At 42.0% G+C, this 144,179-nt stretch overlaps 2 protein-coding genes across 2 annotated transcripts; one reads left to right on the top strand and one right to left on the bottom strand.

Moving 5' to 3' along the window:
- The first annotated feature begins 34,302 nt into the window (after window positions 1–34,302).
- Window positions 34,303–47,521, top strand: macroh2a2 (macroH2A.2 histone). Its single transcript, XM_071901918.2, has 9 exons — window positions 34,303–34,487; window positions 36,696–36,883; window positions 37,479–37,585; window positions 42,280–42,480; window positions 43,172–43,276; window positions 43,660–43,759; window positions 43,873–43,962; window positions 45,163–45,337; window positions 46,937–47,521. The coding sequence occupies exons 2-9, from the start codon at window positions 36,712–36,714 to the stop codon at window positions 47,100–47,102; spliced, it is 1,116 nt and encodes a 371-aa protein (XP_071758019.1). The 5' UTR covers window positions 34,303–34,487; window positions 36,696–36,711; the 3' UTR covers window positions 47,103–47,521.
- Window positions 47,522–49,715: 2,194 nt separating this feature from the next.
- On the bottom strand, window positions 49,716–132,362 carry gbf1 (golgi brefeldin A resistant guanine nucleotide exchange factor 1). Its single transcript, XM_071901906.2, has 41 exons — window positions 132,105–132,362; window positions 129,597–129,697; window positions 127,938–128,004; window positions 95,114–95,245; window positions 89,319–89,437; window positions 88,687–88,795; window positions 87,915–87,975; window positions 85,082–85,136; window positions 84,596–84,676; window positions 81,622–81,769; window positions 80,751–80,980; window positions 80,359–80,527; window positions 79,440–79,651; window positions 78,895–78,993; window positions 78,576–78,770; window positions 77,068–77,260; window positions 76,443–76,583; window positions 76,254–76,342; window positions 75,935–76,137; window positions 75,692–75,815; window positions 73,434–73,559; window positions 70,022–70,104; window positions 68,194–68,430; window positions 67,616–67,709; window positions 66,834–67,010; window positions 66,579–66,643; window positions 66,167–66,290; window positions 64,383–64,454; window positions 63,594–63,688; window positions 63,357–63,510; window positions 60,495–60,720; window positions 60,216–60,373; window positions 59,628–59,877; window positions 58,121–58,341; window positions 56,841–56,991; window positions 55,572–55,702; window positions 54,452–54,553; window positions 54,130–54,243; window positions 52,400–52,577; window positions 50,833–51,015; window positions 49,716–50,368 (listed from the first exon to the last, which is right to left on the bottom strand). Exons 2-41 carry the CDS (start codon window positions 129,687–129,689, stop codon window positions 50,115–50,117), a joined length of 5,715 nt encoding a protein of 1,904 aa, XP_071758007.2. The 5' UTR covers window positions 129,690–129,697; window positions 132,105–132,362; the 3' UTR covers window positions 49,716–50,114.
- Window positions 132,363–144,179: the final 11,817 nt, after the last annotated feature.

Genomic DNA, 144,179 nt, shown 5'->3' with positions numbered 1-144,179 from the left:
TGTTTACTGTCATTTTCAATCTTGAAGATGTTAACATAGGCAAAGGTGACTTGATTTTACCAAGAAAAATTCAGCCAGGGCAAACAGAGGTGAGACAGTTCACCCCTCTGGGCATTATGAAACTTCATTATGGCATTAGAAAAGTCATTATGTACAGATAAGTGCTGCTCCTTATTTGGTAGTATACAATTAATAAAACCAAGTAAACATATTATTGTTAAAATCAAATGTAACTTGAACTATAAATCTTCACACTTTAGCTATTTGCTAACTTGCCTCTGGGTTCTTTGTGTACTAGTTTGCATGGACTTCTACGATATACTGATATAGCAATATAGCTAAATCTGTTTTTGATAGTAAGAAAACACATAGGCTACTCAAGCATTACATAACAAAGCACATTCTAGTATAAGCAGTGCCTTTATATATTCATGTTACACGCTATGTTTGCTAACAGTTCAGTTGCTAAGTTAGCTAGCAAGACAAGCAGATCAACTGGGGAGCCACAGAGCTGAGATCACATTCAAATAAACTAATAATTTATTTGGTTTATATGTTTTTGCCACAAATATGCCACGGGACTGTACAGTTTTTGTTTTGTCCTATCCACTGAATGTCAAATGTTCTTCTCAGACAGAGGGAATCTACAGCCTGAAGTATGTATCATCTCTATTTCAAACACTTTCTATTTTAGAATAATACAGTATGCATGACCAGCGATGAATCCATACGAATCCTGTTAAAATATGTCATGTGGGGCAATATAGGTAACATACTGTTTGCATTTGTTTCTATTCCCTGTCCTCCGCAGGCTAAGACACACACCATCTGCCCAAACATACTTGGTCCTGTCTGTGAAGTGATTAAAGGACATCTGCCAAACCACTTATGATGCACAGCTCCCCCTTTACCCACAAGCCTCTCCACCTCCCAACCCCTGGCCAAGTTCAACTAATGAACTTTCATTATTCCGGATTGAGAAAATACCTAAATTGTTTAAATCTATTTTTCAAAAACCACAAAATTACCTCCCAGAGTACAACTGACATTTGCTGGAATAAATCATTAAAGGGTTTGGGCAGTGAGATACCTTTTTTTGTCCCTGTTTTTCTCAGAAAGAACATAGCTGAATTGTTCGTATTTCCTTGTGCAGTTTTTTCCATTGGAGGACAGTGAATCAAATCGGCTTTTTGGCATCAGGATATCATATATCAGTATATGTCGCAAAAACAGTTGGGTGGCTGTCATAAAAATATTTCCTTAGGAACAACTTGCATTTTCAAGCCATCTGATTTAGGTGATTCAGGTGATTGTTGTGAAGTACTTACACTCGTACCTGGAAGCTCCTATGGCAGTATGAAGTGAATGTACAATGTACAGTAACTTCGTTTAGACTGATCTGTACACATACCAGCATGTATGTGTTATTTTCCCTCACTATAGGAACATAAAAAAATATCTGAGATTCCACATACTCTGTTCTGTCTTCATCTATAGGGTTTGTGGTCCCGTATACAGCTCAGTGGTAAGGAGGTCAAATGTTCAGCATGCAATGTAATCACAATGACGATTCCAACCATGAACACGAAACCACATTTTTTATTTTTTTTATTTTGCGTTTCATTTTAAAATATAATTTATCAAGGATATAGGTGATATTAAAGCCATTGAATCCTTTCATGTGTGCGTTTACGCCTCAGAATCGTTATTCCCTAAGCCAGATAATCAGTTATGCTAATTTGACACTGACAACAACAGCTCACTGTTAAACATTTTAGATCAATCAATTGTTATTTATTGATACATTTTTCTATTCAGGTGACCTAGAAACATTACAGTTGCTAGAGTCCAATGGGACTTCCAAGGCCGGTTTGGAAGGGAGATAGCCCTGAAAAAAATCCTGCACTTGCTTCCTTTAATAAAAACATGCAGAGCATGTTACATCCTGTGTACGGGCAGATGTAATGTGTTCCTCTTGTCTATTTGTTTTCCCTTTATGTCCATCCATCAAGATATATTCACAACTGTTCACGACAGTGCCATGAAACAAAAACCAGAATTACCCAGGGACGGTAGGATAAAGATGATTCCATGTCTCTGATTTACAAGGGATTATGGGATGGCAGACATGCAGGATGTCGCAGTCTTCTGATTGCCTTTCCTGGCTTGATTAATGAGTGTCTGCTGTATCTGCTTATATTTAACTCTGTAGGGATCGCCCTATAAAGTGGAACCAGAAACACCACTATAAATAAAGATTTCCAGGCTGAATTATCTTTATTGGGAATTAGTTAAAGGAATAGACCAAGTTTTTGGAAGACTGTCCCATTGGTCAACTTACCCGTTAAGTGATGAGAATATAGATACCAAAATCATTCATGTGTCCCCAGTAGATTGTTGACTCCACTGCTCCATGCTAACACTTTAGCATACACTATATAGAGTGATATTAGGCTCCATGCTAACACTTTAGCATACTATGTGGCGTGACAGTAGGTACCATGCTAATACTTTAGCATACACTATATAGAGTGATATTAGGCTCCATGCTAACACTTTAGCATACTATGTGGCGTGACAGTAGGTACCATGCTAACACTTTAGCATACACTATATAGAGTGATATTAGGCTCCATGCTAACACTTTAGCATACTATGTGGCGTGACAGTAGGTACCATGCTAACACTTTAGCATACAATATGTTGAGTGATATTAGGCTCCATGAACACTTTAGCATCCTTGGAATCATATGGGATCACATATAGTGGAGAGCGGGGTAAGATGAGCCAGTGGATAAGTTGAGCCAGAGCCATTGAGAGAAAGAGTTGCGTCACCTCCATTCACTTCATCAGGCCAATTATTTTACAGCAATGGCGGATCATGGAGACCCTCAATAGTTCCAAACAGCCGGAGCTAGTAACTGCATCGCCGTAGGGAAGCAGTGTTTCAACTGCTGCTTTTGGTGGTAATAACTTCAAAATCAGTATTACTTTAGCTACTTATCTTTTTATCACATGTGAATCGAGTTAGCAATATGTTTTAGAGCATTTCAGTTTAATTCCACTTAACCAAATTTATATATTTAATCTGACTATGTTATCTTATGTACGGAAACAGATTAATAGAGCAAAACAACGTTAAACTAGCTAACGTTAGCAATCAATTTGGTTTTAGGTTAACTTACGTTCTCTTAAATTCTCTGTAATTTCATGCGTTTTAAATTGGAGACAAAAGCCTGTAAATGTGTTTATGGGTGGGAAAATTTATTTATTAGTTAACTAAGCTAACCATATTATGTAGGCCTATTTAGGCTATATTATTGTTGACAATGGTTGATTTCTGACTGGTAAGATAAATTACTATAACGTTGGCTGTTTATGCCAGTATATGTGAAGATGTAACGGTACCATATGGTCCTTCTTATGTTAACTGTATGTTAATGGGGTAGAACATTCTGTCACTTTTTGTTTCCCAAATAAAAGTCTTTTTACATGTATTTTGTCATAAAGGTGCTTCTTAACCATAAAAGATTTCGGGTGTTCCTGCTACTGTTCTGAAAATGTGTCTGTTAAAGAAGGTAGGACAAGGCATAGTTAATAACATCGATGGAGATTGATGGATTTGTATCCATAGCCCATTATCTGTAGGCTAATTAAAAACTTGGCTTACTAATATCAATAGAGATCAATATGATTGCATCCCTAGTAACGTAGCCTACACCAAAACCCATCGCCTGACTCACCACTACATTGCTAAGCTTAATGGATAGGCTATATATATTGATATTTTGGTAGTATTAATATTGATTCTGGATCTGGTGGATGGGTCAGGTTAATAAAGCATGCTTAATTGCATTTATAATCTAACCAGACTTGTAAATTACTTATTCTAGTCCTGTTCACTCTTTGTCTAAGACTCTTACATAGATTTAGTAACACCTGAGTAAGAGAGTATATTTTTTATGTAGGCCTACTCATGCTCTATGTTCATTGATGCACCTCAATAGTTAAATATGAGTACCTTCCTCTAGGTCTAGGGCCTGTACTTTAGAAACTTGAAATGAGGATGATTTTGTTGGTGTCAGTGGAATGCTTTTACTTTAGGTCATAAACTGAATAGACCGCTCGCAAGTAACTTTCAATGACAGCACTGAACATCATTCACTGCCCCTTACTGCTGTCAGTTGTTGGTGGATTCACAGCACTTGAAGAGACTATCTTGATGGATTGATATTCAATTCATACCTTCTGGTGACGTTATCTTAAAGTCCAAAAAAGTAAATAATAATAATAATAATAATAAAAGTAGGCTACATTAGGATGTAACACAGTGAACAGCTAGCAGCCAAAGCAACACATCATTGACTAGTAAAGGTGCCAAGCCTTAATCACTCTAATCTTCTATTCTGAGATAATTTTTAATCATAATATTAAATAGTAAATGTTACAGACATCTAACCTGTCAGTTTACAATACTCTAAATCAGTTGTCATATTGTTTATTATACCCAAAGTCGCGGTTGTTAGTACTGTTCCCATAGAAAACAATGGATTCAAATGGACCGCTTGGAACTATCGGGAGCTACAGGAACCACGTGACCGTCATGTGACCGTGTAGCGTTTTTGACCCTCTGTTGACGCAACTCTTTCTCTCAATGGCTCTGAGTTGAGCCACCCCTGTATCCTAGCAATAATAAACAAGATGTGTCACGTGACCAGGCATTCAAGAGACTTCCATTTCAACATGGCTGCCATGGAACCAGCCACATAGGACAAGTAGTAAGTACATTTATGCTCATAGAACTGTTTTTTGCAACAAAAAGTTTTTTTTTTTTTTTACATTAATTGTTTAATGGCTGTTGTCTCAATACCAATTTAGCTACATTCAAACATATATATACAATAAATGTTGGTCTATTACCAAGGACTAAAACCACATGAATTAATTAGCAAAAGGTTAGCAGTGAACTAGTGTAGACCAATTTTTTTCAAAACGGTGGCTTTACCCCTTGGCTTTTGAGCCAAAAGCCAAGGGGTAAATTGACCAGTTGTTCTACACTCTTGTTGATTTCTGATATTAACAATAATATTTTAGTGAATAACTATGCCCCATGTTGATTTGTGTTATTAACAATAGTATTTTAATGAATAACTTTATTTTTATCTTGAATAATATAGAGCAGTGTTTCTGAACCCAGTCCTCAAGGACCCCCTGTCCTGCAACTTTTAGCTCCAACTCTACTCTTGCACACCTGATTCAATTAAGGTGTCATGAGGTGTGCAAGAGTAGTTGGATTTTGTATTTTACCTGCAGCCTGGATAGATGGAATATTGAGTAGGAGCAGCAGTTTGTTAAGAAACACATTTGCATTAAATTTGCAGCAATGTCCATTTAAAAAAAAAAAATGGCACTGAATCTTTTATTTTCAAGACTTTTCAAGTAATGTTACTTGTAAGGTCAAGTAATGTCACATTTAACTTGGGTTGGTTTGCAAAATGACATGCAAGAATATTTGACTACTGTTCTAGTTCACTATTAATGTTATGAGAAAAACTATTGAGAAAAAAAATAACCCAAAAAATTGTTTTAATAAAGATGTTTTAAAGTGACAACATTGTCTGCAATCTCATTTGACATAGAAATAGTTTATTTGTATTTTATCCAGACTCCAACATGAATAATTCTGTAGCTCAGTTTGCCCCCAAGCGGCTCAACTTACCCACTTGCTAGGATCAACTTACCCCCACCCTGGGGCAAATTAAGCCGAGGGACCACTTTTTTTTTTTAAGAAGTTCTATTTTCATTCTTCTTTCGTTCATTTGAAAGTCAACATCCTGAAATATGGGTGGAAGCATCTGTTTTAGTTCTGTCTCATTTTTCCTTGCCAAGATAACATTTGGACTACAAAACTGGCTCATCTTACCCCACTCTCCCCTATACTGTCTGTGGATCTTGTCACTCATACAGTATATTTATCTTACAGCTAGTCTGTGCCAAGTAGTCACCTAACCTCCTAATATCACTTACAGGAATGCAACAGTGGATTAGCATGTACACAAACAAAAAATGTCCTCCCAAAAAGAAGACACCAAGTTGCCAACAGGTTCCCACTGAAAAACAGCATTCAGTAAAGCACATTTACTGTAGGACCCAGCAGTCTTCTATAGGCAGAGCAGAAGGAAGAAGTGGACAGTTGAAGGCTGCTTTTCTCATCTCTTCATCTGAGGAGTTATTCACACCCTCTTCAAGGACTTGTCTTCAATGCAAGGCATGCCAGACACGTACACTCTTCAAAGTGGTGGGGGGTGGAGCTTTAACATTCTGGCTGCTGTCAGTGGCCCATATCCTGCAGAGGGGTTGGGGACGAATTGGTGTCCCTATTCCTCTGGGGTTATCTTACACCCTGACGCCCATAAAACCGCCACAGTATTCCATCTGAATGTCCATGCAGTTTCTTAATGGGTAACCTGGGCCTGGTTTATCACTCCATGCTTCCCTTATCGTACTTACATTAGCTTCTCCTATGAGCCACAGAACTTGAATGGATAGAACGGTCCTTCCACTGTTTGCCTTGGTAATTTGGCTAGTACAGCATAAAATGGCGACTATGGAAATGTAAGGGTTGGTTGCTATGGTGACAATGTAAGTCTGGGCGTTAAAGCCGTAAAGTATGTCACTTGCTTGAGAACTGCAGATGAGTATGTTGCAAACTGTCAAAACTCAACTGGAAACTGACGTTAGCGGTGAGGCTAGAGGCTAACTAGCATTATCAAAAGATTGTACTTCTCTCACTAGCTCTCCCAGTCAACATTAGAATATTCGCAATCCATGGCAGCAAGGCGACAGAGAAGCTCCTTTGGTCCTTGCTGCAAAGCTGGGAATGACTGTTCTATCCATTCATGTTCTGTGCTATGAACATTGAACGCCATATTCAACCTTTGCAACCAACTGTTTCATGCAACTGTTATACTCGTACCTTCCAGCCCTACTTATGTTGAAAACACTTTATCTTCTGGATAAAGTTATACAGTAGAAGTGCCTATCTGACTGACTGTCCTGTTCCTTGCTTGGTTTCATTTCATGTGACTGGGCACCCCTTTGGAAATGTTTGGGGCCTTATGAGGCCTCTAATATTTTGTTAGGATAATCCACAAGGTGCCAAGTTTCTAACAGCTGCTTTTTCATACAATTGCACCCTAATTTTGCATACTCACAAATGTTTATATGCCAAAAATGTCAACTTGATGAAAAAGTAGGGCCAGTAGCAGGCAGTTGGGTAATGGCTGGGTAATTATAAGGGTTAATTGCAAAGGCTGAATATGGTATTGAATGTTATTAAATGTTCATAGCGGAAGCTACTGTAACGGTCAATACAATAAGGGAGAAGCATAGAGGGACAAACCAGGCCCAGTTTACCCATTAAGAGACTGGAGGGATATGCAAGATTCTATATTTGATTTTATTTTATTTTATTTTATTTGGATCTCTTTTAGCCCATTGGCTAATCTTCCGAGTTCACATTAAAAACATTTAAGCATACAATAATTCATATTATACAACACATAATTGTTGACACACACATATCATATACATACATGCATGGCACATATAACCTACATACATTGACACTTATCCTGTATGGACCTACATATATACACATATTCATCTACATGTGTTCACTCTACAAACCTACTGACAGTGCAATACAATAGTGTGATAACTACATTTGAATCTTGAAATCTTGCAATCAACAATCCAACCGCCGTACTGTTCTTGAGTGAGTTATTGTAATGAATTCCATAATTTAACAGTTCTGAAAATAAAAGTCTGTCTTCCCATTTCAATTTTTATTTTTGGTAGTACATAATGATTTTTATCTCTTATTCTTGTGTTAACTTGATGTTTATCACATACTAATAACAGTTTGTCCTTAATACTAACTGGTTTTTTAAACTTTTTAATTTTTGAAATTAGTGCAATAGAATGTTGTCTCACATGCTCTACTACTGTGGGCCATCCCATTGTGATATGTAGTTCACTCACTCCTTTTTCAAACCCACACCTTAAGACCATTCTTGCTGCCTTGTTTAGTGTGATCTGCAGTCTCCTCATATCTCTCTGAGCTGCATTTCCCCACACTGCACAGCAATAATTAATGTGACTGTAGATTAGACTATGAGATATTACCTTTAGAATGTCTTTAGATAAAAACTTTGCAAGTCGTCCAACCATTCCTGCCATTTTCATCACTCTTTTAGAAAGATCTGTAATATGAGCCGTCCATGAGAGATTGTTTTGTATTTTAACTCCTAATAATTTGACTTCTGTAACCTCTTTAATTTGAACACTGCCATATGTTAAATACCATGGCTTCAATTTCTTCCTCTTTCTTGTAGTACATATAATCATATTTTTCGTTTTATTTACATTTAATGCCAATTTATTGTTTTCCACCCATTTGATGACACATTTAAAGATTTGCAAGATTCTATAGGCTACTCTAAATATGGGAGTGGATTCCCTTTTAGAAGACAGACTATGGGAAATGACTTATGAGCTATGCTATATCATGATTTTCACATAACCTACTTAAAAACAAAGCTGGAGCTTCATACATAGGGAAGAGCAGTTTTTCTAGTCTGTCTTTGCAGGGTTCCACCTTGCTTTTGAGGGGAAGTGTCCATATTGCCATGATTGACCTCCCTGGCCCTGTTACAGTCCCTGCAAGTCACTAGCAGCATTTGTCTATAATGGTCACACTGCCCTCTTGCCAATTTTAAGCCTGCATCTCCCCTTTGCCTCTGCAGTAGTTCATTCTTTCATTTCTTCTTATTTCACAGCTGTCATCCTAAACACAGCCTGCTCTAAAGAAAGTTGATAGTTGTTCTTAAATGAATGACTGTAAGTCAATACCCTCTTTAAAACAACTAATACTAACTAACACTTCAAAAGGTCACAGTGGATTTCAATTGCTTTCAGTATGTACTAATCCACATAAAATGACAGCTTTTCATAGAACAAAAGTTACTGACGGTAACATTTGATATTGTGGGTCATTTTTAAAGCCATTTCTAACCTTGAAAACTTTCTAATTTCAGTACATGGCATGCTACCTGTCATGGTGATATACACAAATCTAAATACAAACATCAGTTAGCATAGCTAACCTGCCAGCAACCCACATTGTCACTGAGGGAAAATGAAGGACTGCCCTAGCCAGAGCCATTGCTGTGTAGAAAGTTTATTCAAGAAATGAAAATATGTACATGTATATGTAAATATGTAACATAGCCTTCACAAAATTGCAATGTTGAGATGCCAAACACTGCACAAATCAGCTGGCATAGAACCACCACTTACAGTTAGCAACATCATGGAGCGGGACTACAGAACCAAAATGGCTATCATTGAAAACTGCAAAGGCTAAACTATTTTAATCAAAGGCTCAGGCTTTTGCAAGCTAGACAGCCAAGTTTGCCTCCTAGCCTAGCCCTGGCTAGGGCATCCCACCGACAAGAAGCCCATTCTTGACTTCTACCTTTCATCTCCCTCTTAGTCAGGAGTGCCACAAGATGGGCCATATATCATTTCAAAAAGAAGAGCGAGGCTTTCAAGTGAGCAAATCCCTTGAAACGTTAGAAAGACATAATTACAGCGTTGGGGGATGATGGGGCGGTTTGGAGATCTGCAGTGGGTCACTTTTGTGGTTGAGATGTTTTGAGCTCTTGGGAGAAAAGAAAGGGGATAGATGGGGAAAACGCATGCAGGAAAAGAGGGGAAAAGAGGATATAACTAGGTGTTTTCTCTGTTTCAGTTCAGCTCTCAGGCTGTTATTTTTTTCATTCTTAAATCGCATGCCTTCCTCACTCGCTCTGAGTGACATGATATGGTTTATTGCAAAGGTTGAGTAGGGTATCGAATGTTCACAGCGGAAGCTGTTGCAAAGGTCGGTTGAGCAGGATGACAAAAACCTGAGGTGAGTCTGCAAAAAAACTCAATTTTTTGCCTCCAATCTTCTTGAAAACAGTGGCTCAAATTAGTCATCTGCAAGCGTTCATCCACAACCCCTTTAACATCTGTGACCACTGAGTTTTTTTCTTGGTAGCATGCAGGATTTCCAAAGCCCATGTGTCTGGTGGAGTCATTTCAGTGCAAGGAAGAACACACAAATTAAGGCAAATAAAGTTAAATGTGATCCAGATTGACAGGTCAAAGTGGCAATTACAAAAGTACAGTAAAATCCATTAGGAAGCTTTCTCTCTGAACTAAGATCAATCTTATGGGAAAAGTCCTTTTTTTTCAAATAATAAAGTTCACAACTTAGAGCTCAAGAGTTATTAGATCCATTGTAAAAAATATTTAGTCCTCAAACAATGATTGAAAAGACAAGGACTTTTAAGATGCAGTCATTATAAGGTAAAGGGTAAACCTACAATAAGGACATATTATATATGTAAAGAGCAGGTAGTCCATGAGCATCTGTGAATTATTATTCAGTCACCAGATGACCCTATCTTGACATCTGATTCACTTCAGTGGCAAACAAAGGAAATCAATCCCATCATTCCACAACTGCATTTACGACAGAAACGGATACAACCTGTTATATCAAACCAGAGCTGCAAATCAGCATTAATGTGCTAGATGGAAACCAGATCAGCAGCATCTCGCCCTGACCGCTCATTTTCCTAACTGACGATCTGTTCGTACGCTTTAATGAATTCTGTTCCATTAGATAATGTTGGGCTCGGGTCCCAGCGGCTGTCAAAGCCCAGAGACCTGCGGAGAGGGACAGAGTCCGCGACCTGACCCAGCTCAATAGCTTTACCATGGAGGAGTGGAACCAGGCCGTACGCACACAGTCGGCTAGCGAGGGGCTGTCAGACCGCTATCTGTCTCTCCATTGATGCTCCTCTATGGGGGGTAGGGGACACAAAGACTTCAGAGAGCTTGTCAGGGCCGGGAATGACAAGGATGCAATTGTGGAAAAGAGCTCGGCATTCCCTGGCTCGCACGTTTTGGCGGTATGCTGGATGTCCCCGTCACAAATGGGAGGCCGTTTGGTGCACTTCTCTGGTTTTGAGATTTATTGTAAAGGTAATGGGATAAGTGTGTGGGCTGAAGTGTTGCTGTTATGAAGACTATGGAGAGCAGTTTGCTGCTACCGGCACAAAGAAGGGCTGAAAACAATTCACCAGTTACAGTACAGGCAGAACTGATGAAGAATTCATCTTCCTTGAAGAAATCTTCACATGGTAATCTGTGAGATCCGCATTTGCTTTCTATTTTGTTTCCATCTTTGGTGCTCAGCGCTCATTGCTGTGGTGTTTTTGCACTGCACTTCCCAGAGATCACCTGTCAGTCAAACAGTGTGTCCAGTACTGTGATGTCTTTCTCCTTGGATTTTCTGTTGACGCAGTTTGAGTTTCTGTAGGTGGCGCTCTTTTCTTTGTCTGTTGCCATGGTGGCTATCACTGCTCATGCTAACTACCCAGTTCTTCTTCTATTCATTCAAAACAAACCAGAAATGTAAAACACATCCCTTCCTGTTTGCCAGAGGATTTTTCCCAGGAAAGAGCTATCAGACACCGAATGTTTAGAACAGACAATGTAAAAGCTTTCCTGAACTGGCTATAAGTTGAATCACTATTGTGTTATAGCAATCAGTGATAGAGAGTAGCAAAACAGACATTTATTTATATGAAACGTCACGAATCCGTCACATGAAATGTCACGGATTATTACTTTAAATCTGTAAACATAGCCTATATTCCAAATTGGTGTGCATTAGATGTACCATAGCTGCAAAACCTTAAATAGACAGACCACATAGTTCACTTCCTTTTTAGATCAGCATTTTCAGCCAACGTTTCACATTTCAAGTTATTTCAAACACTGTCACTTCCAGTAATATATATATAAAGATGCACTTGGAGCACCATTAAAGGCTCCTGCTAGCGAAATAGCTCTGTAGCCCTGAGGACACATGTCAGAAGAGATGCCAGGGCGTCTCATCCATTTAGACCGGCCAGGCATTCGGACAGAGCTGCGCCAGTGTCGTTTTCTCCTCAGTGGCAAAGGGCCTTAACCCGACCTACCACAAAGCTCCACAAATCACCTGACCTCTGTCACGTGATGTGAGTCTGTCTGTCGTAAGGGGAGGAGTTTAGCTTCCTGGTGGGCCTCAGATGGCAGACATGTTGAATTTACATTACCTCTCTTGTTTCTAAAGCTCCATGTGGTTTTATTGCGAGTGGTGCTTTCTGTTCCACAATCACAGGACTCTAGCATTTTTTGTAACTTGTTTTTAAGATAAATGATACGTGCAATCATGTATGCTGTTGTATGTTGTCTTGTTACATATGACATTGTATGGAGTATTCTTTTATATTCTTTATCCGCTCCCCCCTAAAATATCCATAAGAAGAACAAGAGAGAATTTTTTTTTTTTCCTTCTAGCGTCTTGGAGGGTAGAGTATAATTGGGGTCCATTTTACAATGAAGGTATCCATTTTCAACTTAAGTCTTGTTATGTTATGGTAAATACTTTTAACAATTTCTCGCCATTGATTTAAAGTTGGAGGCTGTGCATTTAATGAGGAGACTGTCATAATTTTCTCGGTAAACTAACATTTTTTCAAGTTCTATCAAACTCAGTGTCATGAGTTTGAGTCCAGCTTGTGGCTCTGCAATCTCTTCCTGCCTCGCTCTACTGTCAAACATATCTCCCTCATTGTTATATGTATGTTAATTATAGTTTTCATAATGGTTTCCCTATTTCATAGTGTACATGCTGATATTTTTATATTCAATTACGTTATGTTTAGGCATACTTATGTACACATATATAGAACATATTTTAATTTTTTTAATCCATATTTGAGTAAGCGATCATGTCTGCTAGTAACAACTGTAATTTGTTATTTTATATTCTATTTGTGTGCTTCTATTCTACTTTACTTTTCTATCCTACTTCTATCTTTTTCCCTATTGAATCCAATTACTTTCACTGCTGCAACAACCTAATTTCTCCCTATAAAGTTTCAGCTGAACATCTCAATCTCTTACTTTTTTGTAAATAATTTTCTTATTTTCTTATCTTATCTTATCTTATCTTATCTTATCTTATCTTAGTTTATCTTATCTTTTGAAGAACTGATTGCAGTGCACTCTTCAGTCTCACCTGTGACTAAAGTCTGAGCAGTTGCCATTCCTCAGTAAAAGTTGTGACTGTAGTTCGGTCAACATTGGCACAGGGCCTGGGGAAGCGAGTGCGGGCGAACGCGTCCAAGCTGTCGGTAGAACAGTGCTCTCTTGACCCCGAGGTCGCCAAGGTGACATTCCAGCCCAGGTTAGCACAAGGGCTCTTCAGTGTGGGAAGGAAGTGCTGATGGAGGGCAGGACAGGTGTCTTTATCGCCAACCCACAGCTGTATCCATAAATCAAGAGCCACTAAGGCCTTAGCAACCAGAAGTAGCCAGGCCAGGGCGGAGGAACTGTTTTTAGAGCAACACCAGAGGGTGAACGTTTTTAGGGCCGGGGGGGCTTAAGCGTAAGGACGGCAGCATATGACGTGTCGTGCCGCGATATGCAAAACCGCAATACCAGCACTTCATCATAGCTGCGGAGGGATGGGGAACATGATAGGGCTGAGGACAGGAGGCTTAGATTGAGGACAAGCGGAAGCCTAGTTTATGTCATCCCCTTTTTTGTTTTGATCTGTCCCTGCGCCAAGCGTTCTGTTAATATCGGGGATTGTCAGTGTGCTGTGTTGTGGTCGGACTATTGTTGTGCGCCAGCGGTACTTTGTCAGATTTCGCGGGTATCATCAATCCTGTAACAGAGTTTGCAAGCACTTTACCGAGTGCTTTGCAAAAACAAAATGAATTCCACTCTCTTTCTCCAACTGCATGTTTCCAATCACTGAAGTAGACCTTCGACAACTAGTGTGAGTGTTAATGGAAGACATGTCAGTTTTTCCAGAGACATTTTTGCGAGCTGAAGACAGAAAAACCCAAGTGGACCTTCTTAGTACTCGTTCTCCTTGCATCAACGCCCAAAGAGGAAAGGTGTCACACAACTGATGCCTGAAGTGGATGACTGGAGTGGCTGTACGACCCCAGCACCTCTTAACTCCCTTCCTGGTCAAGGACTGGGATCGTGTTTCAGCTGAAGGAACAGTCAATGTGTCTGCAACAGGCTGCTTGTGCATACGCTCGATTTACAGAAGTATAAAAGATGTGATTTTTAAAAACTTTGCTGCACATACCGGATGTTCTCGAGTGTGCCTAAACAGGCAGAAAACCACATGGTGTCGTCTTCCCTGTTTACAGTGGTACTTCCCACAGATCATCTGTCAATCAAACAGTGTCCAGTACTGTGACGTCTTTTTCCTTGGATTTTCTGTTGATGCAGTTTGAGTTTCTCTTTTCTTTGTCTGTTCAGCCATGGTGGCTATCACTGCTCATGCTAACTACCCAGTTCTTCTTCTGTTTATTCCAAACAAACCGGAAACGCATCACTTACTGTGCACTAGAGGATTTTTCCCAGGAAAGACCTACCAGACACCTAGCGTTCAGAACAGTAAATGCAAAAGCTTTCATGAACTGGCTGTAGGTTGAATCACTATTGTGTTGCATCAATCAGTGATAAAGAGTAGCAAAATAGACATTTATTTATATGAAGATGTTGCAGAGTATGTCTTTAAAGGATAATGCCGGAGAGTACATAACATGTAACATATTTAATACTGCAATTTACCCAAGTTTCAGGTCATGGGTAAAAGGAAAATCGGAGGCAGGTCTAATTGCAGTGTGAGTGTTATTGTGTTGAAAGGCCGTGTTTTAATTACTTTTTGGTTTCAACTGCTGGAGATTACGTTGGCCCCTTGGGTGTATTTTGAAGAGCAGAACTCCTGATGAAGTAAGTGACGAAATTTTTAACACAATCACTCAAAAATAAGGCCCAGGTTGAAACCACCATAACTATCCTTTAAACAGCTGTGAGAAGATCAGTTTTGATTTTTTTTATTTTGTGTGTGTGTGTGTGTGTGTGTGTGTGTGTGTGTGTGTGTGTGTGTAAATGCAGCCATTGACTAAGTCAGTGTAAATGGCAGGGAGAGAGAGAAAAGAAAAAAATAGAGGATGGGCAGAAAAAGAGAAGGAGGACACTTTCTACGGCTACCACTTCTATAATACATTCATAAGGAATTATAATGACCATATGTTTATTAGAACACATACTGCTTACTGAGGCTTTGCATCAGAAAAAACAGTACAGATATAACTTGATGAATGATGAATTATAAGTACAAGTGTCTTAGTGTTTATCTATTGGAGATTGTCAGACAGCCTTTTAATCTCAATGGGACAACCTCAGATAGGTATCTCTATATCTAATGTTTTATGAGTGCTGATATAATACATCAGTAAGCATTAAGTGTTCTTAGGAACATGAGAGCCCTTATAGTGAAGTATATGGCAGTCATAGAAAGTGTTACCAAGAGGAGGGAGGATGAGTGGGTAAGTGGGGGCTTGCCAAAGGGTTTTGACACCAAGCCTTGGTCAGTCTGCATGGTAGCACGCCACCTACTGGCTCTCATACTGACACATCTGAGAAATGACTCTTGGACAAGCTGGAATAGCTTTTAGTAACCGTTCCAACTTGCACAGCATAACAGACAGCAAAGAAAATGAGTAAACACCACAAGGTTATTCAATTAGTATTGCAGTAACTTTCTAACAAAACCATTTATAGTGTCATAATTTATTATCACAAGTTGGACTCAAACACTGCATTTGCCTGAAAAGCATGTGGTAAATGCAGAAGAAGCACATAAGCGACAGCAGAGGTGTGTTAAAGTGGGGTCTGGGGACCCCCCAGGGGCCCTTGAGGGGGTTCCAGAGGGTCCCCAGCAAAATGAGGAATAGTTCAATTTCAGCATAATTGAATTCACTAGAAATGATCCCAGTTGTAGATTGTATGAGCATGTCTGTTGCAATCATGGGTTTCACTTTCACCACTATTATCTCCTCCATCTACAGTGTAGACAGTTGTACAATTCAATACTAAATCAACATCTAAAATGTTCCCATATGGATCGCTGGGACAGAATCGTATCAAACGGGCTCCTCGACTTGAAAATCTTAAGTACCATTTAAGGAAACAAAACTATAAATATAAATGCGTCTCAGCTTACTTCGCAGTGAATAACTTCTAATTGACTGTAAATCTGTGTAAACCAGTAACGGCCAGAAGAACGCAGATTTGGACACAGTAAGGAGCGCTCCGGTCTCTAATACCTGCTCCGGAGCCTCTATATTTACCTGGTATTGTTTTGGTATCCAGTACCAGACATGGGCTTCAAAGGGATGCCCACATAAGAGGCCGGCATGCCGACAGCGCCTTTGAAATGCAACACTGTTATGTGATGTTGTTGGGGTGACTGTCCATCATCCTGACAGGCTCATAAACAAGCACCCCTAAATAGGCAAATGCACACGTTAAGAAGAAAGTTACTGAGCAATTTTAAAGCCGCACATGTATTAAAGAATACGCTGAATCAGAGAGGTTTGAATATGCGATCGATGCGTCAAACGTGTACAAACTTGTGCAGCAGCCACCTGCTGTTGGACATATACTATGTGGTTGGGGTTACTTCCTGTGCATTCCAGATTTGAAAGTGTGTGCGTGCGTGTGTGCGTGCGTGCGTGCGTGCGTGCGCGTGTGTGTAATACAGAGAGAGAGAGAGCAGGCACACTCGTGTACGGGCACGTGCCTACGTTCACATGTATGTGGTCTAGGGTAACCAAAACATTAATATTAATATTTACAGTCAAGTCTAATAACTATATGCTAGAAAATGATTATCTCACTATATACTAGAAAATGATTGGATATATAATATTATAATTTGTTGAAAACAACAAAAATGAAACGACTGCACCAAGACATGACAGAAAACATAACAGATTACAGACAGCTCAATACTATATCAATTGGAGTGTGTGTGTGTGTGTGTGTGTGTGTGTGTGTGTGTGTGTGAGAGAGAGAGTGTGAGAGAGAGAGAGTGCAGGCATGAGTGTGTTTGCCTGCTCACAAACTCATGTATGGACATGTGCCTACGTTCACATATGTATGGTAATCAATAGGCGACATTACTATGTACAGTCAAGTCTAATCATTCTTTACACCACATTATTCAATAAAGACAAATCAGAACAGTTATTCTGTGCTACTCTATCATTTCCTCACTCAGACTGCTGTTTGATGCATATTGAGATATACTGTATTGTTCCAGGTTACAATATCTTCCACTCCTCATAGGATTACGTTAACGTAAGCGATCACTTCTTTGGTGTTTTGCACTCAATATCAGCGCTGGCCCAACATAATAATAAAGAGACTCAATGCGGACTGCAGCTAATAAACAAGTTCCAAGTTATTTCAAACACTCTCTTCCAGTGATAGAGCATAGCAAAACAGATGTTTATTTATATGATTATTATTTTAAATGTAAAAACTCCATCAATTATCCCAATAATGCCTGTCATAGCCATAAAACATGGATGTCCAATGTTGTTTATGCAGATAGATAAATCAGTGTCCCAAATCATGCAAAGCTATTGAATGAGAATGAACGAAAAATAGAAGTATAATGAAGAAAACTTGGCAAGAAGTTAAAAACGTGAGCATTTTCCTTTAATTCTAATCTATTAGTATATACAGGTCAATGCCATATGCAGCAGTGGCTTAATTAGGGCCAGGTAGGGTAAGTGCTTTCACAGGTGGCATCACTGTTCACTGCTGCTGGGAACATGTCGCTCCTCAAGAAACATCTGTATTTGTATGAGGGCAATTCTATATGTTGATGCAGTAAATTCTCTATGCCTTTTTTGCAATAGACACACATTTACGGTTTTTGGAGTGGTTTGCCAACCCATGGTGCTGCACTTCATGATTTATGTGCTTGACTTCTTTTCCAGATGGATGCTTGACTGCTGCAGGATCTTACAGTACCTACTGCAGCTCAAGCCACAACTCAGTCTGTTGGAGATGGTGCAAAGTCTCTCTGTCACACTGTGTGTGTGTGTGTGTGTGTGTGTGTGTGTGTGTGTGTGTGTGTGCGTGTGTGTGTGTGTGTGTGTTGACAGAGGATTTCCACCTCATGCCTTTAAGTACCAAGAGCAGCAGGTTGGCAAGTGACTTACAGCTTTGCCTCCTTGTGTGAGTCCATCTTCTGGACAGTAGGGAGGTGTTTGATGTACTCAGTTTTCATAAGAAGCAGATGTTTTAGCAAGCACAAATATTTCAATACTTAAAGGATTAAAGACAGGTAAATCATGCGGGCCACAAAATGTAGCAGTATTCTATTTTGATATATTACAGCTGCTTCGTATTATAACTCACATGAGTCACCTTCCCTTTTTAATCATCTGTAAATAGTAAATTTAATTGATTGCGAGCACAGGCACATCCTGGATGGAGATTTTTGATGTATTTGAAACAGTCAAAACGTAGTTTTATGTACTTAAGTTAAAATCCACATTGCCTCTTGTATGGCACAATGGAAAATCGTCACTCAAGATTTTTCTCAAGATCTCGTTTTAAGTTAACAAAGAATGTAGCACTCACTGTTTTATGGAGGGAAATATGGAGTGCTGGCAGGACAGAGGCTCGGGTCATAAAATCAAATCCGGCCATGCCAGCGCCCTGTTCAGCCTATCATCGCTAATTACTCAGTGTCATGGAAAACAGAGTCTTTAGGAAACGTGCTGTCAACACCTTAGGTCCTGCTTGACAGCCAGAAAATCAGGCACTTATTCAAAAATCTGTGACATTCAAAGACTATTTTAGTGCTGCGGCCTTGTTAGCGTAGCGGGTGGGAAGCATTCTAATTCATTTAACATTTCGGGCCGGTTTGCGTTCGCCAGCAGCACATAGTCTGTATCTAATATCTCTGCAACAGCACTGGATTAGAAATAAGTGACGAAGAAGGTGATAGTGTGAACAGAGTGTATCCTCGGCCCTGTGCTCGCTGGTGAACAGGCCTGGAATGGAAACAGAAAAAGCCCCTTGTTCCCAAGTGGGACTCACAGCTCACATGGGCCAAAGAGCTACTGTTGAGAGAGCAGGGTGGAAACTCCATTGCCTTACCGTGTGAGCCTTATTCCAATTCATGTGACTGATTGGGATTATCAGTTATAGCTCTCCATAACCGTCATAGTAAAAGAGACTCTCTGGCCGTCAAGAGTAAGGGAAGGTGAACAAACCAACACTATAAACAGTGACGACTTAAACTCTTTTCAGGTGACGTAACACCCCTTCTGGCAGCCATATTGGAGGGCCTCAGCTTGTCTCAACAGCATTCAGTAGACATGGTTAAATTCTGTGCTATTTTTGACTGGAAACCTCTGATAAAACTGATGGATTTTGTGTTTCGATAATATCAGTTTGTTAGCTAGCTAACCATAGTATCTAGTTAGCTTTTAGTTAGCGTCTTGTTAACACAACATAATGTAGCCTAGAAGCTAGTAGCTAGTCGCTCAGTGGCTTTAAATTGCCGTCTAGCTCGCTAGCTAACAAAGCCAAAAACCAACAGTTTGTTCAGGTTAACTGAGCTGACTCTTCTCAAGTGTTTTGCAGTAGAGACTAGGGCTAAAGACAAGACAGTTTACTGTGTCACAGTAACCTACATTTGGAAGCAAATCAAACTTATCAGACTATTCATTTTGTTACTGTCTACAGCCACACCACAAAAATCTTTTAGCTATCTCTCTTCTAGCCTGGCCAGACAGGGTTGAATGAGAACTGCTGAACAACTGTTTGATTTTTCATTTTTCGCCTGACTGTACAGGGCAAAACATTGATGACAAATGCACTTTTTTTCATGCATCATTCACTAGTCAGCGGCTTTGTTCTGATTCATAAAGTGATTTACTATGACTGGGATTCTACTTATACATCTGTTTCTTCCTATCCTTCGATCCCCTGTCTCTCTCCACCCATTCCCATTCCTCTTTTGGACTACACTGAAAAGAGAGCAGTGATGTATCATATAAACAAAGGCAGTTCTCTGCTAGATGGGGTGAGAGATGGGAGTGGGTCAACCTAGTTTCCCAAGTTGGGGGTGCACAGACATCAGCATTTGCCTGCTCAGAGGCAGAGCAGGACGGTTTGGTCTGCTCAGAGTTTCAAACCGGGAGTCGGATTACATTCGTGAAATGGCTGACATATCATGATGCCCATTCGTTTGGGTGTCGCTGCATTCCGTTTATGTGTAGCTGGAGCATAAATAACGGCTACCGTCAAATCACCAGCCGACCCGGCAGTGAGGAAAACAAAAGTTATCAGTGAAAGACAGGATGGTAAGTAAGTACATTTAGAATTGAGTAGCTTTTTGTGCACTTGTACTTTTTGGGGTATTTTTGAAGTTATTTGACAACGTATGCTTATGTCTGGCCAAACTGTCTTCTCACCCTTTTATTGCAAGTGGAAGATCATATGTAACAATGTTCTCTTCTGCAGTTACTTTCACTCTGGGTACATTTAAAATTAGCTACATTTTACTTTTATTTAAGTAAATAATAATAATAGTAGAAATAATAATTTCTACTCAAGTAAAATGTCAGCAAAGTAACAGTACTTCTGCTTAAGTAGAATATTTCAGTACTCTTTCCAGCCTTGGTGAAAAGCATCGTATCAGACCCCGAGATGTTTAGGAGAGTATGAGGAAAAGTGTACATTTTTAGGTGCACATTTTTTAACAGGCTGGTGGTTTGTGCTCCAAACCCCCCAATCTTTCACAGGAACAGGAAATAGTGCAGATGGTCTGGGTATGTAACGTGTTGCCAAGTTTAAATGCCAGCACTAAAAATACCCAGCTGGAATGCAGGACTTGGCAGCAGCGACAGGTTGGTGGCCCGGGCCTTGTCGCCACTCCGAGGGCCTATTTTGACACGACAGGACCGTCTGAACGAAACCCGAACCCGGCTCCTTGGTTCAGCTCCTCTTTAATCTCCTATTTTGTTCTGGGAGCGTTTTTTGGGGGATACATGCGGGGGCTCCAAGAGCGGATGAGAAGGGGATTTTGGGGCGCTATTCCTGGGGTCCTTGGGGAGAGTCTTCTGAAGGCCCTGGGTCCTGTTTTTTTCAGCCCACCACCGACACCATCACTCACTTGTCTGGTTGCTATAAATACCTGTGATAGGTGTCCGGGCCAAGACCGCATGATTGGTCAATTTTGTAAGCAGTTCTTTTTAATAAGGTACTGGCGGGACAGCTTGTTCTAACTTCAAACGTCTTCACATCCTGCCCCGCCTCCTCTTTCTGTGATGGCTCATGAATGTGTGATGGCTCCTAGCATGATTTAGCACTACGAGCAACTTGATTGATGGGTCGCTCTATTCTGACCAATGTGGGCGGTGCGAGAGGCTCAGATTGCATCTATCTAGCGATCTGCAGCTCCAAAGTTTGAGCACAAACAATGTATGCAACTGTTTTCCAAGCATATTTGAGACATTTAACCCTGGAGTCTTTCAAATGAGAGTTGTAGAGAGCTTACATTGGCTGTAATCGACTGCTTGTCCATTTTGCACGTGCCAGGTGGAGCTATTGTTCATGAAGCAAAATCACATTGGTAGGGAACCAATGAAGTGCGAAAACTTCATCCGTAGCCAACTTTCCTCAGCCGACTCGCAGCGCGAACGCACGGTTTCTGATTAATGCTGTCTTGGCATCGTCGCGGCCTGTGTTTCATTACCTGACCATTCCTCATTTACCACTAAATCATGAGCAGGTGCCGCCACTTCTGTATGAATTACATTTCACATTCCTATTCATACTTCAGTGACAGTGCCTCGTCCGTACGACCCCTCCAACACCTATCAAAATGTTTCTCCTCTTCCAAGTTCACATCCTCGAATGGCCTCGGGTCTTCCCAGCGCTGCCATTCTGAATGTTACTCAACATCCTTCCAGACATCAGAGGACAGGTTCATCTAACATTGTCAAGAGAGTGATGTATAGCAAATATAACAGTCTAACTCTGACTGACTCCAACTCAAATAAAAGGTGGATCCACATCACTCCAGCCTCCAATCCACAGTAACTGGAGTGTGTCACCAACGCTAAGCCCCCTGGTGCTTCTCCTTATGCGTTGCTAATCTCTACCCCACATTTTGACCCGAGTTCCTATCGGTCTTTCCCCCACAGGTATTCTTTCATAGTAGATCCATTGCCAAACCTCATTCTGAAGAGATGTGCATGTGTTTCTGCTGAAGCAATCTTTCAGCAGGCCTAGACAAGGATAAGCCAAATCTAATAGAGCCCTAATTATGTGGGATAGAGTTTTACAGAAGTCATAGCGTGGCATGTGGGATATCAAGTATGTTGCCTTCATCATCAAAACAATACCTGTATGCCTCTTAATATCAAGCTATCCGAGCTTCTAACAGCTCAGAGTAGGAGGGTGTTGCATGGATGAACAGAATCAAATGGACTAGAATTACACAGGCATATACTGTATGATCTGACTTTTAACTCTTTGTGGCAGAGATCAGGTTTCCCATGCTGTCGTCAAGGGGAAAATTGCATAGAAACCTAGTTTTTACCAGATTAAACCAGTGCAGAGAAGTTCAAATCTGTACCACAGAGTTAAAAATCAGACGTTCTCTTCATGTGCCGAGTTTTTAACAGTCTCTTAGAAAAGGAAGCGTCTGTCATTGAGATACAATTTGAGGCTTCTCATGACTGACTTAACTCGCCAATGGCATTTGCAGCAGTGTCACTCTCCTGCACATCGGGTTGAACGTTACAGACAAACACCTCTGCAGGAAGTGAAGATGACATACGGATGCATCATATCGGTCGGCGTACCTGCTACTTAAACGAAACAGTGTGAAAACTGAAGATGGACGGGAACTGCAATTTGGATTTTTTCGTACATGTTCGGCAAATCCCATATTTGTTCCCATGTTTATTTGCCTGACATTTTCGATTTTGATTGTAATCACCTGTTACTTTATTACACACCTGTTATTTTCCTACCAAGATGGCCGCGTGGTGATGGAACAGAATACCATGAATACAAGTTTGTAGTGGCACATATACAAAAACAACACAGCCCTGATATTGTGCTGATATGTATGATTTAGAGTCACACAGAAATTAAAAATCAATGATACCCGGACCACAATAACTGTCTATGTCAACATTCATCAGTGAAGATGATGAAGATGACGGTGATGACGAGGAGGACTACTGCCCTTGGCCCTCTGGGTAGACTGCTGAGCTAGTGGTCAGAGTGTGTGTCCGCATGTTAGGGCATCTCAATCTTTTTTTGCTTTAGTTCATTAGACATCGGGGAAATGTTTTGTTTTGATGTGAATTTCTAAAAGGCCACTGTTCACTGTTCACTGCATTTCCATCTTTTAGACCCTACATTGGAAATACACTGAACATGGGTTGAAGCTGCTAAAATATTTAGCTTCTATTAACTTCACCGGCGTGTTGGTCTTGGAAATGCATTGTGTCCATGGAAATGGAAGAGGAGAACGCAAGCACGAATATATGGCTCCGTCTGCAGAAAAAAAAAAGAGTCTTTTTACCTTTAAGATAATGTATCACTGCGTACCTCATACCAGCGTCATACATGGTTAATATGTCATATCATTAGTATATAAGGCAGTTTGGGCAGAGCTCTCTCTGTCTCAGTTGGAGAACGCAGCAGCGTTGGTCCAACTTCCTGCCACATCAAAATTTAGTGAAGCTGAAGGTTATTTCACAAGTACAATCATTTATATCATCTACTGAGACCGAGTATTTTACGTGTTAAACATTTAAATTCTCTGCTGAAGTTTTACCACTGCAACACATCTGCCAAGTCCAAGTGGAGAACACAAGTGAGCAGAAGTGGCGTCCTGGTGGTTCTAAGACGTATATCATGTTGTCTTGGGTATGAATCTTGTTCTTGCCCTCTCTTATTTTCATCTTTCCACTCTCTGTCCACTGTAAAATGCCATAATAACCCTACAAAACAAGATTCCATGCAGTTTTCTATCCAAATTTCAAGATCTAAATACTGTGCAATGATATAAGATGAGAAAACAATGATATAAGATTTTCCAAATCAGTCTTTGTTTTTGGTGTCATTTTGACTGAACCCTTGCTAGCCATTAGGCTGCCCCACAAATAATTTCAAAAACCGGGGTACAACACTCATGTAATAGTTGATTTCACTTCCTTCTTAAACGGGCGTTGAACTTACAGGAGATCTGATCTCTGTTTTGTCCCAACTTTCAGTATAATTCATTCTCCTTTAAAAGTTGCTGTTTTTTTGCTTTAGTTCATTAGATATGGGTGGTAATGTTTTGTTTTGATGTGAATTTCTAAAAGGCCACTGTAATGCTCACTGTACTTAAAAAAAATAACTTACTTGAAGTATTTACAGTACACAGTACTGCTTTCCCAACAGTATCAGAGCGTGAGGCTTTTGCCATGCTATTTTGTTTTTCATTTTCATTATTTTGCTGAGCTGTCTTTAACACCACATGGTCCCCCAGATGGCATCGCTTGAACAAATCCAGACGCTCAAACCAAATGAATTTATGCCAGACTGCTCACAGATTGGGGATTTTTGTCAGATTTGAGACTATGCACATAATAAATCACCTTTGCTTCCCGGTGGTGAAGCGTACCTTTAAAACAGTGGTTCTCAACCATGTACCATCAAGGCCCGAGAGTATTTAATTTCAACCGAACACTACAGCAGCTGATTTCATTAATTAGTCCCTCTTCTTTGCTTGAAGGTGTGTTAATCACTGAAATGAGCTGCTGTAGTACTTGGGTGGAATGAAAACCTGCAGACTCTTGGGCCTTGATGTGCACATGATCGAATACTACTGCTTTAAATAACACTGATCTTGAGTTCTTGGCTTAAGAGCTTAATTAGATAAAAACGAAAAATGCCGGAAATCTCATAGTGTCTTTTGACCCTCAGGCAGAAAAAGTACCTTACTAACCTCCAAAAGTAATCTTAAATTAGATTCCATCTGAGTCATAAATGCATGGGAAAGGTGGTCCAAACAGCCGGAGAGTAAACACTCGGATGGCTTTTCCAGCTGCCTCTTAATGGTGCCACCTGAGTGCGGTTTGGAAGAGGCTCTTTTAAAGGGGCTCCTCTGCTGGGAAATGGCTTGAAGCCCATCCCATATGCTGTCGCTGATGCGTTTGTCACACAGGCCTGAATCAACTGGTGCTGGAGAACAAAAACGGGCTCCATCTGACTTTAATAATGGCGAACATAACAAAACCACGAGACGTTAGCGAGATCAAACATGCTGAATTGGTTTATGGCACTGCTGACACAGCTTAATGCATTTAGAGACATGCGGTAACAGAGGAACAGAAGAGCAGATATGGACTCATCCGTTTGCCCTTAAGAAGTGAATTGAACTTAGTGTTCTTGTTCTGTGGAAATAGTTAAAGGTGCTATGTGGAGCATGTTAACATCAATAAATCATTACCACATTAATTTTGAGACATTGGTATAATTAGTGTAAACAAAAGAGACCATCATTGAGAAGACTAGCAGCCTCTACACTGCATTTTACATTGTGTGCCACTGACTCAGATTTGGTGAGACATCTGCTGTAATGCTTTACGGCACAAAAAAGGAACCGGATGCACAACTTTATTCCAGTTCCACTATTCTAACTGCATACTTTCAACTTTATGTTACCCTACCTGGTTAGAATGCATATTGGCTCTTAGCGGCTCTTATCCTTCTTCTGGCTCTTCAAAACAGCCATGCCAGGGAAGGTGAAGTGGCAACATCCTCTTTGAAACAGGAAGCAACAGGTTTATGGGAAATGTGGTCTTAATTTTGAGAAACACAAAATCCTGCACGTAACACCTTTATCCTTTGTGGTATGTATGTGGTATGCATTGCACAGCTAACAAGAATTTCGGATGCACTAATGGATCAAGATAAACATGGATTCACAGCTGAGAGGTAAGGTGATCAGAACTGAGGATTACCTATCTAGGCCTGTCCACCACTAAGAGGCCTGGGAAAGCAGCCAGGAGGAGATACACCACAACTATGGTGAACCCAAGAGCTGAAGGTTAAGAAACAAATCAGCTGCGACCACAGTAGGAAATAACAAACGTCAAGCTATCATACGTCACCGCTCCCCACTCTAATCAGGGCCAAGTGGTCTTTGTTGTTGTACAAAGTGCCCAAGTCCTCCAATTACAAAACCTCCATAGGTAGGACCTAACAAACCCTCCATCACATTCTCCCTGACCTCCAGCTTACGGGTCACGCAACAAAGTACAAAGGCATTGAAATAGACACAGTGACCCCTCAGCCTGTCATGATATTTGTCTATAAACAGTGAGGGGAGGAAAGGCAGGGTTTCCCTCTTGTGTCAGATGTGGCAAGGTGATGAGATAGTCTGGGGAAAGGGATGGTAGGAAGTCCCACCCGGCTGGCCAGGGTAACTTTCCCAGGGTGAGATAGAGGAGCATGGAATGAATGGAAGATAGAATTGAATTTCCTCAATATTTTGACTAAAAGAATCCAGCAAGAACACTGATTGAAAAATCGAAGAGATCCAAATGTGGCCAACTGATGCAAAAAATGTCTTTGCATAAGTGACAAAAAAAACCAAAAACGAATATGTGTTTTAACTGGTCCACTTGTTTTTTTCTATGTATTGGAGATTGCAAGGGCAACATTCAGTATTTCGTTGTTATTATTGTTATTTTGACTGACAGGAAAATCTCAACAGTCAATGGAGAGAGGGAGAATGGAGTATAAAAACCAAGCTCTGTCAATCTCTACGTTGTTTTTCCGAGGTCCAGACATCTAGATAAGCACCACTTGGAGTAAACAATCCAAGACATTGAGCAAATATTCCATATTCCACTACTGCATAACAGCAGATTAAGAATTCACAGCAACTCACCCAAAACATGGCACCAGAACAAGACAAGCTGTACGTTGGGGCTAAAATAAATAACACCACAGCACCTACAGAGAAACATCATTCACCATGCGAGACACGTGGCTACCGTCTGCTGCGTGAATACAAGCTAAAACCAACAAGAGGGAAGGCTTTATCTCCATGCTAAATGATTAGCCAGACACCCTTGTGGGCCATAGGATAACATGGAGTCATACACTAGGCCCGCCAGTAGATAAACCTGTTAAGACGTTGCTTTCTTATGCTCCTCTATCCTCAGTGGATGCTCATTTGTCAAGGTGCCTTCATGTTCATCTTTTAAAAAACTCATTTCTCATGTAGCGGTTTCATCGTGATGGATTCGTAGAGGAGTAGCACTTTCATCTGCATTACAAATGGAGTCCAATCGGGGGAGATGTGACATCAGTATTCCTGAAGTACCTGCAGGGGGAAAATAATTCTGTCCTAGTGAATGTAATGTTTCCCCTATGAAAAGTAAAAATTGTGCGCTTTTCTACCAGATTCATATTGTGTTTCCCCTGTTGAAAAGGCAAATTATTATATCCTATTTTGCGAATTACAGTAAAAGCGTTTGCCTGAGAAAAGTATTAATTATTAATTCTTCTCCTTCTTACTTTTTTTTAATATAAAATGAGTTTTGTTCTCTTTCTCTGGCCCTGATGATGCTCAGAATGAGTCAGCAAGATCGCACATCACATCCAGTAAACCGTGATTTGTTATGGCCAATTCCTGTCTATCCCAATCATACATCACTACATTATCATAGTTTCTGTGGCATGAAATCCAAACCCAACAAAATGACCACCAGCACATATACTCCAGCACAATACAATCCACACAACTTCCTCCTGTCTCCCAGCCAAGGGGAACGGGTCCAGTCTTTTCATCACTAGGCGCGGGGTTTGTTTAGACTGCCTTTTGTACCCAGGTGTTTTCTCCATTCAGAGTGGATGCTGACTAAGAGCGTCCATGCCCCTTTCGTTGGGAGGCTCTGGGGCCCCTCTCCCTCCCTGAAGCATCCCTTTAGAAGAGCTCAGACAGCGGGGCTGGGGAAGCCATCTGACGGGCCCCTCTGGAGGAGGATGCTGAGGCAGGCAGCATCTGGTACAGTAGTATCTCGAACTGTCCTACCTATGGACACGATGCAGACAGGACTGATCGCGCTCCGAGTCCACAGAGTAGGTTAAGGTCATTAAACCGGATCCAGCATCCTGCAGAATCCCCCTCAATGACTGAGCCTGAACGTTTATGCTCACGAGTGCACGGGTGCCTGCTCATCGTGACACACCGGACATCTGGAGATATTGTACTTTATAGATTCCACAGATCCGGAACTCTTTAGTCTGTCTGTCCGATGGCTGTGGACTGCCGTTACAGGAAGATACAAAAATAATTCCCCTCTTTTGTAGTTTCGTATTCCCTATATTTACAGCTGTGTGTACGGAAGTTTTACCCCATCCACTGCACCATATTCATCAGTCTGACAGGCTGTGGTGTGCTACTTAAGGACAATCTGGACCATATTTTAATGTCTAAATCAGAAGGAAAAGCTGGGATGATTGAGCTGCTCCCAAAAAGACAGAATTCAAGAGGAATTGTGCCTAATTTAAGGATGCACATCTGTTTTGGTCATTGCCTAGGAGAGTTCAATCAGTATTTGTGAACGTGATCAACTTTCTTCCAAAGCTAGAACCCAGAGATTGGCGTACAGATCAGGGCTGCTCCATTGACAATGAATGGGAGTGATGTTTCAGAATCATACAATGCTTGACATTTTACAATCACACAAGGTTCCTAATGTAGTCGTGCTGCCAATGCAACTTTCCATTTTTAGAGCTCATTCTCAGTGGAGGTGGGACAAATGCTTATTTTTTCTAGCAACAGAAGAAAGCAGTCAATGGTCATTAAAGCAGACTGAACTCATCTATGGAATGAGAGTCATTGCTTAGAGGTGTTATAAAGATTCTACAGAATGTGGTTCATATTGTTCAATTTTGTTCCAAAGACCATCGCTAAAGTGCTATCTTGGTGCCTTGAGTCTGTCCATCCAGAGGTAATTTCTGAAGACCAAACAGGATTCATCAAAGGCCGCCATTTGTTTTCCAATATCTGAAGACTTGAACATTATCTATACCACACAGCCCCGTCTCCCTCTGGAAGTTAATCACTTTAGACATAGAGGAGGCTTTCGACTGGATGAAATTGGATTGGATTTGTTTTTAGTTTGACAGATGTTTGGTTTTGGCGACACTCTAATTTCTTGGGTAAACTCCTTTTTCCACTGTCCAGAGAGAGATGTCAAAGCTGCTATAACTACTTTGATGAGGTAATAATTCTCCTAAAATTGATGGGAAAGAGCAAGGAATGCAGGCACTATTTAGCTTCCTAACTTCATACACTAGTATTGAGTCTACATTCAGAAAATGATCTATTGGCTACATGTCTCTGACACCAATTGGTGCAGTCTGGAAGCTCGATCCTTCCTGTTGTCCTCTGTGGCTGCCTTCGTTTTTCTCATCTCTCCCGGTACTCCCTCCCCCCACTCATCCAATTCTACAGTGTTTTCACCTCTATAATTTTGATGTCCCTTTAAAGTCTGCTCAGCATCCACACAGGGCTCCTTTAACAATAAACACTTGTTCAATCCCTTTGTTTTAGATTGAGCATTTACAGATTGAACTATTTAGATACTTTCAACTCAGCCACTTTATTACAAAACTGTTTCTTTCCCCCAGAATCTTCATGGGTAGGATGTCTGACTCTTTTGCCAAAGCCGAGGAGCCTTATTTCTAATATATCTTTCAATACTATGCTCCTAAGCAGTGTGTCCAAAACCAGATCGAAATGGAAAGAAGAACTGGCGGTAGAGCTAAAAGATGATTGGTGGGATGGAGCTTTGGACAGGGTCAATTCATCTTCTTCATGTGCACGACTTAGGCTAATCCAGCTAAAAGCAGTCCACAGAGTCCACCTAAGTAAATCCAGAAATTGAAATATATCCCGAAACTGATCCAAAATGTGACCGCTGCGGCGGCCCTCAAGCAGACATTACACACATGTACTGGTCCTGCGCAAAATCTGATGGGCTTTGGTTCTCTTTTGAGGTGCCGTCTAGCCTTTTGCCATTAGTACTCTCACTACTCTCTTGGCCAGAAGGATAAGTTTAGCTTGGAAATCTCTAATACTGCCCTCAACCTCATCCTAAAAGTTTTTCTAAATTGAGAGAAAATTAGGTTTGCCTTCGGAGCATCCACTGACGGCCTCTATTGGTTATGACAACCATTTGTGGGTCATTTCAACAACCTATTTGTTCTACCACCAGATAAAAACTTTGACAGTCAGGCCTGCTCCATATCATCTGTGAGTGTTTTATTGCTTTCAGCCAGGTTAGTTAACCTGGTGTATTTCCTTGGCCTAGTCAGACTTACATTATGAACAATACCCTGATAACACTCAGAAGAAGTGCTTAAGAGTCCCAAATTGCGGTGCTTAAAATGTGCATCACTGTGAATTATAACTACCTTTCTCTTCTGCCAATAAAGACATCCAAAAACCCTCACAGGTGTTCCGCTATGATAGAGTTTTCTTGTTTTCCTACGCTCTTCTGTATCCACTGACACTTTTAGAGGGGTCAAAATTCCCAGTCGATCTGCTGTTGATGATCATGGATGCAGAAATACCTGCTGGTGTCCAGTAGCTCTACAGAGGGTTTAAACTCAGTCATGTATTGACCTCTACTGGCCAGCAAGTAAAATACAGCAACAGGGAAGGAAATACTATCAGTATCAGTGACTGTGTCTATTCTAAACATATCTCAAATGAAATGATTTAATTCATAATCATGTTGTGAATGATCTTAAATGATGTGAATGAAGTTATTTACTAGAAAACTACAGTATGATTAAGGACAGAGGTGTCCATTTTGGGAACACAAAGCCTCTCAAACCTGGTGTTTTACTGCCCTCTATAGACACTATATAGGCTGCCTGGCATTTCTCTTATTTTAGATAATACATTCAATTTAACTTTTAATGAGGGAGTCAGTGTCTCCCATTGTCATTGTCCACCGATACTGTTAGTCAAACAGCAGGTTTTCTGAAAAGATCTTGTTAGGGTTTCACAATATTATCTACTAGGGTGTAACCATTGCACCGTTGCAGCAGCAAAAGCAATAGGATTCAGCAGGGAAAAGGAAATAGAACCACACAACTATAAAAGAAATAAGCAATACAAACAGTAACAATAATCCAATAAAATAAACAACCAAAAAAGCAATAAAATGAATGTAATCGAGTGAAACTGTCACATTTCACTTGATAAAATGGAACCTGAATAAAAGTATAAATGCCAGGTTATATTTCTAAATAGCCTAAGTCTTAAGCATGTTGAGAAAAGACAAGCAGCAAGGCTACATCTATAAAGGCTCCCTTGTCTCTAACAACAGCACTGTTTCTTGTTGCATCACTTTAAATGTTAAACTCAAGTAGGAAGGGAGATGTGTGGGAATTTAAACAATAAAAACATTTTTACAGCTTCAGAATGCTCATATCAAGAGTCATCAATTAATCTGAACAGAAAAAAAACCCCACATCAATTCCCATATTTTGGAATTACATTTGGATTATGGAATGAGCCTTTAATAATTACACTGAATATTAGCAGTACATAAAACTAGGCCTAGATGGGGCTCCACTCTGGTAAAAACGAGGCATATGGGATTATTGGGGTGTAATGGTTGTTTATAGGCTGCTGCCAGGCATCACAGCCAAACAGAGGATAGCCATCAAAATCACTGCAGAAGCTGCAGAGAAGGCTGGATCCAGAGGAGCAATCCATAGACTACATACTACTTGTGAACAGCAGAGACATACAATACACATATCCCAATGAAAATGTTTAGCAGTTTAGTGCTAAAGTGTAGCAGGAATTCAAAATCTTTTTCACTTATTGTTTCCTAGAGGTGTATATATATAGTCTGTGCTACACTTATTTTTAGGAACCTTATACCTTTTTGAAATTGTATTCTGCTGATCTTTTAATTCCTTTCTAATGTTTTTGTACTTTGTCTTGTCCACGTGTCCAAATATGCTCTTTTATGGATTCAGTGTTTTTATGTAAAATCCTGCTCTGTTTCAGTAGACTTTACTGCATGCATGAATTAATAAAGTCAAAGTCAAAGACAAGGAATTGTGTAGGTGTAGTATATAGCCTACTACTTGGAAACAAAGAATAGACTGATCAACCTGCTGCGTGATGCTGAAAGATCCAAAACACCCATTAGCCTATTTAGACTGTGGCCAATTTGAACACTCAGGGTGGAAAACTCTACGGCATATATATATAAAACTGTTTGTTACAACATATGAGGACTTAAGATAGACCTAACAGTTATCAAATTCGCTACCATTCTCAGGAACAACAACCACAACTAGCTTGAATTTAGCGGGTAAGTTAGGTAGCTAGGTTATAACACCTGGCTGTGGATGCGGCCACTGCCGTTGTTTCTGTGGACATATAGTGCCAACCATGGCTCCATTATGTTTCTCTTTGCCTCATGTCTTTGTCCATACTTCCTGTCCATTCCACTGTCCCGGCACCTATTGCACGCTCAGCCATCCTGGTGGGGGAACCTTCATTGACTTGGCTCATCCAAGGTTTCTTCCATTTTTTTTCCTAACAAGGTTTTGTTGGGAGATTTTCCTTGTATGCATTGAGGGTCTAAAGCTGGTGGTGCCGGGTAGGTTAGGTTAGGCTAGAATAGCTAGGCTGTTATGTCTTGCTGAACCTTGCTATGGTGTGTCTGTGCTTTGTTTTGCTTCCTTAAGATTGTGTTGCATGATCTGTATGGTTGATTGTTGATCAGTTAGATCTAGTTGGACTCATTCTCTGTCCTTTAAGATGCTTGTGATGAAGGGCTATAGAAATAAATGAACTTGAACTTAAGCTACTAGGCTAGACTGTGGTAGCTATAGCAATAATAGGCCAAATATATTAAAATGTTAACCTATACCCCTCTGGATTCTTAAGGTCCATTTGTTTCTAATATGTTTTTCAGTGGGGAATGATGAATGTTTGTGTGTAGTACACAACAGTAGCGGGGTTGTACTTCCAGGTAGTTTCCTGACCTGTGTTCAAAATGGCTGCCATGTGAAGGTCAATGTAATGAACGTGATATTTCATTGTTCCCTGTAGGGAAATTCTCTTTTCTCTTGGTCCCCTCTCCACAGAGAGGTCAGAGGTCAGGGTCAGCTACAGAACAGCAGAACAGTCCTGGAGCTGGTAGAGATTCAGTGTCTTGCTCAAGCCAGCCGGTGTCGGTGGATTAACCAAGGTCTTCCAGTTGACCTGATAACCACCAGGTCACCCTATCCCAGAGTTTCACAACCAAGGTGTGTATGTGTGTGTGTGTGTGTGTGTGTGTGTGTGTGTGTGTGCGCGCACCTTGACGAGAAGTTCTGGGTGAAACACTAAATACTTTTCGGCATGACAGTTTTCAATTTTAAAGATACTGAACCTTGTCACGAAATATCGGCGTTTGGCAACTTCAGTCTAATAAATATTGGTATCGGACATGCAAAACCCCACATCAGTCGAACACTAATGTATTACACCATGCGTTTCTTTACACTCGTTGATTCAGCAATGCTAAACTCTGAGTGAAATTTTTTTTTTTTTTTTTTAAATGGATAGCCTGAGTAATACATAGCGCCAAATACTCAGTGAGTGTGTATGGCTGTCATCCCCCCTCTCTACTTCATGAAGCTATTGGCTTTGACAGATCAAAGATGGAGTCAAGTGATCTGATTGGCTCCTCTGACTCTCTCCAGTCCCCAGTGATTTCCCTTATGATGCATCAAGCAGGCTGGGAGGATCATCTGTCTGATTCAGTTTTCACAAGCCTGCAAGTTCAATGCATGGAGTTTCAGTACCTGTTAAACCTGCAGTCATGCTGGGAAGCTTTGGGTTGTTGTTGTTGTTTTTTTTTGCATCTTAGCAAATAAAAATCACAAAGACATCACAGGAGAGATATAGTGGAATATAAGGCCTGGTTTGAAGGCTGGATCAGTCATGTTAGGGCAGCATTGTGGATCTGCTGGACACCATAGCACAACTGCAAATTACATTTTCCTCCCCCAATATGTATAAATAACGCAGTATTAACACAGCCGAAATGCACGCGTTTATCTCTTAAGCACATCGCGTTCCTTTCAACCACCATTTTTCCAGTTGAAGCCATGTTAAGGGGGCGTTTTCACTCTATTTTTCCCTCTACTGAATTTTTCCCCTTTGCAGCATCAGTAGCACAGAGCCAGCCTCCGAACAGACTACGCTGCTTCTGGCCGGAGTTGTGTTTTTTTTTTAAGGTTGGGAAACACGATACGCACAAGGACAGCGAACAAATAAAACAAAAACCCTACAGTCATTCCTCGGGGGGATTTGTTTTTTCTTCCAGAGAGGACGCCAGGCCCGCGTTGTTTCGTGTGAAAGGAGGACAAAACAGGTAGAAACTTGGAGGATTTTTTCATTTTCATGCCTCGACGCATATCCGGATTCACGGGGACGCTTTACTTTCCATGTCTGATGAGATTACACACACACGCACGCACACACACACATGCAATGGATTGGAGGCAAAATGAAGACGGGAGAGCGAGGGAGGGAGGGGGGACGTTATTTAAAAAATGTGACGGTTAACATCTCTATTGTATAATAACAGTCAAAGCGAGGCCCCGCGGTTAGAAAAGGTGTGCAGAATAATCGCGTGTACGCGCAGCCGAGCCGGAAAATTCACGAACAAATTCACGCTTTGTTTTTTTTTTTCCTGCTGGATTAGTGCACATAAATACACTCATGCGTGAAATTGAGAGGCTTTTTCGACGTTTTATATGACCGAAACCCCCCCTCGGTTAGCTAAACGCCTCTATGTGCTGTTGCTTGCACTGTAGGTTCAAGTACAGTAGGTGGCCCGATCACATTCCCAGTTTTTTTTTTTTTTCATTTCGCTTAGTGCGTCGAAGATAGCAAACATTCAAAGATACTACTCCGCCTTTTATGCCAGCGTTGAAGTCACATATCACATTTTGAATACATGCAAATGATGTATGACTTCCAGTGGCGTTTCTACAGGCCGCAGCCTATCGGTGTCAGTACAGGACTGAGGCTTGTTTACATGGAAACCTCTAGGGAAGCGGTAACCTTTCCGCTGTACATCCTCGGTGAACATATGGTTTGAATAAAAACGCCTCGGCTTCGTTATAACACCCTTTAAATGATTTGGACCTGACATCACTGCAACCGCTTTTTATCCCCCCTAATACATCACCATTATGATTGTAAAATGCAACACACTTCATGTTAAATCACTTACCCGTGCATAATTTATGTTAATCTCTCAGTGAGAAGTCTGTTTAAGACAAATCCTCATTCACTGCTCCATTCACGGGGTCTCTGCTGGTTTATTGAAGGTTGCAATGAGAACATAAGGCTTTGAATGAATGGGATCTGGCAGAGAGTCTCAAGGGTTCTCATTTTCAAATGCTTCCTAATTCAGTTTTATGCCTATTCCTGTTGGATTTACAGTGGGATTTCTGCTGATCGCCTGGTATTCTGCTGGTATTACACCTTGGATTGATGTGTTCAAACTGCAACAGTCTGAGTGTATGCCAGTGCAGCTGTCAGATGCACATGACAGGGTCCATAATGTTCTCACTACTGGTTTTACACCAGAGAAAACATTTGGAGTTAAAGGTTGACACTTAAAATGGTGCTGTCTACTTATGTCAGATCCAATAAAAAAACAACTAAATCTAACATTGAAAGTCACAGCTGCCTTAGCACCTTGTGTATTCCACTTTATTCCACATAATTCAACTCTTAAAATGAAAACCAGTGATTTGTAAAGCCATGTATATGCATACATTTACAGTTTAGTCATTTAGCTGATGCTCAAATCCAGAGCAACTTAAAATGAATAAGCAGATAAGGAGTCAGTGCCTTGCTCAATGGCATTTTGGCAGTACACATGGCTGCTGATGGGACTGAACCTGAGACCTTATGGTTAAAGGACGGTCTCTCACCCATATAGCCACCAAAACTACCCATGTTATTAGAAGGCACTGAATGTCTTAATGGTGCTCCGTGTATAGTTTTAACATTAATAAATTATTACCACATCATTGTTGAGACGTTAGTATAATTCCTGTAAACAAATGAGTCCATCGCTGAAGATTGGCAGTCTTTACAATGCATTTTACATAGTGTGACACTGGGTCGGATTTGGAGGGAAATCTGCTGGATTGCTTTACGGCACAACAGGAAGAGGGAGCTGTTCTTCCAGAGCAAACAGAGCTAAAGTTTTCAGAGTTTCTGGCAACGGCAAATGGTGGAAGGAGTGAAAGGCCGATGGAAAAATCACTTCCAACATGATAATCCTCTTCAGTGAGGGGGAGGGGGGACAGGAAGCAACAGGGTTTATGGGAAATATAGGCTAGTCTTAATTTGAGAGACGCGAGCACTAACAATACAACTGATGTGAGATAGAAGCTACCAATCATCTCCACCATGGTCTCATTTGTTTACAGTAATTACACCAAGGCATCACAATTACTTTGACAATGATATATTGATATTGAGAACTTTTAAAAAAAACACATATTAAATACATTTATTATACCATTATTTCCCCCTGCTGCCTGCTTCCTCCGTCCAGAGCGAGCTAAGGCAGGATGTCAGCCCGAGGAGGAAAGAAGAAGGCCACCAAGCTGTCCCGTTCGGCCAGGGCGGGTGTCATTTTCCCCGTGGGGAGGATGATGAGGTACCTTCGCACCGGGACGCACAAGTACCGCATCGGCATGGGGGCGCCCGTCTACATGGCAGCCGTCATCGAGTACCTGGCAGGTCAGTTGGCATCAGCGCACAAACACACTCAGTCATTTGCTATCATGTTCATCATACAATGCATATTTTGCACACTTACACTGTATGTTGCACATTTGCATATGTATTCATATCATTTCTTAATATTGTAATTTTTTCCATGTTATGTATTGCAAATATCTTGATATTTTTAAGATTTTTAATTTTCATACTGAATAAATTTCTGTTGGTTTTTTTTCATATTTTTGTACATAATTCACTAATTTCTTTGTCTCAGTATACGCTATTGCTGTGATTTTGCATAAACCATTATTCATATAATTCATACTTTTTATTCTTATAGTTCTTCTTAAAACGTGATGTTGTAATCGTTGGTTGCATTACATTTAATACCCTTCATTTGCGATATTCTTCTTAATATAATTTTTCTTTGCTGTGTCCTACCACTATTTACTGCCACAACGACCCTTTTTTTCTCCACAGGGATCATTGAAGTTTCATCTAATCTTATTGTTGAATTCCTATTCCTGATGGGGTGGGAATCACAAAGTGGGAAGTAAACAATACTATACTGTATGTTTGATTCATTTCCAAATATTGTATTCTCTCCCTTTAGCTGAGATCTTGGAGTTGGCAGGCAATGCGGCGCGAGACAACAAGAAAGGCAGAATAACTCCCAGGCACATCAAGCTGGCAGTGGCCAACGATGAGGAGCTCAACCAGGTAACAGAATACCGGGAAAACTGTACTGTACAAGTGGGCTGTCAAGTGGGTGGTTTAGATATTTCTATTTATACTTTTAGAGCTCAGGTAGTTTGACACTCAAAAGTAGGCGATACGTTAAAGCTGCACTAGGCAAGATGTTATAATATAATAATATTATACAGACCTGCAAACTCATAAGAGGTGAAAAAGGTGACATACAAACACTTTTTGAAAAGAAAATTTTTGTGATTTTAACATGTAAACAAAGCATTCTGGTGCACTCTGAGAAGAAAATAAAGGGAAAAGACAACATTTATCTTCATTCATATCATTTATCTTTATTTTATTGAAACTCCGTCAGTGATGTGATCCGTCATACGAAATATGACATATGTTCGATTTAGTTGCTATATAGGCCATATCAGCGTGACGTCACAACAACAAAGAACTTACTTCCGGGTGGATAAAGTCGGTGGTGCTGCATCGGCGCTACAGTATTTTTCGTCTTATTTAACTGAAGTAAGACCCCTTTTTAAGCTCTTGTGATTAGAAATACACAGACATTATGTAATTATGGCTGTCCACCGAAAACGAGACGTTCCTGATGTCGTTGCTGTTGATATTTGTTAGTGTATAACCTAACATAACCTAAATATATAGCCTATTTAAGCATTTGTCCACAAACTACTGTATTTTACCAAAATGTTTAGAAATGCTTAAAAGTTCTGTTTTGGCCACTGTCTTATACAAATTAACCATAACTTTCTGTTTTTATTTTATATTATGTTATATAGCCAAACAGTGACAGCCAGTGACACAAAGTAGGCTATGTTAGTGTGATTCAGCGAGCAGAAGTTTAAATTCAAGTGCTGATCTAACAAAGCAACCTCAAACCAGTCATTCGTGTTTTGCTTTATAGTAGAAACTGTGGACTGTTCGTTATTTACTTTCAGACTCGATTGTAAAGCATCTTGACTGTAAAGCAGGGTGTGATAGCAAAGCCAGATCACAAACCACTGTGTGTGTTGTGCTACTTGTTCTGTGCTAGAACCGCTGTCCATTAAAAACCGTGCGGATAAAACATTTGTGGCACTTTGACAATATGTTTTACTCGTGTAACAGAAAAGGGCTCAAGGATTTCAGAAAGCTTATCATGTTGGCAAAATTTCGGTCAGGAAACCTTACCTACATGAAGTGAAAGATTTTACCCGAACGGTTTTTAATGGAACGCCTTGGGACTGGCAGTGCAGTGCCAGTCACAACGGAGCTACTGCTGTGCTAGACCCGAACGAGACTAGCAAAACCGAGAGACTGTATTACTGTCACTCTAGCAAGCTTGCACGTTATGCTACCCAACAGCGACGTTTATAATTGTTATTACTGACCTGTAAGAAAATGCCTGCCGCAAAACCCGGTCATGAGTGGTTGCTGCCAGCCTGTCCTCAGTTCTGTAGATGCAGACGGCCTGTAAACTATTATCTGTATCCACCGATTCTGTTAGGTTGCTTTAAAATTGAAAAAGCCTAAACCTAATCCATTATGTACCAAGCTATATTTGGCATTACAGCCCCAAACACAACCCGATTTCGGCATAATCGCTAATGTTTTGTTTAGTTGACTCGTATTTACCGCTGCTTAAAACGAACGATTTCTGCTGTCGACAGGTGCGAGTTATCCACCCGGATATAAACAATGGGGTAACGTTAGGAAGAATTTATCACGACACACTTCAACTTTGATTTGGCAAGGTAACGTTACTTTAGCAACTAGTTACCTAATGTTAAGTTAATTAAACAGCATATTACGTTAGCAGCAAACAAGACTTACCTCAAAACCAGTGTCCATTATAGTTGTAGTACCGCAAGATCATGGCGGAAAAGACGACAAAGCAGTTATCTTGGTTCTGATTGGCCAAATGACCGCCAGACTGCAACTGCTGGTATGAGAAGACTCGAGATGTGTCTCACCAAAGATGCTCTATAACAACAACTTTCTGAACCGTCTCTGGTCTCACTCCAGTCTATGGGAAATTGTGCTAGCCACTTGCTGGCAGACCTCATACCTCAGACCCCCCCCCCCAAAAAACCCCAAAACTCTTTGGATCTACACGATTCACGTGGATGACATATTTTGAATTCAAAACGGCAAATTTCGCCGAAAAGTGACTAGTTTGCAGGTATGATTATAATAATATATATATAAAATTACACTCATAAGCCTAAATCAGGATATGGGGCTGCAAGAGAGAAGAGCGTCCCACTCCCACTAATTTAGACGCTGTATGTTCACCCTATTTGCACAAATTAAATTCTGGTGTTGGTATGGACACTTGTGGGAAATGTTCTCCACACAGAAAGTGACCAATCAAAACAGATTGAAATCCAAACGTGTCTCCTAAACAGCAGCGAGCTCTCTGTCCAGATAAAGCTGGATTCACCTCCAACCCCCCCCCCCCCCCCCCCACACACACACACACACACAGAAGACATTCAGTTTACCGACGTCACCATAGAGGATTTCTGGGTAATGAAGTCTTCAACATTCCAGCAGTTAGCTCTCACTGCCATTTGGGGCCGTCAGTGTGTGAGGTTGTCCAAAAGTGTCAAACATTAAACAATGCTGAAACACCGATTTAAAAAAAACCCTTCTCTATTAAATAAAACATGCACACCAAGACTGAGTACGGTCTGATCTGCAGCGGATTTTTGTTTTTCTTTGCATATATTAAAATCCTCTGCATACAAATGCAAACACTGCTTGATAAATGAGACTTCAGCAATACTATAATGCTATAAATATTTTAATATTAGAAATAAGGCATTATGCTTTCACCATAATATTGCATTTCAATGCAGGAAAAGTCCCTCTCCTGAAGTCCAAGGCATATGCATGGCGAGACTGGCAGTTAATGAAGGTTTCGGTTGACACCAGACGGTGTGTGTAGCAGCTAATGTTTCAGCAGGCGTGAACTGCCACATCGCTGTGGTTATTGGTTAACCTCGCCTTGGAACAGCCGTGGTTGAGTCACATCTCCTATACACACACAAGACACATCGCTGTTTCTTAAAGGAGAATGGCGCTCTCTTGAAGAATTCAGGTGTGTTATTGTTATGGTGTGCAGCCGTCTACTCAGTATTTGTGTAAATGAAGAACTCTCTCCCAAAGCTAAAACACAGAGAGCTAAGAAGCAGATTTGTGATGCCATCGTATAAAGTCTGAGGATTCACAGGATGTTTGAGTTTATATACCCAAATTAACTTTATTCCTAAAGATTAGGAAAAGATCGAGGCGCTCAAAGGGTCAACTGGGCCTCATGAATGTTCAGAAAGTATTTCCTCGCTCAAAAGTGCTCTTTGGAGAGGCAAAAATAGCATTGAAATGCAAGAAATAATTCCAAGGTACTCAAGATGTGAAGTGTAAAGTTAAAAGCTTTATTTTCTTGGCTATATCATAATAGAAAAAGTTAAAAACAGGACAAGAGGCCCAGATAGGCAGAGATCTTAAAACACACCTATTCATTTCGGCGACATTGCCTTCATCAGCGAGGTGTTAATGAAGGCAAGGTCGCAGAAACGCATAGCGAGTGCCTTGGAATTTTTTTTTGCATTTCTGAACTTTAGTTCTACTGTAGTGTCAGCAGTGCTGAACCAGAGAATCCCCAGGGTGCTGTCAAAGTCACCTTCATCATCTTCCCCAATTCATTCTCTGTGGTGCAGCTCCAGTCTTCTCTGGCTTTGGGCTGTGGGAGACACAAATATTGATTGGACTGTCCTACACCATAGGAATAACAAAAAGGAATCCTTCAATCGAACGGTGTTCCCCTTTGAAGCGAGACTTCACTTTGGTGAAAACGTAACAATTAAGAATTGCACACCTCATTAGAATTTAAGCGGCAGTCAACCTCCGACACTAGCTCCCACCGGTGTTCTCTTAATATCGATAATTGCAAAAAAGCAACATTACTTCTTCAGGAGTAGTAAGAGTAGAAGGTCCCCGAACACTGAATGAATTTATATTACCTTGGGTGCACTTGGGTCCCGATTGTATACCTGTTTCGAAATAAGATTTTTAGGTTTTCAAAATGAAAGGAAAGTAGTGTGGTGACTATGGGTCTCCAGGGCCGCCAGTGCACAAAACTCCCCCTAAAATATGATCCAGAGAAGATTAGGTGATGAGATATACTGGCAGGATCTATAATCTTTGTTCTACTTTTAAGAAAGGCCACTGTAGAGCCAATTGTACCCCCCACATCAAGTGTAATGAGTTCAATGACTTCCTTTTGTACCCTCCCTAAGAAACAAACTAAGGCTGCAAGTGTGTCCCAATTCTGTTTTTTTCCCCTCCCATGTGACACAGATCTGATGTTTTCTAATCAGCGTGAACAGCAAAAAGTTGCATGGAGTCGCATTTTTTCCAAATCTGATCTCGACCACATGGATATGTTGTACAAAATCAGATCCTGAGCCATGCGACCTACATGCCACTTGTATTTGAATGCTGAAATTGGAATTTGTCATCTTCACCATAACAATAAGTTAGTCTTACGTCATTCACCTAAGACAGTTGTGATAATAATGGTGCCTCTGCAGTTTGCATGGAGGATGATGTAAAGAACAGAAAGAAGGAAATTCTAGGAATATAGTTAGTGCCCAGTTACAAGGTGAATACATCAGTACCTCCATGTTTTTGTTATTCTGTGACTTCTCCCTCAGCTTCTGAGAGGGGTGACCATATCAAATGGAGGGGTTCTGCCTCGGATCCATCCAGAGCTGCTTTCCAAGAAGAGGGGAGCCCGGGTGAAGGTGGACACCCAGGTGACGGTCCCCGAGAAGCGAGAGCAACGCTCCAAGAGCATGAAGAAACCCATCAAATCCATCAAAAAAGGCAAAGGCAAACCGGGCCGCAAGCCAAGGGTTAGTAGAAATGAGCCCTCTTTGGACGGGATTAGTTTTACAGGGGGAGGTGGAGTAATGGGGTAAACCTAGTCCCATCCAAATTGACATCCCTGAGATTGTTGGCAAATACTATGTCACTGGGAAAGAAGCATCAGCTCAAATTTCACTTGAAAGTGGCGTTCACCCCAAACTGAGATCAGACCTAAAAGTCTGAACTCTGGTCCAGTTGCGACCTATCTTCGCTCTGGCAGCCATGCTGTGTTGTTATTGTTTGAGCACATTAACATCAGTTGCGTATGATGCATGGTACATTTTTGGTGCAAATGGAGTAGACATCTCTGTAATTTTGGAGACTGATTAGATCTCTTATCCCATGCGAACTGGCCATTAACATTACAGATGTCCTGTGGTAACAGTTACTTTTACGCACATTGTCTTGAAAACTCATCCCGTCTCAATAGGGCTTCAGGATTATAGCAACCTGACACTCTGTGGCATGAATATACTGTACTGTACGTCATACTTAAAGGATTAGCCCATTGATCAACTTACCTGTGATGACAACATAAACACCCATCCATGTGTCACTGGTAGATAGTTGTCAATGTCCATAAAACTTGGTGCATTCCTTTAACTATTTGTTTTAGCTGTAAATCTTGTCATCATGTAAATGGGATTCAAATGTACCATTTTTTTCCATCTGGCAAAGAACACGGAAAACGACAAAGAGGCTGTACCAAACTCCACAGCGGAAGATGGTCCAGGAGACGGATTCACCATCCTCTCAGCAAAAAGCCTGTTCCTTGGACAAAAGGTAACATATCTGCCACTGGGATGAGTCTTAAATAATGTGTGACTGATATGGGTTTTGAACTTTTTTTGGATTTAAGCTGCTGATAGCTGATATTTTGCAGCAATATTCGCAATAATAATAAAACATGTTGATGCATATTTGTGTGGAATCCAATCAAAATGTCTCATTAGAATCAGTTCAGGTTAAGCTCTTCCCATAGACAATCAGTATAGCATTGACCAATTCTACAATAAATATGTAATCAAACAAACTGCATCATATCCATCATATTAGAAGTGGACAATATGAGGCCAACCAACGGATCAGTCTAGCCCTAGTGCATCATCATATAATTAAGGCAAGAAAAGCAATTGTTTTCTAAAACTGACTTTTTACTTTCACAGCTTTCACTAACAGAGAGTGAAATCGGCAAAATCGGGACAATTAAGGTTGAGGGAATAATTAACCCTACAAATGCAGAGATGGACCTCAAAGATGGAGTGGGTAAGTGGGACATAATAATCATATGTATATGATATTAATGAATCAGTTTAGGAAAACCCACTGCATATCCAGTTCTCTCCTGCTTACCTGTTGCTGCTGTGGTCTGTTTGCAGGCAACGCCCTGGAGAAAGCTGGCGGCCGAGAGTTCCTGGACGCCGTCAAGGAGCTGCGAAAAGCACAGGGGCCCTTGGAGGTCGCATCAGGTATGGAGACTCGGTTCTCTGGCTATTTGACATGCATAGAGAATCACGATCTCATGCCGCATTCACGTCATATCGAGGTTACTGTAAATACGAGCTGCCGACTGGGAAAAACTGTTCACGTCAGCCTCCTAGCGGTAATTACAAGTAGGACACGTGGGAATTTTTCATAGGCTCCGATATCTCCCACTTGGCATCACAAATTGAGGAAGTGCGTCAACACAGGCGACAAACATGGCAGCAAATCCACCGATTTCAGCAGTTCAAGGTAATACAAATCAAAATGATCAGTTCAGCTCACACTAATACAATCAGCTCTACTTACAAAATGCGAGCAATATCTGCTGCAGTTTGTTTATGGTTGATTTTAAAGTAACTTGTTAATGACAACAATTGCCCTTATGATCGCTATCGGCACTTCAGTGAAAACACGTGAATGCTTCTAAGTTGTAGCAACGAGATGTCATCCCGTTCTTCCACTGCTTCTGATGTGACGTGAATGCAGCATTTAACGCATTTCCTTAACTAACCTGGTTTTGGGTCGACATGTAAATGCCATAACTGGGTTAGAATAACCTGGTTAAGATCAGACTCCGATTATGAGAAACCCGGTTAAGTGGCTGTTTTACACCCATGGAAGGGAAACATCTTGGATGGGTTTGAAGAGCTTTATGAACTATGTATAATATAAATGCTTAATCTAGCTAACCAACGTGGTCCTGTATTGCTTAATGGATAGAGGACGGAAGTTCCAGTGTCAGGGGCTCAAAACTCAGTGGGGCCACCCATGCTAAAAATGAATCTAAATATGAATCTCATTACCAGTGTTGAGTGGTAATGTGTTACAGGAATATTATTTTTTTCCCCAGTAACTTGTGTACATAAGAAATGGTAGAAAAGTGGACTTTCTCTGGGTGGAAGTATTCCAATTGCTTTGATTTCATCCAATAAAACGTCAACAAGAACATTAGACGTCAACGCAATTAAGTTGTCCTAATCGTTTACAGGAGAGGGAACTGGTTTATCCTGATTTTTTAAGGTAGGAGAGGATAAGAAATGTAACAAATTGAACTCACTGCTCATGACACGGTAAGGTACTTAGGATAAAGCTGCCCACCAAATGCCATGTTACTGTATTTTAGCTCGAAGCATCAAACTCTAATGAAAGAATTGTCCTAATCTCTGTGCCTTTCCACCCCGCAGTGGCAGTGAGCCAGGCCAGTGGGATGGCGGCGCGCTTCGTCATCCACTGTAACGTTCCTCAGTGGGGCTCGGAGAAGTGCGAGGACCAGCTGGAAAAGACGGTGAAGAACTGCCTCTCAGCGGCGGAGGAGAAGAAGCTGAAATCTGTAGCCTTCCCCTCGCTTCCCGCCGGACGGTGAGCCGATGCTCAGCTAGTTTACAGACCTGATGCAGTGATTTCAGTTTGTCATGCATTTCTAACGCAAGGAGTGTCTTGATGGGCATCTATGTCCTAGAGCCATCTCGATCCCCTGAAGTCACTAAGTGGCTGTAGGATAAAAGATCACGGATGTTTGTCCATGACTGAGTCGCACTTGTTTTATTTGCCATTCAGAGCTGACAAGCATGTAACTAGGGCTAAGCTAGTTCTCCCTTTTTCAGTTTTTGATGGTTCATCTAAGTTGCTATAGCTGCTTTAGCGGCATTTGCCTATTGTCAGTAGATTGAGGTTCAAGTTCAGTTCAAGTTTGTTTATTTCTATAGCTCTTTATCACATGCATGTCTCAAAGGACTTTACAGGGAATGAGCCTAACTAGATCTAACTGATCAACAATCAACCATAGAACAGAATGATATAGGACAAACATCAGGAAAAGCACAAGACACACAAAAGCAAATTTGATCAAGACATAACAGCCTACCTATTCTACATAGCCTAGCCTACCCAGCTCCACCAGCCTTAGACCCTCAATGCATAAAAGGAAAATCTTCCAAGAAAACCTTGTTAGGTCCATATGGTTAGCATTACCTAAGGAAATCCAGTGGGGGATGTCTGGCTTTGCTTATTTGTCTAATGAGACAAGTTAGAGTCACTTACCTCTGAGTTTGTACTGCTTTTCTTCAACATCAAATTACTGACCAAGTGTTTGATGCTAGTTGTTGTAGTCCACCTTCTGAAAACGGTTAAGTGCAAACAAAGCTTGTAAGACAGAATGAGCCTAATCCTTCCTTCTAATTGTGTCATTCACTGCATACTGATATTTTTAATCCTTGCGGAACAAATATCCAGTGTTGGAACTTCGACACCCATCGACAAATAATAAGCATGGCGATTTTAAGTACTTTAGTCTGTCAGTTACCATCTGACAGACCACGGGGCACCTCAGTAACTATGCATACTGACAACCAATCAGAACATTCATTAAAATCAAGGGTATATTTGATGTCATTTACACCAGGAAATAAAACCATTCGATTCTGTTGACAACCAGGAGGAGAGTTTCTCAAAGGATATTTGTCAAATTTCCACAACACTGACAGTTATAATATTTTTGGTAACTTTACATTAACATGTCCTTTGCTTACACTACCATGAGATTGGGAAAAGCAATTCAAGCTGGGTCTTGGACAGGAAGGATACGGTCATGTAATTGTAGAGGGAGACTGAAAAAGGAACATGTTTTTGTGCAACTCCATCCATTAGGGACAATTCACAACAGTTCACATTAACAACTGGGTTGTTTTCAGCTGCAGCCCCACTGCATGAAACCGTATTGGTCCGAAAATACTGTTAAATGCAGGAAAAGAGCAGTCGACCACATTACCCTGAAATTTCTGTTAAGCGCAGGGCAATGGTAGTCAAGTGGTGAGAGGTGGCTTTTAGCTGCCGCTCTTACTCTTTGTTCCCTTCCCACATTGAACTCTATTAGAGACCCTTTTCCTCTTTCTACCGCCGACTACAGATTTATTTCACGTTCCGATCTAGAACGAATCTCTCTCTCTCTCTCCGACACAGGAACGGATTCCCAAAGCAAACGGCGGCCCAGCTCATCCTCAAGGCCATCTCCAACCATTTCGTGTCGTCCACCACCTCCTCCCTGAAAAACATTTACTTTGTTCTGTTCGACAGCGAGAGCATTGGAATATACCTTCAGGAAATGGCCAAGCTGGACGCCAAGTGAGGACGAGGTTCTCGTTTTAGGGGGGTGTTTTTTCTAACTGTTGCAGTCGTATTTCAAGATGGTTTGTTTTTTTTCGCAGACGGTGTAGATAGGTGACGAAAGTAGGGGTTTTGATGTGGAATCTGCCTCGGTTAGAAGAGGAAAAAAAAAAAATCAAATTTGTGAGTTAAGTATTGTTCACGTTTATGTTACACTGTCCTTTAAAGAGATTGCATTCTTTTTAGATTAGATAATTTAATCCGTACCGTTTGCCATTACGGTTCCTTGTTTCTGATGTTTTTACATTCCATGTACAAATATGACCGTTTTTTTTTTTCCTGGCCAGGTCTTCTCTGTAGTTTCTGATACAGTTAGTTTACTAAGAAAAACTGTGTTTCTCATTCTGCTTTGAAATAAAAATTCAGATGTTTTACACCAGAGATGCAGCTCGGACTGACTTACCTTGTTTCACCAATCGTTTTTTGATGCGAAGCACCTCGTGGATCTAGAAAGTAACTCACTCACATATTCATTCATTCACTCACTCAGTCAGAATCTCACTCAGACATTTTCAAAAGAATATCCTTTTAGAAATGGCAGATTTTCCAAATTAGTCAATCTCTGAATAACAGCAATCTGGGGGGAACACAAACACCAGAATACGCATTTTCTTTACATTATATTTATTACATTGTAAAAAGTACATTACCTTTCATTTATATATACATTATATTCATGTAATTTCCTGTTCAAGCAAGAATCAGCTCCTGATATAACTAAGAATGCGGTACGACAAATGAACATAACGGCTTACAAAATCTCCTTTGCTGTCTTGTGTTGGCGGTGCAAAGACTGATGACCAGATTCTGGCTGCTCTGACATAAGGCAGTACATTTGTAGAATAATAGTGTGACCTGACCGAGATGCAGATGTCTCTATCAATTGTGCTGCAACAGAATAGTCCGACTGATCTTTCCTACCTGAATAAATAAGATAAAAGATTACTGAGAGAATCCTAGGGCCGACGTTCGGGTTGTGAGAAGCGGGGATTTTGATCGCATGACTGGGCATTGAAAATATAAAGGCTGCAGGGGTTTTCAACCAAATCTATACTGTATCCTAGGTGAGATATCCTGCATCCTGTTCCAACGCTTGCTCTGCTATCAAATATATTACAGTACATCTCTTCGGCATGCAAGAACGCATTCATTGACGTGGATAGATTTAGTTCTGATATGACAAAATGATCCAGTCCTAAAAAACGCCTCTAGTGACACAGCTCCTCCGGCCCTAGGTATCCATGATCTGTACGATGACGGACGCGCCGAGACGCAAACGAGACGACAACACACCCTGATAGACGTGACAAAATGAAGTCAATACTGTACTCTTTAAATAATCTCATTGTTAAACCATACCATATACCATAAAAGTCACTATTTTGAATCCAAAGCTTCCTCCGTACAGCGGACCGACCGCAGTTGCAGACCCGAATATGTACATTTTGGAATGTTCTAGATGCGACATCATCTCCGATCCATCTGAACAAGGCTTAACGTGCACATCCCTCTTGATTTTGCGTTGCGTTGGGTTGGGCGGTGGGGCCAGACGTGACCGTCAAACAGACCGGGGGGGTCTGGCACCGTGTAGTTCCTAGATCATAATTTGTTTTTTGTTCTCTTGGGCAAATAAGGTCATTTAGAGGCATTAATTTAAAAAGTAAAAAAAAACAAAAAACAATGTGGGCCAGTTTATCCTGTTTTGCTGTACAGTTTTAAATCCGCTAATCCCCTCGACGGTGCGATAACAGCGAATGATAGAACAAGTTCGTTAAGACACGGCGCCCTAACCCCCGATAACATCTGACTAGAAGAAAAGCTCTGTACATCCTGTTCAATCGACAACATGCAGTACCTAAAAAAACCAAACCAAACGAGTTACTCGTGAGGATCTTTAACGTCCCTGCCAGAAAATCTCTAGGTTAATATGAAGCACAGGCATACTAGCATAGCGATGAGGTCGACCTTGTCTTCGAGTTCAAACCGACGGGAAGGGTGAGAACCGAAACAGAAACGCTGCGGCCCTGCAGGTGACTTTTTTTTTGGTTGGGTGCTGAGCCAAAAACTACAAAACGACTTCCAACGACTCTATGACAAAACATGGGACTGACGTTGCTCCATACAACTTATTATTAAATCCACCGCTGGACATTTTTACACCGTTATATTTCATTAATTTGTGACGTTCAATGCATTCCAGCAGTTATTTTGTGATGAAGTGTTGTAATTTGCTTTTTTCCCCTCAACCTGCCTTGGCTACTTCTACTTTTAATGCGTTTCCCAGAATGACGTTCACCCCTTACTCAAAACGCAACATGTCTTGTGGCTGCATTGCATTCTGGTCTATTGAGGCTACTGTCGGTGGAGAAATTGGTCTCTCTCCTCTTCTACGATGGATTTCTCGCTGTATGATTGTTGAACGTCTCTTTGATTCTGAGGGACTGACACCAAAACCGGACGTTTACCGTTGATATTTTAAACTGATGAAAATTTTCTGCTATCAAACTTTGGCCACAGGAAAAATACACCACCAAACAACAAAATACACCCAGAAATGCAAGGTACATCACCAAAAGCTGTTATTTTTAACAGTGTTAAATTGTTTTAGGGTGAATTTTTAATAAAAATGCAGTGTAATTGAGGTTAAGTCTTTCTTTTTGACTAAGTGTATTGTAGCGCTGTCGTTCCCAAGTTTCCTCATGGACTCGTTGGCTTGGTGCCTTTCACTTTGTCGCACATCTTACTCACATTAGAATAAATATCCAGTCATTCCAACAAATCGGTAACTAGCAGGGCTGGGAGTCAACGTAGTGAAGTTGTTAGGAGGAGATCGAGGCAAAGCTAAAGTGTGTCGGGTCCAGCTGTTCGGCAGGTTGTTCTATCTGTGCCAGAGATACTATTAGGGGAGGGGGCGGTCGACGGGGACAGAAGAGACGGCGTCGTTGTTGGAAAGACGACAGACAAGGATAGACTCTCACTTGACCTCGTCAGACGGGCTGGTGGGTCGGGGCCCGGGCAGCAGCGGCACAGGGGAGGTGGCCTCGATGAGCGCGGGGTTCAGGATGATGGGCAGGGACATGGGGGGCACGCCCACCTGGAGCGGGGAGGCGAGCGGCTGCAGGATGAGGGGGGACTGGCTCAGGGGCGAGGGCGCCGGGGGCGGGGACGTCTTCGCCGGGAGCGGCGCGGGGGGAGGCGACGGCGGGACCGGGGACGAGCGGTCCGTTCCTGGAAAACACACAGAAGAGAACCAGAGATGTTTAAAAGCAACTCAATGCCCAGTCTACAAATGAATGTTATAGTCAGACATGGTAGTTAAGTAATTAGGGTTAGAGTGATATTCTGAGACAGTATTGTCCTTTTATTAAAAATCACATTGTCCAGTCAGTGTCATCCATCTCTGATATGATGTATTTGATTAGATTTCAATGGAGAGTTTAAAACAAATTAAATTTCAGGGCAAAACACTGAATCCTTTACATTTTTTTGCATGAAAATGGTCAAATTTACAGATATTAGATATTGGAACAAAATATCAGCTATCTATGGAAGCCCATTACTGCCACTGAATACAATAAAAAACGACTGAATTCAGACTTTTTAAATTCTAGCTCAGTGTAATACTGCTTGATAACAGATTACATATAAATTATGTCATTTTCTCTTGGACTGGATATGTTTAGTGTGGTTACCGTTGGCACTGGGTGGCGGTGGCTCCTGAGGCGACGCTGGCCTGCTGGGGGTCTTTGGCTCTGTGGGGGCGACTGGGACTGGTACCGGGACCGGGGAGGGGGCCTGGCCAGGGGGCGGAGAGACCTGAGGGGAGGGAGACCGGCCTGCGGGGGGCGCCGGCGGTTGGACAGGCTCTGCTGGCTCTGCAGATGAGACGCATGAACATATATGCCGTCCGGATCGCTCATTAAAAATCACTGAAATACAAATGTACTAAATAACGCTACCAAGCCCCTGCAATACAAATTCCATCTGGACAGGGCTTTTGTTATATTTAATCTCCTCTCAATCCCATCTCTCCTGTCACACATTATCGTTTAACAAAAATTGCCCACCAATTATCTTGTTTATGTGAAAGTTAATAAACTGGCAATACTCCAGTGTACAGATTCGTGGCTTTTGTTCATGTTCCTGACAATTATTACACAGATAGGGAAAAACAGAAAGTTGCAAACAGATTCCAATGATCTACATCTTTCCTTTTGTCTGGCTATGTGATGTGAAAGTGGATTGGGGTTTAAAGTTTTGGCGTTATGTTCTGCCAATGTAGAGACGCACTGATCATTTTTCAGAACTGATACAAGTATAGAGTTGTTTATTAGGTAGAGGGAAAGGCAGATGGGAAAGAAATCACTTCTGACATGTTTATTGTCTTCAGGGAGGGGGAGGGGGGCAGGAAACAACGGGGCTTATGGGAAATGTGGTCTTAATTTTGAGTAACACTAGAACTAACAATACCACTAGAGTGAGATAGAGGCTACCAATCGTCTCCACCATGGTTTCATGTGTTTACGGCAGAGGAGTGACCGAGTCAACTTTGCTCGAGTCCCAAGCCAGTCTCAAGTCTTGAGGCTCAAGTCAAGTCTCAAGTCTAAATGTAGATTACCAAGTCAAGTCCAAGTTAAGTCCATGTCATTAATGTCAAGTCTAAATGTAGAACAGCAAGTCAAGTCAGAACAAATCAAGAGTCCAGTATCAATTAATATCTTAAAGAAAAGTAAATATCTAGGACTTTTCAATGCAATATGGTTTTAAAAACTTAATAAGAGAATCATGAGTTTGATTTCTATAATCAATTTCAACTTCAATAAATTCAATCATTCCATACAAATTCAGAAAACAGAATTTAAATTCAGTCGTCTGCTGGAACAAATCTCATCACTTTCAATCTAAGTCATTTACACAAACACAAGATCTTTTGTCAAGACTTTAGAAACCTTTTCAAGTCATCAAAGTACAAGTCAAAGTCAAGTCCCAAGTCACCAGAACCCAAGTCAAGTCAAGTCAAGTCTCAAGTCTTCTCTTCATGCATCAAATCCAGTCTCAAGCAATTAAAACTGGGAGTCATGTGAGTCATGTGACTCGAGTCCCCACCTCTGGTTTACGGTATTTATACCAAGGTATCACACCTAAATTGACAAGTATATATATTGATGTTTAAAGATGCTACACATGCCACATTTCAAATGACTTAAACTAGATGTTTTCACGTTCAGTTTCCTCTATCCATGCATGGCTGCTGTGTACCTGGTATGACAGTCTGTTTGAAGAGCTCCTCCCTCAGGTGAGGCAGGAAGCAGACGATTCGCTCCCAGGTGATTTCCCACAGGTCGGAGTATCCCGTCCTGGAGTCGGCGCTGTGGAAGATCCCCGCCGTGTCCATCACCAGCAGCATGTTCTTCAGAGACTCGGGGATCGCTTCCAGCTGCAAACACACAGACAAAATGGAAAGGCGCGATATCGCCAAGAGAGATTGAATCAGCTGTGAATCAATAACGGTCTCCTGCTTTGAAATCTTGGCAAACGTTCCTTTATTTGCCATTTTATTTGTGTGCCAACGCTGAAAGGCAATCGATATACTGTGGTGGATTTCTGGTTTTCATTATCACTGTCTCGACAATAATCAACAATTACAACTGATTGTATTTCCAATCATCATATCAGAGGTGGACGACACTCACTGGACCATATATCCAAGTAGGCATGGGACGATATGAAAATTTCATGTCACGATTATCCTGGCCAAAATAATTGCGATTCACAATATTATTCCAATAATCATCAAAATATGCTTAAAATTCTTAAAATGGCACTAAAACATACTGGAAGTTTTGTATGTGCTGTTTTGTATGTTTTTTTTTCACTGAGCCCATTCTAACGAATTCTATCACTCAGAAGAACGTTGAAAATGATTTGGTAACTTAACTGACTGGATTGGATAACATTTGCATACAGTCCTATCTGAATATTTGCGGTGAAAATGTAACGTTACTGCGGAGCGCAGCGGAACGGACTTGCAGCAATGGAAATGCTGTAGATGGTCATTTCTACATGCATACAACCTATTAAATTATCAAACTTACATTAGTTGTTGTTGTGGTTGATAAATACATGCACAGCGATGTTAATTGTACATGCAACTGAATGAACACTTTCACTTTCTACTTCTTTTAATAGGCTACATCAAATGAGAAGGTGGATTTTCTGTAAAATAAAATGGTGTAAACCCGGCGTTAAGTGATTTATCTTTTGTGAGCTGGCCAGGCATCGGATAGGAAGAGAGGGACCGCCGCACCGCACAGTGCTAACGTTATAACGTTACGTCCAACCAGAGGTAAAAGATGACGCAATTTGCTTCGTCTTCACAAATTCACTGGTGACCAAAACGTTAACTAACGTTCACAACACACAGTATCATAACGTAACGAACATTTAGATAAACGTCAACATGTATTGGTCCCCAGGGCAGACACCTCCCTCCGGCAGGTTCTGCAGGTGGGCACCTCATCTCTCTGTCGTTCCTTAGTTTTGAATCCATAGTATTTCCACACCTCCGATTTATCTTTTTTTTGTGAGGGATACAATGGGCAAGCCGAGCCTTCAGCCATGGTGACGATTGACTGGAAAGATGCGGGCTCCCCCTTGTGGCAAATGGCAATTCAAAATAAATCAGGAAATCAGTAGGACTGTACGTTAGTGAGCTAGACAGCTTTTTCAAGTCACTCGTGAGGATATTCACGCTCATGTGAGGATATTCACGATCATCCCGATAATGGAAATTCATCAAGATAAAATTATCTTGAGTGTTTTTATCGCGATAAAAGATAAAATCTTATATCCTCCCATCCCTATATCCAAGTTTGAATAAAAGGCCAATATCAGCCTGATATATGGGTTAGGTGTCACCCTGTTACAGATATCTCATTTCATAGGCATTTCAGGTAAACACTTCCTGTTCAATCACTGTGTGTCCTCACCAGGAGGTCGCTGGAGCCAGCGTGCATGTACTTGTCCATGAAATCCAGAATGGTGAGCCACAGTGCGGCAAAGGTAGGCAGGGACAGCAGAGGGGAAAGGTGCTGCAAGAACACCTGGAGGAATGGAAAAGAAATGGAAAACTTTCATGAACTGGCTATAGGTTCAATCACTGGTGTGTTATATTAATCGGTGATAGTAGCAAAATGGACATTTGATTTTATGAGAATGTTGTGGATTATAACTTTAATATACATGAAGTGTGTGTGTGCAGGCTGCTGTTACTGAGCACTGCGTTGTGTGTGAGCTAGCAGCGTTTCAGACCTTTGACAGCAGGGTGCAGGCTCTCATCCTGGTCTCCTCCATGCCGCCCACGTCTGCTGGACTGATGTTGTCGAGCAGTTTAGTCAGCAGGGGGAAAAGCACCTGGGAACACAAACACACACACAGATCAACATAATAGATCTACACTGTGAATTCATTATTACATAATGGTGGTGGTTTAGCAATACGGTTTCTACTGCGGTTGAGCGTTAAAACAGTAACTTTTTTGTTATCGGAGATGTGTAAAACTGCCCGACACTCACAAAGAACTTGTTAAAAATGATTTTATTTGTTTTGCAGTCATTTTATAATCTTATCTTCGGTTTCTATTTCATCATAAAGTTTGGTGAATGTTCCAAATAAAAGAAGACTAAATACTTCAACTTCACCACTATTACATACTGTATCATCAATCTAGCATAAATGAAACCAGTTACAGTTGAAAGTCAATTACATCCTCAAGCACATTGGGCTGCTTTCGACTTTGTTGCATCCTGGGAATGCAACATAGTCAGAATTAAATTTTAGACCAATTTGACAGCCATAATAAAGAAACAAAACTCTGTCAAAACTATTTTCAATTGAACACAGCTAATGAATGTTCTGAAACTATAAATGGGCAGAATAAGACATAAGGACACCAGGAAATTAAATGTTTAGGGACATGATGTCCAACATGTTTGGTATATTGTATTAACCCTGTTCTGCATTCATCTAAGAATGGACAGGCATGTGGGTCAAACTTACTGTGACCATCTGGAAAGCGCAGTAATGCCATTCACATTTTTTGGGGAAACTACACAATTCATGGCATTTGTCTTATTTAATTTGCCTCACTTTCCAACTCAACTAATTGTCACTGAATGTGAAGAATCTGTCAATACCACGGTCTAATTTTACAGCTGCATCAAAATGACGTCTAATTACTATTTTACAAGGACATTTTAAGGCTTTTAAGGCCTTGAATTTCAACAATTTAGGGCTTTTCTAAACATTTTAAGGACCTGCAGATACCCGTACAGACCAGGATGAAAAACGTCAGCAGATACAAGCTTTGACACTGAGTGAAAGAGAAGGAAATCAATGCCAAAGATGTAACTTGTCCCCCCCCCCCCCTTACCTTGTTGAAGCAGGACTCCCACTCGGTGGCGTCTAGTGTCTGCAGATCGTGGACCAGCAGCGCCCTCTGGAGGTAGGTGAGGGCCTGCATGCGGACCTGCCGCCTGGCGTCGCAGCACAGCCAAGCGATGCCTTGAGGGGGCAACGGAACAGAACGACATGAGCCACAGAGGAAGATTCAGCTGACTGACGGCCTGCCATTCAATCTGGGATAAGCTCATAAGTGACTTGGATGCTGAAGCTAAGAGTTTTTTTTCCCTAAATGCATCCCTACAGGTTAGAGCAATACCAAGAAGCAACATTTTTAAACAAGGCAACAGTAAACATGTCGGACTGGTGGTGTAGCAGTTAGGGCCTTCCAAAATTTGACCTTTAACTTTAGCGTCTCCATCAGGCCAATCAGTGTATGTTTTTAAAAGCCAGAACAAAGTGCCAAGATGCATCATCCCTCCAAGTGTCTGAGATATCCTATTTGAGTTTAAAATGTTGACCTTTAATTCTAACACCCTCATTAGGCCAATCATTGTAATTGTTAAGGATAGCTGGATGAGTGCCAGCTGGACTTAGGGTGTCGGAGTTGGGGGGCCTTTAAATTTTGACCTTTAATTACAGCCAATTACTATGATTTTTAAAAAAATGCTGGAACACAGTGGAAAGATGCGTCATCCCTGTCAAAATTAGACGAGTAAGTGTCTGAAGTATCACCCGAGGTACCAGGTAGAAAGGCGTGGGAAAGGTCAATGTTCTCTTTTGTAAGAATAAGTAACTTCCATTTTGAATGATAAAAATCTATAAAAACTTGATAAAACTGCACATCTTATGTTATGGCCCTAAAGCATGGGAACATTTTTGAAAGATCCAAAAATTGCATGGGAAAGTTCCCTCAGTATCAGTAAAAACAAAGAAAATATGTGTAAAGCTTTGAGATTTTCTGTGGTTTTATAAGGCTACTGTTGTATACAAAGTGTATACAGGACCTTGAAAATGTATCACGTTAAATTTTATGTTTACCAGTTTTCCCCATGAAATTAGAAAAAGTCATGAAGTATCAAGCTGGAAAAATACTGTTAATCATGATTTTAGAGACGTTAAATGTTGAATGGGGTCAAATTGACCCCAAACATAACAGGAGGGTTAACATATAATAAAATAACTGGATACCTCACGTTCATACATTTTTCCCTGACAATACACTTTTACACACTTTGAAAGTAGTGTAATTCTATATACACGGCAACTGTAAGTTATGTATATTGTGAGGAAGCCCAACCTTGCAGCAGCGGGCACCAGCAGCTGGTCCATAAGGTCTGGGAGTCCGCCTCAATCTTCCTGCCTGCGGCCTCAAGGTGGCGCTGCTCCTCTGCCCAGGAGCTGTAGATGCTGGCGGCCCGAGTGTGTAGTGTGTGCATCAGGTCTAACAGCTGCACCGGCAGAGAAAACCACACTAGTGTTAACACTGCTTCATATCTAGAAGACTTGCCAAATGTTGGACAATGAGACTGAACTGAAGCCACTTCAATACTGGAGTCAATAAATAAGTGGATTATGAGTTTGTAAATAAAGTAATTTCATACAAGCAACAATATTGTGGTATATCGGTGTCATACAACAATTTAATACATTCAAGTTGACGGGGGATTAAATAACTGACATTAAATTTTGCAGCTGGTGGACTGTGAACAAATAAACCTGTAACTTTACACTTAATACACTTAATACAAGGCTTTAAGTGTATTACTAGAAAACAGCCCTCTTTAAAATAGGTAATGAGATCTTAAAAAGAGCCTTTGATTCCGTGTTAGTTAACCATAAGGAGTAAATCCCATCAGATTAATTTTAAGATTCATTTGAAATGAGTGATGAAAAGCTCTTGCTCGTCGTGAAGTCGGGAAATAAGACGCTGTAGCCATGGTAACGCCGGGAAATGAGACGGTGCGACCAGAAGCAGGAATATGAAATCGCTAATGGTGATTCTCTCAACCGCACAACACACACAATAACAAGTGTGCAAAGCTTTGTCTGTGTGTGTGTGTAGAAAGAGAGAAAAAAGATAGTGCTGTCATGTCACCGCCCCAACACAGTTTAACCTTAAATGCACCTCACCAGGAGCACAGGACAAATGGGAGGCGATTAGGAGGGGTGCAATGTCCTGATCAGAGAAACATTATGTCTATGTCATATGCTGCATGCCATCTTTGCTCTGCATGACAGATGTGCAGGAGAGCTTGAATACATAAACAGTCAGGTTTTCACATTGCACTCCTCCTAAATGTCGCCTTGGGAGCTAAAGCCTATTTTCCCAAAAGCATCTTAGTGCTAAAATCACCTTAAACTAAAGCACTGCTTCCCCTACCGCTGAATAGACAGGGTGGGAATTACATATGTATTGGTTTACATGAAGTCTTTTAGTGTGTCTCAAAATGCTTTTTCAGAGGCCTTTCAGCCCCGCTCAGAAACATTTGCGGGGGGAAAACAGCCCGAGATGCTTTTGGGAGAGCCGGGCTCAGAGTAATAAAAGGTATAAAGGGTAAAGAGGGCTGCTGTACTTACGTCCTGACTAACCTGTAATGACACCGTGTGGTAGCTGGCCGGGACGCCCTCGTCCTCCTCGTCGTCGCTGTGCGAGCGCGATGGCCGCTGGCTGGATGCCCGGCCGCCGCCGCCGCGCCTCGCGCCGCCTCCGCCCTCCTTCTCCCGGCCGCCGGCCTTCCTCCGCGCCCGCGACTTGGAGTCGTACTTGTGGCTCTTCTTCTTGTCGTGGTTGCGGTAGCCTGAGTGGCCGGATGGATAGAAAAAAACTTGTACAACCAAGTTTTGCATGAAACAAACAGGGGATTGTAGGCATAGTAGGGAAGAGGATTAGTGAAAAATGTATTTGAGTTCTGACTTTAAACTCAGAATTCTGGCTGAAAAAAATCGACTTTCCCTGGATAAATAAACATTTTAAAAAAAGACCTGTTCTACACTATTAGCCACTATGGCCTAGATGGTGACGCTATCCTACAGCGGTTTTGCACACATTGGTAACCATTGCGGGGCTCCACCCACCCTGCATCTATGCTCTGTTAACACTGCAGGATTTCCCCCCAAATTCTCCTTGGGGGTGGAGTAGAAATGCAGCAAGCATATAAAAAGTAGAAATTAGGCTTCATTTTTACATTGACTATGAAGGATTGCAGAAGACACATTCACACCAGTGCATATTTGGTACACCCCATTTTTGCTGGCATGCAGCCCGGGCCCACGCCCCTGTGTACGTGGTGTAGTCCATCATCATGCCAATAGAGATTGTCATGAAGTGATTACACCCAAGGTTGGCCCGACGTTTGAACGAACACTCCTCAAAACAACCGCCGCGCTGTGGCACTTTTTCAAGAATTCCCATTTATCTTGAAACCGCCTTTAACAAAAGGATGTGAACGCAGGCCACAAAGGCTCAAAACGGTAATAGCGGGTTTTGCACTTTCTATTAGTGTCTCATACAGATTAGCGCCGTGCCTTAGCCTGCCGCTTTGATCGACCCATCGTTTTTGTTCGTCTGTGTAAAGCTGTGTTGACAGCGCGTATCCAATGGCCTGGAGCGCTGGGGAGAGAAAATGAATAGGCCCATCAGCCATGCCAAAGTCAAAGTGCACCGCCTGCCATTTCCCGAGCTTAATCCGCCGTCTTACTGTAGATCAGAAACGGAACGAGGCGGGACGAATGGAAAGAGGGGGGAAGAAGAGAGTTCGGGGACAGATGGCGAGGAGGAGGAAAGGTGGAGGTGGAGAGACAGGAGACAGAGGAGTGTAGGGTGGGAGAATAAGGTAGACACAGGGGGGGGGGGCAGAAACGGAGGTGGAGAGTAGCAGCAAGACAGAGAGGGGTTGGAGGTGATGAACTCCCACATGATGCTGGGAAGCCCTTGAGCTAGATAAGTCATCATTAAAGTATGGTTTCATTTATCCTGCTATACAACTGTGTATTGGCTTCAAGAAGTAGAGTAGTTACAGTAATGGGAAATGGCAGGTGATCATCATTATTATTATTATTATTATTATGATGAAGTCAGTCTCACCTCCGTTGAGGCTGGCCTCCACGAAGACTCGGATAGCCTTGACGCACAGCTCAAAGTTGTCGGGCGTGACGTGGGCGGCGTCGCGGACGATGAAGGACAGCGTTTCCACACACTTGATGAGGGACTTGGTGTCGTGCTGGCCCAGGTCCTGGCCCAGCGTCAGGCTGTACTGGTTGACCAGCGGGTGATTCAGGGGAGCCTTGGAGCTCACTGGTGGGGTCTTACTGGTCTCCAGGTCATCTTTACCAACCTAGGGGAGGACAAAAAAAGTGAATAGGAATATGTGCGAGGCTTTGATCCACTTGTGGAAATGAGGTATTGATGATGAGGCCCCTATTTTGGAACGCCTGAGAAACTTAGGCTGGTAAAGTCAGTGTCATCTTTTAAATCCCATTCTTAAAAAATACATTTAGAAAACAGGCCTTAACCTATTTCACCCTCACTTCATTTGTCTGTTTTATTCATTGGCAAATCTGATTACTGATGTTTCACCACGGCGCGCGTGCGCATGTACATGTGCGTCGCAGCTCATCATTCAGGCCTACGCTATATGTATACGTGTGAGTGTGTGAGAGTGTGTGTACTGACCACCAGCCATCCGCTGCTTGCTACGTCCACGTCGGTTGTGGACCGAGGCATCCTGGACTTGCCGTGCTCAGTGTAGACCCCCGAGTCGGACGTGTAGCCCCGGTCTGAACTCACGTCGCTGGGATGGTGGGATGGCAGCTCGCTATCTGACTGGGCACCTGAGGACAGACAAGCAGACAAATCTCATTTTCCTTTCCTTCCAAATTTAAATAAAAGTAACACTAACAATACTACTGGCTTGAGATAGAGGCTGGCATGATGCTGCGAGGACAGTCGTACCCGTGTCGTTGTCGGTGTTGGCGGAGGCGAGCTGGAAGGAGGCGGGAGGCTTCACCCCGGCTCCGATGCACTCCAGCAGGGAGAAGAGGGTGTACCAGTCGTCGGTGCAGTGGATGTTGGCCGCGTTGGTCTTCAGCAGCTCGTGAAGGCCGTAGGCCACTTCCCGGCTCACCCGGGACAGGACGTGCGGCTTCATCATCAGCAGGAGGCGCAGGGAGAGGAGCACCTGTGGGTGTAGGGGTAGGGGTGGGGTAGGGGGAGATGCATTCTTGCTTTAGATCATGACCAAAAATGTTCTTCCTTCCTGGTTTGTTCATGCTGTTTTTCAGTCCGATTTCCACTCCAGTTGGGCTGAAAACCATCTAATACAATGACTGCGCAAAACAAGCCGGATAATACATACTGCTGTATTCCTGTAAAGTGACCCATTTGTAAAATTAGCTGATATTTCCTGACTTCCCCAGAGAATTTATCAAATCCCCTGATTTGCCCTTCCTGGAATACAACTATTAATTCTATAATATTCCAGGAATTCCAGGACCGGAACTCTGATAGATTCACACGGAAAACTGACTTTTCACAGACAGTTACTTGTGTGTGTGTGACAACTCCCAATATGAACAAAATCAACAAAATACAATCTGTTGATTACAATACAATTGCAGTAATGTAATAAGATAAGATGAAACTAGAATATAAATAAGAATATAGCAAATGGAGGTTATTAAACATAACGCAACTGACAATTTCAACACGTCAGTAGAAATGTGAATGTATGAAAACATATGAATTAAAGCATTATACACAAATAAACAGAACAAATACACCCAAAAATGAGATCTATGCAATATGAAAACTATAAAAGCTACCTGAGATATATGTAAGGCATACAAATGAGAAAGAATGTGAAAGTTTATATACATGATGTGCAAGATGTGCATTGTATTTACATGAACCGGTCTATGCACAGAAAGTGACTAAGCATGTAGACAAGTGCTGTAAGAAAATGTATAGTAACGTGGAGAAGGTAGATGCTCACCTAAATGTGCCATAAAAACAGCATAAGGCTTTCATCATGACCAGTCATTATATAAAGGCATGTGGCTGCGTTCTGACCTGATTTTCTGTCACATTAAGACCTCAAGCTGTTGTTACGTGCATGCTACTCAACGGGGCACGGGGCAAAACAATGTTGAAATGTTCCGCTGATTTTTCAGCATTAGATCATGGGGTCTAAATGTAGGTCACCCTCCTCCTATGAGGTCAGGTCAGCACATGCAACCGTTAAACTGTCCGCCTTATCGGGACACATCTCCCACCAGTTACTGTCTTTGATTTGACACCAGCGATGGAGGTTTACTTTACAGCTTTACTGTGCTGCATTGGTCTGTCAGTTTTCGTTTCACCATGCTCCCAATTTCATGCATGACTTTTTACTCCTTTTATTCTATCATTATTATTATCATTCCGATTTTCCTTCTTTTGTCGTATCTCTTTACTGATCTTCTTATCTTGTTAAGCACTTTGTATTGCAATCTTGCATGAAAGGTGCTATATTTGAAGTTTGACTGATTGATTGAAGATTTTGGTTGGTGTCCAGTATGATTTACACTGATAGTCATCCTGCCCATTCTAACTCTGCCATATCACTGCCGCATCATCTTCACAGCAACAGATAGCAGAATGTGTGAGGTGATGGGAGTCTAAAACCACAGAAAATGTGCAGAACAACAATATTTTTCTGTTGCTTTTTTGTGCAATTTGTTTTGTGCAATTTCCTGTGTGGGAGACCTGTAATAGTGTGAGTGAGTTTCTTCTTCTTCTTGTTCTCCTGAGATTTGAAAGCACATTTCTGCATTTTTTATAAATTCACCAAGAGCGCAATATCAGTGTTCTCAATCTTTCACTGCACCGTTTATGAACTGTATCATACCATAGGTTATTATGGTTCATCACATGAAGCATCTCTTTTCAGGAGTGACCCGGTCTCAGCGGCCTCCTGACCTAAATGACTGATTATATCAGGATTCTTCTGTGAACTAGGTCTCTCCAACTGAGCCACTTATCTAATCTGGATAGTTAAGCGAAGGTAAACAAGCTACGTTTACCAGTTACAATTCAATTGTACTGCACATGTGCAGCTTCCCTAAAAAGGTCAGCAAGTTTGTTAGCTGTCAAATTAAAGTGGGCTTGAATTTTCTGTCCAGCTTTCTGGGCTGGAAACTAACATTTACATTTTACTAAGGATGGGACGACACGCTTATCTAACGATACAATTTTGATACGCGATATGGGGTTCATGATTCAATATAACCACGAAACAAAAAGTTCAGTGACAACAAAGTCTGACTGTGCAGAATTCTGTTTATTTCTGAGACACAAATCTTTCTAGCGATGGCATCGACTTAGCAGAATGTAAACAACAATTTAAAAATGTGCAAATGATATAATTTGGATGGAGAGCTTGTGAAATTTTGTGATTACTACAGCAGAATAAAATGTTGCTAATATCGCGATGCATTTTTCTGCCGCACGATACGTATTGTCACATTTTTGTATTGCAAAATATATTGAATTCCGATATATTGTCCCATCCCTCCATTTTACTGTAGGTAGTTAGCTGAGGCTCATATCCAAAGTGACAAGGACACTTTGACAAGACACACAGCTGTTGATTGACAGACGTCAGCTGTTGGGACACTGTGACCTTTCAGTGATGACACGGTCTCTCTAACCGCATGGTTAGAGAGTTTGCTGACGTTGGTCGATGGTCTAAGCCCGTAACGTCATGCGAACCCTTCCGCTGAATTTTATGAGTAATCCCTCATGATGTGTGTGTGTGAGTGTGTGTGTTTAGCGCACCTGCGAGCTGATGTCCTCTCGCCGCAGCAGGCGGATGGCCAGCCGCAGGAGCCCGACCACAGCCCTCTCCACCAGGAAGCAGCTCTCGTTGGGGTGGACGCACAGATGGCAAAGGTGGTCGCGTACCGTCTGCCACACGCACGACACGCGATCTCTACACGTAGAGATAAAGAAAAACGGCGTTAGGTACGTTAGGGAGGTAGATGACAAGTGTGTGGAGAACAGTTTACGCCCTACCTGTTCTCCAGAACGATGCGGAGCAGCATCTCCAGGCAGAAGGCGGCGTCCTCTTCATCGTAGGTCTCCTCGTCAGGGGTGACCGATATCAGAGCCTGAGGAAACAAAACTAATTCTTCAACCACAGCCTCAAAAGTTGTTGTGACTCATTATAGGAATGCCATTTGGTGGACAATTTTATCCAAAGCACCTATCAAGCACATACATGTGTTTGCCACAGTCAGAAGCTACTACTGTCTGTTCTACCGCAGGTTTGCCTTACATTGTTTTAAAAAAAATGCATTAAAAACAACTCACAGACATACTGCTGCCTTGACTAACGTAATCCATCATGATGAACAACATGTGTATTGCAGTTTTTCCTAACATAACTTTATCACACAGCTAATTATTGTGTTTAATGAGGACTATTTTCACTTTTTCTATTACTTACCACTTACTGAAGAGGCAAAACAAAACTAGGAGCAGAGAAAAGGGCAAATACGCGCAATGATCTCTTCACATTCAATTCTGGCATAATGGAACTACTTTTGATACAATGATCGTGGCAATAAAAAGTCATGTTAGGAAAAGATACACGTTTAAAATGATGGATTATGTTAGTCAATAGTAAGTAGTAGCTTCTGACTGTGGGTTTAGACTTTTCATGGGCATTAATGGTGATAGGAAAAAATTCAAATGACACTAGTGTTATCTGTTAACACTAAATCTAGTGAACACAACAAAACAACACAAGGCAGGACACTCCAAATATGTTTTCATGCTGATAATTAAGTCATAAATATTTACCTTCATTAGCTCCTGTAGAGACTCCAGCTGTAGGAATTTACTCTCTGTGATCAACTTCTCTGGGTCGCATTGCTACAGGAGGAAATTATGATTATGAAATCATGATTATGTCACATTTTATACAGTGAAAATGACCTAAATACGGAATGGGCATTGGAATAGAAACCTCTTTCCAACTCCCACTCCTAGCTAGTGCATTAACATAAAATTCTATTTAGTTCAATATTTATCCCCAAGGGACAATAAAAAGCAAATAAACAGTGAACTGAGGACTATAATATAGCATAACAGATGTTAATGAATATTCCTGCCGTTCCCTGAAGGAAGGAAACTGAGTGAAAAGAACATAATATAACAAAAAAAACTAAACATTCTACTCCCGACTAATGCTTTAACATATGCAAGGTATCTGCAGATTTCAGCAAGCCAAAATACTTTTTAATACCTTTTTAATGCTGCCTGGAATTCAAAAGCAATTTAAAAACCTACAGCAACAGCCTATTTCTGACTGAACACAGCTAATGAATGTTTAGAATAAGAAAAGGACTCCAGTAAATTAATTGCCAAGGAACATGAAGTCTAATTGTGTTTAATAAAGCAGATAGGATGCAGATTGTACTACTAACTCTGTTCTGCATTAATATAACAGTGGACATGCAGTGTAAAGACACCTGGCACTGCATGATGAAAAAACAAGACCTCTAATAATTGTTTTGAAACATTTAAAGGATGCGGCTGGTGTTTTTGAATGCATTTCTTATAGTCAACAAATCCTATGAAAATAACAAAATCAACAATGCATTAACTCTACTCCCATTACTTTCTGACTTCCCACGTTCCCTTTTTATCCTTCAGCCTGGAAGTCATTGGCTCCAATTGTAAGCTAAAAACCTTTAAATACAGCTCACAAAGACATAGTTTCAATTTTAAAAATCACTAACTGTTACCATGTCAGGCTGTTGTAGTTATTACCAAATCAAATTCAAATGGGAACAAATTCTTCATTACGACGGGGACTATTTTCGGTGCTACGGAACTACTTTCCTGAGATGGAAAATGTGTTTACGGCCGGCTTATTAAGTTGTTTGAGGAAAGGCTGGCCCAGTGCATCGCAATGATGAAATATGCTGCCAGAGCAGCAGCATGGCTCTCTGACGTGTTTTTAACAGTTTTTTTTAATACAATGGAGTTCTATGGCTGCTGGGACATGGCTGCATTGGGCACCGGCTACATGGACGAGACTTGTTGGCAAAACAAAATCATTGCTGATTTTGTTATTTTCACAGGATTTGTTGACGGTAAGAAATGCATTAAAAAACACCAGCCTTATCCTTTAATACTTTCATATGCCGTAAATTCAGATATTTCAAGACTTTTTAAAGGAACAGTTAACCAAAAATGAAAATTTTAAATAGTGCACTCCGTGTCTCCTTCTCCAAAACAACAAAAGTGTCCGGGAAATGGTGGGTTATTACTCCAAACAGCTCATGCTGCTTCAAGTGTTTTGAAGCCAAACGATGGCACTGAGTCAACAAGTTCAATATTTCATTGATTGATTGACTGATACAGCGGTAAATACAAATGGGAAAGTTGAATTTTACATGATACCCAAGACGCCAAGATTTGACATTCTCACTCTTTGTTTAAATTTAGGTGTCATTTTGGGATGAACTGTTCCTTTAAGCACCTGCACATACCCTGATATAACACACAAAAATGAAATGTATCATCATGCATCATAAAACATCAAATCAAATACTGTCCACCCATCTAGTATCCAGTACCTTGATGCAGAGGATGGCGGCCTGCTTGGCCTCCTGGTTTTCCGTGGACGGTCCTCTAAGTCCCGACTGCTCGGCTCCGCTCAAGGTCAACCAGTTGACAAAACTCAACACTGCCGACTCACCGCTGACACACAACGGGGGAGAAAATCATTTAAATGGTTTTGCTGTTGTCTGTGGCTCATTAGACATCTAGCTCAACAGGTCTGGCCTCTTTAATAAAGCGTACATGAAATACTAAGAATCAATGGAGCACAAGTGAAGGAAAATTAGAAAGCAGAAAAACATGGCTGGAGTGATGATACAACGAGGATGTTGTCTGGGAACAATAAAGAGATTTAAAAATGCGGTAACCTTTTCCCATGAGCTACTTAAGTACATGTAATAGCAAGTGTCAGAGGAGATTTGTGCTTACCGATTTGAAGGCGTTTCCTCTCTTTGAAGGGAAATCTTGCCATTTGGCTCCACAAAATCCTCCACCTGAGGCAAACAGCACAGCACAAGAGTTTCAGCATTGGGCCAGTAGGTGGCAGTAGAACATCTAGAAATTCCCTCAGAAAGTCAGACTATAATTCCGACAGAGAACTGAGGGCCTGTGAATTCTAGCTGCAAATCTAAAGTCAAATCAAAAGGAATGGAAATGCTTCGCGCTCTGGAACGGAGCCCTGACCTCGACCATGGCCTTGGGCAGGAGCTCGGCCCTGAAGAGCTGCAGCATGGAGTCCATGATGTTCTTCCAGCCCTCCCTCAGGATGTCGCCGTGGCGATGGGCGAGGTGGAACACCGTCTTCGCCGCCACCTGCGCTTTGCCGTTGCTGCCGAAGACCGTGGGAAGGTTTTCCACAGACTGCAAGGGGGGAAGAGGACACGCCAATGTGGGTATTATTAGGGGTCGACCGATATGGGTTGTTGGAGGCAGATACCAATATTTTGTGCAAATATTCACTTTAAATATGACCATTTTCATGCCAAAAAACTGTTTCCCCCAGCATTTAGATCATGGGACACTAAAACTCTCCATTGAAAACCAGGATGACACTACTCCTGCTCCTACAACATATAATATAACCGTAACATATTGATGCATACTTGCTTGGAATCTGATTAAAATGCCACATCAATTCCGGTTAAGGTCTTCCCATAGACAACCAGTGTATTGATCAATTCTACATTAAATATGTAATCAATCAAACGGCATCATATCCACCATATCAGAGGAACAATATCAGACGACGACTGGACCATTGTGATTTTTAATAAAAATATCAGTGTCTCTTTTCGTATTCAAGGTGAGGATCCTGGGTTCCACCTTACGTTAACAACAGCGTTGTATTCTTTTCTAGTGTGGAAATAGTTTCCAGCTTTAACTGCATAATGAAGCTGTCTCTGGGCCACATCAGCACCAGAGAAAGTACACTGCAGACTTGTCTCTTTTCTCTGAGCGCGCCTCACCTCGCTGCTCAGCGTGGTGAACTTGCACAGGGAGATGATCAGGTTGTCGAACACGTTGCTGAAGCCGTAGTGAGCTGATATCATGGCACATTTCCTGCGTGGACGGAAACAACATATACCTTGATTAAAAAAAAAACCACAAACAGTATATGGAACGCACTCAAAACATTCACATTAACTTTTTTTAATAAAAGAGTAAAACAATGGCTCAAACAGAATCAAACTTGTAAACACTATCTTTCTCTACATTTAATGGAATGGACTTTACATTAATGTATTTTCTTTTCTTTTTCAATTTTGAATGTAGCGGTCACCCTCAAGCAACGCATGTGTTTCTTGCTTTTAACCTGCAACAATGTCTATGTGCATTTACAAACAAATCAATAAACATGTTTTTACATGGAAGATAATTAAGAGCAACAATCACAAGCTGACAGCCTGTTCTTATGCTTCATGCCCATCTGTTAATATTAAAGGGGCATTACGTAATCTATGACCTCTACTGGCAACCTGAGGGAATCGTAACAACATTGATATAACTTATCTCCTCCTAAAAAAGTCTTTCGGCCTCGGCGTACCTGAAGCCGGCGATGGCCTTCTGGATGATGGTGTCGTCCAGGCTCTTGTCGAAGACGTAGGAGAGGGCGGCTATGGTGGGGCCCCAGGTCATGGTGAACAGGTCGTGGTCGTAGCTGCCGGGCGGCACGTGGAGGAAGACGCCCTCGGGCGTGGCGCCGCGGTGCAGCAGCAAGCTCCACACGTAGTTCTCCTTCACCAAGCCCGTCTGCTCGTCGGGCATCACAATCTCCTCGTTCCTGCGGGGGGAAAACGTGTGAATTTATGAATTGACTTCCTCTGCTCGGTTCCTCTGTGCGGTTCGACCCTTACAGAAAATGTTTAAATAATTAAAAATTATTAAAACAACTGTACTTGTTTTTAATGAATGTACCTGCTTTATAGGGGTTTATTAGAGAACTATGTCTATGCACTACTAATGGCAGAAATCAGGAGCATGAGGTGCTGTGAGGATCTTTAATAATGTCCATAACTTCAAAGCAAAGTAGTGAAAAAGAAACAAATCCAAAGCTAGCGTAACTAATATATATATACAGTGGGGTCCAAAAGTCTGAGACCACTACCAAGAACTCTTTTGTGTCATCATTTATCAAAAACGAATACAAATTTTTAGTAAAATTATATTTCTCGTAGAAGATTACATAATTTTTCACTAATAAGTCAGAAAAAGTTTGTTACTATTTACTGAAAGTCCAAATTTCTCAATATTTGGTATGTCCACTATTTGCCTCAATCACAGCTTACACTCTGTCTAGCATCGATTCTACAAGTTTTTGCAAAATTTGAGAATCCATATTTTTCCAGCACTCTTTTAGAGCATCCAAGAGAGTGTATTGTGATGTTACAGTTTGTTTCGCTTTTCCCTTTTCAAATGTTCCCAAAGATGTTCAATGAGGTGAGGTCTGGTGACTGTGGAGGGAAAGCCATGCAAGACTTTCTTAAACAAGACTTTCTTCCAGTCTTCAACAGTGAAATTGTGGTATTGTTTGGCCCATGCTAAACATTTAGACTTGTTTTGTCATGGAAGAAGTGGTTTGGAAACGGCTACTCTCCCATTAAGGCCAGTTTGCCAATCATCTTTTGACTGTACTTTTACTAAATTGAGTCGGGCGTTCTTTGTTCAGTTGGCTTTGTATCTTGGATGCAGATGCTGTTCTGTCTTGTAAAGATGTTAGCTTGATATACTGGTCTTCAGATGGTTTGGTCACTTTAGGTCTGCCTGGTTTTGCTTTGGATGAAAATGACTTGGTTTGTGAAAATCTCACCAGCATGCGTTGTACTGCCCCCCTAGAAACTTTCAATTTAACTGCAACTTGGCCCTTTGACATTGTCCAAGTCCTTCTTCAAAATTAAAGCACTAACAGCAGCAACAATAACACATAGAGGACCATATTAATTTAGTCAATATCTGGTATTATTTGTTAAAAGACCAAAACAATTCACACTGTGTGAATTAAATTAATCACACTGTGAATTAAATATATGGTGTGACAACAAATTGAGAAAACCTTACCAAATGGTGTGTGAACAAGATATTCAGATATAGGCTATTTCAATTTCATAGGAGGTATTTCTCAAAGATCTAATTTTTTTGATTTGTATCAATTCTAAATATTCTAAATAATATTCTAAATAATGTATTCTTGAATAAGAAGTATCAACTGAGTAAAAAAATCTTATTAGTTTTTGATAAATGATGAAAACAAATAGTTCTTGGTAGTGGTCTCAGACTTTTGGACCCCACTATATATATATATATATATATATATATATATTATATCCTGAATTTGTAAGTGAATAGGTGGGTGTTACTGTGTGACATCAGCGTACTTGATAGCATTGTAGATATCCTCCAACATGTCCTGGTCAAAGTCTTTGTTTCCGTTTACTCCCTTCAGATTCTTCTTGAATTGCTATTTCAGGGACAAAAACAACACAATCAATACCAATCATAGAATACACAACCTCTGTTGCCAAGAAGAAATTGTATTCAAACATCTCAACAAGGGAAAAAAATGGCCTCCTATCCCCGGTCTCCACCATCAACACGTCAGTCAATGCGTCTCAACGAGAGAGCTTCGCTCCGACACCCAAGCCTCTGGCATCCGGCGCTTCGTTAACCGAGCGTCCCACCAACAATTAAAAGGGGGCCGGGTGGGATCGCACATGTTATGTGTCACTTAATATGCTTTAGTTGCAATGTTAGGAAAACAGGGATCGGAGCCAAGGGCCTCCTGTAAATAAACGTAACTGGCCCGGCGATGACTGACAGCCTCGAGGCTCGGCTTTTTTGCCGTGACTTGGCAGGGTTCGGCCCACTGGCAGGTAAAGGCAGAGGGGAAACAAGAGATTCTCTGCAGGGAGACGAACAGACAGAGAAATAAACACCAGCAGAGAGAGAGAGAGAGAGAGGGATCAGGAGGCGACTGGGATCAGGGGGTGTGTTTGTCATGCTGGTATCGCTCGCATGCACACGCACACACACGCACACACACACGGATTGAGCTCACTCCCTCTGCCTCTCTCTTACACACACATATACACACACACAAACTCAGGCAGCAGTTCCTGGAGCGGCCGATGGTAACAATAGCTGTCAGAAAAAAGGCAGCTGGACATACAGGCTGCCAAATCATCATGAGACTGAAAACAAGAACGCAATCGCCATGCTAAGTTTATATAGACAAACTTAACATTATACCAAATGCAACGTAATTTCTGATCATACATGTACCTCCCTTGATAACATGTCGTACCATTGTAAAATCCATGGGAATAGGCATACTGAGGCTAGGCATAGTTTTCCCAACTCCAAACCCACCTCCGCTGCCAACACATGGTGCGGTGAATACTACGCATTGCAAGCCGCTAAGTCGGTAAAGTGCATGGCGCCGCATTTATTGGCCCACTCAGAAATGTGTCGCGGTGGGTCGCGGCCTCTGTTGTCGACTGAGCTTGGAATCCAATGAGCCCACTTGACCAAATCGCTACTGACCTTTTGGGAATGTCTGGGAGCACTTCAAACAAAACAAACCACCAACTGCATGATGTGTGGCGGGGGTTCGACCGATATGGGGTTTTTGAAGGCCGACGCCGATATACTTTAATCCTGCATTGTATTCTTGTCAGGGTGGAAAAGCCTCTGAAACAGCATTTAGACCATCATGGGACACTAAAACTCTCCACTGAAGCCCAGGATGATAACGTGTATGTAAATTTGTGTTCATCCTGTCAAAATTTCACATTACAATCAGTTCAGGTTAAGGGTTTCCTATAGACAACCAGTGCAGTATTGACTAATTGTAGAATATATATGTGATATGTGTGTGTGTGTGTGTGTGTGTGTGTGTGTGTGTGTGTATGTGCGCATGCGTGTGTGTGAGAGAGAGAGAGAGAGAGATGGAGAGAAAGTGAGTGCTTGCTTTTGTGTGTCAGCGAGAGTGGCCCACCCACAATCTGCTCACAAGCTGCCCCGGAGACTCGTGTTTAGTCTTCAGCCGCTGTCAGTCAAACACGGGACGGCGAGAAATAGATAGAGATGGGCAGACAAAGAGAGAGACAGAGAGAGAGACTCCCCTCCCCCCCACCTCTCTCGCCCCTGCTGCCTGTTCGGGATGAGTTCATCTCTGAGACGGACCACCACTGGCTACAGCTGTTGGCTGAGGGCTTTCTGAGCCGCCGAACGAGCACCGGCACAAATGCTGGCACTGGGAAAGGAATGTCACCCGGCCAGACGCGGACGACGCCGTGTCCCGGCGGGATGGGGAAGAGGGAAAACAACATGATACGCTGCGGTTTCGTTTTTGTTTCCGATTCAGAATATCTTCTGCAAATCTCGATATTGATACTAGCAATCCCTCGTTGTTTTACAGAAGGGCAGATTTCAGATTTCGTGTTTACAAAGACGTCACTAGAGTGATCATTTTGATGCAGCTTCCATAAGAACACAGGCCGCACTGTACCAAACTACGTCTGTTCAATAGTAATGGCAGGTGCCATTAAGCCAGCACCAGCTGATCTGAAGGCAGGTATTGCGGCGTAATTCAGATTTAAAGCAATAATCCACTTAGTTTTAACATGGGGGTTATTTGGCTCTTGACCACTATGAAAACCAGAATATAAACTAATCACCAAGATCAGATGCAGCTGGATGAGTTTGTAGTGTTAGGATTTTTACTTCCTATTCATTTGAATGAACCAGGAAAATAGACTGAAAACTGATATTTAACACTTTGGTGAACAGATTCAACAACAGATTCTGCATTCAAGACAACAAAGCAGTCCTGGGTCCTTTTCTATTCCATTTCTATTCTTGCTTTACACTAAAATTAGTATTTAAAAATAAAAGTAGATCCGGTCTCCCAAACAGGAACTATCTCTCTTAAATGGTATCCCTCCACTATGTTCTCTTCTATCAATAAAAATGCTATTTGGCAAAATTACATTCTAAAGCGTTGGACCAAATGTCAGCTGAAAATCACAGCAGCAGGGTCTGTTGTAGAATCTGTTCACCAACGTGTTAAATGTCAGTTTTCTGTGTATTTTCATGGCCTCATTCAAATGAATGGGAAGTAAAAATCTGAATACTACAAACTCGTCCAGCTGCATCCGATCTTGGTGATTAGTTTATAATCTGGTTTTCATGGTGGTCAAGTGCTCAATAACCTCCATGTGAAAACTAAGTGGAATACTGCTTTAAATGCAAACAGGAGCCACATGAATTCACCATTGTCTTTAAGCTTTATCATTGAGTATTAAAATACAACAAATGTACACAAGTACATGTCAATACAGCAGTTGGATGTTAAATCCGACAGAATTCAGCCTGTTTGGTAATAAATATACTAATGCCTCAAATTAAAGTGTTCATCATTTATTGATGTTAAAACGCTACATGTGGCACCTTTAAGTTCAACTCAACAATAGCACAAAGAGTGCATGTCCGGTGTGTATGTTAACATGTTAGTACAAGTTGTTTTAGTGCACTACAGCACACAGAAGAATGTATTGTTTACTTTTTCATTTGCCTAATAAAGGAATGGAAATATTAAAACCAGTTTTGCCTCAATTTGTCCCCTAATCCAGATCAGCACATTATCATGTACTGCCATAGAAAAAAGAGTTCGAATGGGAATTGGGACGCACAATTGGCAGTTTAGATTTTGGGTGCTGAAACACCGTCAGAAATGTACGACTCTGTGTCTATGTGTGTGTGTGTGTGTGTGTGTGTGTCCTCACTCACCTCTACAGTCATGGGGATATTCTGCTTGCGGACGTTGTGGTTGTGCTGGTCGGTGTTCAGCATGATGACGGCATAGGCCAAGGCGAAGCCCGCGTCGTTGGTCATGAAAGGAGAGCCGTTCACTTTCTGCATACAATGTAAAAACACCACATACGTCAACTGAAAGTCATAAAGCTACGTGCTTCTGTAGTTGTCTTAGACCAAACCAGTGCACTGTTTTATGTAATGTAAATACTAGGCTTGGGCAATATCCAAAATGTGATATTGCGATACCGCCCGCTAAAATAACGTGATGTACGATATTATCGGGGGGGGGGGGGGGGGGGGGTATTTCATGTTATTTCTTCCAAATTACATCAAATTTCTAGGCTATTATAATAATAATTGTTCTTACCAGCCTAGATATTTGATCTTACTATTCAAGCATTGGAGGAAACAACGGCCATTTGGTATAATTTGCTCATTCCTGCTATTTCCAGAAAAACAGGCTAATTGTGGAAAAAGGAACCCATTTCAATCAAAAAGACATATTTTTCACTTCAAGTATGAATTTTTTTTTTTTTTTTACCATCCTACTAGTAGATTAGAGGTTTATAAGTAAATATAAATCTAAATCTAAATATCGCGACATTCACGAAATATCGCGATATTCGATAATATGGAATATCGGCCCAAGCCTAGTAAATACAGCTAACCTTGTTGCAACATTGAACCTCACCTTGTGCATCCTGCTGATATTACCCTCACCCCATAGAGTGGAAAACTCATTTACAGTGTCACGGCCTAAAATTACACATGAACTCATTCAAGGCCACTATTTGTGTGTGTGTGCATGGAGTCGGCCTAAGAAAAGGACATTACTAGGAATAGTTTCCAGGTCACACGCGTCCTCTTGTTATTTTGAGAAGCCACCGTGTCCTAAACGTCCCCCCCTGCTGAGTTTGTCCTCCCTCCACTATTGTGTGGTGTGTGTGTGTGTGTGTGTGTGTGTGTGTGTTAACAGTTATGTCACCCTGCTGCCCTAATCTCCGGGGGTGAATGATGTGACAGTCTTTGATTCATAGCCTCGCCACCGTTCCACTGGCTGTAATTACCTGATGAAAGAGACAGTTGGTGGCCAGGTTGGCCTTGCTGTGCAGTGATGGGAGGAGTGTGTGTGTGTGCGTGTGTGTGTGTGTGTGTGTGTGTATTGAAATCACTCCCGTGTGCATGGAATCCCAAACCTGACATATTGATAAATAAGTTAATTCATAAATAGTAATAAGAAAATTCTATTTATTTTTATGAAGTTTTATGAAGAATAGACAGGACAAATTCCAGTGAAATTGCACCTGTACGCATTTTATTTTTTTGATTTATTTTGATGTATTTGCTGTATTTTTGTGGTGAGCCATGCATCGATTGGAATGTACTTTTTTTTTTTTTTTTTATATTTCAATTGGTCTCACCCTCTCATGTTTTTTTGTTTCATTCTGTGGCTTCAATCAGGAAACTGAACTCCTGGTAGGCTAAAAACAATGAGCGAAAATAATCCTACAGTATTACTATAATAATAACAACTCTAATAAGGTTGTGTAGCGCTTTTCTTTTTAAAGAACAGCAATGGAAATAAAATGACAAAGCAATTAGAGGAAGAAAAGAATAAAAGAAAATGAAACAAGCAGGAGAGGATTAAACAATCCGGAACATTAATAAATAAATATAACAGAATAAAAATAAGACAATTACACAAACACCAATTTAAAAAGAAATGAGCTCCTTGGGAAAGCTGTTCCAAAAAAGTCACAATTTCTTTGGGCATTTATTGATTGATTGATTGATTGACTGTTTTATTTATTCATGTATTTATTTCCCAATTTCTTTGTGCATGTATTTATTGATGTATTCATTCATTTCTTTGTAAATGTATTTATTTATTTACCAATCAATATGTCAAGATTGGGATTCAATACTGTATATGCTCGTAGAGTGTGTGTGTGTGTGTGTGTGTGGATGTGCGCAGGTTTCAGAAAGCCTTCAGAAAGCTTTTTAAGATATTTTTAATGCTACCTGAGTAGCATTAAATTGAATTTGAATTGAATTTAAGACCAATTTAAAAACTAAAATGAAAAAAGAAACAAAGCTGACTGAACACAGCCAATGAAAGAAACTATAAACGGGCAGAATAATAAAAAACGACTTCAGGAAAGTAATTAAAGAGCCAATCTGCACTGAATCAGGTTTTTTTTAAGTGTAAACATGGTGAACGTCTGCCTTACATGCCAGTTGTCGGTGAAGGTTTCCAGGAGCCTCTGGATGACCGGAGCCTCTCCGGGGAGCCTGAAGGCCTCGAGGTAGAGACGCAGGGCCTCGTCGATACGCAGCCCCTGGAAGGTGAACGTGCTGCGCCGGGGGATTCACACCATTAGTACAACGTGGACTTACACACATTTAATACTTCAACCCAATCTTCAAGTATTTTTTAACCACCTACAGTGAAGCCCTGGAGAGTTTTGCCTTACTTGACGAAGCTGTCCAGGAGCTCCATGTTCTTGCGGTCGCTGACGAACTCGCCAATCATTTTCTTGTCCAGCCGGGGGTTTTCCCGGAGCCACTGGGCCGCCTGGTTGTTGTCCATGGGGTTGGTGAGGAGGTCATTCTCCTGTAGGAACTGGATTCCCTTCTTGGGCTTCTGGTTGAACTGCTCAGTGCCTGTGATCAGCAACTGGAGGGACGGCAGAAAAACACTCTTTAAATGGCATGTTTGAGAGTATATTTTTATTGAATTTCATCAATGGTGTATGTCATTTTACATCAGCTCAATCAATCAAGACAGTGCACCTTCTTCTTAGTTTTGATATCCATCAACTCTTGGGAGTCCGGTAAATAAGAGGAGAAACGTTGAGGCTTTTTCGGTGCTTTCTTCTCAGCTGAATGAAAGAATGATAACTTACATTAACAGTTTCCAGTTTTCAATCCAGTGCTTGTAAAGATTATGGTGTAAAACTGTGTATAAACTCAAAGACTGACCAGTGTCGGTCTCTTCCTGATCCTGTCTGCCCAGTCTCATTTTCTCGGCCATCAGATGCCCGCTGGTCGGGGGGCATACTGGTGCGTTCTCGGCTTCTGGAAGATTCTGCCCGTCAGTACTGTTCCCCAATCTACTAAGATCTGAAGGTAAGAGAAAAACACATCTGTGACTACAAAAGACCAATATTTCAGTTATTTTAAACATCTCTGCTATTTTTCAATTACTGTAAATAGATGTGGGTTTTTCAAGGCTGATACAGATATTTTTGGATTGAAGCTGCTGATATTTTGTGTCGATATTTAGTGTCTTTCTATCTAAATATGAGTATTTTCATGCCCCAAAAAATGACTACTACTACTAATACTACTACTATTACTACTGCTACTACTACTGCTACTACTACTACTACTACTACTACTACTACTACTACTACTACTACTACTACTACTACTACTACTAATAATAATAATAGAAATATATTCACTAGCTGTGCTCAGGGATGAATGTCGGATTTTTTTTAAAACGGCCAATTGTAGATATATTTTACATTTATAAAAATCCATTTGTTTGAAACAGTCAAACATCTAGAAAGCCACAGGTAGTTGGGTGCAGAGGTGTGTGTACCTGTTGTTGCGTCTGTGCTGTTGTTAGTGGAGCCCTCCCCTTCTGCCAGCGTGGTATCCGACTGGTCCTGCTGAGCAGCGCTGTTGAGCACCTTGGCCTGGCAGTGGGCCTCGGTGCTGTCGATCACAGTCAGCAGAGCCTCTAGTGAGAGGAGGTGGGTGGTGTAGAGCTGCCCCGACACGGGGAAGGCATTCTGTAGCAAAATAGGAAAAACATGTTCGTGAGCTCTTGTACAAAATATGGTAGAATTCATCCACTAAGTTTCTGAAATAAAACCGTCATCACTGGCATAAAATAAAACTAGGGTCCAACATGCAGTGGTTCATATGACAAGTCAGTTTCATTGCTGACTCATAGAGAATCAAGCACGGATCTAATTTAGCTGAGACATTTGGGTACACACACACACACATTTTCTCTAAACATTTCTTCTGGGAACAGTTTGAATGTATGTAGTGTTAATGTATGTGCTGTTAAAAGAACATTTACATAGCCAAAAGAAAGTCAGAATACCACATGCATATCAGTCAGTTACTCCAGCTAGGCTACTCTGATCATCTAACAGCCAAATTGATGACTTGGCTAGAAGAAGCTAGAGAAGACAATTTAACCTTCAACGGTAAAAAAGGGGCAATAAATGTTGGCTGGAGAGTATGAGAGTTTGAAACATTATTTACCAAGACAAAAACGCTGACGTAACTGATGTGCAATGGAGAAAAAAAATACATTTGAAGAGAATTCAGAGTGTTATTACCAATAAATGGCCAATAATGTAATTAGTAGGCTTGGGCGATATCCAAAATTTAATATCGCGATACTGTCCCGCTAAAATATCGCGATATACGATATTATCGAGCGGGGGGTTGGGGGTCGTTTTTCTGACGTTTTTTTTCTTCCCCAGGTTTTTTTGGGGGGTTATTTTATTTCTTCCAAATTACATCAAATCTATAGGCTAGAATAATAATTATTATTATTAACAGCCTAGAAATTTGATCTTACTATTCAAGCATTGGAGGAAACAATGGCCATTTGGTATATTCATTCCTGCTATTTCCAGAAAAACGGGCTGATTGTGGAAAAGGGAAACCACTTGAATTAAAGACATATTATTCACTTCAAGTACGATTATTTTTGTTTTTTTACTGTCCTCTACCACTAGTAGATTATAGGTTTATAAATTTAAAAGCTTGTACAATTGTGACCTATGCAACACATGGTGCCATGGCTGGGAGGGGTGGGGATCATGTTTTTTCTTTTTTTTTGTTATTTTTTTTATTCAATAATATCGAATATTGGCCTAAGTCTAGTAAGAAGTTATTACATTTTTGGCAAAAATGTTCTATCTCAATATATCGGTGTAACCCTAATGAAAAAAAAAAAAAAAAAATTCTTATCACCAACTGACAGTAGAATATCCCGTTACACTGACATGTAATCTGGAGACCAAACATGTTAAAATCTCCACCTCTAACACAATGTTTCAAAGCGAGCCTATAGTGTCTCGGTACCTTAGACAGCAGCTTGGTGAGGTCCTCAAACAGATTGGAGCAGTAAAAGTCACAGTCATAGTTGATGTAGAGCTCGGTGACGAAGCTGGGGATCCTCCACAGCTGCACCAGAGCCTCCAGGGCCATCTCCTTCATCTCATAGGGCATCTTAATGTTCTCTGATGTGATAATGTCCATCAGCCTCTTCAGGTACATCTGGGGGGTTTGGGAGACACAGTTTGATGGCTGTTGAGTCCTCAGGTTCATTTTGATTAATTTCATTTCATTAAAGGTAAAATAAACTATTAGAACAAAGTCTTGACAGGAAGTTTATGGTTACCTCGAGCTGAAATTTGAGATGCATTCTCATGCTCTCGAAAAGCAGGAAGCAAACTCGTATTGAGGCAGCATACAGGTTCATACGGTCCACACTCAGCAACTGCAACAGAGAGACAGAAGTCATTAAATAGGAGACACTAATATATTAAGTCCCCAAAAACAGTGAAACAAGACATCCATAAATCAACAATAAAAATAAATACATCTTGCTTAAAACCGCACTAGGTAAATTTGCATGGCGGCGGCCCCAAATGGCAGTGAGAGGTGACTGAATCTTTTAGGACTTCAATACCCAGAAATCCTGGTGGTGGCGATACGATCCGGGCTTACGATGTGACGAGAAAAGGTGAAAACGTTTAATATTGTGCAAATGAGCGCGATGGTTGTGGCGCAAAAAAACAAAACGCATTCAAGAAAATTCTGGCTCTCAAATTCTCCCAGTCATTGAATTTTTGACCCAAGTTCAATTAGGGAGGATGGGATGCTCCTAGGGTTGGGTTCCATTACCCGGTTCCAAAAGAGCGAAATACCCTGATTTGAACCTACCTGGAAGAGATGTCTGCAGAGCTCATCTTTGACTAGCCCAAGCAGCGACTGGTAGCTGGCGATGTGTGCCGCCTCCAGCGCCACAGTCAGCAGCTGCAGGCCCATGTGCATCATGGCGTCAGTGTTGTGGCGGTCGTGGGGGTTGGTCAGCGAGATGAGGAAGCGGAACAGCTCCCGTAGACACGGCAGGCCGTAGGGGATGAGGGACGCTCCTGCGGGGGGAGGCGGGTTGGTGAGGATGGAAATTAGGGAAGAGGAGGTTTCTACATATTCTCAATGTCAAAATTCCATACTTTCTCCAGACCTTAATTTGCCGACAGAATTTGAAGATGATGAGGTCAAGCAAGCCCTCAAAGCAATACTAAAGTAATGTGCAGCTAAATGTGGTACAAGGTTTGGGCCATTCATGAATTGAATTGGGAATGCATGGTAAATTCCAATTCAATTCCTGGAGTTGGAATTAGAATCGCACCCAGCTCTAAGGAAACAGAATTGGAATTTAATTGGAATGACAGGAAACAGAATTGAATTCCATTAAATTACTTGTATGTATGTTGTCTTGACTTGCATTAGAATAAGTCAAACATTATGAATCAAATCAAAGTAATCATGTAATCTCAGATATGTGGTAAGAAAAAACAAAAAAACATGGAGTTTCACAGAACTTAATCAAATTAAATTCAACTTCCTGAAATTCCAATTCTGTTTCCTGTAGGTTTTTTCAAATTCCAATTCTTCAAGTTTCTTCTTGAGTTGACTGATTATCAAAAATAATAGCTTGCTTGAGCTCGTGACAGTTTTTCTGATACTTTGTGCCACTTGACAATGGTGGCATGAAGCAATACAAAAAATTGTGTTGAGGACGAGGAGTAATGGAACTACAGAGTAAGAGTGGTTTTAAGAGCTTCTGTATTCTTACCGTCTCTCTGCGTGGACTGTGTAAAGCGAACTCCTCGGGGGTTGACGTAGTCCATGTCGTGCACAGAGGCGCTGTCCGACTGCTCTGTGATGGATTCTTTGTCCTCCAGAACCTCAGGGATGGACTCCACCGAGGCCGACTGAGCCGGTTCAACTTGCCTTCCCTCAGACTGGATGGGGAAGTAGAGAGAAAACCAAAATCACAGCTCATTCTGCAAGAAGCAAGTCAGATACTGGCACTGGAGCTCCATTCCCCGACATCTAAAAGTCACTAATGGTAGTTTACCATTAGTACCAGGCCTGCAACACCATGACAAAAGATCCAGCACTTGTAGTAAGTTTTATGGATTTGCGTACTTTTTCTCATTTTCTCATCATCCCCATCAGCCCTACCTGTGCGTCCAGCCTGCCAGGCTCAGTCCCCGGGGTGGTGGCAGTGGTGCTGGGGGTGGTGGCGGTGGAGCTGCTCTGCTCCAGGTCGGTCAGGTCCTCCCTCGAGGTGGCCTTGGAGCAGGCGTCCAGGCCGCTGTCTGTGGTAGACGGGCTGGAGATGAATGAGCCGGCGCTGTCCGAAGCCGGCAAGCTAGAGGCGGAGGAGCCTTGCTCAATGAACGGGACCCCACCTGGAGGGAGAGATGATTAGGATTAGACCGACCTGTTGGGGCTGATAATGGCCTGTAATAAAACCAGTCAGTGTTGTCCACCCCCGATATGATGGAGGTTCCTCTCTGACCACAGCTAGTCCAAGTTTTAGTGTCCCATGATGGTCTACATGCTGCTTCAGAGGCTTTTCCACCCTGACAAGACTCAAAGTCTGGAGAAAAACACTGAATCCTTCTTCGTCAAATTTACAAATATTGAATGCTGGCACAAAATATCAGCCATCAGCAGCTTCAATCGAAAAATATTGGTGTCGGCCTTCAGCTAAACATGCTTCCAGATAGTCTCTGAAAGCAACATTCTGCACACTGAATGGACTGAATCCCAGTTAAGCTGTCTGACCCAAGGAGAATGGATAATTACATCTAAAACTATCTGTCCACTGCAGATGCTATGACGGCGACAAAACCATGTATAATCCCCAACTAACTGATTGTTATGAAACCCAGAATTAGTGAGCCTGTCATTCCTAACCAGGTCTACTAGGTATTATCCTTTTAAAAGCAGAAAACAACAACAATTGTAGTAGCTGCCCTGATGTCAGGTTCTAGCAAGTCAACATTGAGGAAAATGCACTGAGTGTATTTTGGGGTTTGTGTCTTACCAGATAGGTTGTTGTTGCTGAGGGTGGCGGACTGGGCTGGGTCCATCTGACCAGAGGAGCTCCTCACCATGTGGCGAGGTGGCCGCGGCGAGCGTTTCTGCTTCTTCCATTTGGACGACTCGCTCATCCCGCCGGCGCGCATCTTCAGCTGGAGGCAACGGAAGAAACAGAGAGGGGGTCGCTGAGCGAGGGGCCTCCCGAGATTCTGTGACACGGTGATGCTGGGCCAGCGTTAGTGAAGAAGGCCGTGATCAGATAGGAGGCTTTTTTCTACTGTTGAACAGCGTCGCTAGTAACAGAGTAAGAGCGCAGAGGGCGTAATCGTCCCTGCTGAAGGCACTTTCAAAAAAGCATCCTATGTGATCATGGCCTAACACATAAAACTCCCTCTAAAGTAATCATTTGTAGATTAGCCAATTGGTAATTTCATAAGGCAGTGCAGGGAAAACAAAAAACAGCATGTACATGCACACAAACACACTAAAATGAGCATTGCCGCTGGTTCTGCTCTAACGAGGGGTGCTGTTATTGTCAAAGGTCATGGTGCTGTACAGGTGTGTAGTCGCACTGGAGCTAGATGGTTTATTTTGTTGTTCATGTGAACCGTTTGCATGGTTTCATCCCATTTAAAGTTCTATGATGACTAACTTTGGTCTAAAATACATAGAAAAAAGCTACAGAGGCATGCTTTATCCTGCAAAAGCTGACACTGTGTACGGGTGGCCTCTACCCGCACGATATAGGAGAGACATATGCATGAGGGAGTAACAACACAAAACAAACAATAATCATAAACATGTGGGCTTTCACAAAAATGGCCAATTCTAAAGTATCTTTAACATGATAAAGACTGTCCAGAGCCATATACAACTTCAGTCCCTTTCATCTTTAATCAAGAGACAAACAGATTTCTTAAAATAATTAGCAGCTTATATGTAAAATTCCTCCTCCTACCCAAGGTCATCAAAGAGTAAAGAGGTGGGAGGTTAGTGGGTTCAGAATAAAAAGTAGAGGGGAAAGGTTATGGGGGGGAGAGAGAGAGGAGTGTTCATTCCCCAGCCTAATCGCTGGAAGTCATCTTCCTTACCTGCACTCGTTTGTTTTTCCACAAGATATTGTAAGCCTCAGGAGAGAAGGGGGGAGTGGGCGGGTGCCCGTGATTAGTGATGGGCAACATGTCAGCAGTGGGACGCACAGACGACACACTCAAACACACACTGATTGCGTGATGGGAGGGACAGGGGATATCCAAACAGGGTAACCATGCAAAAAACCCGCTGGGATGTCCTTGTTTGGGAAAGGGGTTGGTGGAGGTGTGTGTGGGGGGGGGGGTTAGAGACACAAAGACAGGCACTGGCTCTATACTACTGGAGGATGAGCAGGCATACGAGCAGACAGTGTGGGTGGGAGGGCAGGCAAATCAGGCAGAACGGCAAGCTTTTTGCATTGGAGCAGCTGCTTCAAGCTATCGTGAAAATCACCAATATTGTAGCTATTGTAGCGATATAAATATGATGGCAAGAAATGCCATTTGTACGAAAGAGGGCACTTTTGAGTTAAGATGCGATCACACTTGCAGTTTGTTTTCTTTGGTCTGAAGCATAGTTGAAAAGTTTTGTTTTTGTATTCGGATTTTGTATTAATTTACGTTCTCTGGTGTTCATAGCAGTAATAGTAAAAATGTGCATACCGTTACTGTTAGATACTGTCGTCTACTTCTATTTCAATTATTGATTTCCTACATTTCCCAGAATGACTTTCGATCAACCTGCAGTGAAGTGGCGGGAACTAGTTGCTTTCAATTAAAGGCACGTAATTGGGCATGTAATTAGTTTGAAAGTGTGATAATTCAGCTGTAGGTTATACGTGTCTATGATCACAGCCGTGCCCCTGACTCAAAACGCAACATGTCTTTGGTTCATTTTATTATGTTAGGCTTCCCAAGGATGTGTAACTGCTGGCTATCAGATGTCAACATCCGTCCCCTTAAACCCATAAAACTTTGAATTTTGGGGTTGTTTCCTGTAGTTGGTTCAGATTACCTTCTCACTCAAATCGCAGCACAGTTCTCTTGTTAGAGGACTGAGACTCGTGTTTCCAGGCGTCTCGGTGCCGTTATTTGGTGTCGAATGGCATTGTTCTCACATGGACAAACAAACCAATCTTAAGGAGTAAACGCTCCAGAGTTTGAATAAGCTGCTCCAAACATGCGTGGTGTCAAGGCGTCCTGACTCCCTCAGTCTATGACCTGAGGGTCAAACCAGTGAGGTCAGTTTTATGTCCAATCCAAGCCATGAGATGCATTTATGGTATATGAATACAAACAAACAATATCTGATACTTATTTTGAAATACAGCCCTGAAACTACTACCCCTTAAGTGTGCTCATTTGAATTATGTAGATGAACTACGATGTGTGCATACGGAAGAGGATTAGGGCCACGTGAAAAATGGATTTGAGTTCTGAGTTTAAAGTCAGAATTCTGACTTTAAATTCTGACTTTAATCTCAGAATTCTGACTTTAAATTCTGACTTTAATCTCAGAATTCTGACTTTAAATTCTGACTTTAATCTCAGAATTCTGACTTTAAATTCTGACTTTAATCTCAGAATTCTGACTTTAATCTCAGAATTCTGATTTTAAACTCAGAATTCAAATACATTTTTCACATGTGGCCCTAATCCTCTTCCATAGTGTGCATTAGCAGAATAACAGATACATGTTTTCATATATCCAAAGGAATACATTTAGCGATGACACTGATAACGGATATATTAATTAAAAAGGATTAGAAAAGGGACTGTAAAAACCCTGAAAACCAAACTATGAGCTTGGAACAAAATGCTGCCATAGTTTACCAGTAACCCAATGCACCCTTCATGCGCTCCCCTCCATAAAGCCATGCTAACCCCTGCCTATGCCAATGCACTAGCCCAGTGGGCCAATCAGCAGCTGTGTCCTGAGTTAAGTACCCTCTCTAGGCCATTCTGACTGGTGTTTCTAGGCTGCTCTGCACAAATAAGATCCTGTGTGTCCAGGATACAGGATGGGATCTGTGGGGAGGAAGACAGGCAGACATGTGCAGTTGGAAACATGGGCAACTGAAAAAAAGAAAACCAAAACTTAAAAAAAAAGGCAAGACTCTGAATTGGATGAGCGGGAGTCAGGAATAGGCGATGGGAGCGGGAAAAGGGTAAATGTTGGTGTGTGATACCACCAAAAGGCATGGAGTCCTTTTATCTTACTTAGTGAATTTGGTTAAAATGTTGTAAAGCGACAAAATCTATCTTAAGTGGGGGCTTCAGGCATTTACTCTCAGATGAAAACCTCATGTCTGGCAATCTATCAGCAGCACAACAGGGATGAGGGGAACCGAGAGAACAAAAAAAGGAGGAGAAGAGGAGGGTGAGAGCAAGCAGATGAGATCGATGCTCATTCAACATCTCAGTCCTTTTTACCTTCTTCATGTTGGCGCCCACAAAGCTCTTGGCCTCCTCTTTGAACTGGGGTAGCCTGGTGGATATAAAATAACCATTAGTTATGACACTATCAGGGAAAATAAAAAGATTGGGGGATAATTGAGGGATTATGCTGAACAATATACCTATATTTTGAGGTTGTTAAAATTAAAAAATAGAGGTAGGTTCTTCATGAGAACCTCATTGGATTCTCCCAATTGCAATCATCAATTCATAGTAGAATGTGGTGACAGGAAACCTAATATCCATCTAAACAAAGCTGCTGCAGGCTATTTTTTTAAGGAAAGGACATGTGACAGGTCTCTATCATTTTGGACTAAATCTGCATCATGAATACTACCTTAACTACCTAAACCTTATTGTCACATCCACGTCTTTTCATATAGTTTAGCACTCTGTTAGCCAGGACAGTGGTTAATGTTAGTGTTACATGTTAAAAAATCTACTTACATACAGCATGCATTGGAAAATGATTTGGGGAAATAGGTGTTTAGAACAGAATATGTAAAAGCTTTCATGAACTGGCTAGGTTGTGTTGTAGAAATTGTCAATAGAGAGTAGCAAAACAGATATTCATTTGTGTGAAAATGTTGCCAATTATCACTTTAATGTCAAGTTATAAAACTCCATCAAGGGCAAAAACAATATTTTTACAACTACACCAAACCTAAAATGTGATTATATGGGCAAAAGCAAAATGTTGGAATCTTTCTTGTCAACTGTAATCATGTTTTTCTTTTGAAGATTTTACAGAAAGTACAGAAGAGAGAGGTGTAATGCATTTTCCTAACCCAAAAAACAGACAGCACAAAGAGAAAACAATACATGTGGGGTCCAAAGCTGCCAGAGGCAATATCACAGTGGGAACCTCTACATCTTCAACCTGAGCCGCAAATAAACTTCTCCGAGGCTTGATAAGATGAGCGCTGCTGGCCTGTGATTGTGTGTGTGTGTGTGTGTGTGTGTGAGAGCCACTGGGTTTCTGTGGACTCTTAGGCTTTGCTGGAAAATGAGATGTCACCGCCAGTCACGCACACACACACACAAACAGAAAAAACGGCAGGCCCCCCCCCCCGACATTAACTCCGCGTTAATAGAGTGTTGTCTTGCTAGCGCGATTATTGGATGATCTGTGGGTCCAACAGATTAACATGCCTAATACTTTCAGCAGGCAATCTAAGCCTCCTTCTGAGGAGTCCAGGAGAGCTGCTGCTCATTATTCTCTGATGGAGAGGGGGGGGTGGGAGTGTGTGTGTGTGTGGGGGAACCCACTCACATCTCTATTATCTAGGGGCCGTGGACAAGTGGGGGGCTGGGGTTGGACATGAACAAAATGAGATGTGGGGTGTGTATGTGTGTGTGGGAGCAGTATCAGAAGCGCGTTGTAAAAATGCCATACTAAATATACATCTCCTGCTCGTGGGCAGGGATGCCTTCATTTATGATGGTGGCTGCCGTGCTTTTCTATTTCCATGTTCGCGCAGTAAAATCACGTCAGGGGATACGATAACAAGGTGCCACGCGATAGTCCTGACAATAATTTAAAAAAACGGGGCTGAGAATGCTTTGAGGGGAGCGTCGGACGAATGGGCGATAAGCTCGGCAAAAATCAACACCGGACTCCGCCAGAGGAGAAGATAACCCGGCGCTTTGTGACAAATCCTGCATCAAATAGCCTCGACCGAGACGCGCGCGCCGAGGAGAGAGGGGAGGCGAATCGCGCCGTAACTTTATTTTGAGCTCTGTTTGTTCTCGCAGGCGTGCGCTCCCTCACATTCAGATGAGGAGACGACGTCGTCTCTTTTGTGGCTGATTTTCCCCCCCGATCGCTTCTGTCTGGGATTGCTGGCCATGCTAATTCTGCGAGTGCGTGTATGTGTGTGTGTGTGTGTGTGTGTGTGTGCGTGCGTGCGTGCGCTTCTCAGTATTTACGGGGCTTGGAGCTACGCTAGTCGGAGCAGAGACCGTCTTCATCTATATGCAGATCATACGGTCTGGAGCTCAATTGGCTCATCCCCTTGTCTGTGGCTGAATGTGACTGGCACTCTGATGCAACTGGGGGGGTGGGGGGTGGGGGGTGGGGGGGGGGTGATGGAGAGAGAGAGAGAGGGCTTCTTATGCTAAATGCCAACAGGAAATCATGTTATGGCATTAGCGAATCGGTGGCCCGTTGACCCCGCGCACGGTGCAAAATGAAATTCATGAGATTCGAGGGGAGTAATGATGCGTTGGGAGGCAGACTTGTGCAGAAAAACCTGGGAAATCCGCAATCCATAGGCGGTGGGAGGAGTGCAACGGCAGTCCGGTCCGCTCCACTGCCGCGGTGAGACTGGACTTGAACCCCGGACTAAGGTTTGGGGCTTCTGCGCTTTCCCTTTCGTCTACTTTTTGTTATCAAGTGGAAAAGAAAGGCCAGCTTTGAAGCAGCGTCCGCGCCTCTCTAGTCCCGTGACAGGAGAAGTGCGAGTTTTAATTAGACTAAACGGTTCTCCAAACAAAAGCAGTCCCTAAACGAGCGGGGGGACTTTAATAAATCAAAATAAACTCGGCGTTAGCACGGTAAGCTGTAGCCTAACACCTTCCCCCCTCCCAGTGGATTCTGGGTAGCATACTCTTCCCTACAGAGCCGTCTGAATCCGATCTACTAAGTGAAGGTTACATCTTGAGTTATTATTCTAGGTGAATGAGTGTAAACTAGACTGTAAACTTTTCTCCTAGAAAGTGCGCAGTAGAGGGGATTAAGCTGCGACTGGACACATACCTACCTTACCCCTAACACCTTTCTCCATCCATCCCCGCCCCATTCACTTACCTGGAGAACAGTAGCTGCACCATGTCGACCAGTGTGTGTTCGGCCGATTTCCTCAGGAGCTCTGCACAGGGAGAGAGAGAGAGAGAGAGAGAGGTGCCGTTAAAGCCAAACGGAAAGGAATATAGACTGAGGGGAGGGAGAGAGAGACAGAGAGACAGAGAGAGAGAGAGTCCCTGTGTTCGGCCAGGCTTAGAGGGGAATCTTATTAGGACGCAGCTAAGAGAGCAGAGTCTGGGGGAGTGTGTGAGCTGGGGGTTGGAGAGTAGTAGGGTTTTGACCAACCTGACTCCGACAGACAAAAATCCAGTACTGACATTCAATATCATTCAAAAGGTATTTGTATTTCCCTCACAGGATAATTCATGCAAACATCTCATTAGAATCGGTTCAAGTTAAGGGTTTCCCATAGAAAACAAGTGTATTGCTGACCAATTACGCAATAAATATGTGATCAAACAAATTGCATCATATCCATCATATCATAGGTGGATGACACTGACTGGACTAGATCTGATTTTTAATAAAAGGCCGATACATAAACATATCGGATTAACCCTAGATAGTAGCGGTCTTTACAAACTGTTCAGTGTTATGGGATACCCCAAGGCTGTGAGTATAAATACAAACCACGGGACCTGCTTACATATGCTGTATGAGCCGATGTGATTGGAACTTAAAATGAAACAAACACAGCTTATGCGTCCTCCTGGCAGAGAGCAGCGGATCAGGAACAGTGTATGGCCGAATTCCCGGGAGAGTAAGCGAGACTCACCGCTAAGGCGCATCTCGAAGCAGATCCGGAAGCAGGACTGCATGATCTCGCAGACGGACTCGTTGGTCAGGTGGGCTCCGACCGGCGTCAGCAGCAGAGTCCTCAGGACCTGAAACAGAGGGCGATCCACGGCTGAACAAATATCCACGGGGACATGACTTCATCAATGGAGTTAATGCATGCAAGTATCTGAGATCAAAGGAAATTCATATTATTCACATTATTATCAAGCGAACTGCTTTCACAGCTACATCATTTTCATGCATTTTTTTTCCCAGTATAGACGAAAACTGCAAAAAAGGACTCCAGGACTTTTATTCGATACCACTTTTGTTTTAAGTCAGTAATAAGGATTCATTCATAACAAAAGAAAAATTAGCATTGATCAGTAGATTTCAAGTGCCTAACTGTCAAGTTTGATTCACAGTGTTAGTTTAGTAGTGATCTTTAATTTGCTTCAGTGTTCTGACCAACGACAGTGTTTTTGTTTGGAGTTTTTACACCTTGGTGTGATTGTCAGCTTATCATGTTTGCATATCCTAGATAATTATGTCTGAAATTTGCTGTATTCAGTAGACCAAACAACCCATGATACATATAGTTACTACTTATATATAGTTATCATGCTGTACCTGTAGGATTTTCATAAGGACCACTTCATCACTGGCAGGGTCCGTTCCCACGAATCTGGCATGTGTGACGGCGTCGGCCATGTTCTCGATGGCCTCGGCCGCTGCCTCATGGTTAGCATCTGCAAAAGGACAAAGAATGAGTGATGCTTTGGGTGAGTATTCTCAAAAGGAACTTTAATGTTGGACTTTCATGTCTATTTTCCAAAATAGACATGGGACATTCTTGTTGTACCAAGGATTTTTCATTTTGAGCCATCCAGAAATGTAACATATATAACTAGGCAACAGTAAACATTTTGTCCCCCGCAAATGACACAACCCCCCTCACTGCCAATCAGTAACAAGTACGTCACTTTGTTTTGACCTGTAACAATCAGTGTAATTCAGAAAAGATGCATCACTTCCCCAAGCTTCATCAAAATCCAATAAGTGGGGATAAGAAAACGAATGAACATTAGGACACCGATCCATAGTCCTCCCCCAGTTTCATCATGAGGGACAAAAAAGCAAATTGTTTCACCGTTTCTAGAATATGATACAAGCAGTGCATAACTGCATTATTTAGTGTGACATAATATATTGAGACTCTGCGATAATGATCAATGTTGGTAAAGTAATCTTCAGAATTCAGAAATATGTCCTAATGCCAAACGCATACACACACACACACACACACACAACTAAACAAATCTGGCATGGTTCATCCAGAATGTCCTTCAAAGCCTGGGATCTAATCACCAGATGTGGCCTTTTGTGGAGGAGAGGCTGGGACAAATTGGCTGTCAGGGCAACAGGAGCCAGTGTTTTTGAAACCTGAGCGGGGCCGGGGCCCAGATATCTGCCTGGAGCCGGCCTGTTTTCCTTTCCCATCGCCTTTAGGAGCGGCAATTCATTAACTAATAAGCACGAGGGGAAGGGGGGGGGGGGGGGGGGGGGGTGTTTCCAGGTGAAGCTGCGATGCGGTCGTACATTCCAGGCAAAAAAAAGAAAAGTCAATAGGTGTTTGGTGTTTGGGAAGGATGGGCAGCTGAGGGTCTAAGGCGAAACCTTTCCTTAAGCATCTGATTATTAGCCAAATGATGCGGGGCTGAGTATCTTTTCAGCAAACTGTTTAATTAAATGCCTGCGAGTGAGAAAGTTCAGTAAGGGCTGGCCTGAGGACAGTGCGTGGTTAATGGCCGCGGACCGGTCTAGGCGCGGTCCGAAGGCCACTGAAACCGAGTAATGCCAGCGTCCCTCCAGAGGCGAGGGCGACAACAAGCGTGGAAGTCGCGCTGAAAACATCCAGCGTCGGCGCACGGAAACCAGAGCCACGGGGGGAATCCGGCAGAATGTCAGAAGTGATATAAAACACTAATCCTCCTCTTGGCACGGAGTCTATACGAGCGGCGTCCAAAGGAGGGGAGCCATTGTTAAAATAACATTGAGGGAAAAGAGAGCGGCTCAGTGTTTGTGTGTGTGTGTGTGTGTGTGTGCGCCTGAGGGTATGGTGTGCAAAGTCAATGGGGGGTTGAACCAGCTGTCACATGAAGCAGTTTAAGTATATCAAACTCTGGTCACAAAATCAAAGAAGTGGCATGAGTGAGAGAGCGAGCAGAGAGGAGAGAGTGGGGATTTTTTTTTTTTAAGTGAGCCACACACAAAAAGCTCTCAAGCTCCACTCTCCACAAGGGCCAATACATCTTTAGAAACCAAACAAAGGGACTGCTGCTTTTTTCCCTGGTCAGGGGAGAAAATTTCGTTTGTTCACCTGTTCGTCTCCTGAATAGCACAAGATCAACTTACACCAACTAGGCTGCCCTGCTCTAAAGTTTAGCTACACAGTCAGCGCTATAGGAAATGCATGTAATGTAATGTAATCACACATTGATTTTCTGTTGATGTTTCTGTAGGTGGCGCTCTTTTGTTTGTCTGTTCAGCCATGGCGGCTATCGCTGCTCATGCTAACTACCCAGTTCTTCTTCTTCTGTTTATTCCAAACAAATTGGAAACGTAAAACACATCACTTCCTGTGCGGCAGAGGATTTTTCCCAGGAAAGAGCTACCAGAGAGCGGCTGTTTAGAAGAAGCAACTGGATATAGGTTGGATCACAATTGTGTTCGAGAGAGGAGATTTATTTGTATGAAAAAGACAGATTAGTAGCAAAAAACAAAAAATAGCCATTGATTTCTTTTTTCTAACCCAATGTATTCAACCCTAAAAATCCTAAACAGGCTACTGCTGTACTTGGAGCTCATCTCTTCTGGCAGTGGCTATGGCTTAAGCCTCCGCTGAGCCGTGCTGTGAGCCCTGCGAGGGTTAGCGACCATGTGGCTGCTCGCAGCACAGCGAAGGGGGCTTTGCTGACTCGGCTGGGCAGGAAAGAGAGAGGGAAGACTAGGGAAGGAGTGGGGAAAAAAAAGAAGAAGAAGACAGAGGAGAGAGATCTGGATATCTGTCAGTAGTGGGGGGGCTTAGGTTAGCGCTCCCTCCATGCCAGTAGACCTCAGGCCACAGATTGAGAGGAATTAGCTTGCACTAAATGAAACGGCTGAGCGAGGGCGTGTGTGTGTGTGTGTGTGTGTGTGTGTGTGTGTGTGTGTGTGTGAGAGAGAGAGAGAGGGATTTCCCTTCCCTATCACTTCGTCCCCAGACCCGTAGACAGACCAAAAAAACAAAGTGAACATGTCGGGTAACAAGGGGGAAAGTGTTTGGGGTGACACGCTGAAGGGGGGGGATCGTATTCTGCGACACACACACACACACACACACACTCATTCCAAATCAGTAGGCCTAGAGAGAGAGTGCAGGTCTGTAATGGATGGGGGGGAGAGAGGGAACTGCAGTGTTTGCAAAGAACAGACATGTTGCAGAAGAAGACACAGACATAATTTGACATGATTATTTAAGGATTTCCTCAAGTAGCTCTTATTACTTCTAAGTGATCGAACAATAATATAGTAATAGTACTATAAAGTAGTAGCATAATTCAGCATTTTCTATTATCCAAATGCATCCTGTAAAGTTTCTAAAGCCATCTGCCTAACTAGAGGGGGAAAACAAAGAATTCAATTTAAAAATACATTAGTACACGCAGCAAAAATGCCTAATCAAATCTGAATTCAGAAATGTAAAACCTAGTCGTGAAAAATGTATTCTGTTATTATTTTACAGCTGTTAGACTTTAGTGTTTCTTGACAGCCAGGAGATGGCAGTACTTGACAGGACCAGTGATGCAGCACTTTGTCAGTATCATCCATTTACTACTGTGGAGTTTTAACCCCAACATCCACTCCACTGTCCTGCAGTCAGCACAGTCTATTTCATAACGCCCAACTCTTCAAAACAACGCACAATGTAGGCATGTACATTAATAATTTCACCTGCTGACAACAAGAATGTTGCATTTATTGGGGAATAATGTCAATAATGAGGGAATTGACTTTCGGTGTCAATATGTTTGGGATTATTTTCACTTTGAATCCTTTTACGCAGAATAAATTAAACCGAATAAACGTCACTAATGAATTAATCTAAAATATATTAATAAACGGTGGCATTATTCACATTTAACTAGACTTCCGTTAGGACTTCTTGCAAATGAAACTAACTACTAAAACCTCAGTATTTTCCAGTAGCGCACTCCTATGGGACGGGTTTTTCCTGTCCTGAAAATGAACTTGACATGACCCCCTGACTTGCTTTGGCTGTGGGGACGTAACCTTGATGTAAGGAAGTAAGAAAAATTAAACATGTTCCGACTGGACTAGCGGCTTTTAAAAAGGCAGCAGAGTTCAAAACGCCTTAATACGATGTCAGAAGAAGAGGCAAATATTCATACAGAATAATAAGAATAATAACATTCAACAGTCCAAAAGTCTTTTTTTCCCCATCAGTGTACAAAGTGAAGCCACTGATGTGCCTGAAATCATAAGGATGCAAATTTTACCTTCTCAAAAACAAAAGTCAGAAATTTCTGGTAGAATATAATTTAACATTTAAATGAAGGACAGTGGATTTAAATCATTTAGGAGTATCTGTGAACATCTAACATCTTACACACAATTTCATTTTAGCGATTCATGGGAAAATACGCGTCTTTAGCCTCCTGCGGGAGCTCTTGACACATTCTTCAGATCGAGTTTCAATACTCCTTGAACTCGCCTTCAATATCGCCGGCTCACTTGTGACCCCCCCCCCCCCCACACACACACACACACACACACACACCCCTAACCAGATGCTAAGTAAAGCACGGAGAGGCGAGTGTGTTAACAGGCTGGCTGAAGACTTGACGGCGTTTGAGGAAACAAAAAAGCCAAATAGAGACGCGATCGGGTTCATATCGCTGTCGTATTTCCTCGTAAAGTCTGCCGTATGGGTGGGTGGGGGGTGGGGTGGAGGGGGGAGTGAGAGCCGTTGTCTTCTTGAGGGCCGCATCGCCATGGTTACGCATCCCCTTTGAACGGGACCGCTGATGAGATGCTGCTGCTAGTAGTGGTGGTGGATGGGGTCGGGGGTAGGGAGGGGGGGATGGCGGGGTAGTGGGGGGGGGGGGGGGGGGGGGGGGATTAAGGAAGCTGGCGTCAGGTCTGGAGTGACAGACAGATGCACTGGGAGTCGGGGAGTGATTTGTGAGGTGATCTGTGCAGATAGTGTGTGTGTGTGTGTGTGTTCGCCCAGACAGACAGTCCTTTTTAACAAACAGGTATTCTGAGGCACTGAAGGATCAGCGGAGAAAGCATCGACTGCTGTTGGTATTCGCTCCGAATGCGCGACAAAAATCCACCTCAGATACTCTCACGCCGTTAGATATCATCAATATGTGATGTTCAATAAATTCAACGAGTTCTTTACTGATGAAGCGTAATTAACCTTTTTGGTGTATCCACTTTCCCTCAACCTGCCTCGTCTACTTCTACTTCAGTTAGTGATTTCCTACATTTCCCAGAACGACTTTCGCCAATTACTCAAGATGCAAGATGTCTTGTGGCTGCATTGCATTCTGGTCTATTGAGGCTACTGTCGGGGGAGAAATTGGTCTCTCTGCTTCTTCTATGCTGGATTTCTCCCTGTATGATTTTTGAAAGTGGTGCAAAATGGTGAGTCTAGAAATGCAAGGTACACCACCAATAGCGGGTTGTTGTTTTTTTTACAGTGTTTCAGGGTGGATTTTTCCTGTAATCTTACCACGGTTATTATTTAGTTTAGCGATGGCTGCAGCTGTTTTGACAGCGATGTAACATTATTTACTCAACCATCCGGCTATTTAGACTAACATCTGGTGATGCATGCTCATTTCACACTTTTAAAAAACAACTGGCGGACGCTGGGCCATATTTCCATGATGAGGCTGGTGAGGACAGGCTGTGCTGTTTGTACGCCAAAACAAGTCAGCTTACGCATCAATGATGAGAATAGACCATTCCTGGCATTCCTGGAGTGAGCTGATGATGAGCAACACCGGGAGACAGGGCTAGCACACATTAGTCACAGTGGAAAACTCGGTGACCTTTATAGGGGACCAAGATGATACATGAGCTTTTTCAATCGATTTCACCTTTCCGGTGCCCTAAGTTCAGATCTAAGAAGCTACTTGTATGCTACTTCTTAAAATTTAATTTCCATGAATATATGTGTATATAAAGTCCCATTTATGATGATAATAATGAGAATAAAGTAATCCACCCACTGTCATGTAGGGTGTGCTTCATTCTGATACATAAATGTGTGGTTCTCAATGTACTTTTCTTCAATCCACGTTTATCTGAGGAATAAACGAGCCGAAATATTTGCAGAGGTTGGGTTTTCTTACCTATAAGGCCGTAGGAGAGGAACTTGTTGACAGAGGTAAGGGCGAGGCCTGTGATTGGTCCGGTGGTGTCCTCGGAGCGCACCACTTCCAAGAAGGGCCTCAGGAAAACGTTGGGTTCGACATCGGGCAGCTCTGAGGAGGGAGAGAGAGAGAGAGGGAGAGAGGAGGGTCAGTCCTAGAAACATTGGACAGGAGTCTTTTGTTAAATATGAGATATCAGCCAATCACTGTCGTCTGATATCTGATATCTGCTAGATATGATACAATTTGACTAAGGAAAGGAGTATTTGTAATTTTTTTTAATTTCTTGGCATGGTCAAATTTAAAGATACTGAATATCGGTGCAAAATATCAACTATCATCAGCGTCAATCTTAAAATATCAGTATCAGCCTTCAAAAACCCATGTCATCGCTGCTCATGCCAACTACCCAGTTCTTCTTCTATTGATTCCAAACCGCTGCTGCAGCTGGAAACGCATCACTTCCTGTGAGCCAGAGGACTTTTCTCAGGAAAGAGCTACCAGTGTTGAGAACAGATTGAATCATTATTGTGTTTGGTCAATCGGCCACAGAGAGTAACAAAACTACTGACAATTATTTATATGAAAATCTTGCAGATTATTATTTTAACAAACTAATAAACTAAACTAATAAACTAACAAACTATCTTATATTTTAGATTCTTGAAGAGCTTGAATATGATTCTCTCTCTTTAAACAATTCTATGCTTCAATGCTATGCTATTATGCTTTCGCCGCTCCACTGAAAATCCGGCTATATTACATTCAAATTTCCTTAAAACCCCTTTCTATCTCCACTTATCATAGAAGCGTTTTTTTGCAAATCCGCACCATGTGTGGTGTCCCTCCGACGGCCTCGGCCTCAAACTTTGTTGTGCACACAAACAAGCCGGGGACAGAGTGGTCAACAGTGCAGCGTGGAGTTTAATATACTTTCCCCCCGCGCTCTATAAAGGTCTGTGTAAACACCGCCGGTGCCCTCGGGGGACCAGATCAATGGGGAATTAACGTCGCAGGAGGTTGTAACCTTCTCTGCTGCTGCTGCTGCACAAGAGATGGAAACATGGAGGGGAAGGGGAAAGGAGGGGGGTATGAGAGTCAAAGAGAGCAGAAGAGAAAGAGGGGAAGAGAAAGAAAGAAAGACAAGTAGGGGGAGCATGCACGCAATAAAACGAGAGTGCATTCAAACGGCGCCTCTTATTCACCTTGGCAGTCTGCGGCGTCTTATTACGACTCAATTTCCAAAAGCTCTTCTTTAAGGCGGCGATGTAGGATGTGGGATTTCACATTAATGAAAGGGGCCAGAGTGGCCCGGGCTAGAGAGGGCGCTAGCTGTTCGGCGGGGTCACGGCGACTACATTAAAACAACGCTAAAATCCCACCGTGACGACTTCACCGACAAGAGCCCTCGTGTGTTTATGTGATGCCGAGTGTGAGAATGACAAAGGATGTTCCCGTCGGCGGAGGGATGAGTGGCGACGAAGAGCACTGAAGTGCCAACCACTGACTTAAGCGTGAAGGCAGATCTAGAAGTGAGCTTACTAAGGTTAGACCCACACACTGCCTGATATTCGGCGTTGTCCACCTCTGACATTGAAGTTCCTCTCTGACCACAGCTAATGAATATGTTTTTAATAGTATTATTTTAGATGACAGGATAAAGAAATCACATCTTTCAACAGTCTGTAAAACCAAAACCATCTCACCCTGCCTTAAAGAGCTGCTAACCCACCGAAAAGACTTTCATTAGTATGGCTTTTAATGGAGAGTTTTAGTGTCCCACGATGGTCTAAATAACTGGTTCTCAACCTTTTTCATATCCAGGACCCCTAATTTAGTCCACAATAGAGCCACGGACCCCCATTTGATGAGATTTTGTCTCTCTGACCCAAATCTGAGAATATTTGTATAGTTAGATATGATTTTGTCCGGAATTCCAAGACTATCTGTATTGTTATGATCAAAATAGTCATTCTTCTACATTCTCTAATTGTGTTAACTTTAAAATTAAATAATACTGAAGTTTAACAATTCAACAATTTGCAGGGGACCCCCTGGAACCCGCTCAAGGACCCTTGGTGGTCCCCGGACCCCACGTTGAGAAACACTGGTCTAAATGCTGTTTCTGAGGTTAAAATTCTAGGGGAAAGACCGAATACTTTTGGTCAAAGAGAATGGTCCAATTGAAAGATACTGAATATGAATATAAAACATTGGCTATGAGCAGCTTCAATGGAAAAATATTGGTATTGGCCTTCAGAAAACATATTGGTCATGCCTTCATTGTGCTTTTTCTACTTGATAGCAATTTAAACAGAAAAAAAACATTTTCCCAAATCATCAACAATGATTCCTTTTTTGGGGGGAAATGAACGGTCAAATTCACGATATTTAATAGCAACAAAATATCAGCTATCGGCAGCTCAAACCAGAAATATTGGTATGAGCCTTCAAAAATCCATATGAGTCAAATCCTAGAGCTCACTGAACACAGCTGTAGAGCGAGATGCACACCAGATCTTCCCCTGTAATCAGTTCACAGAGCAAGGGAGCTTCGCTGGGCATCTCGCTATGGGAAACCACCTTAGGCCAATCCGCCCTGCCTTCGGTAGTCTCCCTCCCTCTCTGGAGAATTGAGGGAGCGAGGGGGTCAGGAGGGGCGGCAAAAATAGAAAACAGGTAAAACAACAGCGGGCAAATTAGCGGAGTCACGCACGCCGGTGTGAAGCGCTGCGTCGGAATAGTGCTCGCCGCAGCAATACCGTACGGATTATGGCTTCCTTGAGAGCAGCTACACTCCAAACGCGAAAAAACAACTCGGGGACTTCAAAGGGGGCCCGAGGAGAGCGTCCAACCAATTTCCAAAAGTGCACATGTGACCGCCGTGCATTAGTGTGTGATATCCAATACCCCCGCGGCTTGTTTGGAAATCAAATATGAAATAATTTGGAAATTTCCACACTCCCTTCATCGGCCGCCAGGTCACTTTTAGGCCTTGCTTCCAAAAGCAAATCTCCACTCGCTCGCTTTTTTTTTCGTAATATTTTTTTTTGGTCTGGTGTTTTCTTTGTATTATTGTTAAAACTGAAAGCTTTGAGCTTCTTTGGCTGGGAGGATGGAGGGGCCCATTCAGTGTAAATTTAGCAACAATGGCACATTATGTGAGTGAGCAATGGTCTCAAAGAACATTTTGCTCATCTGATTGCACCAAGAAAATCAATTTCCCCCCATCCAATTATCAAAAAGAAAGAAATAACAAAAACATAAACTTATGAATCGAGCAAAAGAAATCATAGTGTTAACTCCAGAGAGAGAGAGAGAGAGAGAGAGACAGAGAGAGAGAGGGAGGGAGCTCTGTTGGTTCAATCATTCCATCAGCTGCGAGAAAACTTTTTAAAGGGGGTCTTAGTGTCCCATTACTTTACAGTGGGAAAAAAACACGTGGTGAGGGTGGAAGGAGGGTGCTCAAATGAATCTGTCAATAGATCCTGATGAAGACTTCATCAGAGGCGATCACCCTGTAAGTGCCACGGCTGCGTTCCCAAAGACTCCCAGATTGGAAAACTCAATTGTGTTGTATTGATCCGGCTGGCCATCGGTGAACACGGGGCCGGCTAGAGCGGTCCGTCTGTGGCCACCACCAATCTTCTTAAATAAAGGCTAAATACAGGCTCTGTACTTCAGCTCAATCTCCGGGGCTTGTGGAGTGGGAGTGAAATAAATAACGATGGCCACAGCCATGGTGAGGCAATCACGCTATAACCAGGTTGACCTCTGGCTGACATTGACCAAAATAAAAAAAAGCAGGATTAAAGCGGCTTGCCCAGCCATGCATGTTGCCATCTAAGGGCTGGGTTTGCGGGGTACAAGTCCCGCTATAAGTGCACATACAAGTCCAACTCGAGTTCAGCTTAATTGGTAGAAAAGGTTTGTGAAATGAGCCCATCAGGATTCACCATGAGCCTAATCCCATCTACCTTTACCATGTTGGAGGCTCCGTCTTTTTGCCGTGCGCCGCGGAGAGAGCAGCCAGCCATGTGTGGCTTACCTCTCCAAATGATCCCAGCAGAGAGGAGGAGGAGGAGGAGGAGGGGGGGTGGGGTGGTGAACCTTTGCCCCCAGGAGAGCACCTCAGGATGAGGCTGGCTCGCCACAAAACAGAAGCCATCTCTAACACATGCACATCCATTGGCACTGGACCAGAAAGGGCTTAAAAAACACAGGGAGCAACAGCAGGAGACGAATCCGAGCTGTGTACGCACCGTAATGTAGAGGAAAAAAGAACGGAAAAAAACAAGAGAATTTACCGAACTGGACGGAGAACATCGAGAACAAGGGGAAGCAAAATGTACATCTACACTCAGTTGGACCATGCCACTTTGAGTGCTTCATCACTTTTATGACGAAGCACCTGATATTGTGAAGTCTCCAAATATGTTTTTTGCAAAGCTTTGTAAGCAGAGTCAGAGATGTACAAACAGGCCTCTCTTCCATAGAATTATGCTTCAGAAGCGAGGAGCACTGGAAGCAAAAATACCAAGCTCTTTTCATGCCCAATACATCAAAGCAGAAGAGGATTACATTCTTAGGGCACTGGCACTGCAACTAAGTAACTTCCTTGTCTCGGCACAGCAAGTTAAACAAAGAACACATTGGATAACGTCCAAATAGTATAAAAAAAGTTGCAAAGTTTAGCTGCGTAAAATCAAAAAGAAGTGTAACACGAAACACATGGTGTGCACAGCACTACTGCAAACTGATCGCACTTCTAGATCATAATGAGGAAAATGACTGTTAGCATGAGGTCCAGTATTTGGGAACAGCAAGTTGTTTTGTGATCTTAACATCTGAATTCACTGTGTATTTAACATTGACTTGGAGTCTCAGTGACTGTCATATCTAGTTTCATTGATTGCACTACGTTCCCCCCTCTGACGGTGAGTGATACTGAACCAGCCCAGAGAAATCGTAATTCCCCGCGAGCTGCGCATTATGCTCTACAAACAAAAAGCCAATTTTCCAAACTAGGCAGCCGTTTGAATGTGTCCATCAGTGTGCGCCGTGTGTGTGTGAGAGAGAGAGAAACAGAGAGAAAGGGCGCATGGATAAGTGAGAGAGAGGTGGAGTGGGGGCGAAGGAAAGGGGGGGGTGGGGAGGTGGGGGGGGGGCCAGAGCTATTCAAAGCAGCACATGATTACCAGAAATACAAACACTGCTTGACTGCAGCCACTGGGTCCGGCAACTCCTTTGTATTTGTTTAATTAAATCACAAAAGGATGAATAAGTTAATTTGCCAGCCTCCTGTGTCTCATATTTTACAGTCGCACAGGCCTCTGCTTCATCTGCAAGCCTCAGCCTCTTCTTCACGACTGCCGCTTGTCACTGGACTTTCGGTCATCTTTCAAGCTATCACACAAATATATTAAAAACAATAAAAACATAATTAAAAACCAGCCAAAAACCTGACAATAACCTATCCTGTCCTTCTACTTTTCTACTGCTGCTTGTACACCTAAGAGCAAGAACCGAATGGTTTGAAAATAACTACATTTTAGAGATTCTGTGATGTGGGCTGCTTTTGTTGCTGGTCTCTTGTTTTTGAATATAGGTAAGAGGAGAGAGATGTAAAGTGGAGAAAACATGTATGATTTGTGGACAATTTATGATTTAGACTCCAACAGCTAAATGTTCATTTTTTGGGCAGTGGCCTCCTGTATGTGTTGGCGTGTCTAGATTAGGGCTGAACGATATTGACAAAAAAAATCTAATTGCGATTATTTGACAGAATATTGCAATTGCGATTTAAGTTTTTTTAGAATGTTAAAATTGTTTACAGAAAAGTCATTTTGTTCAAAAAAAAAAATCAGTGTGCAGGATTTTCTGAGTTTGAGTATGATGAAAGGTTTTCACCAATACTGTACTTGATTCATGGACCAAAGATTACGGAGAGCACTAAAACACCTTGTTCAGCAATCCATTTTGGACCCAACTCTCTAAAGCAATTAATTGCAGCCTCTGCGGTTTGGAAATTGCAGAAGTTCATATTGCCACTTAGATTTTTGTCCGATTAATTGTTCATAGAGATGGAGATGCATGTGTACAAACTCAATGCATCTAGATGCTGGATAACAGACAGCAGCAGCAGAAAAATGTACAACAGTCTTGTCAAATTGTTGCATCTCTGAGACTTTACTACACACCTGTGTGCACTGCACACAAACACACACACACAATCCAACCCCCAAATTGAGACACAGTCCACAAGCTTTTAGTGAAAATTAGCTCAAAACAAAATGACACTCTCGATAAGGAGCAAAAGGGGGGGTGACGGGTGATAGGTGAGCAGGGGTTGAGGGAGGGGTGAATCCCCCCTGTGACCGGCGCAGCGGCCCAAAACCAAACACTGATGGTTATTGATCTGGACCTCTTCTGCTGCTAGAATTAAGAGTCAGGGTCCTTGGTAGCAACGCAGAGGATCCTCAGGCTGAGGAGAGAGGCGACGCTTTAACAAGACTGGTAAGGCTAAATGAAATCCAAGGAGAATTCTCATCTGTTCATCTGCTGGAGAAAGTCTTGCACGACAGTGTTCTTATCCATCTGTCTGTCGGGAGAAGTTTGATGCATGTCAACTCTCCCTAGCCCTCGGCCCCCCTCCCTCATTTCATTCATTCTCCTTTTCTGCCCTCAGTCCCTACGTTCTCTTGAAGGAAATTGGCACTTGTCGGAGGGGGCAATTAGGATGTAACAATGCTATGGAGCTCCATATGGTCGTTTCATCCGGGCCACAGTGGTATTTTATAGATGCTTTGAACAATGCGTCTGCACAACCTAAACAGGCAATTTGAAAGCCCCAGAGAAATTAAAACTTTTCCAATTGCTTCGGAGGATGGCTAGCTGACTGTAAGGGCTACAGCAGGAGTGCATTTCCTGGAGGGGTAAATGGAATATAGTTTGCATTTGTATATACAAGAATACAATCTCTGTATTGTTCAGGGAGCAAGAAAGATCAGCAAGCAGAGAACCAATAGCCTACTGTACAAAGAAGGATTGACACAACAGCCACCCTGAATGCATTTACAACTATGGAGCTCCTAAAGCTTAATCAATCACTAAATCGATTAAAAATGATTGACATTGACGGTGAAGAAAAATAAGGAATGTAGCCTACCAATTGTTACCTCTTGAATTAGCAATTGTGGTGAACATACAATGGCAATTAAATGGGAATTAAGTAATGTATGACTTTTATCGCCCTCTACAGGCAACCAAGGAATTGCAACAATATCAACAGGTCTCTGACACAGCTTACGGTGGTCTGTAATTGACAAATAATAATCACATTTGCCAAATATAAGCTCGCTAATTAGAGCAGAGATCCAACAGAAACACCTAGTGAAGAGCTAATATATCACCATGCAAAATACTGTAATAACAATAATAATGCTTTGTCATTTGCTTTTTTGGATGGACGTCCTTCATCGTTGAGCAGTTGAAAATGCCATTAGGTTGGGGGGATTGGGAGTGTCTTGAAATTCGAAAAGTGAGTACTTTTGAAAGCCAGAAATGTGGGTGAAGTATTTGTTGAGTCATTGGTATTGATCAACAACTCTTTCAACCCCACAGATACATTATGCTATAAGCAAAATCGTACCAATTTCAAAGCTATTTAAGAGTACTTATTCTGAAGTTCTAAAGATGGGGAGATAACTGTAAAGATGGAGCTATGATGACTTATAAGGGCATCACCTATGTCGTTATTAAGAGTATTTGTGTGTGTGTGTTCGGTCTCCCAATGGGACATCATTCCCTGACCCCCCCACCCCCCCACCCCCCCCCCCCCCCGGTCATCCATGCTTTGTTTGCCACAACTGAGGCCGTGATATTAAAGACGACACCACTAAAGACCAAACAAACACACAGCGATGGTGGCCACCTCTGACCTGAAGGGCTCTGTTCAAATTGCCCTTTGGACTCCATGCTGATCATTAAGACAAACTGGAGCTCATGTCGCTGGGGAAACAGAGGCTTCCCCCGTTTATGAGGCATGAGAGAGAGTGCGTGTGTGTGTGTGAATGTGTGTAGAGGGATGAATGCAATAGAAGCATTACATCCAAGATGATAGGGCTACTACAAAGGGCTGAGGAATGTGGGCCACAAAGTCTACCGTGATGTTATAGACTATAAAAAGATGGAAATGAATGAACGAAGCTCACGTAATCTCATCTTGGATTTAACAGATATGGGTTTCTGAAGACCGATAATGATATTTTTAGATGGACGAAAGCCGATATTTTGTGCCAATCTTTAAATATGGCCATTTTCATGCCAAATGTTCCAAAATAATAATTATTATTAAGTATTCAGTGTTTCCCCCAAAGTTTTATTTTTGCATGGGTGGAAAAGCCTCTGAAACAGCGTATAGACCTTGGGACTCTAAAATTCGACAATGAAAAATCATAATAACAGTACATATTCATTAGAATCAATTCAGATTAAGGGCTTCCCATAGACAACCAGTGTAATAATTGATTAATTATACAATAAATATATCAAGAATAATCAAACTGCACCATATCCATCATATCAGAGCTGGACGACACTGACTAGCCGATATCCAATTTTTACTACAATAAATATCGACTCACTAAATCAGACTAACCCTAAAATATATTACATGTAGGTTCAAAGATGGTTGCTTTTGGGCGAATTGTGTTTCATCTAAAAAAACTTTGACCCAGTAAAAGTAAAGCAGGTGCATTCAAACAGCATGACTTCATTAGCAAACCTTGCCTGGGCCGGAGCCTGGCAGCCACTGCGCTGCTTTGCACCTGTTATCCTGTACATAAAATGTATTTTCTATGCTGCATACTTCGCACAGAGGCCACATTATTCCGGCGGGGAGCTGGCTGGGCCCCAGCGTCCAGTTAATGTCTTTCACAGCCTGCCGTCGCCTCTGTGATGGATGGACATACTTTACGCTCAATCTACTTATAAATAACGGATGTTTTATCATGCTGAATTAAATCTTTCGAGTGAGAGAGAGAGAGAGAGAGAAAGCAGAGAAAGCACATCGCCTTCGCTTCCGCTGTGCGCGTGAATGTTAGTGTTTGAATGTGTGGTGTGTGTGGGGAGGGTAAAAAAATTGTGGCGCTTTGACCTCAAAGAAAAACTATCATCTATCAGGATATTATTCATGTGAAATAATATTTATCAATATCAATTTTTCCTACATGGTCAGAGCGAAGGGCCTTCTCGTTCTACGAAGAGTTTCCTCAGCTCTTTAAACTGTTTTCTCCAGATGGCGGGACTCGCCATAAACGTGGCCGTCTAATCTAGATCAATCCATTTCATTTCGATGCGTAAGTGTTTGCTCGCGCTGTCACACAGTGTGGTGCCCTTCAGACGAGGCAGCCTCGTATTATCGCCTCTATTTCCAGAAAAACAAACAGTGGTGAGCAAGACACAGAATTTCCATCCCGTCCTTTGACCATGTACCCTTGCCGATGTCGAGTGTATGTCTTGGGAAAGATGTTGGTGGGGGGGGGCATTGGGAAGGCAGGGAATTGTGGGGTCGGGGTGGGCTGGATATGGGGTGGGTCTGTAATGAGGGCTGGAAGGCTCGGGGCTGGGTACAGTAAGGGGTTAAGCCGCAGATGGCGTTCATTCGGCAGGATAAATCGGCACACATGCTCCGGCTCGGACTGGATTTCACACCCCTCTTGATGAGTACTGCCATCCACAACTGCAAGGAAAGAATGGGGGGCTGAGGGACAGAGAGGTATGGGGGGAGGGGGGGGGACAAGAGAGGAAAGGCGGCAGTATACTAACAACAAAGTCAAACTTGCCCAAAATAGAAACACAGTTGAACACGGTGCTGCATACAAATTTGTATGTACTCGCTGCAGCTTCGTGCTGTTTGTTTATTGACACTCCATGCCAGTGGAGGCGTATGATGATTAAAGCAGCAACCGTAACCTAGGGAAACCGGAAATGGCAGTGACAAAAACTCAACAAACAAAGGCGGCTGAGGGAATATGAGGGTTTAGAAGCGATTTTTGTAGATTTTGCGCAGAAAAGTTATAAAGCTGCAGAAATCCTCTAACAACCTCAGCAAGCCAAGCCTTCAAACCATTCATTTTGAAGAGTTCATTACAAGCATGGAGAAGGAACAGCAATGAACTAGAAAAGGAAACAGAGATGCTTTTCCACGAGGCACCACAACCAATCATGTGATATTTTAGACGAATAGGCGATGGCTGCACAGCGGGGGCTGGCGTGTGGAAGAATTTGGCTAGTTCAGCCAGCGAGCGTGTTCACACTGCAGATGCCGAAGCGAACGTGGTGCTTTGTTTTGTTTTTTTCCACAAACGTGTCCTTTTGTCCGCACAAACAACTGGAAATTCGTTTCCACGCCAAGTATACTGTAGGAAAGACAGAAGATGGAGCGATGGGAGTCGATGAGTTAAAGAAAGCAGAGATGTGAGAGATGTGGAGAGAGAGGGAAAAAAAGAGACAGAGCTAGAACAGCCAACAGAGAGACAAAGCTGTGGTGTGTGTGTGTGTGTGTGTGTATGTGGGGAGGGGGGGGTATCGTCCTTATTTGTTTCACCTGCTGCGTTCCTTCAGCTCCCCACTAATGGCATTCCCAGGGGGTATGAGAGAATCCAGCAACCACGCACTGTAGATTTAGACAACAGGCTGGGGCTACTGTGTTCGCACAAGACACAATACCCACCACCACAAAGGCGCACGCTAAAACTGCAGCCCGTCAGGAATTACAGCCGGCCGGCATGGACTCGCCGAGGTTTTACTTGACGGACTGCTGTCGAATGAAGACGGTCTCTTCAAAAGGAAGTGCTCCGTTTCCGCAAAGGGTCCTGTAGCTAGTCTGGGTTTTCAGATTGGATCAACAGCAAAAGGAGCTTTTGAAAACTTTCTCAGCAGTACCAAAGAGATATTTATATTAAAAGAAAAGTCAGTTAAATTGAATAAAATTGAACTACTCAACCCACAAAGGTTTATAGAAGGTTGATAATGATACTGTTGAGACTGAAGCTGCCAGTAGCTGATATTTTGTGCCAATATTCAATATCTTGAAATCTGACCATTTTCATGCTGAAAATTTCCCCCCAAAAATACAAAAATTTCCCCCAGAATTTTATTATTGTCAGGCTGGAAAAGCCTCTAAAATAACATTTAGACCATGAGACACCAAAATTCTTCTGAAACGCAGGGACACATTTATGGATACTTCATATTAGAATCAATTCAGGTTAAGGGTTTCTCACAGACAACTAGCGTAGTATTGATCAGTTCTACATTAAATATGTAGTCAATCAAACCAAAAACTGACTGGACAATATCCAAGTTTTAATAAAAGGTCCATATCAGCCCAATATATTGGTAAACCAATATTTTTACCACTATATCTAACACTATACATCAATGTAGCAAATGATGCCCAGTTGCTTGAGGAAAATATAAAAAGGTACCGGGCATTTGTAGGACTGGACAAACGACTGGTTCGTATACACTTCATAGACTTTTTATATTCTCGTCAATTAAAGACCACTGTAAGCTGTCACAGACCTGTTGTTATTGTTGCTTGGCCAACCACAGAGGTAGTGGTGGGCAATATAGCCAAAATTTACATCACAATATTTTTTGAATTTTGGACGGTAACGGTATATATTAAGGTATAGTAATTTTTCTGCTAATTGAATTTGAAAAATGGTTTATGAATAAAAGAACCCTTTGAAAATACCTATTTTTGTCTGAAAGTATAAACAGTCCAGTCCAATTATTTTCAATATAGCCTATAATGGCATGTCGTGGGTTATGGATTAATTATTTGTCCTTACCTACAGTGACAGTAGTGTGTCCATTGGAATCCAATGGTGAACAGGGGCAATGTGCCAGTGCACTGCACTCATGTGTTCGGGCAGTTTTACACATCTCTGCTAACTAAAAAGTGTTAAGTTACGGTTTACAAACAACGTAGAATTTTAATTTTCACTTTTTTTTTCTCGCAACAGGAGGCTCTGCAATGCAATGCTACTGTTTTACTGGTCTGTGCATCGCGAAATGACAGTAGCACAGCTAGCTTAATGTTCAAATCACAGGAGAAAAATAATTTTCCACTGGATCTATGATTATGACTTGTTAAATATAAACTCTGCTAGCAGCTGGGTAATCAGTCCGCGGGTGGTAGCATCCCAAGTTCAATATTGGAGAAAAAACAGTTATCACACACTGTTGTTGAGTCAAGATCTCGATATTGGACTCAGATTGCACTCTTGTCCGTTTCAGGTGAAAAAACTTTTTTTTTGTAACGATTTAGCAAGTTTTTAAAATAGTGTGCAGACAAACCACTGTTGCAGTTAATAGTGAATGGTGGTGTACTGGAATCATGACATGACAACAAACCACCACCGCCTCACAGCATGAGGCGGTCAAGGCAAATCAGATCCTGAGTCCCAAAACTCTGGCACTCCTCCAGAGTGAAATCCCTCAAGATCTACTGCTGAATTATCTCAGGGGCATGGTCATTTTTCTTATCCATCTTAACATTACAGTCAGAGCCAGCTGTACTACCATTGGTGACTTTTTTGACTTTTGAACAGTGAGGCTGGATGAGGATGACTATAAGCCAATAAATCAATAAATAAATCTTCAAGTTAAAAGGGGTCCTTGTGTGGTATGAAAAGATAAATGGTCTGTGTTCAACAGTTTCTCAAATCTGTAGGATTTAGGACCTTTTTTCAAACCGAGCAAAGGATTGACCCTAATAAATTAGTTTCACTTCTTGAAAGCACTGAAGTTTGGATGGATGTGGAATTGGAAGCATATTTAAATTTACACACAGGTCTATTCAGCATATCAAACAAATGAACAAATAAATGCATTATGTTGCTCTAATCTAGGCAACTAGGAACAAAGATTTATACTGCAAAAGAGCAACCTGCCAGAAGTAAGTGAGCGGCAGGTAGAGTGTGTTCAGTAATGATGGAGACAACATGCAGGAAACCAGGATTCAGCGGAGAGGCCAGTCATCCCATTTCATCCCTGCCTCGGTGTGTGAGCCCCTCATTTGAATGTAACCATTCACAGCACAGCTCATCAGTATTAATAGGCTGATACCACTGTATTTAGACGTGATGCTCGCTTTATACCCACCCAGCATTGACAGCAAATCCTCTGTGTGTGTTTAATAAATCGCAGCAGTTAGGTGGGACGGCTTAGTCTCAAGTCACCTAATGACTATATTATGAGCCGCGGCATTAAGAGGGATTAATACTAATCTTGGCTGTTTCAGTTTACCCTGGGCTGGAGGGGTGGGTGGGTCGAGGGGACAACAGATCAGTGCGTGCCCCCCGCCCAGCAGCTACTCAGCCAGCTCCCAAACACAGCAAAAGCACATTAATGAGGTGGTTTTGCATGCTGATCTCTGGCAGGGAAAAGGCCTGGCTGATTCACCATCTCCGGGGCTAGCTGCTGTTTAGCTAGTCTAGGGCGCACACGTGAATAAGAAGCCTTCCCCCTAGCTAGCGAATAGCCCTGTGCTCTCTACAGCTGAGATAAACACCCAAACAAACAAAGGCTGAGACTGGGTATACAGAGCTGAAAGCTTCATGGTCCATCTGGAGACCAAGTCCTGAGCCAAGAGAAGCCCCGGGTCCTCTGGCCTAGGTTCGCCTCATTCTACAACCAGCACTAGGGATATATAATGCAATAAGGATAAAAGGTGACATGGGCCATGGGTGGAGCAAGTATATTATGGTGTAGCAAGACAACAATTCTTTTACAAGCATGAACCAGGCCTCTATTTAACTGTTCTTTTGCCCATCCATTACAAGCGATATCTCAGATACCGCTGTTCGCATTGTGACCAAACTTGCGGGGGTGATGCATCTCACCACTGCTTTCTCGCATTTTAAAAATTACACTGATAAGCCCAAGAGGGCCGCTACATCATTCAGTTATTTGTCTATCTGTTCACCCCTCTGTCCATTGGTCCATAGGTCACACACGGCAACACCACTGATAATACTTTGAGGAAATTTGGGGGAATGATAACCACTGCATTCCAACATTTTCACAATTACAGTGCTTCGCCAAAGGACAGTTCTGCAATTAAAAGGTCAAAACAAGGTGGCATAGTTGTTACCGATTGTCCCAGAGGGGGACTGCCTCATTCGTTGGGGACGACATGTTTGACGTTACTTGTTTTGTTTTGGGTTTTTTTTTTAACAAATTCAATGTCATATCACAAAATAAAAATAAAGGTATAGCAGAGGTTAAATGCACACGGATTTTATAAAGGATTTTTGTTAGATCACCTGCATTTCATAACATGTCTTCCCACAAAACACTAGCATGTGCAAGCCTAAGTGTCACGTAAGCTCTCCATATGTGGCAGGCTGCCCTCCCCATGGCAACGCATGGTGACTTTGAACAACAGAGGCTTACAGGGGACATTTCTGACCACTGATGCCACACAGGCTCCATGGTGGGGAAACATTAAAGCCTATCGGGTTTATCCCCACCGGGGCTCTGAATTGCCCCGCTCAGAGTGGCTGGAGATGCCCCTGCCTGGCTTAGCAGACAAAGGCGACAACTGTCATAAATTACTCCCCTGTGGGTCCACATGTCTGCCATACTGTAACCACCTTTGGGGGAAATGCAGGGGCAACAGGGCTGGGTTTGAGAGGCCTTGGGGCCAGGGGGGGCACAGTATATGGGCTGCCCCCCTTCCGTCAGGTTGTTGCCACGAGATATACCTCTTCACCCATCTCTGAAGGGGGGTGTCAGCAAGAGAGGGAAAGTTCTACACTTTTCATTTTCACTTTTTTAGCATCTCCATATGAGCTCATGAACAGTCAACCACCAATATTTATGTACCTTTCTTAATTTTGACCTGGTTCAAAAATTACATTTCAAATACTTACACAAATACAGCAATGTGGATTTTATAATTTGTAATTTTCAAGAAATAATGATGTGATTTTCACTGACAGATCTTACGAAAACAAGCCAGAATGCCGATGGTCACTACATACTCTGATGAACTACAATGGTCAGTCCTCATTACGACTTAGGCCTACTATATCCTCATAGTAGTTAATGTTGTAGGTTGACTATTCAAAACCTCATATGGAGTTATGTATCCTAAAAATGAAAAAGTTCTAAGAAAGTGATAAATCACTTTAAAAACAAGCTTTCTAACACTGCATCCTTCCCTACTACTTTTTAGGAGATCCAAGTTTCCTCATTTTTCTTAGCGTGTCAACTTGAGGAGAGGGCTGAGTGGCTGCAGAGGAGAAAAAACAAGGAACCACTTCACTGCCGTTCACATGGCAGCTCACTTCCAGTGATGTATAAAGTGCACTTCCCTGGGGCTTGCTGTTTGTCATAAAACATCTCTCAGCACATAATTTAACCAAACTGGAGAGGAAAAAAAGAGGGGGAAAAAAAGGAATACAAACATAATTTACCAAAGGGGCGTTGGAGTCTAATACTGAGGCTGTTTGCCAGGAGTGCAGTAATTCTAAACCATGCCGTGGTAAGTGGCTCCTCAAAAGATACTGTGGGGTAATGTCAGACAGCTGAGCAAATGGGATGGGATCCAGGGAGTGCATTATCTTTATGAATTCATGACAAAATCTTGTACTGATAGCGATGGAGGCCTAGGTGTTTGTAAACACTTTGGTCTGCTCTCACAAGAGAATGTTGAAGAGCAAAAATGTACATTGTGCAGCAAGAGATTTCTTTTGTGGCCTGCTCTTGTCTCATTTAACTTTTGCCTACAGTGTCACTGAAGTTCAAAAACCTCAATGCCATATGGCTGTTGAATTTACTGCATGTAAGTACTACACCTCACCATCCAAAATCCAGCAATATACTACATGTGGAAAATCAAAAGCTTTTGCATCCAAAAAGTGAGTTACAAATAAAAACAGAAACCACTGGTTGACCATAACAAACTTGAAAGTGAAAAGATGCATAGGAATATTCTGTGTGGAGTCTAGGAGTATCTGGTTTCCAACTGATTTGGTAATGTAGCGCAATACATCAAGTGGATCACTGAGCCCAACGCTCAGACAACTTTGCTTACGCTGCAGGCTTTATAAGGATTAGCTCCAAACCACAAAATGGTGGGCCTCACACTCTTCAATGTCGTAGACTTTAGAAATAAAGTGAAAAGGTGCCAGTGTCAACATATTAAAAGGTTTCACAACTAGACTGTACCAGGTTAAAAGCATTGAGACACCAACACCCACTTGTCACATTTACAAAAAAAAAAAAATATGACAACACAAAGAATCACAGATGTGTTTAGCACAATACAATCACAGTATTTCCCCCGTTTGTTGTTGTTTGCTCTTTCAAACATGTGGACAAATTCTTTCCCATAAAGTTGGTTTCTGCAGTGCAATGTGTCTCCATCGCGCCCAGCGCGTTCTGCACACGCAAGGCTGCGCCTATCCAATCCGACTGGCATCACGGCCATGGAATGCTGAAGTCCACATTTTTCCCATTCAGCAAGGAAAAACGGCCTTTCAAAGCCAATCAGCTAGAAATGTTGCTTTGTTTTTATTTTCGACTGAACTTCCTGGAACCTATTATGGAGCTGTCAGGGATGTATATTTAGCTATGGCAACACAGGGCCTCCTCGCCCCCTTGCGCCACTGGTCATGTCACCTCTGATAAACAGAAAAACAATTGGTTATCCCTTTTGTCACCTTAAAAGAAAATGGCCGTGGGTATGTGTGCGTCTGTGTGTTTAAGTGAGAGACACGGCCTGTGTGACAAACAGACAAAGGTGGAACATCTCTGTAAACAAGAGTAGAGGATTGTTGGATAACTGTATACCATATACACATACATCTTTACTCCTGTGACACTATCTGATGCTATATAGGTACATTAACCCAAACACTCTTTAAAAAGGACGGGCAAAAGACTAAATTGCCTGACCGTGCGACAAAAGATAGCTAATACCAATTGCAACTTTTATGTCCCTTGACATGATCCCCCTATGATGTCCTATAATGGTCCTACACTGTTGAGAGACGGCTGAATTGGGTGGATTAGTATCTTTACAGCTGTACATCAGGGACTCAAGGGTGAGACGATGGTATAAATGTTTGACGTATAAAAATGGCTGGTGGTAATGCAGACAAAAATACATTGACACAGTTCTTGAACAAGCTCTCACCAAGAGCAAGAAATCCACAGTATTCAGGGAGTTGATTCACGATCTCTTATAACAGACTTGAGTGAAAAAATTTCTCGTGAAAAAACGTGAATTTGACACAGTGAACATTTTATTTCAGAGCCAGAAGCCAAAGCCAGAAGATGAATTCCGACCATGAGGATCGCACCTGATTTTTCCCATTTCTCCCATTGTGCATCTCTAGGCTTACCTGTGGCCAACAGCCTTTTTTTCTTTTTCAACAGACATTTATTTTTCTTGGGATTGGCGGCGGCGGACGTCGGGTGCATGCTGCTTCTATATAAAGATCAGACCTATACATCTGTGGTGTTGAGTTCAGAGGAATCCGTGCTTTGAGCCCTGGATTAGTCTGACCTATACTTGACTCAACAGTAACAGTGATGCCCACTGGTTCACAAGTTCATTCCCCCTTGACCTCTGTCTGAGACCCCCCAAACCCGTGCACCCGACCCCACCCCGCGTCTACTCCATCAACCCGGCCCTCCCGAAAGACAAGACGCCCCGCAGCAGCACTCCACAAGTGTTCCCGGGTCGTAAATTTAGGGACGACATTTCACCACTCATAACCTGCTCGACTCCTGCCAGTTTAGCAGGAATTTTTACTGTTTAAAACCAACATAGACTTATCTGCATAGCTGGGATGGCTGCTGAATGCCTTGTGCACACAGGCCCTGGTCAGACCGGGAGGAGGCGGAGATCTTTAAATGGAGCGCGGTACTCCTCTCACAGGGGGATTATGAATTACAACAGACAAATCTAGGGATAAATATCTCCAACTGCTTTTCACTACATTATTACCACCTCCAAGAGGGTCATTTCAACTCTGCGGGGACAAAATGATCGCATTTACTCACATGTACGCGAGCTGTACTTCCGCTTAGGGTTAGGCTATTTGCTGAGTTTGATTTTAACATTATGACTCCAATTTTGAATTTGGTTTGGTTTTGGTGATGTTTTATACCAAAGGAAACCAAAGAGACAAGAGAGGAAAATAACAATAATAAGTCCAGCTTTCTCTGGACGGAGCGCTGCTCACTGCTGTTTAGGAGACAGTTTGGATTTCACTCTTAGGTTTAAATTCTTAGCTTCCTGTGTGGAAAAGATTTTCTACCAGAGTCCACATCTGACACCAGAAACTAATGAGAAAATAGGATGAATCTACAGCATCTCAATTAGAGGGAATGGGACACTTTTCTCTGTTGCAACCCCACTTTGTGATTTAGGCTGGAAAAAGTACATTTTTTACATAAAATCTTGCCTAGAGCAGCTTTAACATCAATTCTAAGTAACAATCACAACTTATTTGTTGCTTATAAAAAGACTAATATTCTTAAATCTTCTCCAATCGGCACAAACACACACATGGGCAAAACTTTTAATGATGGCTCTTTATCATGTGTCACATAGGACCCCTTCGTCCCTAATTCCCCCACACCCTATATAACAAGGCCATGTCTAAGCCACATCTCTCTGCCAGAGAAGCGTTATCCAAGGCAATGAAAAAAAAAAAAAAAGAGCGCCAGGGAGCGGGGAGCGAACATGCTTGTATATATCGGCAGGTCTATTTTGCTTTCAGACCAATCAACACCTCCTTGTTGTCCCAGGTTGTTAGCATGTCTCCTCGTCAGCTGCGCTGGGCCACGCCGGCCCGGTTGGCTCCCTCCCCTGTCAGCAGGGCGGCTTTTGTCAAAATTTGTAATCGGCGGCGCTGATCCCACTCTATTTAAGAAGGGGCGCGTCAACAGGTTTAAAGCGCTCCTGCCGCATGTGTCACCTCTTTTTGATTCAATATTTATGCTATGAAATGCAGGCAGTTGTTTAATCATACCCACCCCCCCACCCCCTCCTTCTGTACACGCCCGCCAGCCCTGCTCTACCCAGCCGCCAACCCCCCACCCTCATCATCCCTCGACAAGAAAGTTTTGACCCATGTCACCTTTACAGCACGCGCTCCTTTCAAAACCCCCAGCTGCAGCCCAGAAATAGGATGTCTTTTTTTAATTTCGGGTGGCCACTTAGAGGCTGTTTGCCTTTTGCTAGTGTCCTGTTCCAGGCTCAAACAGGAAGGGGGATGACAACCGTATGGATGTTCCGCAGAGTTTTGTCAAGTGATTTCATTGAAGTGAAACTGAGCATCAGCCTTGGCATGTTCAATGGACAAGGCGATGGGAGCTTAGCCCTCCTCCCACCCAGTACCGCCGTCACCTCATCAAAAGCACAAGCTGCTGTCCGGGAATCAACTCCCGAAGACAAATGGAGTTTTGTCTCCTTTGGAACTCAAAGTAGGAGCTCCTCACTCAACAATATAAAAACAGCCACACATTCATATACTAAAATGGTAACATGCCTTCTCCTAAATTGTGCAATTAGGAATTCTAAGTCTATAAAATACATTTTTAAACTCTCATATATTGGGACTTAAAATGTTATTTTTTGCTTTGGTACAGCATTTGCATCAGCTGCTCCATGGATCCATAGTCAGCATTTTTTTTCTTAATCTCCACTTGCTTATTGTCGAAAACTCAAGCATGTAATACAAAGTAAGGAAATGCAGTCATTAATACGGAGTGATAAGGAGTGATTTTAAGTTAACAATTGCTGGTGTCGGATCACCACAATAGTGGCTATACTGTGTCTTCCCACACCATAAACATGTAATCATATTGGTCATACTCACACAGCATGCCAAGCGCTGACAACAAACTAAAAAATAATAATGTTGAGCACTGAAAAGAGCATTACTTAGGCCCACCTTGACATAGTGTGTAAATGCACTCAAAGCCTGACTTTTGAGCTACATATCAAAATGCAAACATATAAAGTGAATGGATAATCCAAGAAAAAAGGCCTGGTAGTCAAGTGGCAACTACGCACCGCTGATATCAGTGGTTACACCAAATATTCTAACCAAGTGAAGTATCGCTTTAAATAAAAGCATTACTTGCCGAAGAGGGACTGACAAGAAAATAAATTCTATGTCCAGTACAAGTGTGCATGCATGTATGTATCTGTGAGAATCCCGGTTCGAGACCAATGTGCGATGCAATGCTTATCTAATTGGATATGTGTATTAGAATGTCCGTGGTCACAGCGCCCTTATGGGGCATGAAATAACAAGCAGCTGTGTGTGTCAAGAGACTGCATGTGTGTGTGTTGAGCATGTCTATGTGCATGTGTGTGTGGGAGGGATGGCTGCCGAGAGGTTTATTAACCCAGTCCATCAAGGCAGTCTGGGATTCACACTGGGACGCCCAAGGCTTAAGGATGTGAGCGCCACACAAGCAAGACAGTGCCTCCCCGCAATACTAATATCGGCCCTTATTTTCTACCACAACAAAACGCAAACCCCTCACCCCCCCACCCCCGGCTCCTCTACACCAGGGCTGCTTCCAGAGCTAGTGGACTGTGCGGTTTGATTTCACCGGCTTTGCTGTCCAACTGAGGAGATTATCAACAGTAGCCTCGATGCTTTTTCCCTGACTTTCCATTGTAATTCACTCTGTGAAACAATGTGTGTTCATGGTACTGATCAATAGGGCAGCGTGAAACCGATTTTACATGACCTTACCCTATATAACTGTCAATATGGAATTACAAAGCTCGGTCAAAGGTGTGGCGGATTGAGAGACCCTATTTTAGTCCGTGCTATGACAAACACATTTTACAACCCCTGGCATGGCAACATAGCAGACATTAGAATGATGGGACAACACTAAGTAGGGATGGTGACTTATGCGCTGTCCACATAACACAACTCCCTGACATGACCAGCTAGCGCCAAACTATAGTCTGTGGTATTTGCATGCTTAGCCTTATTTATGTTGGGTGGTTTTCCAACAACAAAGTGTTCCTGACATGGTCTCATAAACATAACTTACCTCTCTACAATTTGCCACAAGTGTTAAGGACCAACAGTACAGTGCTGTCAAAGAGAGCGAAAAACAGATGATACAAAAGCTAACAATAGTTTTACCTTGCAAAGGGTTTACCCAACCAGTGGTCTCAAACAGATTCAACTTTTGATTTCGCAAAAAGTAACCACAGGACGTGAAGAGACTCCCGCACATTATACTTTAAAACATTTTATTGGAGAATTGCAACATTTCGGTTCTCAGACCGTCGTCAGGCAAATACACATTTCATATTAAAGGAATAGTTCACCAAAGAAAAGAAAATTAATTCTGCCTTTCTCCAAAATAACTGAATAGGGACCGATCTTTAGAGTTCCAAAAAGGGAAAAAAATGATCATAAAATTACTCCATACAGCTTGTGCAGCATAATCCAAGTCTCCTGAAGCCAAACGATGGCACTGAGTGGAAAATAGCTATATTTACACCATTATTTAGTGCAAATTTTCACTACAGCCATTGTTTTCGAAAACGTTGTTTGGTGGTGTATTCTTATTTCCATGGACAACTGGCCAAACAACATGACGTCACATCAAGATATTTCCAGCGCAGCTACAATGGAGTTTGATTTTGAGTTTCAATTTTTCAGCTATCTAAAACATAAATGGTAAACATCACATTTGGTGTCAGTTCCCCAAAATCAAAGAGCAAGGGCTTCTTTCTAGACCCAGAGAAATCAATCGTAGAAGAGGCAGAGATACCACTTTCTCCACTGACAGTAGCCTCTATAGACCAGAATGCAATGGAGCCACAAGGCATGTTCCGTTATGTATAAGGGTCACGGCTGCGAATGTTCATGAACTAGTTGGTAGCTAGCTAACAGGCATATCTAACAGTCTAAGAGTATCTCAGGTTTTTTTCTTCCAGAATGCTGAAACAACGTTAACAGCAGAACATATGACAAATCACTGAATGTCTTTTCTGTAAGGCGCCAAAAGTACAGAGTCATACACTGTAGGTCATGTAAACAAAATTCAGGTGGCCTCTTTGTCTAAAACAGTTTCAGCCTTGTGTGGGGGCTAAATTTAGAGACACGCTCATTTACACTTTGCGAGCCAACACTTGGCACCTCCAAAAATTGTCAATACCAGCTTGTATTGTCAATCTTGAAAATGCTGTTCGCCCCATTAAAGTGTCACCACGTGCCGCCCGTGGGTCTGTTTTTAGAGTAGACCTCCAGTGAGGAGCTGGCACAGGAGGCCGAGGTGTTGAAACATCCCAAACCCTACCTTAATACCTCCTGCTTTATTAATGCTCTGAGCTCAGTGTGGAGTCATTAAGGCAACGCTGAACTTAAAGCCCATTACCTCGAGGGTGAACAAAGGCGAGGTGAGGGTGGTGGTGGTGTGGCGGGGGGTCTGTCCTGTCCCAAAGCCCAATTACCACCTCATAAGAATATGCTTAACAGAACATTAAAACACAATCCAGGTAGCACAGAGGAAAACACTAAATCCTCACCACTGATACACAGCTGACAACACTGCATTAGATAGGGTCTAGACCTGAACTTAACTGACAGGACTATTTAGACTACTTTTGGTGTAAACACACTAATGTGCACCAAAACACTCATCATTAACTCTACCATCTTACCTAGATTATAAATGTTTGCTAATAATCATGTGGCAAGGTATTACAAGATGGTTAAAAGCAGAGTGCTGGAGCCACTAAATGAGCTCTGCATAATCACAATATGAAAAGTAGGGAAATGATATCACTCAGCAAGTTGGGTAGATTGAAGCAATCACATTAAATTGACAGGTTTCACCAGTGACTCCTAGTTTAGATGGTTACAAGAAGCATTGGTGATTATTTCTCAATTAATTGCATTCTCGTATACCCCAACTGATTTCTGGAGTGTACATTGTAATCAAAGAAATGCAAGTCTCATTCAGACAGGTTCAAAATGGTGTGTGGGACGGCCCTGTAGGTAAATATGGCTTTAGTGAGAGTGCAAAGCATGTTTCCTCTCTACCATCCCTTGCCCAGCCTGCCCTCCCCCTCCCCCTCCTCCTCTCCCCCCTCCTCCTCCTCTCTTTTGGGGCTCATGGGGGATAGTTTGTTTTCCTCACGTCTTGCCCACTGTTCCTGTCAGCACATCCGGATCCTCCTCAACCCTCTCTTCCCTCTAACCCTCTACCACTTCCATGCCTGAGCCAGTACACCCCCCACCCCACCCCAGCAGACACCCACGCCAGCATGATTAATGGCCCTCTGCTGGGACTCTCCATCCACTCAGCACATTGTTGAGAGGGTCTGAAACAGGACAACAGTTGCATCCCCTCTTCACACCGGGCCTAAGCCCTGCCTGTCAGTCCCCGGTTAGGACACTGTTAACTGGCCAGATTTACAGCTACTAACCAGCGCTAGGTGGCAGCCTGTCTAGGGAGGGGGACCCCATCCGATTAATCATGCTCCATTTGATGGCCACTTTTACAACTGGTGGGCCAAACTCTTGCCACTGTATAACACCAGCATAATCCACGGTGGCTCACATCAACCGTTGCTCTACGCACAATAAGCAATCCAGTTATCACACATAGTCACTGTCATACAATGGCATGTAGTTTGTTTCATTAAACTATGCTTTTGTCTTAACCAACTTAACTGTTAACATCCACCATGTACCCAATGACCTGAGTCTTGTTCTCACGGGCGTTTAAGAGCGTGTTCACACCAAGCACGTTTGGAGTGGTTAATTCAATCTTTGGAGCGCTTACTCTTTTAGTTCTGTTTATTTGGGCAGTTGAGAACAATGGAACAAAGGAATTTGTGCCTGATGAAGGTCAGACAGCCGAAAAGTTGCATTAAAAGTTTTAACTGCAAGTGTGAAGCAGTGTGCAGGAGTCTCTTCTACAGGTGAGAACAATGCCATTTGAACTCAGGTGGAACCAAGTAACTGCACCCAGACGCACAAAAATGCGGATCTCGGTCCTCTTCCAAGCAAACTGAGGTGTGGTTTGTTAAATGTGGCAAAAAGACTTTGAAACTGCGCCTATGGTAGTGGTAAAACTTCAGGGGGCTTCTTTGGGCACATCGGTTGAGGAATTCAACATACAGGAATCAAACGTAGAGCAACCCTAACACCATCTACCTTAGGCAAACAAGTCTCGATGAATCAGTACTTACGCTGAGATAAATGCTAAATTCTTCTTTTAATACAACATGCCAAAAACAAAAAAGTGCTCGGGTGCACTAACCTGTCCTCTGACTATCATCAGTGCAGTAGCAGTACAAAGACCAGGAGTAAGTAATTAATCAGCTGATGCTTCCTGATTGAGCACTTATATTGTTTGAATCAGTCATGATCAGACATCATGTCTCAGGGGCGTCCTGGTGACTCAGTGGTCTAGGGCACGTACCATATGTAATCTTTTTTTTTTTTTTAAATATGTTTTCCATTAGCCTATAGTTTATAGTGGAGTGGTTAATACAATCGTTTACTCCTTAAGTTCTGTGTGTTTGGGCAGGTGAGAACAATACCATTTGAACTCAGAAAGAAAGAGTACAAAAACACTAAGAAGATGAAATTTAGGTCCAAGGAGTGTGCAGCTTGCTGACATCACCTGACATGATTTCTGGTAATGAGGCCACCACAGTGCCCTGGTATTATTCTTATGTTTGTATTGTGTAAACGTGGAATACAGGAAATTATGAGATAAGCAAAAATATCACCCTGTTGGACCATGGCCGGACAATTGTGTGAAGCCCCAACAATGGCCAAAGTGCCTCCCATCCAAAAATGAGTGAGGACCACTGCACTAATGTAATGATGACCATTCAATATTCTTGCTGTAGCAATGTGGGTCAGTACTCAATGGCCATTCTATGGTATAATAATCTGTAAACTTGGAAATATCATGTGAAACATGACATCATGTCAATATGTGAAATAGTCAAATTTCCATAGTTACAATTTATTGGTTCATATTTTTTCTGAATACCTTTTCTCTATTTTAACTTTTTATATCCATCTTAACTGAGCTGTAATTTATTATACTCATGCTGACACACAAATATCATAAGGGGATTAATATAATATCTATGTAGCATGTGAACCCAACATCAAGCCTAAGAAAAACTGTCAAGGCATTAAAGCAAGCGACAACTGTACCCACTCAAATTATTGTCTTTCGACTGAGTAATAAAAATAACATCGACGCCAGGACTGAGAGTCTAACCAATGATCTCACGTCTAAAGCCACAGGATCCCGGGGCAACACAGCAGACATGCAAAGAATTGACATAAGGCAGATTCTCCTTACGCAGAATGCCTTCGTGAGTAAACATATTTGCATAAGTGGCTGAGCGACATGAATTATGGTTCCTCTTCCTCGGCATTTGCCAGCTGCACTCTGCTGGGTTCAATTGGGAGTGATATATGTGTGAATATCGGGTGGCGAGGGAGGGCGGGGGGGGTTAAAAGGCCACTGTCGGTTCCCAAGTGCTCAGGCTGCGACCCCCGGAGGCCTGGCAGCGCCTGCCTGAGCACAGCTGGGGGGCCGAGACAACACACACACACATACACACACACACACAGACACACACACTTGACCTTGAAATGAGATTGAGAGGGAGAGCGTGTGTGTGCACTCCCTCTTGATGACTGACAAGATGGTAAAATGAGATGAATTAGTGAGGTTGTCAGTAATGCACAGATTAGCCCGAGTGAAAACAAGAGGAACATTTTTTCAAAACAAAACCACGACACTCATCGTGTTGTTGAGCCTTTGGCTTTTGAGCAACTTGTTTTATTGCAACAAATAAAATAAATGAATGAGTGCGTACAATGAGATTGCATGTTTGAGCCTCAAATAGCTTGATTAAAAAAATATTTTTTTCCTCATGCATAATTTTCACTATTCCGTGCAAAATTATCTCTGCTTTGTCCTTTGCCTAGGGGACAGCGAGATAATTATTTGAAAGGTCAGCCGGAGAGTAATCAAATCATCCTCCACAACGTTCTGCAAATCCACTGCCATGCCCCCCCGATATCTACCTCTGGTGCCTTGCTGGTGATTCGAGTCAATTAGAGGTGTGCTTGTGAATTTCGTTAGTGTTTGGAAAAAAAAAGGAGAAAGCTGTCAGTCAAAAGGCCACTCTGGCTTTGGATCTGGGGGGTGTTGGAATCTAAACCTGTATTTGTATGAATAAAAATGAAGGGATTTAGGGCAGACCGCTTCCTCTGCAGACTTGTCAAAAGTCTGACCTTCGCTATGAGGGAGAAGGGGTTGATGGGAGAGGAGGGTGGAAAAAAATGGAAGATTTAAAAAGCTGAGGGCTGGGAGTGACTTCTGCATAGCAAAAGTAGAACAGAAAAAAAAAAATAGGTGAACACAGGAGAGAAGAAAATACATGTCTGAATGAATGAATTCTCCATGCTCCCTTACTCTCTGAGGTATAGTCCAGCAATAATACAAATCCACAGAATTATTCAACGGGGGATTGAGACAGATTTGTCTGTTTGATGTGGATCCTATATGGAATACTTTCCTGCCTATGGCACGTGAGAGATGGAAGACTCAATCTTCAATGCTTAAGATGTTGGAGAACCCCCAATACTCTCTTGGCTTTGTATGGGTTCACATTTTTGGCACTGGCCAATGGAAAGTTCATCCTTACAGACACCGCGCATCACATCTCCGAACCAATTTGTCACTATTAGCTGCTTGTTTGTAATTCCAGTGTAGTGCCAAGATTAGACGCAACATGGCCCACATGGCTAGCTCTGTCATCACAAGGGCTACTGGTCCGTGAAGCCAAATGTTCGCCGACTAGTGGACAGCACTGATGAACTAAATACAGGTCCAAAAAGTCCTGAAAAAAATCATCTAAATGGCCTAATGTTAATATGCGAGCGGGAAAACGAATGATGCAAGTAATAAATAATATTACGAAGGAAATATACAGTAAGCAAGCAAAGCTGGATATGTAATGGATAATTGGAAGATGCCACATAAAAATAAACTCCGGGATTGAAATGATGGTTCAGTCCGCTACGGTGAATACAGCATAATCACGGCAGTGTGTGTTCTTATCCCGCACATCTCTCTGCCCTCTATCCTGCCCTGTATCCATCTGAAAAATGAATAAAAATCCTTGAAAACAGTGGTCTTTTGCTCCTCTTAAAAATCTATCTTGAAACAATATTCATGCCATGCTGTTCGATTAGTTTTCAACCTCAGAACCCCATGTCATTAGGTTGTAAGAGGGGAAACACTACGGTTTTAAGTGTTTGCAAACAAATAGTTCAGACTTAAAGACAGATGCTGGCCGCGAAGCTGTGGAAAGCACTCAATTATATGGGTCTAATGAGCTTAGGGATGGAGCGTTAGGCATTAGGCCCCATCCAAAACATCCCATTTAAATGTGAGGCATGGGCCCTGCTTCCTGGGTTTGATTTGGTGGGGTGGCTGGGCAAGGTGGAGCTGAGGCATCGCAACACATGGCCCGTCCTTGGCCCAGCGTCTTCAACTGTGCCCTCTTTGTTTGGAAATCAAGAGAAAACCTTCTATCTTCCAGAAGTTGGAGGAAACTTTTTTCTTCTTTCAGAAAGAGAGACAACACTTCCTTTCCCAGAACAATTTATCTCTCTGCTTGACAAGACTCCCTGCTATATTTACCCAACTAAAATTGCAGATGATATACTTCCAGCTGCACTGCTCTCCAACTCCGTGGCACATGGTCCTGCCAATCACACTGGGCAGAACAGAGCAGAGCAGCCAGAATAGCGAAACCCTCAACAATGGAAAGGGGGAAGAGAAAGGAAGAGAGAGAGAGAGAGAGAGAGAGAGAGAGAGAGAGAGAGAGAGAGAGAGAGAGAGAGGCTGAGAAACCTTGTGGGGACTAATGGACTAATCCATATTTCCTTCGCTGGTTGGCTTTTGTTGTTAGAGGGAGCTGAGACACACAGCAGAGTGAATGGAATTACTGGGCTTTCATTAAGCAGACAGCTGGGCCACTGCGAACCCTCAGAGCAGCAGCACAACACAGCCCACCCGCAAGATTTCACACCGAACTACTGGTGTGTTTTTGTGGATATCAGAGAGAGAGAGACACAGAGAGGGAGAGAGACCTATTAGATTGTTATGCCGAGGCAAAAACAAAACAAATTGATCAGTCTGTCAAGCACAGAATTCAGCTCCACCGTGGTTATTTGATCTCCATTTTGTCTCTCATCAGGGTATGGACATAGCATTTGAGAAGCCAAGTGCGCATGGGATTTGGGCTTAAGGATGCAACAAGGGCTCCAAATATCCTTGACATGGACTCATTACCTCATGCAAATGTCCTCAAAAATAACCTGCGAAAATACTACGCTTTAACCAAGTACGTCAAATAGAAAAAGCTAGATTTTAGTTTTATATTTGACGTCCATTCAGGCCAAATGCAATAGCGGTAATGGAATCAAGGTAGGTGAGGATAATGGAGCACTTGCTGCCTGATGCTGGCTATGGAGTACTAACAAGGCTTTTGGTGATCTGAGGGCTGGAGGGAAGGGGTTAGGGGGAGAGGAGAGAGGAGGGTTAACCGGTGTGGTGGATTCCTCCCAGGCCCCTGGCACAGCAGCGCCTGTCCATCTCGCGGCGGTGGAGGCATTCCCTAGAGGAAGGCAGCTCCGGGCCAGCGGAGGTGGGGGCCCGGGACCGTGGCCGCGGGGCTCCATGTGTTGCGTCTTTCCCATTGCTCACGGCTGCTACAACTGGAGCTGGAGGGCTGCGGGAGCTGCCAGGACTCCTCATTGCAAAGGCATGACGACACAAAGGGCTGTCCGCAGAGTTGGCTCGGTCGTCCCGGAGGGCGGCTGTCAGCCAGCACCGCTCCATTTACACACAATGGCACTCACACATGATCAATCACCACACATGGTGATAGAGTGATAGGTTAGAGAGAGAGACCATGTTCAATCGTAACCCTTAAAGGTGCGATACAACCTTCCATATATCTGTGGAGAGTTGATAAGATTGTTGATCAATCTGTTTGGGAACAAAAACTGCCCACTCGTCGGATTTTCAAGAAACATTGCAATGCACTTCCCAGAGATCATTTGTCAATCAAACAGTGTGTGCAGTACTGTGACGTCCTTTTCTTTGGATTTTCTGTTGATGCAGTTTGAGTTTCTGTAAATACCACTCTTTTCTTTGTCTGTTCAGCCATGGTGGCTATCACTGCGCATGCTAACTACCCAGTTCTTCCTGTGAAGATTAGACTAGAAGATTCTTCCCAGAAAAGACCTATGCTACACCAGGTGTTTAGAACAGCAACTGTATAAGCTTTCATGAACTGGCTATGGGTTGAATCACTATTGTGTTGTATCAGTTAGATGGACATACTTTCAAAGAGTCCCAACTTTAACCTATGGTACAATCTTGTGTAACATTGAGGGCTCACTGTGCAAACCTGGCTTGAATTTTACGAGGAGTAAACCTTAAAGGACAATTGGCACTTTGACAAGCTATGTAGCATTACTGTCACCAACACCAGCAACCTGAAGACCAAACCTGTGTAAGAGTACTGTAAGTTTTTATTTTAGTTCTATCAAAGGTTGAGATGAGTGCTCCAAATAAAGTGTCAAAATACTTGTGTGATACTTGCCCTTAAATTTACAAATAGACCCTCCAGGATTCCGCGATCGCGGAATTTACTGCGGAAAATAGGTCTGCCCGCGGAATATGTGTTTATCCGCGGAAAAAGCAGCATTCACTCTCGAAAACATTAATTTTTAAAATTACCACTAGATATCACTAGGGTATAGGCCCTTTTCACATTGTCATGGTAACAGCTTCCGAATTGAGAAACAGGTGCATTACAACTTCCTGTTGCCAGCTCTGGCCTTCACTAAATCGCTCCACAACCTGCACAACATTAACATTGGTGAAGTACAAAGACTATTTTTATTGACTCCTGGATCTAAACTAGAGAAAGGCTACAAGTTCCCTCTTCAATTATGAAGGTGAGTTTTAGTTTCAGTTTCTCCTGAAACAGCCTACGCAATCTAACCCTACGCAATCAGTTCACTTCTTCTGAACTTGCGAATTACAAATGATGCATTGCAATTGAAAGCATTATTGTGTTCGTACTACTACTAACTACTGTGTTAGTAGACACAACACAAGCTATCCTGGTAGCTGTGGGTTACAGCTAACTCACTATTGATGCTACCAGTAAAGCATGTTAGTGAGACAACATGGTTATCATCATGACAGGTGAACAAAATACAAAACAGATGCAGATATTTGGATTACCAATGATCTACAAATATGAGGTTTGGATAGGAATCTATGAAGGTGTTCTTTCTTTTTATTTCCACTTATTCATATCTGTAAAACAAGTTGCTGAAATCCCTTTAGGAAAAAATAAAGACAAAATACTGGATCTGGTCCAATCTACAGAAATGTATTCTACTTCCTCCACTACCATGCTCTAATGTCAAACACTGGGACTATAGTCGAACCTGCACTAGAGTGTTTTACGCAGTACTAGTTAAGTGTATTATTCACTTCAGAAGTAGGTATTATTGAAAGTCGATAGGCCTAAAAACAGGCGGATTTTCAACGCATTGATGTATGTACGTGATTCACGACTGAACGACTCTGGACAGTCGAGTCATTTTTTTGTAAATTTTTGAAAAAAGGCCAACCCTTAGCTCAAAACAAAGGAGCCATGACTTAAATCTGCGGTGTAAAACATTTACTTAGGCATCTCCATTGACAATTAATTGAATTGAACAACTTTGTGCGGTCCTAGTGCCTGACTGCGGTGATTTTCTTTTGGACACATTTTCTACCTCAGAACCATTTGTAAGCACCCAAAAAAGTAAAAATACATTCTATATCCATAAAATTGGTCAATTCATTGCTAATGGAAGAACTAGTAGAAACTAGTAGAAATCTAGAAAGTGTCCCTTGATTATATGACAGATTAGAGCTTTCTTTGGTTAGCATAGCATATGTGAATTCACTTTAAAGGCAGATTTTCCTTTCAATGAGGTGCAAAGTACAGATACTGTGAATAGTGCAGTGTAGGTCTGATTGAATATTTACAGAGTTGTCTCGACCGCCGATGCACATGGTTTGAAATTTTCTCACCTCTTTGCGTGGAGAGGAACACTTGCACAACTCCACGTAACATTTACCTTCATCGTCTTACTCATAATGAGGCATTTGGAGAAAAGATGAACAAACAACAGTATTGCTTCCTTGGGACATCTTAAAATTATCTAATGGAGAAAATCCCACGCACAGTAAGACGTTGAGAGAGATAATGTTGACAAACGTGAAAGGCCAAGACGTTTCTCAGTGGAAATCTACTGAGCACACCTGATTAAATATGCCCTTACTCTTCAGACAAGGGAAAAAGGCACTTTGTGATAGCAATCTGAATATGCTCAACCTCAAGGTCCCACCTCCCTGAGGTTTATTCAAGTAATGTATTGAAACAGGGAAAATTGAAAGAAAAAACCTATGTGGCTGTTAGTTTTGAACATGCTAGCTTTCATGAGCGGTGGCAGACCTCAGGGATCTTTAAAAAGGGAAATGAACTTTAAATATTGTTGCCCTGTGTTTTTCTGCACAGTCAACAAGAGCATCGTATGCTGACAGGAGGGCATGAGACTTACCTTAAATATCTACTAATGGTTACATAGATCAAAATAATAGAAACACCTAAGACTTCCCTCAGTGATAGGGGGGTCACGAGTGGTGATGGGTGCTTTTTCAGGTATGATTTTGGTCCATTTTGCTCACATCCTTATCATGCTGTACAAATTACTAAGTGGCCGCTTGTGTCTTCTGGAAAAGATTGTTACCATTGGGAATGAACTGTATTATGGGATGAAAAAGGCCTCTTGAAATCATTAAAACTGCAGTATGCAACTATTTCATTCAATTATAACTAGGATATATTCTACATCAGGGGTAGGCAACCATGTGCCATGGGGTGCTGAGAGTCTGCAGGTTTTCGTTCCAATCAAAGACTACAGCAGGTGATTTCACTGATTAGTTCCTCCTTTCTGGTTGAAGGTGTGCTAATCAGTGAAATCAGTGTAGTGTTTGGTTGGAATGAAACCTGCAGACTCTCGGCACTCTATTCCGCATGGTTGCCTAACCCTGTTCTACATTATCAGTTTGTGCCTATCTGTCTATGACCCTGTGTCTTCATGCCTAAATCCCCTCCTTTGCCTGAAATTGGCTTGTCAATGATGTTGGGGAGGATTTAGGGTGTATGGCCAGCAGTGAGCTGGTTGTGGCTAACATCAGCATTGCTTTTTTCATTGCAGATCGGCTGCATTCACTGTCTGCTAACACCTGTGGAGGCTTTACAGATGCCGGTTACCTCAGTCTCAGGCTAGATGTCGTTTCAAGGTACACAACTCATTAAGATGAGTGACAAGTGTTGGGGCACGACCTTGACCAACTGAGGGGGAGGAGGGCGGGACTTAACAATACACTTCCCGTCTCGAGGAGAAAAGTTGCATATTGTAGCTTTAAGTTAGTGATCACTAAAACCAGAAGAAACTTTCACACTTTATGTTGCCGTTTACTTGATTTTGAACCCACCATGTAGATGTAAATACAGCAGACATTCAGTAAGTAAGCCTACAGCTCCTAATGATGCCAGCACCTGACACCCGACCTACATTCCCGCCGTCAGACTTACCTTTAATGCCGTTGAGTATCTCCTTGAGGTGGCTGAAGCTGTTGAGTAATGGGTCCTGTTCTTCATCCTGTGCAGAGAAGAAATAATGACAAATGGCAGCAGAGATAATAGCAGCATGGGAGGACAATGAGAAAAAGCTTTGCCATTCAAATGCAGAATAGATTGAATCTAATTTGATTCATGAATGCACAGTCTCTGGATGTGTTCAGTTCAATGTGTTCAATAAAGCAGGTGTTTAACTGTTTTGTGAGAATTTGTTACACTGTAATCCACAAAGAAAATGATTCACCATCTCTAGTGCCAAATACAACACTGCCATCAATATTTACTGACTATAGAACTGAATTCATGATTTAGCTGACTTTAACTGACTGAAATCCATTGTGGAAATTACTGCTATCGTTTCTTTAAAAAAAAAAAAGAGAGAAATGGCTCATTAGCAAAACTATCCACAAGACCTGCAAGTATGTTCAGGCCTCCACAACACTGGCAAACCTGTTGGCACCTTGTTATATTATACCTTGTTTGACACCATAGGGTCTCAAAATCATCTCACAGTTGCCATTTATTAGCTGTGACATTCCGAGAAGGTACAGCTAGCTGTTACACCCTATGGAATTTGGGCAACGTTATGGGAAAAAAGGCCATGGACCTGGGCATGACTAATAAAACTAAAATATTAAAAATAAAAAACAGATGTCAAGTATTGATTTGAACTTAGGTGCCACTGGTGACTGCCCCAAGGAAGGGGAAACATAATCAGACTTGGACAAATATCTGATTTCATGGAAGTATTTCTAAGATGAAAAGGAACCGCCAGCTAATCATATGTTACCATGTGTGTTGAAGTAATTTGACCACTTAATGATGCAATTTCCCACTGGAGGTTAGTTTCTTTTTATCAATGCATGCCCTCGAAGTCAATAATCAGCTGGGAAGCTTTGGTTAGCACATTGAATCATCATTTCTGAATGTAAAACTTGAGGAGTTTGCTGATAAAGCAAATTTTGTCAACAACAGATCAAAGAAAAACTTTAAAGCATAACCTCCCAGTGTACCTACTAAAAACTATTGAGATAAGTTTTCAAAAGGAGATGAGAGAAATGATTAAGTTCAATGTTTTCATACAAGACTGAAAAGGAAGAACTGCTGTTCAGCTCACAGATGAATTGAATAACGTATGAAGAACAAAAGGTTAGAGATATCCAAAGCTTATAATAACAATAGAGCATTTGTGGAATTCATAAGCGTTGCTGTTGAACTCAAAAGAAAAAGCCCATGACATATCAGTCATAACTGACTGTACCACTGATTAATGGCAGTGATAAAGTGTATTTTGTTGTAAGACAGTTGCCGCAGTTAATAATGATATTTTTGGACTTAAAAACTTGCAGAATATAAGCTAGATAGGTGACAAAGAAAGAATTGGCAGTTGAATACAGAGATACTTTTTTTTATCAATCCACCAGAAATTCAAAAACATTTTAAAACTTAACCAACATGTGATTTGAGTCACTGGAACAATTTGAAGTTTAGACCTACCTTACCAGTGACACCAATTACAGACTTGGTGAATCAATGTTAGGAGTTTTAGGGAATCTAATCTTAACTCAATTAAAATGAGGATATATAGTTGTGATTTGACCATAATTAACTTACCAATGGAGTGTGGGTATTCCATCTGGAGTTCCTCTTGATGGCACCAACAACAGTACTAATCTCACCTTGGACGATGTAGATATTCTTGTCCATCCTGCTTTCTGAGAGTAAAACAGAAGAAAGGTTGCTTGGTTTTGGTGGCAACTCTACCAGGTTTTACCCATCACAGTGTCCAAAATTATCTTTTTGGCTCACTTGCCAAGGACTTTTAAACTTTTAAAAATATCTGCCAATAATATTTTTTACCTGGTAAAAGAATAAATAGAATTTTTTTATTGAAACGTAATTTTTCATAGAAATATGTCAAACTCTACAAAAGTTTAGACGCTTGCACTTTGAGCAGCGTAACAGGAAGCTAATCCACAGCTAATGCAGAGCCATTATTTTGCTGCTGATTGGCTCCCAGTCAGAGAGAATGTACAGTGGTCAGCAGTGACCCTGACCATGGGACGGATGTAAAAATGTCTCAAAAGGTGAGGCTGACTGACACCGTTTTTATGCACACAAGTCTTGACAATTCATGAAGTCAGAATAATTCTGTTGCTCAGGCTTGTTATGTATGCACACAAAATTAGCCAACCTGTATTTACAACCTTATACGCTATAAACTTATATAACATGTACCTGCATTAATGGACTCCTGGAATCCTGATTTACTGCTAAAGAATTTGGACCTACATGAGAGAATCTGATGTATATTCTGGTTGCTATAAACAATGTAAGGACTATCCAACCTTCAAGTAAAACCTGTCTGACCACGTTTCTCAACAGCTGTGGTCACTTCTTATCTATCCTACAAGAATTTCGGTGAAGAGGACACTGGAATTCTTTTTGAGTACTGGACAATATTTAAGAGCAACTAAATCCAATGAGAAAATCTGACACACAAATATCCAGTTGTTAAGCTTGAAGTCAAAGGACTCTCAATACAACTACCAACCTCAATTGAATACAGCATCCAAGAACCAGAACAGCATATTGCTAAGGTTACCTGGACAATGCCTCAAACCAATCTGGATAACCAAACAGTATCACAATGACATGCTGTTCATATTTGAGAAGCAGTGTACCTCAAAATGGCTGGATTAACCTTTTGCAGTGTCATAGAAGCCACTCTAGATAATACTACAGGGAGATGTATGAGTATTGAGACTGGGTGGCAGAGGTCACCTTCTTTTAAATTCATGGTAAGCAGCCTATTCAAAACAATAAGCGGATGAAGGAATGATAGCAAAAGGCTAAGATGTAGGGACAGAGTGGCAGGCTTAGAGTTGGACACAAAAAATATTCACACGTATTTGAATAGTGTGAACACATTCTTAACACCGGTATATGTTTTGAGATATGATGTGGTATGAAGAACACTGAGATTTATCATCCTTCATTGACCTTTCCTAGTGATGCTGAAAGTCAGAGGCTTACTAAGGAGCCCATCAATCATTGCATGTTATAAACTATGGGCCAGTTCCCATGCTTACCCCTGGATATCAATGACAGCAAAATACAGAATGCAACAGGTATTCAGCAGGCCATAGCAGTACTCTGACTGGCTGCATAAAGCTACACTGATGATGTAATAAGATATTTCCTGACTCAGCTACAGTGAACTCACCTGTATGAGCCAACACTCAACGTTACCATTCAACTCCTACAACCAGAGATGTAGTGGAGGGCAAACACACCTGCACTCCTTTTATCCACCTTTTGATTTGCAAAATAGAGTTTACCATCTTTTGAGTCGGTCATAGGTATTTATGATGTCAAATCCACTGTATACATCCTAGTAAGCAGTCTCAAACTAATCTAAGTTATATGAGGATAAGGTCTTCTAAGGGTGAAAAGCATAATTAAGGACTTAGTGACTTTGTGGTTGCTGCTCTTATAATGATCATCTACTGGATGTCATAGTTTATACACCTTATTAGGGGCCACTACTTCACAAATACGCTGACAGCTAACGAAACTGAAGCTGAAACACCTGCTATTTCAAAGCTAATTCTAACGTATGCACAATGGCCCCTGGCAAAAAAAAAGGCAATTGCCTGTCAGACATAAATGCAACACATCGATCCACCAAAAGCAATTGATACAAGTTAGCTGGTTAGCTGTCAAGAGAGCTAGCGAGCAGCTAGCTAATTGGATTAGCTTCTAAGCAAAGACAGTGCTAATGAGCTAGCTCTCCATCGCAGTTAGAGAAGGATAGCCATCTGACAGTCCTCTGGGAACATAAACACAAAAAGAGAGGACATGGAAAGATTATTTATTTACCCGTCAGCCTGTTGACGTGACGGCTACATGGCTAGAAACCAAGCAGCAACCATAGCCCAACTACCTAACTTGTTAACTAGCTAACGTTAGCTTTGTCATTAGCTTTGGTGCTCTCAGAAAATGAGTAAATTCTTTCCTACTTCCTTAACTTATCAATGGAAAACACCCGTTATCAAAAACATGAACACATTTAGATGTAACATGACCTGTGATCTGTTTCACCAGAATGAAACACCTTACCTGTCTATGGTTGCTATTTCCAAGATGGAGTCCTGCTGCAGCTAATGCTAGGCTAGCTAGACAAGCTAGCAAGCTAGCCGGCCAACAGTGAATGAAGAAGACCAAAGTTCAATTCGACACAAGAAATAGGGGAACTACAATTTTCGGACATTCCACTGCGTGAAAACCCGTTGACTCCAAACACTATTAATTCATTCACTCGCAAAAATTGCTCCAAATGTGAACAAATTGATCACATCCAGCAGCTGTCAATCTGGTCTTGGTAAACACACTGACGTGGAAAAGCTCTGCAGACTCAACCTAGCATGATGCTGTGAGTTTGACGGACAGGTTTTCCGAGCCAATCATTTTCAGCGTCAGTTCACATTGAAATATAATTCCTGACAATAAAAGCATTAGATGGATTGGAGATTGTGCTATTTATTTCAATTGAATTAAATTAGTTCACAGATAGAAAAACATCACCTGTGTCACTGTGAGATGAAGGAATAGGGGCGGGACAAACGTAGCAGTGGTTGAGTAAAGGTTGGTTGAGCCTGTGTGATGACGAAACCATGGTCAGCATCTCCTCTGAAGAATGCACTCCCTGAAATGCCATACTGACAACAAACTGGTTTAGGTGATTTATTTTCTTGTTAACTATGACGAAATACTTTCTCAGGCCTCAGTTTACTGTCTCCGCATAACCTTGGGGTCCAATAATGTGAAAAATGGGTCCCTCAAAGTGGGTTCCTTTAGGGTTCCTGGGGGTCTCCCAGCAAAATGACAAATAATTAAATTTCATGATAACTCACTAGAAATTATCCCATTCAGAGAAAGTATATGAATGAATATTCTAATAATAGGTTTCACTCTCATCACTTATTTCCCCATGTACAGTGTAAACTGTTATACAAGACTAAATCAACAACAACAAAAATCTTTGGGGTCCATAGGACAAAATCATGTCAAATGTGGGTGTGTGGCCTAATGTATTTCTTTTTGGGGGTCTTTGACATGAGAACGTTTGTGAACCCATGCCTTAGATTTCTGCAACCCTTAACCCTAGCAACATCAAGCCAAAAAAGGTTAGGAGCCCCTAACAGCTCATATTAAATACACTTTAAATCTAGGCTATGATTTATCACATCACATTCTTTGTCACTATAATCTATAGCCGCTGGGCAACATGTCAGACTGACAACAATATGGAGGTCTTACTGATTGGAGGCAGATTGTAGTTTTAGTTCTACAAACATTTCTCAGAGGCAGAGCTGCTCTGGAAGCAGAAATAATCTCGTTGGCAGTGGGCAGAGCCAAAGAACCACAGTGTTTCTGGCTAAGTAACATTAGACTGAAGCCCAATGAAAAAAGTGAAGGATAAGAGACGAGGAAGCTAATATTATGAAGCCTAGCGCTCTGCTACTAACTAAGAAATGCAATCTACCCATGCTAAATTATCTAGGTTAGGTAGTTAGTCTAGCCGACCTTCCTAGTCCAAACTAGCCATACTAGCCTATAGCTATCTAGGTTAGCTAGTTAGCTAGCTGCTGACCTTCCAACATCATGAATGAATGGTCATGAATGAATGAAAATAAGAAGTCATTGCCATTCATATTTTTATTTACATTTTAACCAGAGTTCCTTCTTTGCCATTCAAGTTTGCCAGTTAGCAAACGTAACTTCCACTCTGTGGTTCTTTGGCTCCGCCCACTGTGGTTTAACTCAACCAATCAGATTATTTCTGCCTCCAGAGCAGCTCTGCCTCCGAGAAATGTTTGTGGAAGTAAAACTCCAGTCTGTTTATTGCATGGTCCAGTGGATGGTAGCAAGTACTTTTTGTTAATTTATTTATGTTTATATTGTGGTGTGTGTGTGTGTGTGTGTGTGTGTGTGCACATACATATGTACTTGTCTGTGTTTCTGTTTTTCTGTCTGTGACTGTGTGTGTGTGTGCGTGGGCGTGTGCGTGTGTGTGTGCATGCGTGTGCGTGTGCACGTTTGGGGGGGTCTGTACAAAGATTGCATAGCCACAATCCTACAATCTCTTATCTCTCTGTGTGCAATCAGTGGCAGCCCATTTGCTCAACACCTACACTGAAAGTATTGCTCTCTGTTTAAAGCATGTAGAATCAACTTCTGTCAGACCTCTGTTTGCTCTTTTGCAAAGTGTTTGATCACCTGTGGGATTTGTAATTGCAACATTTCATCTGCAAATACAAGCACGCCATTTTCTACAGTAGCAGATATTTCAGTACCACTGAGGCAATAACAAGCTACATGGATGTTTGTCATGAACTTGCGTATACATTTGCAGCGTGCTCAACCAAATGATTACTTACAAATTGTATTGAAAATCTATCCGCATGTGGAAAATAAACACGTGGTCACACATTTATTTAATTCTCATTGCTTAAAGAGCTGGCTTTAGCCCTTTGAGGGGAGGATATACATCTGACAGCAACATTTATTCATAAATCATCAAGGAACCAAAATCGATTCAAGAAATCAGCTTTAATAACCATGATGTTGTGTTATCCTCATCTGATCCGCCATATCCCTGTCCTATCCCTGTTCAGCCCTCTCTATATGAAACATCTGGATTTCTCTTGATTACATTTACTTCATCCAAACTGAAAATATTTATGTAAGCTAGTATCTTGGAAGTAAGTCTGTTCATCATTTATTATAGACACAAGATTCTTTAAACTTTGACCATCTCTTTCCTCCGAAAGCCATGTGACACGTTCAAATCAAAACACCGAATATGAGATTGTGCATTCACGCCCCGCTATCAGTCAAGTCAAGTCAGGCAAGTAGCCTAGTTCATGTGCTCTTGTTTGTGTAAGTCATGAATGGAAGCTTGTGTATGACGAGTTCCTGTAACATTGTTGGAGATATTTTAGAGCAATGCTTGAAGCTCAAGGCCTGGCAGTGGTTCTCAACGTGGGGTCTGGGGCCCACCAGGGGTCCTTGAGGGGGTTCCAGGGGGTCCCCAGCAAATTGATGAACTATTAAACTTCATCATTATTTCATTTACAAGAAGTTAACACAATTAGAGAATGTAGAAGAATGACTGTTTTGATCATAGTTTCTCTATTATCTCTCTACCTTCAATATAGAGTCATCGAATTCTGTACAAAGTAATATGTAGAAATAAAAATATTCTCAGTTTTGGGTCATAGAGACAAAATCTCATCAAATGAGGAGGTCCATGCCTAATGTGTACTAAATTAGGCGTCCATGATATGAAAAAGGTTGAGAATCACTGCCTTAAAGCACATGCGCTGGCAGTGAAAATGTATGAATAGCAGGAGATATTAGTGTACCATTCTTTCAGTTATGACCTATGACTAAGAATTCCCTATTTTAGCCTGAACATCCTCCCTGATTCCTGATAATACATTAACAAACTGCACCTAGAACAGCTTATTCTGTGTCATAGTGGGAATCTAAAGGGATTGTGATGGATATTTTAGCCCGCGTTGATGGTCTGGAACACATCTCATCACTGCTGCTGATGGTAAATGTGAATGTTTGACCAGCAGATCAGACTTTTTTGACTTCTGATGTTCTCAATATTAAAAAAGGAGCCAAACTCCCTCACCTCGTTCCTGCAGGTCAGCTAAAAAGCCAAACAGAAAGTTCAGCATGACACTTACAGCCCTTTAATAGACAGAAAACAACAGAAAGCCTCGCTTTCTGTTGCGAGGACACCTAACAAGCTCAAAACACATGTAACCTGTTGACATATGGACCGACGCTGAGCTGCAGGACGATGAAAAGCAGTTTATCAGTGTCGACCCGCAGCCTCGATTCCTTTCCTCATGCTAGGTGTTACAAAAAAAGAAACACACCCTCGTCTGATTTTTGGTCAATTTCATACCTAGCCCGTTTTGAGTGATTGATTGCCTTCTTACTAAGCCTCCGAGTTCCAGCATCACCAGGAAAAGGTCAGTGAAAGATGAAAAATGTCGCCGTTCTTTGCCCCAACGCCATATCTCAAAGCCGACAGCTGTGTTAAGAATGTGTTAACACTGTTCAAACAAGGGTGATTCATTGTTTTTTTTTGTATCAGCTGAGTCTCAGCGCCAAGCCTATCACTCTCTCCCTACAGTCCCATGTGAAATTTCCCCATTTCACATGTGAAAATGACATTTTCACCCGGGAATCGTCGCTATTCACATGTGAAGTTAATTTTTCACGTTGAACAAATATTGTCACGTAATGGCATGTGAAAAAAAGTTCACATGTGGTAAAAAACATGTGAAAATTTTTTGAAATTTACCGTTTCACATGTAAAAATTACATTTTTCATGCAGGAATTGTCGCTATTTACATGTGAATTACATTTTTCACGTTGAACAAATATTGTCAAATGTAATGGCAGGTGAAAAAAAGTTCACATGTGGTGAAAAAAGTAAACAACACTGTTGGAATACAATGTGGAAAAAAATGTGAAATTTACTGTTTCACATGTAAAGACCTGGAGGCTCTTTGCACTTGTGAGCTACAACTTTAACATGTGAAACCAAATGTGTCAGATGCAATTAGGCAACATGTGACACTAAATGACTTTGTAGATTACACATGTGTTTTTAGCATTTTCACATGTGTATTTTTTTTGTAAGGGCTAGGCTAGCATTCATTCTTCCTCTTATTGTCAGTTTCATACAGAGCCTGTTTATGGCCAAAGCTGGTCTTATGTGTGAATGGACATACAGTAAATGTGATACCTTACAAAAAAGCCCATGTGGGTTTTGGACACATGTTGGTTTTCATATGTGAACACGTGGATTTTCTCCATTTACCATGTGAAATATCTCTTTAATCGTGAAATTAAGTGAAAAAAACATTCACATATGGAAAAAACCTTCAAATTTTTCACATGTGAAGAAAAAACTGTCACGTGATGACAGAGAATACAAGAAGTAGCTATGAAAACGGTTTTGAACTGATATCATATCTCCCTCAACATGTGTCCAAAAAGCACATGTGCTTTGAATTCACCTGTGGGTTTTCACATGTGACTTTTTTGTAAGGGATGGAAAGCTGGCTTTTTTTTTTAATTATACAGAGGCAACAAAGCACTAAACCCTATGGCAAAGTCTTTGCATCTGATGTCTTTTATCACCAAAACTTCCAAAGTGGTGCTAAATGTCTGGAGACAAAGTAGAGCAATGACTGATGACTGACAAGATATTATTTGATCGATATGATGAATTATTAGACGATTTTTAGAAGCACAGTTGAGTTTTACCAAAGCACATTGTGTGATTAGCATTGGCCTAAAGCACAAACACCTTCCCCTTTTAAAAATGGAGCCCTTCCCCTTGTTGTTTGAGCTTTTTAATCCCTTTAAAGGCGTTTCAACAACAAGTTAGGCTGCCATGTTTCATATTTTCATTCATGTTTGCCCATAGATAGATCAGGGGTTTACTGTATTTTACATTGACCAATAATTCGCCTCACTCTCTCATACCTGCACACCTTTCTCATGTGTTTTGTTTCAATCTTGCTGATGAAATGAAGGGAAAACACAGTGGCATTTAGGCTACTACTGCTCCCCAATGTCATGTCATGATTTTTTAGACTTGGCTTCCAAATAGATTTATGGTCAGTTTTTTGTTTTTCTCTCCATGCTACTGACAATTTGGACCTACTAGGCTAAGGTAGACCTCTATGGCAAGTTCCTCCACCTTTTTTGCCAAACTCAACTGACACCCATGCGGGTCAAATCAAAGCCTGTAAATGAATCAAAGCGCCCGTGGAGGCTGCGGGGAGAGAGTGTTTGTAGACAGAGAGCGAATGGGAGACAGAGAGAGAGAGAGAGAGAGAGAGAGAGAGAGAGAGAGAGGGAGAAGTGTGTGCGTATATGCGTGCGCGCGTGCCCGTGCGCGCGCGAAGGGGGCCGTCCTTCCTACAGTGGACCTGTCGCACACAATATTTAGCATGAATCAGCCCCCCCCACCCCCCACCCCTCTCTCTCTGTACTCCGTATGGGGATCAAGCCTCTCACTCCTCCACCGCCTTCATGTCTGACAGCGCAGAGAGGGAAGGGAACTGACCGACTGCTTTTTCTCACTTTTTTTTTTACGCACCGGGGAACTTTTTTGTCCATGTCACCGGCAAAACCTCAGGCCAGGACAAGCACCAGCCCTCAGCGAGCCTTTTGCCTTTTCCAGGGATTAATTTAACCAGACCGGGATTTGATGTAAGTGCCAACACAATGCCAGTTTCTGTTTTGTTTTGTGGGGTTTTTTTTGGGGAGGGGGTTTGTGCGTCCAGAGTCCATGTGGCGCCTTCTATTTGTGCGTAAAAGTTGAGCAAAACCAGCCGAAGTGTAGTGGTGTTCATGGGTGAAGTATCTCCTGTACAGTCCATCCTGCAGATTTCACTGCCGCCGGCGCTTTGGCTTTTTACTATGAAAGTTTTCAAAATCGACTTTTTAGCAGCCTGGATGCGGCTTGAACCGCACAGAAAAGGGAAAATATGACCAGCAGAAGAGTTTTCTTTTGGTTCTGCGGCTCATGATGACACATATTGACTAATCTGACATATTTAAAAATATAGATTGCAGTTTGCAGGCACACGAAATGACCACCGTGCTTATAGAAATAATAAAAAAAACTATTTTAAACCTATTAAATAGCGCAAAGCAGCGCTCTGCAAGATGGCTCCATGCCTATTTGGGCCTCGCCAGATTTTTTACCGCAGTATTACTATATGGCTACACAGCTCAGATGATTGGCTCGGTGATCAACCTATTGTCATTATAGCCCCACTACTGTAGCCTACAATTAGCGTCGTGTTATTTATCACCGGGTGACGGGAACTGGCAGAGAGCGAACCAGTTGTGGGGAAATGGACAGGGCGCGCCTCTGCCGCTCCAAAGTGAGATTTCCTTTTAGTATTTTGGAATTCATATCATGTTTTTTTTTTTCTTTCTTTTTTTTTTTTTGTTTTGGTATAATTTTCTCCAAAATTCGAAAAAGGCCAATTGACTCGCAGAGGCGGACGTTGTGAAAATATTTCAGAGGTCAAAAATATTTGGGGGATCTAGAGGAAATTGATAGGTGGCAGGTGGCTGCCGGGCCACAGGAGACCACCGACAGGAAAACAGAGCAGTAACCCCCCACCCTCCACCCCCCAACACACACACACACACACACACACACATACCCCATCCACCACATCTACCCCTACCAGCCCTTTTCCACCCCTGCGCACCCATATCCAGTCTAGTCTGCTGTTTTTAAAAGGCTTATATCCATGTTACGAGCGTCGTTTACAAGTCATTTGCAGCCCTTTGTCGCTTGAATTATACGTTAAAATCAAGTTGTAGGCCTATTATTAAAAAAAGATAAAATAAATAATAATAATAATAAAAGTGTTGTTCATCTCCAAGTCCATTTTCAAAACAGGGCTAATATAGTGTTAAACCTGCAAGAAACTGATACCAAAAAAACAACATAAAAACGAATTCGCCTACTGTTGTCATACAAGGAAAATGTAAAATTAGAGGAGGCCTAAAATGCAATATAGGCTAAAAACGAACTACACCCGTAACCCCACAATTGAATTTATCTCCGTCATCGTCTTAAAATAAGAAAAAAGAAATCAATAATAATTCTGAAAATCTCCACCTGAGGATATTTTGAATTTTGGAACATTTTGTGAATCATTTGGCCCATTACCCGCTTACTTATCATTTTCTTTTTAAACATAATTCTTCTAATCTCGCAGAGCTTCATAATATTTATACTGAGCATGTTTGTTCGATTTTATTTTGAAGGCCTCGGAGTCAAAGCCAAGATAATGACAACTATTTTGTATTTTTTTTTAGGCCTACTCTATAATCACCGAGTTAGGTTTATTCCAGCAGGCCTCCAGTAGCCTCTTTTGCATCTGCTCCCAGGTCAGGTCATATGAAAATAATATTTGTTTAATCGTAGTTCACGTTTGGCCTCTGCATGCAATGTAAATATTTCTTTTAGTGGTTATCAGTCCAACTATGTGCAACACATGGAGGGAAGTCTGAAGGCCATGGCCTAGTTTGTTGAGAACACACTGTGCTACAATAAGCATGAGGCTGACATGTCGGTCCAATTGCTCATTTCTTTTAGTTAGAATTTGATTTTGTAATTGGATTTGTCATCGCAGGATAAGACGCAGCTTTATTACCCATATCAGATGGAAAATTGCCTTTTGGCCTTGATTCGCATAATTCCATCAATATTAAATCACATAATAACTAGGCTATTGAAAACAGCAAAAACAGACCATAATAGGCTGCTGCATGGAGATCATGTAAAATATTTGTAAAGCATTTGCTGAAGTCAGCGCAGTATTCATAATATTTAATGTCTTACTTCTTTTAAAAAGTGGCAACTGGACAAAGGCAAAACAGAAGAAAAAAAACATCAGTTTAAGTTTGTTTATTTATTTATATAGCACCATTCATACATATAATGCAAGTCATAAAATGCATTGATTAAAACAATAAATTAATTGAAAACAGTGAATTGCATTAAAATAACATTAAAAAAAGTTATAATTTCATATCTAGGCCTATAATTGCAGCAATTTATATATAAAAAAGAAAAGAAAACTACACTTTTATTATATTTATTTTATCACCTTTAAATTTCAATAGATTTTCTTAGCCTATCAATTGGTCATATTTCTTCTAATTAGCTGTAATTTGCTATGAGTTAAGTCAGCTGGTTTATATACATAGACTCAATCAAAACAGTCAATTTTCCTTTCATATCTAGTTTTTTTCTGCGGACAGCACCGACGTGTTTTCTCCGGGCTTGCCGCGTACTGTCCGCCCGGTGCTGCGGGACTCCCTCCCTGCCTGCAGGACTCCAAACCCCTCGGCCCTCGACTCCCTCAATCATATGCAAATGGCTGTTATAGGAGGGGAGAAATTAACATCTACAAACATTGGCCCCGAAATTCCATCTGCCGCCTCTTCTCGGAGGCCCTTAATAAGTTCTCAGACAGCAAAGTGACACACATCTTAATCAACTCTTAATCCCGGGAATTAATTCTCGACGCGTTTATGAATAATTCCCGGGCTAATGCCTGCGGTCCGTGGAAATGCAAGCAGTCTGCCGCGCCGCGCCGACAGATGGACCCGGCAATCTCCTGAAAAATGAGAGGATTTTTTTTATTTTTTTTTTTTGCTTCCATTCTTATTATTATCATCATTTTTTTTAATATTATTATCATCAGATATATATTTTAATGAGATCGATGTCACCGGGCGACTGCTTATGCAAAGCGCTCCAGCTTATGCAAACTGGAGACTCTCATCTTTGCTGTTGATTTGCGTTCGGGAGCGGGAGGCCCCGGCGGTTCACGGCGATGAGAGTAAACACACACTTCCATCTTAGCGATGTTTTACGCTTTTATTCCGCCGGAGGAGAGGCCGCGGAAAGGTGGATGTGGAGGCGGCCCGGTCCCGCCTGGTGAACTTGATGATGGAGGGGTTCATTACGGGTTAACATGGACTTGATGCTGCGGCTCTATCAGCTGCTGAGGCCGGGTGTCATGTCAAATTAAGGGGCAAAAAAACTCAGTTGAGGAATTTGAATTTTAGCATTGAAATATCTCAGCTTTCAACACAACACAATTTTCCCGAATGTTCCCAAGTGTTGAGTGGACTGGCAGTGTTGATTTGATATTTTATTAGTAAATTAACACTTGCAATTTTTACTGTGAAAATGACTTTTCCCATAGGCTAGACCCACTTTCTGTACAAACCAGTGTTATTAGATTTAGAGGAAATACTCCTTTTTTTTCCAGCAAGAATCTTCCAAGGCCTTGCAACCAAATAAGAGCAAAAAAAAAGACAAATTCTTGACTTATGCTCATGTAAAATTGCACAAATTCAATTCAAAATTGATTGACACTCCATACATCAGCATCATCTTATACCCAGATTTTATTTTATTTTTTATCACCAAGGAAAAAAAAAACATAAACATGCCCACCATTTGTGACCATTTTGTAAACCAGGCCAAATTCAGGCACAAAACCAAACGCATGACAAACTGTCAGCGATGAATCTGACTGTAAAGTTTTGAAAGGCTGCTGCTTGTTAGCCCAGTGATAGCTTGTTGGCCATATTGAGCTCCGGAGGGGAGGAGGGGAGGGAGGGGTGCTCTTGATTTTTGGAAATATAATCATGTCGCGCCTATGTGTGTGAGTGTGTGTGTGTGTGCGTGTGTGGAGGGGGTGGAGGGGGGGGGTGGGGGGTTACTGACACCTTGTTCTGGACAAAATGACTGGCTTGCGTCACCCACACACTCTCTCCCCGTCGCTTGCCAAAGGCCCCTGTCGGCCCTCTCAGCACCACATTGACACCCGGGGGCCACCCATCCGTCCGTCCGTCCATCCATCACTTGCCCCCCCCCCCTGTAGTGGAATACGGCTCCGACCGGCTCGCATTCATGTTTCTGACCAAAAATACTGGACCCCGCTGATACTAAGACTCACAAAGGACAGCTGTTGCTCTGTCAGGCAAGTATCCTGACTGTACTGCACCGGGGGGGAGGACTGGGACGGGGTGCAGTATTTGATTTTAAGTTAAAGTGCAGTGACAATGTGAGCTCCTGATGTATTAGCTCATTTGTTCTTGTTTTTTCTGGAGATTTGTGTCCAGTCCTCAGTTTTGCCTTGTTCAGAGCCACAAAAGCAGGAAAAGTTGCATGACTCAATGCAAATGCACAGCAAAGGTAAAAGCAGTGTCAGAGGCTACATGGTGCCGTGGGTTATGTTTGTCATACCAGCAATTTGCCAGTAACATTTTCTCATGGCAGGTTATGAACACGATACTACAGCTCTATCAGCCGCTGAGGCCGGGTAGAATGTCAAATCAGGGCGATACGGGAGGAAATTTGACCCATAAATCTGCAGCAAAGGTAAAAGCAGTTGTGCTTTGGCTGTAGATTTGTGTTGAGTCGCGCAAAGGTAACGCTCTGTTTTTGCCTTGTTCAGAGCCACAAAAGCAGTTTTATGTACAGCAAAACCAACAACAGATGATATAAAGCATATGCAGCTCATATTTTCTCTGTGCTTTAACCCTTTGAAATCAAAAGACAGACTAAGATGCTGTTTCTAAAAGCAGTTTTCCTGGAAGTAGCCGGACTCGATACAAATCCGCAGCAAAGGTAAAACTGCTTTCGTGGCTCTGAACAAGGGAAAAGTGAGCTGTGCCTTTGCTGAAAGTAGGAGATGATGAACTCGGAGATGATGGAATACATAAGTTCATATTTTCTCTGTACTTGCAACCCTTTTGGAATCGGTTTTGCCTTTGCTGATATGTGTCGAGTCGTAAAAGGTAAAGCGGCTTTTGTGGGGGGAAACAGAGCTTTCTGACCCGCAAGTCAACTTTAACCCACAAATCCATATCAGAAGGCTCATTAATACAAAGCCACAACACAGAGGCAGCGTGCTTACCGGAGTAATCTCTCTACTGGGAGACTTGACCTCATCCTCGGTCTCGCATCTTTTTTTCCCAGGGATGCAGCGATCGCCTCCGGGAGACTGAGAGCAGCGCAGAATACCCATTTTCCTGTCTTCTAATCTGTTTTCTCATCCTTCTCATGGACGCTAAACAAAAAGCAGATGCAATTCTCTCTTTTTTAAAAGGTTTCTGCAAGTTTTCAGAAACCGGTATCGGTAAAAAGTGCACAAAAGTGCACAAAACAGCATTTTCAAGGGGTCGAGGCGCTGAACTAGACAAGAGCAAACCTAAATAAACAGGTTTCACTGTTCTAAAAAGACCTTGACTTATGCCACAGAGGACAGCGTAGGTAAACAGCTGCTGAAAGGCTTCCAGGCGTGTTTTATGGAAGAAAATGTTGACTTATTTATCCAATTTCGCAGATATTGCAGTGGAAATATAAGGTGCTAAACTTTGAATATGAATATGCAGATTTGCTTTCATCTTATGCGGCTTGCTCAGTGTGACAGACACAACTTAAAGTGAGAGTCAGGAAGGAACATCTTCAAGGAAAAGTCAGGCATGGGTTATAACATATATATTACATTGTTGAGTCGGCTCGTATTCAAATTATCTTAGGC

Source organism: Centroberyx gerrardi, chromosome 15 (genome assembly GCF_048128805.1).
Source record: "Centroberyx gerrardi isolate f3 chromosome 15, fCenGer3.hap1.cur.20231027, whole genome shotgun sequence".
NCBI classification, from domain to species: Eukaryota; Metazoa; Chordata; class Actinopteri; order Beryciformes; family Berycidae; genus Centroberyx; species Centroberyx gerrardi.
Note: the sequence above shows the minus strand (reverse complement) of the source record. Positions and strands in the feature narration are given on the sequence as shown.

What these genes read in the sequence shown, in the direction of transcription:
- macroh2a2 (XM_071901918.2), top strand. Translation starts at nt 36,712, where the DNA reads ATGTCAGCCCGAGGAGGAAAGAAGAAGGCCACCAAGCTGTCCCGTTCG. An exon ending in ACGATGAGGAGCTCAACCAG is followed by an intron (nt 37,586 to 42,279) that starts GTAACAGAATAC and finishes CTTCTCCCTCAG; the next exon opens with CTTCTGAGAGGGGTGACCAT. An exon ending in GCCCTTGGAGGTCGCATCAG is followed by an intron (nt 43,963 to 45,162) that starts GTATGGAGACTC and finishes TCCACCCCGCAG; the next exon opens with TGGCAGTGAGCCAGGCCAGT.
- gbf1 (XM_071901906.2), bottom strand. Translation starts at nt 129,689, where the DNA reads ATGGACAAGAATATCTACATCGTCCAAGGTGAGATTAGTACTGTTGTT. An exon ending in GTCAGAATGGCCTAGAGAGG is followed by an intron (nt 81,770 to 84,595) that starts GTACTTAACTCA and finishes CGTTGCCTCCAG; the next exon opens with CTGAAGATGCGCGCCGGCGG. An exon ending in CTCTACAGGAGCTAATGAAG is followed by an intron (nt 63,689 to 64,382) that starts GTAAATATTTAT and finishes TTGTTTCCTCAG; the next exon opens with GCTCTGATATCGGTCACCCC.